The sequence below is a fragment of the Rhipicephalus sanguineus genome, chromosome 1, assembly GCF_013339695.2.
Source record: "Rhipicephalus sanguineus isolate Rsan-2018 chromosome 1, BIME_Rsan_1.4, whole genome shotgun sequence".
In the NCBI taxonomy this organism is placed as follows: domain Eukaryota; kingdom Metazoa; phylum Arthropoda; class Arachnida; order Ixodida; family Ixodidae; genus Rhipicephalus; species Rhipicephalus sanguineus.
Window position 1 is genome coordinate 137681850 of NC_051176.1, and position 142763 is coordinate 137824612.

Below are 142763 nucleotides of genomic sequence, written 5' to 3' on the forward strand. Positions count from 1 at the left end.
GACAAGCTCACGATCGAGAGAGGATCAGTTATTGGAAAACTGCGCATACAAACACGCGTGCGGCCGGCGCACCTTCGAGGGCCGCATTTGTGTACCCGTGCAGCGCCGTATTTTTTGAGTACGACAACGCCGCCAGCGAGATCTGTAACTCCTAACAAGCTTCGTTTGAAAAAACAAGCCTACCTATCGATTCCACTTCTCTCTCCTGGTTCCTGCGCCTTCGCTAGGCGCAAGCACGGTAGTGACGACATCACGCCTAGCAAGTAACCAAGCACCGTTTCAAGTCGCAATTATTTAGCGATGCATTTTCCGATTCTCTTCCTTTTCGCGCTTCATAAATGGTTAGACGGACACTCCGCCCACCTAGTTTTTGTACATGACTAGAATTTGGGGACATGTGCACATAGCGCCATCTCTCATCGGTGACAGCGGTGGCCTGCCGTAACTGAATGAGAAATAAGCGAAAAAAAATCACATCTGACGAAAAAAAGCCAGTTACCAAAACCAATCCCGGTTCTATACAGAAGAGACTTATTTGAACATTCTGGTAAAATTACAGTGTCGCACTACAAACTGCGTGGCTTCCCAGAGTGTTCAATATTTTACAATGGGGCCCCATGTGTTTCTAATCGGTGGTGTTCAATTGTCCTGGGAAGCCACACGCTTTGTAGTGCCATACGGCAATTTTGTCAAAATGTCCCAGTGGGTCTCTCCTGGATATAACCGGGAGTCGTTTTTTTTTTTTTTTGGTAACTAGCTTTTTTTTTTGTCAGATATCTTTTTTTAAATGCGAATCATTTCTTAGCGAACCCCAGGCACTTTGAGCGTTTGTATCTACGTATCTATCTATCTATCCATCTAGACGCCTACGTCTGGGTGCTCTCGTGATCGCCTCCTCAGCTTCGTATAGATCAAAATTCGCATGGGAGGGTAAGAGGGTTTGACGAATACGTCTGTCTGGTCATGACATGAATAACGCGAAAATCCTGTTGTGTACGACGTCAAACCCTTCTCTCCAGACACGTGTGGCACATACCCGTAGACCACGGGCCACCGTATAAGTGGGTATGAGCCACAGGTGATTGGCCGTTTACATCTTCCCCGGAACTGCGAGAGCACACATTCGTAATTTAAATGCGAGAGTCTAAAGAAAAACGGACATCGGCAGCGCTGACCCGACGAATGCAAAGAATAAAAGCCGGCAGATCCCAGGCATTGTGGGAATCGATGTAATGCGAAGCAGCCAGCAAAGAGCTGCATACATCGTCTTGTATGTCATTGAGGAAAATGCGTGTCATGGTTTTCATGTTTACTCCTATTATTTATGTTCGTCACACAGTAACGTCGCGCAATACCAACTTGGGGGTCGATCAACCTAGAGAAACGGCCGCCAGGGCACCATGAGCGTGGCACGTAAGTCATGCTGTACATGACATGTGTGTCATGACTTTCATGTTAACTCATGTTATTTATGTTCGTCACACGGTCACGTCGCAAGATACCAATTTCGGTGCATATCAATCTAGCGAAACGGCCGCCAGCGCCCCATGAGCGTGGCACGTAAGTCATGCTGTACATGACATGCGTGTCATGATTTTCATGATAACTCGTGTTATTTATGTTTGTCACACGGTCACGTAGCAAGATACCAATATTGGTGTATATCAACCTAGCGAAACGGCCGCCAGCGCCCCATGAGCGTGGCACGTAAGTCATGCTGTACATGACATGCGTGTCATGATTTTCATGATAACTCGTGTTATTTATGTTCGTCACACGGTCACGTCGGAAGAGACCAATATTGGTGTATACCAAGCTAGCGAAGCGGCCGCCAGCGCACCATGAGCGTGGCACGTAAGTCATGCTGTACATGACATGCGTGTCATGATTTTCATGATAACTCGGGTTATTTATGTTCGTCACACGGTCACGTCGCAAGATACCAATTTCGGTGCATATCAATCTAGCGAAACGGCCGCCAGCGCCCCATGAGCGTGGCACGTAAGTCATGCTGTACATGACATGCGTGTCATGATTTTCATGATAACTCGTGTTATTTATGGTCGTCACACAGTCACGTCGGAAGAGATCAATATTGGTGCATATCAATCTAGCGCAACGGCCGCCAGCGCCCCATGAGCGTGGCACGTAAGTCATGCTGTACATGACATGCGTGTCATGATTTTCATGATAACTCGTGTTATTTATGTTCGTCACACGGTCACGTCACAAGATACCAATTTCGGCGCATATCAATCTAGCGAAACGGCCGCCAGCGCCCCATGAGCGTCGCACGTAAGTCATGCTGTACATGACATGCGTGTCATGATTTTCATGATAACTCGTATCATTTATGTTCGTCACACGGTCACATCGCAAGATGCCAATTTTGTTGTATATCAAGCTAGCGAAACGGCCGCCAGCGCACCATGAGCGTAGCATGTAAATCATGCTGTACATGACATTCGTGTCATGATTTTCATGTTATGACTTGTCATTTATGTTCGTAATACAGTCATGTTACGCCATACCAATTTTGGTGCACATTCGATTAACCAAGCGACCAGGAGAGCACGAAGTCGTAGGCGGCTAGATAGATAGATAGATAGATAGATAGATAGATAGATAGATAGATAGATAGATAGATAGATAGATAGATAGATAGATAGATAGATAGATAGATAGATAGATAGATACGGTCAAAGTCGCAGAAGTTCGCTAAGAAATGCTTCGCATTTAAAAATCAGGAGCCCAGCAGGAATCGAACCCAATCATTCTGTGTGGCAGTCAGATATTCTAGCACAGAGCCACACCACGTCTTGAAACTGCTTTGGAAAAAGGCCCTGTGCAGGCGTAATGTCGGTGCAACGTCAACTGTGCTTGCAGGGCTGGCTATCTAATTTTAGAAAAAATCAATAAAGATTACATATGTTTTATGATACAGGCGTCATGTCGGATTAGCGGCAATTGTGGTTACAGTGAATTGGGTCCGCTTTATAAACATTACACTTGTATTACTATGAATCAGGAAGCCATATTCAAGCGTTGCTCGACTCCGTAGGAATACGGTAAGAAAAGTTGTGATCACCGCATCGTAAAGTGCACTTTGTTTCGACAATACTGACGTCTGTGCTAGAAAGTGAGCGCTGAAGTTGCGCCACTCCATAAGTTACCCTTTAAACGCCAGTGTAGTCGACGTGCCTGGTAAAGCCACGATGTGCACGCAACTACGCTTACAAAAACACGTCGATGCACCTCGTAACGCCTGGATGAAAGCCAAAAAATGCAGCATAGACAACTACTCGCTCATTGCTTCGCATGAGATCGATTCATACAAGGCGTGGGCTCTGGCAATATCTTTTTTTTTTTACCTATTTCCCATTCAGTTACGGCAGTTATGGAGAGATGGCGCCGCGTACAGATGTGCCCAAATCCTGGGAATGTGTGTACAAGGTAAGTGCACTTGGAAATGTTTTGGGCCAAGAACGCAGAAGCAAATGTGCATATAATGTCCCTCAGAACCTGGAAGCCAACGACACGCTTTCTTATTTGTAGGTGCACGCCCGTGTGACAGCGTCGTTATTGACTATAACAACGCATACCGAGTTACGCCCAACTTACTGGTTTAGTTGTTCCCTGAAAGCATTATAATATTAGAAAAAATAAAAAAGGGGCGAAGAAGTCGAGACCAAGGCAAGTATGCCAAAAACAGCAGCATTGGAGGAGGCGGTCGTAAGCATTGGAGGAGGCGGTCGTAAAGTCTGAAGCAGCACGCTGCAGCCACCACGCAAACAGAAAAAAGAAATGCTCCACAGCAGATGAAGCGAAGATATTGGAGCAATGATTTGTTAAAATTTGCAACATGTATAGTCATGAATCTCTAGGCAGAATCGAAAAGGAATATTTCTTCAAGATATCCCAAACTATAAAGTGTAGAGTACCTTTTTATCTTTATCAACTGCTCAGTGAATGCCTCGAAGACTATATATAGAACGTTTCAGTGAATGCTATACTCATGATTGATCACCCTTGAATAACGTATTAAAAGCGCGCAAACAATTCGAATTCTGCCGATGTACGTTATCACAATTATTTTCCCTTTTCAAGAGACTTGCTGGCCGAGTTGGTGCGATTTATAAACGTTATTGTTTCGGCGCATAGGACACAAACACTGCAAGTGCCTTGGCATTTCTTCGAGTGTTTGCTTATGCACAAAACAGTATCCCGCTGAAAAGACCGGGCTGTGGTACCTTTTGGAGTCTATAAAGCGGCGGGGGGGGGGGGGGGGGGGCCACGATGAAGTTTTGTATAAAGAACAATGCAATTGAACACAAACCAGAGAATCGTGAACAATATCCAACATCTTTCCGAGTGCCATATCGACACTACAGCGTTTACCTCAGCAACGCACTCGAGGCGAGCAACCAGCCTCAGGCTAGTGAGTGCTCTACCTAATCGTATACGTTCCTTTCTTTTCTTTTTATAAGGCTTACCAGAACGGCAGTCGGTATTATTCCCCAATGGGGAACTTCGCTTCTTTGCTCCAGGGAATACTCCAAAATCAGCACAGTTGTGTCGAAAGCCTGAATAACAGTATTTATATGAAAGGCCGCTTATTTTAAGGGACGCGATTTTTCTCCCTGCACCGTGTTATACGCTATTCGGCAGGAAAAAAAGAAACCATCTAGGTTTTCGCTCCTCCAAGCGCGAAAGGCCCAGGCGAGTAACTTCTTTTCTAAGATCCCAGAAGCAATCGCGCCGATTTCGGAGGTAGAAATTTGACAGTCACGCTATCCGCGATGCGCAGCGCCTATAGGGGTGCCACTGAAAGCCGCGTAGCGGCGGCCGTTGGAACCGCTGGTGGGTCGCGTAGCAGAAGCTTCATTTGCGCGCGTACGATTTGCCGCTTGTGCGCGTCCCAGATAATTACTTTTGCGGCGATAGTGTGCGCAAAGGAGCCGCAATTTATAATAGTGGACACGTGTCCGATGTCACAGCTGCGTGGGACGACAATATCACCATACGCGCCAAGTGTTTGCCACAGACAAGCGTCAACAAGCTTCCCTACGAAGTGGAGCTCATCTAAGTACACCGCTTTCTTTATAACGTCCCGATCACTAATGCGTGCATGCGTTGACGCATGAACCAACGTTTTTTCTTGACACAGTAGCTTCGTTTACGTGCCATGTGTTTATATAGTAGATTTTGAGGGAGCGCTGTCGTACCGGCGTATAGATTTCACAGGTGCGGCAACGCGAAGGGTCAGCGTTGGTAAAACTTTGAAGCCAGCACGATAAACTTGTGAAAAAATAAACGATACACTTGTCATCATCGGTGCAGAAGCGCACAGCGAACATTCTGCACCAATGATCGCATTACAGTGCGATCAATAGGAAGAATGCAGCCGATTTCGTCCAGCACACGTGTGATTCCACGGCACTTTTGTAAAGGAGCCGTCACCTGCCCCACATTCTCTGGCATTGCACTTCGCGCCATTCGTTTTTCATGAGAGCCTAGGCATCGCGTCTTATCACTAATAACAACCCCATGTGCATTGTAGCGTCTACAATGCAGGCGAGGCGACCAAACAATGCAGGCGAGGCGACCAAGTGTAAACGTAGTAGCGTTCGCTGAATATGTAGGGACACAAATCGAGAAATAAAAACATGGTAATCGTTCTAACACTGCCGTAAACAAAGCGCGATTGCTTACTTTCTACGTCGTACAGCCGCAATCCACCGCAGCCGTCGCTCTCGCTCATTAAATAGCACCGGAAACCTGTAGAAGTTCGTTCCTGCGATTTTTTGTGTACATGTGTTTGAGCAGCCGACAACGCAGCAGTTATTTTTCGGCATCGCTGAGGCCCGACAGAGTCGTTAAATCACGACGAAAACACATCCATCCGTGCACTCGCGTAGACGCTCGCGGGAACACTGCTCGCCGGGACCCGTCAGCGCTTCCGAGCCGTGGCGGCAGATGGCGTCGTCGGCGCTTTGCGCATCGCCTATACTCTGCACACCCTGCAAAAAGAAATGGGCTTAAGTTTTAATTTGAGGTGTGTCCGTGTGAATTGTCTACCCTTGAAGCGTGCGTGCGTGCGTGCGTGCGTGCGTGTGTGTGTGTGTGTGTGTGTGTGTGTGTGTGTGTGTGTGTGTGTGTGTGTGTGTGTGTGTGTGTGTGTGTGTGTGTGTGTGTGTGTGTGTGTGTGTGTGTGTGTGTGTGTGTGTTTAAATGCGCGTTCGCGCATTTACAGCACAAGTCAGGAAGACTACACGGGTAGACACTCGAATGAAAACTTAAGCCCCTTTCTCCTCGCAGGGTCTGCAGAGTATATTGACTGTCCAATGCCCACATCCGAAATCTGCGCGATTGCTTCTGGGTGATTAACGCTGCTAACATTTTAATCGTTGCATTCCTTTGAACATTCGAACAAACGCACTTTCGAAGCATCTGGCTTGTCCTTGTGCCATCGCCAATAATTTCGCTCAAAATTTTTCCGCTGCCGCAACAACCGCCTTCATGATCGGCCATCGTGTAGCACCAATGGGTAGCGCCTTCAGTATCTAACACGTTGGTTTAGCTGCTATGATGTTCTGCTACGAAGCCAGAGATTGCCAGCACGCAAGGGTGCCAAAAGTGATCAAGGTCATGGGTATAGCCGAATATATGAGGGTTGCTGGGGGGGGGGGGGGGTGCACCAGGCTCCCGTGCGCACCTTCTGTGCAACACAGGGTACGTTGAGTGGTGAATCAAGCAGCCCAAACGCGCTAGCTTCTGTAGTTGAGAGGATACATGACATAAAATAATTCGCCACAGACCGCCTTCCCAGCTTCCCAACTACCCAGTCAAGAGCGTGGCCTCCTCTCCCCCAACGAAAAAATGTAATTGCTAGTGAGGCCGCTGATTAAAGTGTTGGTGTTCAGTATCACCGCATGTTGGTGTAATCTGCAGTTCCGATACGTGGCTACGGGTTAAAAGGTTGAGGATCGGGGCCTTTGTCGAGCGTAGGGCAGCAGCTCCTCTGGCTGGCAGGCAGGCAGAGGCGCCGCCATCCTATGCTCTATATGGTACCTTGCTGAGACTATGAATTCTAATCTCCGTGGATACTGCTTCATAATCTTCAAACTTATGTAATAATAAGTACGAATAATTCCTTCAATGTGTAAAAATAAATGATCAGCTTCTGAAGAGGATTCGAACTGAAGCACATTAGAACGAGACAACGCAAAGTATTTTAAAATGTTGTTGTCATTTATTAAACTGATGAAGAAGCGTTTAAAGCGAGAAAATGTCTCTTCTATAGCAAGATGCATAAAAACGAATGGTCGATCCTGAGTACAGCGCCATAGATCTGGCATCCGGGGCCACGCTGGTCGAAGTGAAATCAAAGCGTAAGCGTGAGAGCCTCCAGAAACTCTGAAATGGGGAAGCAGGCAGCCTGAGTTACACCACACCACATTCTAAACAATGTCCAAGATTTCACATCATTAAAAAAATTTGTTAAATGAGAAATAAGCACATTCCGGGTACGCTGCGTGAACCTGTAGTCATTTTAGCAGTTCGGCGCTAACAATGAAAAAGGAAAACAAACAGATAAAAAGCCAACGCCCAAGGCATCACCTTTGACAGAACGTGTCAACGTGAGAGAGTCATTGTTAGTTCCACTCCGATGTCAAGTCAGATCACACATCTCGGAAATGTTTCAAATGCAATATATACGACCACGGCTCACAGTATTGCCGCGGGAAACTCACGTTTGCCAAAAGCTGTGAACGTGAGCACAACTCCGGCAACTGTGAGAACACCTTCACAAAGTGCCCTAACTTCTGTGGTCCACACATGGCCTCCATCCAAATAAGCATCAAAAAAAAAGAGATAATGCGTCAAAAAGCTCTACAAAACGTTTTTCCCGAAACACGTATAGAAGGCACACGACGTTTTCAGGCCTGAATTACGCCGCTGCAGCTCGCAGGGGAGTGGGCCGGCATCTGGTGTCGACGGGATATCAGTACAACACTGCTGTCCTCCCCCCGGAGCCATTCAGTGGATATTTGGAACGACCCTGCCGCAAACAATGAAAGTGGAAGAATGGAGTTTTTAGAGATTTGGCGAGGATTGCTCCCCCGAGTCAAGACAGCATCTGCCTCTATGTGTTCGAGAAGAGCTGTAGAGGAGTTCAAAGCCGGGATGGAGGTGGCTGCCCCTTCCAGCTCTCCCATAGCAACGAGTGTTATTAATCCAGCATGACTTTGAAACTTGTCGAGAGGGAATCATTTCTCTCGTTAGCCCGCTCACTCTTCCGGCTCTTCGCAACGGCATGCCTTTGTTTCCGAAAAATTCAGACCACCAGTGCCTGCTTCAGATGTGTCCGCCGCACCGTGGTCAGACGCTTATGGAAAGTTCCACCCGCGCAAAGCGCTTGCTCTTAATTCTATTCGTTAATCCTCTAAGCAAGTACCACAATGAAATGATCTACTCTTGCCAAATACAGGCTACACAGGAGGAATTTTATTCTAAGTCACTGGTACTATTCTGCCCGCAAAAGACTTATCTTAGCCCACAGCGAACTTTTTTTTTGGAAATAATTCCATAACTTTTCACTTGTATCCATCCCTCTGTTGCGGTGGGATCTGTTAAGGAAATGTTCATCGCATGTCAACGTGTCCGCATGTGAACCTCCATACATACCACGCAACTGTAGACAGAGTATCACTACTGTTATTTAATGAGATGGTGAGCGTGTGTCACCAGATTGGCAACGTCGAGGCTATATATATCTCGAAAATTTGGCCTTTCTTTCCTGTACTTACACGTCGAAGAGCTAAACAATCGCGACTCAGTTTGTGCCGTCTCAACGTGCAATACTAGCTACAGGTAAAACCATACATAAATGCTCAAGACACTCGAGTCAACTCAGTCTTTGAATGATTAACGAATGAAACTTATAGCACGAAATAAACGGAATAAGGACTGTAGCCTATTTTAAAGAGATACTGACAACTCTTTTCGAAGGCGAGTTTACTCTGCCATAAAAATCTATATACAGAGACGGCTCTGCGCAAGTGTGAAGCTCAGTAAACGCTGATGTTTTATTCTGACATTAAAGTCAATGTTAACATGGTGCACCAACTGACATCGACACTATCGTGAGTTAGGCTGCAGCGTCAATTCTGGTGACTTCACGCACCAGCATGGCCAGTTTGATGATGTCAGGTACCAAAACATTCAAAATGGCCGCTTGCGCGTCACCGAAAACATTCATAATGGCGACTTGTGCGTCACCATCAGAGCCAAGGAATAAAAGAAACACTTTAGCGCGCTAGCTGCGCGTCTGTGTCGTCCACTCTGACTTCGCGGCGTTCACGTGAGTGAAAACCAAAAAAAAAAAAAAAATCACGCCATATCCACGAAGTGAACGATGATTGAGGAGCTGGCTCGGAGATAATCGGGTAAACCGCGAATGCTCCGTACAATAGACCTTTTCAAGCACACGAGCGCCACCAACAGGCGCGCAAGCGCTCATGGGAAAAGTGTGTACGCCGCAGCGGCAGCAGTCGCCGCACCGAGCGCGCGGGCCTCAGGCTTTAGCTTTCCGCTGACGCCGTGCCAGCACTTGTCAGAGCAAGTGAATGCGACAAGGTGTAACATAAATCAGTCGTCAACTTCTTCTGTGTTTAACTACGACGGCCTCTCTACGATTTCCATCTGTCTAGTGTTCCCTCGTGCCACTGTCAGACCACCTGAGCGGTTCCGAAGCGTCATTATTATGATTATTATTATTATTTTGGCGCCAGCATGCCCAACAGCATAAATTAAACAAAAAGACACAACTCGGTTTCCTAGACGAATTCCGCGAGCGGTCATTACAATTCGTGAGTCGTGGATACATTCGAAATCAACGCCCACCGACACTGTTGACAAGCAGAAGGTCAGGCTCTAATATTTAAAGAATGCGTGAGACAGTATGCGCTTAGCAAAGTAGGATACATTCATTAGACAGCGTGCGCGTCGCTCCTACCGCAGGTAACAAGAGATGCGCTTTTATCACCATTCAGTGACACTTACGGCAAATGTTACGTTTACAAACGCCGGTTGCGTTGTCGCGTGTTCCCTCACACGTGACCACACTATGGATATGTACAGTCGTGCTCGGGACCAGTACGAAATTACATTTTTAAGGCCATAGCGACTGAGTGCAGTCGGCAAGCGCAAGAGTGCTCATAAATGCTCAAGCGATAAACTGTCTCTGGCAATACGATGCGTCTCGCTGATATCAGTACATTACAAGTAATCGTTGAATAAGCATGAGTTCGGTTAGATGGCCAACATCTACATCTTTCCTCGCGTTATCCTCGCGTTACAGTGGCCACTGTCGCTGAACGTTTAAAGAAGTCGGTTTTGTGAAGTCCGAGCATGGTTGTAGAAATTCGATAGGAAAAAACGTGTCGTATAAGTATTCCTTAGATTCATTGCCTATCTCACCGGCTAGGTAAGATTTGTGCCGCTGTGCAGAGAAAGAATGAGCGAGTAATAGGCAAGATGCGGAGTCACATTTGTTTCGTAAAACACACCAAAAAGTTCACTGATTGCCGTACAGGTGTGGTGCATAAGGTTCCCTTTAGCTGCGGCCGCTTCTACGTAGGACAGGTGAGCCGCTGTGTTAACCAGAGTTTATTGGAACGCAAGAGATCGCTAACCGGAGGCTCAGCTTCTAATCTATCTTTACATTGTGAAGTGTATAAGTGCACGTCGAAGTTCCATAAATGCGCAGTTTTGTACCGGCACAGGAATGAAGAAATGCGTTCAATGATTGAGGCATGGCATATCGATAGCAGTGATAGCGCATGCGTGAGTTAATCGTCGATTAACTTGCATAAGAAGAAATCAAATGCCTTAACAGTTATTGGTCATGTAGACCTCCATGCGTGCCGGATTGATAGGTTCGCCTATTGCACGGGCATGCGCAGATAAGATTAAGTTTTTTTCTTTTTTTTTTCTTTTTTTAACGCCGTTGTGCGCCTTTGCAGTTGTTAGTCGGCGTCTCTGGTGTCTTGACTTCTTCCTTGTGTCCGTGTTTGCACGCCATGTCTTTTAGAAGAAATTCGGTGTTCCAGCTCATATTTAATACATCTTGATGATATCGGCACGCAATAATGCGCATGCTGCTTAACTGTTACATCCGGTGCACATCCGCTCGGTAATACCGACACTGCACTGTGTTAATCCTTTCGCATTTCATGCATAGACATGCAGATGCGTCCGGATGTGTGCAGCATTTACGGCGTAAGAATAGTCAAGAAGCGGCGACGTGTTCTTTTCGTTTCGTGGTCCCACCGATATCACGGCGCCAACGAGCAGCAGGCGAGCGAACAGCCGGCTCGCTCGGCGTACACACTTTTCCCATAGTGCTCCGCGCGCCCGCGGGGCGCTCTGGGATTGCTCTATTCCTCTACTGTCGCATAAAGACATCACACGTTGTTAGTAGCGATTGTGGTCAGGTTGTTGTCGAACCACAAGCGGTCGCAGACCTTGCAGCTGTGGACGAACGTGGGGTCGAGGAAATCGCGCTTGAAGCGCGCGTCGGCGCCACCAACTTCAGGCAGCGAGCGCTTTCAGCGCTCGGTCGCTCCATCCCGCGCCCGTGCCTCTTTTAGGTTATCTTGCCGCCGCTTCCGCGCTGCTTCGGCTTCGCGGGCTTGTATCTCGGGGTCCGCACGACGCTGACGTCTCTCTGCGGCCTCGCGAGCTCTCACCGCAGGGTCTTGGCGGCGAGCCCGCGGGCTGCTGCCTTGCGACCCCTCCGCTCCGCCGCCTTGTCTTCTTCGTTCATGTTGTTAGTACCGAAGCGCACTGCCGGAGTGGAGAGAGCGCCGCATGCTACAGCTAGCTATGCTGTATGTGGTTTTGCCTGCGTTATTATCATCATCAACGCTCGCGAAGAACAATAGGAAGAAGACTTCTTTTTCGCGCGAGCGTGCGCATGCTACAGTTTGCTATGCTATATGTGGTTTTGCCTGCGTTAATATCATCATCAAGGCGCTCGAAGAACAACAGGAAGAAGACTTCTCTTTCGCCCGAGCTGCGCCTGTAACGGTCGCCTCTGAAACTAAGTTTACGCTTATGGCGCGGGACTTCGCCCCAGCTAAAGAATCTGGTGAGCCAGCTCCTAAAAAATCCGGCAGATCCCACGCACTGTTCCAAACGATGTAAGGCAAACCACTCAGCAAGGAGCTGCGTACACTGCGCTGTTTGGATTTCAGACAAATCAATGCATTCATGTGATGATATGTTGTTCACTATAGCATGTTGTCATGAATGCATGCATGTACTACATTTCAGTAGTATATGCAATGCTAATGAAACGTAAGTTCTCATATGCGTGCGCACAGGGCAGGCAGGGAGGGGTGTTGTGCCTCAGCACAAAGGCCACACTGTCGCCGACTTTCTAACAAAGAGGGCTCCTGGAAAGCGGCTTCTTCGCCCAGCGGGCCCCGACAACTGACGCCAGTCGTCATTCTTCCACGCTGCCCAGCGACTGAGAGCAGCTTTCCTGAGGGGGATGGAGGGAACAGACAATGGCGCTTCGCTGCGTCGTGCTCCCGACTGGGCTGCAGAAATAAGCGTCTCTTCCTCTACATAACCACAAACAACAACAACAACAACACCTGCAACCGTCGTTGGGGCCATCACCTGCAACTGGCGTGGGGGCCAACAACACAATGGACGGGCACCTGATTTAAGGCCGTGCCGGTCCGTGGTTAAGAGTCGAACCAGCCGACGTGGTCGGGCTGGCAGTCATATTGACTGAGAGCGAAAACAGTCTGTCCATAAAGTATTTCCTTCTTCACCTTGTCCTTATTGACTACTCCGAGCACGATGCACACCCATGTTCGCACCGGCCACGCAACCCGAATCCCAAAAGCGGTTCCAGAGGAGGGATACAACGACGCGTATTCCCAGCAGCGAGCCTGAGGGACGACATCGGACCATAACGGTGGCGGTAGCGATGAGTTACGCAACCTCATACCTAATAGTGGCGGCAGCGGTGGGATGCCACGATCCCGTATTCTACGCTGCGCACCAGAGGGGGCCTACCTCATTCCTAAAGGCCCGAACACACGTATGCGTTGCAGCGCGTCAACGCGTGACTTTTTGACGCGGCGCCGCGCCCTCTCTCTATGGAAAGGGAGGGCGCCCAGCTTCGCGTAACCGCGCGCCCTCTCTCCCCATAGGGAAAGGGCGCGGCGCCGCGTCAAAAAGTCACGCGTCGACGCGCTGCAACGCGTACGTGTGTTCGGGCCTTAACAGTGGATGGCAGCTCGGTGGGATCGGCCAGCGTCAGCTACCCTGGTGTGGTGAGTGCCTGAAGTTTACCTCTCTTATTGCCAGACCTAGCTATAGCCCACGTCATTGTTAGCAGGTTTTGACTTTTGTTGTAGGCTGGTAACTTTGTTTGGTCAGCCAAGAATTGGATGGTCTGACCGCTTAGTTTCAGTAGAGCGCAAACGAGGCGGAGTGCAGTGTCAGTATGGACAAGTTCAGTGTGCAGTACCTCCTTGAAATTTGCAAAGCGTTGGGCATTTCGGTTGGCTCTGCTAAACGTAAACGGCACATCCTCCCGATTATGGAAGCAGAGAAGGTGACTGTCGAGAAGGCCCAGGAAGCTCATGAGGATATTCGAGCTAGAAAAGAGGAAATAGATAAAGAGAACAGAGAGATAAAGGAAAGAGACGAGAAAGCTGCCAAGAGGCAACATGAGTTGAAACTAAAGGAGCTGGAACTTCGGATATCCGCCGCAAGCCAGGTTCACATTGTGAGGGAGTCCGTAAGGATGAAAGACCTTTTGCAGCCGTTCAGGGTTGGCGAGGACATCGCACTCTTTTTTGTTAATTTTGAGCGAACGTGCGAGAAGGCAGGATTCTCCCTCGAAAGTTGGCCGCAAGAGTTGCTAACTCTTCTTCCGTGCGAGGCCGCCGATGTAATAGCTAGTCTCAGTAGGAAAGACGCTGAAACGTATGACAAGGTCAAAGAGGCGCTGTTGCGCAAATGTCGCTTGTCACCAAAAGTATTCTGACAGCGTTTGAGTCATACGCGCAAAGCTAGGGAATCAGACGAGGGCACGCATAGGGGAAGAGGAAAGATGGCTAACCGGCACGCAGAGTGCCTCGGACGTGGGAAAGGCTCAGTTTCAGCCTTAGTGTCACACGGCTTGCAGGAACCAACTAAGGTTAAGGATACGTTGTTCAGGCACTGTGGTAGTGTAGGTTCGGCCGAATGCAAAGGCCAAATAGAGGGGTCTCTGCAGGATAGTGATAAAGCCCCAGTAAGGGAAGAGACTCTTCAGAGAAAGCTGACTATAGCTTAGAGAGCGTCGCGGCTGTCGTTCAGTCACAGGCCATAACTGACGATGACCGCGAGGGCAGCTCAGTTCAGCCGTTTGGAGCATTGACTCCACAGAGTTCCGTACATGCGAGTACGAGGGATGAGGCGCCTAGTATTGCGAGCCGCTTCGAGGCGCAAGAGGACGAGGCGCGCCGCAGAGACCAAGAGGTCGAGAAGCGTCGCGAGGCACTGGAGGCTGAGGCCCGTCGTGAGGCGCTTGAGGACGCCGAGGCGCGTGACAAGGCGCTAGAGGAGGAGGCGCATCAGAGAGAACGAGAGGCTGAGGCGCTTCGAAGGGCGAAAGCGGACGAGGCGCTTCGAAAAGCGAAAGAGGCGCTGTAAGGAGTCGGGTTCGGCTGGTCTCGTTACGGTAGCTGGCTCCCGCCGTCCGTCCCCATATCCGAAGGTTCCCAGTGAGGAGGCGCGTTCTTTCGGAAGGAACGTAGATTTATTTACATGGTTAAGAGATTGGAGTGAAAAGAGAGCGCAGAGAAATAACGTCAAAAGTCTTCGGCTTTTATAGCCCCGAGACCGTCACTGCAGAAGCACGGGCAAACCGGTGTCAGCGTCTCCCGCCAATCCGGTGACCTGTCGTCTTGGCGTCCGGCCTCCCGAAAGGAGGCAAAGAGTCACACAATACACTCGCCACGCCCCGAAGACTCGTAGGTGAGAAGGTCGGCGAGGAGTTTCAGTCCAAACGGGAAAGGGCCGATGACCTCCGCTTCCACTGCCAGTAATACTTGGAAGAAGCGTTGAATGATGGCTGCCACGGGTGAAGGCACCACCTGGGTTGATGGGAGCGTCTTCAACGGCGCGATACCACGCTGACCAAAACGCACGATAAAGCGGGTGTGTCGAATTCCGGAAAACACGCAGACCGCTCCCTCCGGCACGGGTTAATTTTCCCTGCTGCGGTAGGGTAGAAGGCAGAAGTGGCTGGCTGAGAATCCCTTCCGCGGTGCTATCTCACGCAGAGAACAACGAGCCAAAAAGGGGTCTCCGAATTCCGACGTCCTTTTTCTGGGAAATCCATCCACGGCGACATGTCCGCTCGCTCGGCAAAAGCTCCTCCAGGAAGAATCGGCGTTCCTGCCTCCGTCTGAGCGCCGATACGGGGGGGAAGACAGCATTCTGGTAGACAGCCGCACGCTCAATGGCGTCTGCCTCGATGAATTTTAAGGGGACACTAAAGGCAAATATTAAGCCGACGTTGATTGTTGAAATAGCGGTCCAGAAACCTCGTAGTGCTGCTTTTGTGCCAAGGAAGTGCTTATTTTGAAATAAAATCACGTTTTTAGTGGTCCGCATCGCGTTAGCGCGCTTCAAATCTCCCGCCTGTAAATACGACTCTCATACGTCACTGCTGCATTGCCCAACGTTGCCCGCTTTTACTGCGCGGCCGCCGACACTAGTAGCAGCCGAGCGGAAGTAGCGGGACCCACAGTAGCAACAACGGCGCTGCGGCAAAGACTTGCTCGGATGGGCACATTCAAAGCCGTCACCAAGTTGCGGTTGGTCTCGTAATCCTCAGTACGAAAGTGCAGCGAGCACACACGCAGAGGTTTTGACTGTTTAGCACACTGGCGCAATGGCATGACACTAAGCCACTTCGAGCGTAAGGGTTCATTCCGCGGCACCCAGTGAAAAGACACACCGGTTTCCTTGCTGAAGCACTGGCGTTGTGCACCATTCGGGCATCCGGCAATATCACACGCATGCGGCATTTTGTCGAACTTTCTGTCAGAGCGACTTTCACGAGCGCGCAAAACACGCACGGCAGTACGCGATCCCGAAAGTACCACTGAGACGGGCGAGGCACAGTTCGGCGAAAACGAAACCTTTGAACCACGCGCGCCGTTCCCCATGGCAACGCCACGGAGGTTTTGTTTTCCATGAATCAAGCGGAAACGAACAAACAGCATTTTATTACGTCTTTTGATGCTCGAAATGTTCTTTTTTTTTACTGCTGCTAGTTTGATTAATAGTGATTTATTGTAGGCCGACTTCCCTACGTCATCGGGATCACTTCGAAAATGTCCCACTCGTGGCGCTCATCATGTGATACATTTAGCTTAATTTCTGGGTAAGTAGGGCACTGCTGTTGATAATAATGCCGTTTTAGAAGTTGTCATACATTGGGCTTTCACTCTGACATAAATTGTTATTTGCCTTTAGTGTCCCTTTAAGGCCAAACGTAACAGCGCGAGAACAAGAGGCACTTCACAAAGTGCGAGAAGCTGAGGCGCGTGAGGACGAAGCGCGTCGAAAAGCGCAAGACGAGACGCGCCGCAGAGACCAACAGGTCGAGAAGCGTCACGAAGCGCTAGAGGATGAGGCACATCGTAAGGCGCAAGAGGACGAGGCGCGCCGCGGAGACCAATACGTCGAGATACCTCGCGAAGCGCAGGACGTACCGCCTTCGAAAGCCTGAGAAAAGGGGCTATCCACGATAGTGATAAATCACCCGAAACTAGAGAGACATCTCAAGGCGAGCTAACTGAGTTAGGGAGTGTCGGGACTGTCGCTATGTCAGAAGCACAGACACCTAGTGACGACACCGAGGATAGGCTAGTTGAGCCGCCTGAGGTTTTGGCGGTGAATATCGAAGGCAGCGTACTTGCGAGTGCGTGCGTTGAAGCTGCCAGCATTCCGCGCCGTTCGGTGAGAAAAAGGCGCCGGCGAAAACAAAAGGGGAACGAAAGAGAGACCAGTAGCGGTAAGCGTGCTAAAGCGCTAGCAAAACGAGACGACCGCATCTCTCGAGACGCCAAGTTGAAGGCTAGGCCTGAAATCCCAAAAGGCGTGCTAGGACAAGTCCCTAGTTGAGAGTCCCACGGGGATCTAGATTGGGCGCTAAGCGCATCGCGAGGAAACGAATGTCAATGATATTCAGACGCCGAGGTCTCCGCCTGTTCTCATCTTTTTCACTGCCGAGTAGAGGCAGGAACGCAGCGAGGTGTCGCGCACACAGGTATCGTGACAAAGGCTCCAAAGTATGCACCACGAAACGTGCAAAAAGGAGAATGCGTCCGCAAGACAGAAATGCGGCAAAGGTAGCGACGCGTTTGAGAAGGAGGTTCGGACGTCGGCGCGAAATTACGAGAGAGGTGCGATTGTCATCATTGACAGGTTTCTACCACATGCGTCTGAACCGACGAGAGACAACGAAAAGAGAAGCGCATGGTTCGCGGGAAGCGTCAGCGGTCAAAGGAACTACCCGTTGTTTTTTTCGCGGAGCGTTCGATTAGATGCGAAACCGCCTGGTCGGTGATTTTCGCGAAGTAGCAGGAGGCGACAAAGGCAAGTTTGCTTCGAGGGACATAGTGGGACTCCACGAGGGTGTGATTAACTTTCATGTGTGTCGTACACCCCGCTTGACAAGAAAAGCCTTGTGGGCGCGACCACCGCGAGTGCGCCTGAAAAGTTATTGAGGACAGCTGTTAGCTTTTCATGGAATATCGACTCAGGATTTGTTGAAAGGAATTTTGACTGTTGATTTTTGTAAGTAATTAGTATTCCTTGTTATTTCCGCGAGTGTTGATGGCTTAGTTAACTGTTATTGAACTTTGTTTTCTTTAGCGCTCTGTGGTTTTGTTTGTTAGCCGATATGCGTTGTGCAGTTAGCTATCGGAAGGTTAGTGACACGTATCAGAGCGAGTCGAGGGCTTTAAGAGATGAGCGCCTTGAATTGGGGTAGGACAGCTGACTATGAAAAGAGTTTGTGGTGCTTCCGTTGCGTGTCATGCGTGTACGCAAGGAAACGTTGGGCAGTTTTCGAGTGGCGTACGCTGAGTTAGCGTTTGCGCTTGCGGCCCGCTATTTCCGTCACTTAGCGGGAGCCCGCAAGCGGTTGGCGTATGACGCATGCACAGTTGCGCAAAAGGCCAACGCAGGGCTTTGCGTGCGCCGTTCAGGAGCTCCCTAATAAGTCAGGGTACGCGTCCCTTGAGTTGTATAGTGGAACCTTAGGCGTTAAGCTGGGAGCTTGCGGGAAGGGTAGGCAAGGCTACGCTTTGTGCGAGTTTTGGCAGAGCCACGCAAAAATTGGTTTTGTTTGTTTGTTGTTCTTTTCGCATGCGTTCTGTGTAGGAGCGAAAGAGGAAAGGTTATCGCGAGAGTCGCTCGGTTGTTTACGGTTGTTTGTAAGAATTGTGACCGCAAGAGTAGAGCTAGGTTAATCGTACATCCGCGGAGTAGAAGCTCGCAGTGGCACTAGTACGTGCAATTACGGATGTCGTTTACGAATTCAGTTCCTGATATGGGTGCAGCGTGACAGAGTTTTCACGGGAACATGTCTGGCTTTAGTGGTGCAATATTAGGAATAACTTGTGCGGGAGCAGTGACCCGCACGAGAGTGAGCTGACGGCGTAAATTGAGGCACGTTAGCTGTGAGTAAAGATTTGTACGACCGCTAATTGTGAAAGAGTGGTAGCGTTGGTCGAGCGTAACCGAATTTTACTTATTTCTGTTTACTGTAGAGGCAGTAATTTTGACCTATGTAGTGTCTATATTTTGGAGGGTAATCTTCTGGCATTGTAGTTGAAAACTGTTTCAACAGAGCTAGCTGTAGGTTGACTTTTGTTTTTGTACTAGTTAGCATGAGCATTTAGGTCGATAGGTAGTTCAACATTCTTTTATGTGAAGCGTGTAAGCTTTATTTTCAATTTCAGTTCATAGTTAGTAGAACCATGTTGTGTTCTTATTGTGTTACGCTTACGCCGAGAGCGTTTAGTGAGGATTTAGCGAAGCCCTTGAGCTTCCGTTGGCTTCCTTGGTTGTTTATCTTCCATGCCCAAGCAGCTATAGTACAATTACAATTCTTGTATTTTCTCGAAGTTGTTTTTATAACAACACCTAAAATTGAGGTCTGTTGTTAAACTCGTCGCCATGAGATACGCACTTCTCCTCGTTTTATTTAAAGCGGGAACGTTAGTTGTTAGTAGGATTTGTTTCGTTCACGTCTGGCAATTCGAGGGGGTGCGGAGGGCACTTGCAGCGTTGGGTCTAGTTTGACAATGGTTGCCCTGTCGAGTTCGTCTTATCCACAGGAACCTCGAGTCCGAGTGAGCTGCGTGTTCGTGTGGAATGTCATGAACGAGAGCAGAAATTCTGGGAGCTTCGCCTCGAGACCCATGGATGAGCCTGGTGACCGGCCGCATCAATTCAGCCGAGCCAAGTTGAGCAGCTCGTGTTCCTGATGCATTGTTTGGCGGCGGGGGTGCTGTTGTGCCTCAGCACAAAGGCCACAATGTCGCCGACTTTCTAACAAAGAGGGCTCCTGCAAAACGGCATCTTCGCCCAGCCGGCCCCGACAACTAACGCCAGTCGTCATTCCTCCACGCTGCCCAGCGACTGAGAGCAGCTTTCGCAACCTGCAACCGTCGTTGGGGCCACCACCTGCAACCGCCGTTGGGGCCATCACCTGCAATCGTCGTTGGGGCCATCACCTGTAACCGTCGTTGGGGCCATCACCTGCAACCAGCGTGGGGGCCAACAACACAATGGACGGGTACCTGATTTAAGGCCGTGCCGGTTCTTGGTTAAAAGAGTCGATCCAGCCGACGTGGTCGGGCTGGCAGTCATGTTGACTGAGAGCGAAAACATGTGAATAGTCTGTACATAAAGTATTTCCTTCTTCACCTTGTCCTTACTGACTACTCCGAGCAGGATGCACACCCGTGTTTGCACCGGCCACGCAACCCGAGTCCCAAGAGCGGTTCCAGAGGTGGGATACAACGACGCGTATTCCCAGCAGCAAGCCTGAGGGACGACATCGGACCATAACGGTGGCGGTAGCGATGAGCCACGCAACCTCATACCTAACAGTGGTGGCAGCGGTGGGATGCCACGACCCCGTATTCTACGCTGCGCACCCGAGGGGGCCTACCTCATTCCTAACAGGGGCGACCACCCCCTAATAGGCCAAGGAGGGTGCGAAGTCAGCCCCATATCTTTACTCTGTCGGATCTGCCCCGTCATTTAATGTACAGGGTTATAAAAATACAGGTTTTTCACGATAGTTGCGGCCGAGGACTCCAGATGTTGCATTCCAATAACGGTTTACTTCCCTTTCGTATGCATTAGATAGATAGATAGATAGATAGATAGATAGATAGATAGATAGATAGATAGATAGATAGATAGATAGATAGATAGATAGATAGATAGATAGATAGATAGATAGATAGATAGATAGATAGATAGATAGATAGATAGATAGATAGATAGATAGATAGATAGATAGATAGATAGATAGATAGCAATTTTAATGATATTTCCGGAGATGTTAACCTGGTTTGGTTTACTGCCTGGCTTGCTACTCCAGGTGTCGGGTGATGACTATGATATATACAATTATCACATGTACACACAAATAATACGTACAGCCGTCAGCACGCTTAATACGAACGCTCCGCAGCATGGCCTAGACTGTTCTGACTGACGCCAGCCGCGAAGTGTTGGGCGCTGTTGCCGAGATAATGTCTCGGTGTGCTTGCATAGTATCTCGGCATGTATAGGTAATATCTCGACAACGGAACCCAAAGCCACGTGGCGCTGGCGCCAATCAGCCCGTTTCAGGCCACGCTGCGGAGCGTTCGTGTCTTGCAAAAATGGTACACCTCAAACATCGCTTTATTCAATCAGGAATTCGTTCACGTCACAAACAAAATGTACTCGACGTTTATCACGCCGCCGCCAGCGGCGATGTCGGCAATTGCTCCGAGGCTAGACTCCACCGACTTGCCTTGGCCGTGGAGCGGTGACAGGAAGAGGGCGCTACCAGCGGCGTGACGACACACGTCTCCCGAGCTGTCATTGGCTGCGGCCGTCCGACGGTCCGACGCGGTGACGAAAATATCTGAATGGTTTGATGCACGCGGGGCATGCGATGCGGCGGTCCGATGCGATGAAACGTCACCGCTCCAGCTGCGTTCTGCCACGTCGGACGGCGCATCGTATGGAAAATTGTACCGTCTTTCTCGGCCTTTACATTTCAGCGTCCATCGCATAAAGAGCGTTTTCCGGAGCCAACGCACGCCGTTCGCTCTCTCTCGCCACACGGCGCGCGCTGATCGGGCGCCGGACAAGCGCCGGTGGGAGGAGCAATCAAGCCTTTGCTGAGGCGGTGACACCCTCTCTTGCGTTGAACCGGTATTGATCATTCAAATGAGAGGCAGACTTGCCGTAAGTTGTCTACGTGTTACACAACGCAACATGCTACGAAGTAATACGAAGTATGCTTTATAGGAAGAACTTGGCATTTGAAACCAATTTTCTCACGGAATTTAACCAATCTCTGTAATTAATGCATTTAAATCTTGATTATTCCTCATTTTAAGTTAGTTTAAATAATGTTAGTTTATTCTGAACCGGCTTTGACTAATTACACGACGATAGTTTGACAACCTGATTTACCGTGACGACAACATGACACACCGACCAGCCGAGACCCTAAGCAGCTTCGCCCCTAAAATAAAAATTCCCCCGAAAGACAGCCAATGACAATTCGAATAGCACTGTTGGCAAAACGGCAGCAACAGTGGGACACGTGCACGAGTAATAAGCTCCATCCGGTAAAGCCCATACTTGGCGAATGGAAGACCTGCCGTCACCAAGAACGGTTTGTCGAAGTTTTTATGTCGACTCCGCATTGGGCACACACACTTGGCACACAACATTTTACTTACAAAGGAAGAACAAAAAACATGTGAAAAGTGCCAAGCACCGTTAACACTTATACGCATCCTAATGGCATGCCTCGATGTTGAAACGCAGAGACAAAAACATTTCAGCGAATGATACAAACAACACATACCTTTACACCCTACTCTGCTTCTGGGAGATCATCTTCTAGTGACCCTTGCCTGACGTGCTAAACTTTATCAAAGAATGTGGATTTTTAAATAAGCTGTAAAATTGCATCATATTACTATTCATTGTTTAAAACCTTGTGACTGGCGCAGCACAGCCTCAGCTGCTTTTGCGCCATTAAACATCAACTAAGTAGCGAAAACATGGCGATCGGTCAGAACGGCACACTTGCCTGCTTGTTTGCTTGCTTGTTTGTGCCTTGATTCTTGGCTCCTAGCCACTGCGGGGGATTCGCGCGCAACCGACCTCGTCGTCCTCTTCTTCTTTCTTCGAGCCAACGCACAGAAAGAAGTAGGCGCTATACAACGGGCGCTGCCGTTATATTCTGCCATCCCGATGTTTTGTAGTATAGTGCGAGTTTCTCGCCACACCAACGACAAGTGTCTCTGTATTCAGTTAGGTAAATATGTAAGCATGGGTATGAATTTGTAGCTGCCACCAGGACACCCACTACACCCTGTGCCGATTTCTTGTGGGGCAGGGGATATCGCCTTGCTGTTTCCCTGAAGTGTTCCAGAACGTCCCTGTAAGTGCAGGTCACCGCTTCAGTACTTCCTGCCACTGATCTCTCTCGGCTAGCGTACCATCGAGCTACGAGATCGGCTTGAAGGTTCCCGACAATGCCCTCGGGTCCAAGTTATCTAGTGTTTCTCATTGCTCACGCCTCCGGTGTTTAAGGTGCCGGCGGCTTTCCTGCCTACCCCACCATTCGTGTATCCCCGGCAGCCATCCTGAGAGCATAGGCCGCCAAAAAATGTGGAGCTCACTCAGACTCCCTCATGAAATATATTTTGCTTTTAGGGCTCGCTCGGACTCAGACTCACCGAAATTTTCTCAACCGGACCCACTCGGACTCAAACTCACCAAAATATTCCTAGCTCGTACTCACTCAGATTCACGGCTCGATCTGAGTCTGAGTGAGTCTGAGTGAGACGACTCATGAGTCCATTAGCGTATAATTAACTTTTTTTCGACCATAGTGTCAATGATATTTAATATCAATATCCCATATAACTGGTGTTCTACTTCCCGCGTTTGGATCTCATGCTTACAAATAAGAGTTATCAATGGTTACAATCCAGTAAAGACATCTTTATCGAAAGAGATGGCTCACACGAGATATTTTTATCAAGAACATCCCATGAAAGATTTTGCCAGAGGGAGGCCAAACTGCCCTCGCCCCCATCCGGTACTCACGCCTCTTTGATCAGAATTTATTGAGAAGGCATATAAATGCTAGTGCTTTGAAGTATATGTGAGTACACGTGAGTATAAGCGTGAGTCGTCATGAGGTTGATAGTAATGCAGAAGATCAGTAGATAGGACCACAGAACGGCAAAAGAATTTGGAGCTCACTCAGACTCACTCATGAAATATATTTTGCCCTTAGGGCTCACTCGGGCTCAGACTCACGAAAATATTGCTCGCTCGGACGCATTCAGAATCAGACTCACGGAACGATCTCAGTCTGAACGAATCTGATTGAGTCGGCTCATGAGTGAGTTTGCCGACCTATGCCTACGACCTTCGCGTTATTAGCACGACGCTCTAACCGACTGAGCTAGCAGGCCAGAACGAGGACACCTTTCGTATAGAGAGTACTATATAATGTGTACAGGATCAGGCTTCTTATTTGGTAAAGACCTCCGTCGCGTTTATAAACTCTTCTACAAATATTGCCCACACAGCCGTTGCCCAATGGAAGAACAAGAGATATCCAAAAGGAGTGCGATGAAACAAAAAAAGAAAAACGTGGCCTGCGCAGGGATCGAACCTACGACCTTCGCGTTATTAGCACGACGCTCTAACCGACTGAGCTAGCAGGCCAGAACGAGGACACCTTTCGTATAGAGAGTACTATATAATGTGTACTGGATCAGGCTTCTTATTTGCTAAAGACCTCCGTCGCGTTTATAAACTCTTCTACATATATTGCCCTCACAGCCGTTGCCCAATGGAAGAACAAGTGATATCCAAAAGGAGTGCGATGAAACAAAAAAAGAAAAACATGGACTGCGCAGGGATCGAACCTACGACCTTCGCGTTATTAGCACGACGCTCTAACCGACTGAGCTAGCAGGCCAGAAGGAGGACACCTTTCGTATAGAGAGTACTATATAATGTGTACTGGATCAGGCTTCTTATTTGGTAAAGACCTCCGTCGCGTTTATAAACTCTTCTACAAATATTGCCCACACAGCCGTTGCCCAATGGAAGAACAAGTGATATCCAAAAGGAGTGCGATGAAACAAAAAAATGAAAAACATGGCCTGCGCAGGGATCGAACCTACGACCTTCGCGTTATTAGCACGACGCTCTAACCGACTGAGCTAGCAGGCCAGAACGAGGACACCTTTCGTATAGAGAGTACTATATAATGTGTACTGGATCAGGCTTCTTATTTGGTAAAGACCTCCGTCGCGTTTATAAACTCTTCTACAAATATTGCCCTCACAGCCGTTGCCCAATGGAAGAACAAGAGATATCCAAAAGGAGTGCGATGAAACAAAAAAAGAAAAACATGGCCTGCGCAGGGATCGAACCTACGACCTTCGCGTTATTAGCACGACGCTCTAACCGACTGAGCTAGCAGGCCAGAACGAGGACACCTTTCGTATAGAGAGTACTATATAATGTGTACTGGATCAGGCTTCTTATTTGCTAAAGACCTCCGTCGCGTTTATAAACTCTTCTACAAATATTGCCCACACAGCCGTTGCCCAATGGAAGAACAAGTGATATCCAAAAGGAGTGCGATGAAACAAAAAAATGAAAAACATGGCCTGCGCAGGGATCGAACCTACGACCTTCGCGTTATTAGCACGACGCTCTAACCGACTGAGCTAGCAGGCCAGAACGAGGACACCTTTCGTATAGAGAGTACTATATAATGTGTACTGGATCAGGCTTCTTATTTGGTAAAGACCTCCGTCGCGTTTATAAACTCTTCTACAAATATTGCCCACACAGCCGTTGCCCAATGGAAGAACAAGTGATATCCAAAAGGAGTGCGATGAAACAAAAAAATGAAAAACATGGCCTGCGCAGGGATCGAACCTACGACCTTCGCGTTATTAGCACGACGCTCTAACCGACTGAGCTAGCAGGCCAGAACGAGGACACCTTTCGTATAGAGAGTACTATATAATGTGTACTGGATCAGGCTTCTTATTTGGTAAAGACCTCCGTCGCGTTTATAAACTCTTCTACAAATATTGCCCTCACAGCCGTTGCCCAATGGAAGAACAAGAGATATCCAAAAGGAGTGCGATGAAACAAAAAAAGAAAAACATGGCCTGCGCAGGGATCGAACCTACGACCTTCGCGTTATTAGCACGACGCTCTAACCGACTGAGCTAGCAGGCCAGAACGAGGACACCTTTCGTATAGAGAGTACTATATAATGTGTACTGGATCAGGCTTCTTATTTGCTAAAGACCTCCGTCGCGTTTATAAACTCTTCTACAAATATTGCCCACACAGCCGTTGCCCAATGGAAGAACAAGTGATATCCAAAAGGAGTGCGATGAAACAAAAAAATGAAAAACATGGCCTGCGCAGGGATCGAACCTACGACCTTCGCGTTATTAGCACGACGCTCTAACCGACTGAGCTAGCAGGCCAGAACGAGGACACCTTTCGTATAGAGAGTACTATATAATGTGTACTGGATCAGGCTTCTTATTTGGTAAAGACCTCCGTCGCGTTTATAAACTCTTCTACAAATATTGCCCACACAGCCGTTGCCCAATGGAAGAACAAGTGATATCCAAAAGGAGTGCGATGAAACAAAAAAATGAAAAACATGGCCTGCGCAGGGATCGAACCTACGACCTTCGCGTTATTAGCACGACGCTCTAACCGACTGAGCTAGCATGCCAAAACGAGGACACCTTTCGTATAGAGAGTACTATATAATGTGTACTGGATCAGGCTTCTTATTTGGTAAAGACCTCCGTCGCGTTTATAAACTCTTCTACAAATATTGCCCACACAGCCGTTGCCCAATGGAAGAACAAGTGATATCCAAAAGGAGTGCGATGAAACAAAAAAATGAAAAACATGGCCTGCGCAGGGATCGAACCTACGACCTTCGCGTTATTAGCACGACGCTCTAACCGACTGAGCTAGCAGGCCCTTTTTTTTCCTTTATTGCCTGCTTAGCAAACAAAGTACAACTCAACATATAAAATACATTGCAGTGTCACATATAAAAGTGCTGCCCCACCTTTCAGCACATGGGAGTTAAAAAGGCAGACGCTTCATGCCAACCAATTCAACCAAACAGGGGAACCACTCTGGCTTATCATTTTGTGCCTCGTATGCAGTCATCAAATATTGTACACTTTCAATGAAATACTCTCGAGCAGGCCGGAGATTCACGTCTACGTTTCGCGCTGCCATCCGTGTTCTCCACACACTGTGAAGAACCAGTGCCATGAACATATCGTAGGGCACACCCCCTACGCTTATGACAGGCAGAAAACGGATGCCATACGGTGTAACGGGCAGTTCTTTCTTCAAGGTCCTTTGAAGGATGTCCCAGAGAAAGACTGCATCAGTACAGTCAAGAAAAATGTGGTCAACTGTCTCAGGTTTTCTGCAGATAATACAGTCTACTGACCAAGGGACAAATATTCCTTTTTCACGGAGCCAAGGTAACGTAGGGAGTGTGCCACTATGAAGTTTGAAAAAGAATGTCTTAACTGAGGGCCGAACTGGCATCTTTTTCACTCTTTTTAAGACGTCATCCCCTGGCCCATTGGGGTACAATGTTCTATACAGAGGCTCTGGCAACATAATTTCTACGAGGTCCTTATACAGTCTCTTTCGCGACACCTTAGAGAGATACTCCATCGAAAATCGCACTCTCAAAATTTCCAAAGCCGTAATCACTTCTTGCATGTAACCCCTAGGTCGCCTTGTCATCCCGTTGACTGTGGTTACAATAAAATCAAGCAAAAATTTGGACAACCGCACATATATCACCGTTCTCAAAAAACAATCACCTTGATCTCGTAAAAAAATGAACCTAGCCACTACCTGCCTCAGGAACAAGTGTACAAGACCTAGCCCCCCACTTTGCACGGAACGGAACAGATTTGTGCGACTTGTCCTCTCCCACGTCGAAGCCCAGATAAACACTGCCAACACTCTGTGGAGCTTTTGTACAGCAACGCGTGACATAAATAGCACTTGTAAAACATACCACACTCTTGAAATAAGAAATATGTTGCTGACTGTTGACCTCGTAAAAATGGAAAAGTCTCGCCCACCCCACTTTTTCGTCTTCATTTTTAGCTGTTCCGTTTCTTCTCTCCAATATTCTGTTGTGTCCCTGTAGTGTTGGAGAGGTACACCTAAGTACTTGTCAGGTGTGACCTTCCACGTAATGTTTTCATATAATGATGGTGTGCTGTGCCAGTTTCCATGCCATATTCCAAGACACTTACTCCAATTTACTTTACTATCCGTGCACTCACAGAAGGACTTCACGTCGTTTAGTGCTGCTCTGACACTCTCCCGGTCTTGGCAGAACACAGCAATATCGTCCGCGTATCTCAGAATTTTGACCTCCGCGGACATCAAGCGAAACCCTCGCACCTGGTCATTCTGTAGCACTTTCTGACATAGAGGTTCTAAATAGATAGCAAAAAGCAGTGCAGACGCAGGACATCCTTGTTTTACGCTCGATAAGACTTGTATATTCTCGCTAAGCTGTTTGTTTATCACAATCCTCGTAGTGCACCCCGTGTACGCCATTCGTACCCCTTCTAGCACCACAGTTCCTATGTTGACGTAGTCAAGAATGTTCAAGAGTACATCGTGGTTCACGCGATCAAACGCCTTCTCGAGATCAATTTGTAGCATAGCTACTCGAGACTCAAACTCATCACAGCATTCTAAAATATTTCTTGCAATGTGAATATTCGTCGTAATCGTTCTGCCTTTTATGCCACAAGTCTGATGTGGTCCGACTATTTCTTTAATCACAGTTTGGATCCGCCTGGCTAACACGCCCATGAATATTTTGTAGTCAACATTCGCTAAGGTTATTGGTCTATACGACTTTACAGACAGCTGTTTCGTAGGGTCGTCACTTTTCGGGATTAACACTATGTGCGTTCTTCTGAAGGATGTTGGTAGTCCTTTCTTTTCGTATGCCTCACCTAGCATATTCCGTAGGGCTTCTGCCACAAGACTTTTAAATTTCTTATAGAATGCAACACCTAGTCCATCTGGGCCCGGCGTCTTTCCGTTGTTCATTTTTTCAATGGTCATTTCAATTTCTCTGACAGAGATGGGTGCTTCTAATCTAGCTTTCGTGTCGCCATCAATCTTTGGCATAAGTGACAAGAAATGCCGAACGTACGTGCTTCCGTCCTGTTTTAAGCCCCCCAGCAACTGTTGGAAATATTCCACAAACGCATGCTCAATCTGCGTTTTATCCTTTGTAACTTCATTTTTGTATTCTATCGCCCGGATTTCATTTCTTGTCGCGTAGCTCCTTTCATCTGCTACTGCACGTTTTGTAGGAACCTCGCCACACCAAAGTCTTTCTGCGCGTGCGCGTACTACTGCTCCTCTGTATCTTTCCACATCTGCAGCCTCTAATTTTTGTTTCACTGCTTTGATTTCTTTGCTGCGCATGCCAGGTTGCGTGCACTCTTGACAGAGCAAAAAATCGAGTTCGCACTGTAGTTGCCTTTCTTCTTTCAATTTTTTGTGCTTTATTGAAGCTGACCTTCCAATCACATCTATTTTTACTTTTTCCTTGAAACACTCCCATGCGTGAATTAGACTGGTTGTGTTGCCCTCGACCACTTCTTTTAATTCCTTCTCTATGTTTTCCACAAACTTTTCATCCTCAAGTAACTTATTGTTCAACTTCCAGAGGTCCCAATTAAATTTGGGCTTTTCTTTTTTATTAATGGTGAACATGACTAGACTGTGGTTACTAAATGAGACATTCTTCACAGCGTAGTCTTGGCACAGGGGAAGCAATGACGTAGACACATAGGCTCTGTCGAGCCTGGCCTGACTGTTGAACTGGTAATGTGTGTAGTGGGTAGCCTGCGATAGCACATATCCCACGTCTTCCAAATCTCGCTCACGAACCATCGAATCCAAAAACAAGGCACTAGAGTCACGTATAGGCGTTTTACATGCCCTGTCTTCGGCATTACATACACAATTGAAATCGCCTAGAATTATTGCTGTCTTATCACTCGATAGATGCACTTCAAGACTTTCAAAGAACGTTTTCCTATCATGCTGTCTATTTGGCGCATATACGCAAACAACGCGCCAACTCACACCCGAAAAAAGAAAATCACATGCTATTAATCGTCCTGCATTATCAGTTTGTACGCTTTCTTCAACAAGACCAATTGTGTTCTTTATAAAGAGAAGACATCCACCTGATGTACCTAAAGAATGACTAACACATATATTGTAGCTAGAGCGGAAAGTCGAAAATATAGTATCCATCTGCTCTTCAGATTCAATTTTTGTTTCCTGCACGGCGGCAATATCAACGTCATTTTCAAGAAACAAACGACGTAACTGATACTGCCACCTCCTAGAACGTAAGCCTCTAACGTTAAATGTAGCGACACGTAAGGCTGCTTCTATTTTGTAAGCCATGCTTTTATCTTTTTGAGCGTGCGAAAAACAGAGTGCCTACTTCAGGTGAACGCTTGTAAAAAAAAAACGGCTGCAGAATTTTCACACCAGGCTCACAACATTTTACAGGCATATTGCTAGGCAAACAATGCTCACTTACGGGTTACTTTCTGTCCGGAAAAAAGCACAAGAGTATCAAGTCCCAGGTGGCGTATGCTGCGGAAGCTGCTTGGCCTCCGCCCGTGAGTTGGCCTGGAAGTTCGGCCGTGGCCTCAAAGTCGGACGCCGAATTCCTGAGGTTTTAGTTGGTGGTTCTCCACCACCACAATCCCCGGAGGAAGTCTCGCCTTCACCCCCATTGTCTCTCGGTCGCTTTCCAGCTAGTCCACTGCCTGTGTTTTCGCTGACTTCCACGTCGTCTTTCAGTGTCTCGGCGTCACTGGGATCATTTACAGTAGGCAGGTGCTGTTCCGCGTTGACTGATGCTTCCGGCTTCAGTGGCTCTGGCTCAGACGGCTTCTCCACGACCTTTCCGTCTGCTATACCGCTGGGCTCACTTGATTTCGCCAGTTGGGGCGTAACCTGTTCTTTTTTCCCGGTCGTACTTGCTGCTTCTTCAGCTTCATGCTCATCCATGAACAACTCAGTGTGGTCGTTGCCTGTCGCGAGACCTATAACGCTGGCATAAGACAGCGTGCAGTCATTATCCCCATGGCCAAACCTTCGGCAGATACCACATCGTGGTACACGGCAGTCACGCCGTATGTGCCCCTTTGCTCGGCAACGTAAGCAAACTGGCGCTCTGCCTGCAACAACCACCAAAGCCTGCTCACCGGTTACGTTCACTTGATGAGGCAGGTCATCAATTTTAACGCCCACCTTCAACCGAAGTGTCACAATGCGGGTCGTGGAGCCTTTTTCGGTGATGCCGTTTACACGCCATCGCTCCCTGCTAATGTCAGTCACTTGACCGTACGGCTCGAACGCACGTCGCACATCTTCATCAAGAACGTTGTGCAGCAGCCAGTGCACCTTCATACGCACATCTTGGTTTGCCGGATCTATGACGAGACAACGGCAGTTTTTAACCTTGATGTCTCCGTGCGCCAGGATCGTCTTGACTGCGTCCATGTTCTTGAAAGTCACCGCCCGCACATGGCTCATCCTATACGCCCCCAATGCAGCCACCTCGGGGAGCAATCGCAGGCTTGCCAGAGTGTCACGGAAATCTTCCACTCGATACGGCCGGGCTCGTACGTCAGCGTGCAAAAACACCGTATTTAAAACAATACGCCCTGTAGGAAGGTTTGGCAATACAACTTCATAGTCCTTATCATCTTCAAAAGACCTGTTTCCGCGGCTTAAATGGGCCGCTGTCACCACTCCGCTGGAGCCAGCCATCGCACGTCCGTTCGCTTCAGCGGCCGGAAGTCTGCCCTCTGAGCTAGCAGGCCAGAACGAGGACACCTTTCGTATAGAGAGTACTATATAATGTGTACTGGATCAGGCTTCTTATTTGGTAAAGACCTCCGTCGCGTTTATAAACTCTTCTACAAATATTGCCCACACAGCCGTTGCCCAATGGAAGAACAAGAGATATCCAAAAGGGGTGCGATGAAACAAAAAGAAGAAAAACATCGCCTGCGCAGGGATCGAACCTACGACCTTCGCGTTATTAGTACGAAGCTCTAACCGACTGAGCTAGCAGGCCAGAACGAGGACACCTTTCTTATAGAGAGTACTATATAATGTGTACTGGATCAGGCTTCTAATTTGGTAAAGACCTCCGTCGCGTTTATAAACTCTTCTACAAATATTGCCCACACAGCCGTTGCCCAATGGAAGAACAAGTGATATCCAAAAGGAGTGCGATGAAACAAAAAAATGAAAAACATGGCCTGCGCAGGGATCGAACCTACGACCTTCGCGTTATTAGCACGACGCTCTAACAGACTGAGCTAGCAGGCCAGTTTTTTTTCTTTATTACCTGGCTTTGGTACAGACAGAACACAGAAACACTGGTTGTAGAAACACTCAATGTGCACTATACATGTGTTAATGGTTATCAACCAGCATGTTGCTGGTATCAACAGGTTAAAATTCTCGCAAGGTCACCAGCGGCTCTACTCTCGAGAGCCAGTCGGGTGGTTGGGTACAGCTTTTTGTATCTCGAGAAACCAATGAATGTTTTCTCTGAAGTAGGCTCGTGCAGGCCGCGCATCTTTATCGAAATGGTAGCCTGCCATTCTCGATCGCCACAAAGAGTGGAGGCCCATAAGCATGATTGTGTCAAATGGTAGCCCATCTTCGGAAATTACATTCAAGTACCGAATGCCGTACGGATTCAGTGGCAATTCTTTCTTGATAGTTCTTTGCAAAACATCCCAAAAATAAACCCCTTCCCAACAATGTAAAAAAAACATGATCTATAGTTTCTGGCTGCTTACAAATTAAACAGTGTGTGCCCCATGGCATAAAGCATCCCTTTTTCTCTAAAAAGGCTTTAACTGGCAATGTACCAGTATGTAGTTTGAAGAAAAAGGTTTTAGTTCCCGGCTGCACATGCATTCTTTTAACCCTCTTTAAGACATTGCTACCAGGGCCTCCACTGTAGAGTGACCTGTACAACGGCACTGGGAAAACAACATCACATAGTGCAAAGTAAAGTTCCTTCCGTCTCACAGTGGCCAAGTACTCTCTCGAAAATCGTACAGTAAGGAATCTTACACTAGACACTATCTCTCTATAAAAGCCACCGATCCCTCCTACGCAATCTTCGGTTGACACAACATACTCAGGCAGAAGTCTACCCAATCTCAGTTGACATAGCGTGCGCAGGAAAGGATCGGTGACGTCTCTAAAAAACAAAAACCGGTTGACAAGCTGCCGTAAAAACAAGTGGCCGAGTCCCAGTCCGCCGTCTTTTACCCGACGAAACAAGTTGGTACGGCTGCACCGTTCCCACTCAGCAGCCCAGACAAATATGGCAAATATCCTATGGAACTTCTGTACATTAGTCCGGGAACAATGCAGCACCTGCATTACGTACCAGAGCTTGCTGATAAAAAAGAGGTTGCAAACGGTGGCTCGAGCAAAGATCGACAAGGCGGCTCCTTTCCATTTCTCCGCTTTCTCCCGTGTGTCTTTGGCCTGCTGCTTCCAATACTGATTGCTGTCGCGATAACCGTCGAGCGGGACGCCCAGGTACTTGCCCGGGATCATCGCCCAAGGCACATTAGCAAAAAAGTCTGGCTTCGTTGGCCACAGCCCATGCCAGAGCCCTAGGCACTTCGACCAGTTCACACCACTCCCTGTAATTTTGCTGATGTCACGCACCGTTTCAACAGCCTGTTTGATACTAAGTTGATCCTTTGCAAAAATAGCTACATCATCTGCATATGCAAGCAGCTTCACTTCCACTGCCTGTAACTGAAAACCACTGATTCTATTGTCATTGATTATTTTCAGGCATAAAGTTTCAATATACAAACAAAATAACAGGGGGCTGAGGGGGCAACCCTGACGGACCGAACGTTGCACGGTAATGGGGGCCCCCAGACTCTTATTGACAATCAACCTTGTCGTGCAGTTTCGATACGCCAGGGCCACTCCCTCGCTGATAACAGAACCCAAATTTGCGTGATCTAAAACAGCAAACAAAATCCTATGATCAACACAATCAAAAGCCTTTTCTAGATCAATCTGTAGGATGGCAACCCGCTCATTTGAATAATCACAGCATTCGAGTATGCTGCGCGCCTTGTGGATATTGACAACAATAGAGCGCCCTTTGATCCCACAAGTTTGATGGGGCCCGACGATGTCCTTCATCACGGTCTGTAATCTTTGAGCTAATACCTTCATGAAAATTTTGTACTCTACGTTGGTCAGTGCTATCGGTCGGTACGCTGCAACTGATCTAAGTTTATGTACATCCTCGGTTTTAGGAATGAGTACTGTGTGAGACGACCGGTATGAAGGAGGCAATGTTTTTAAACTGAAGGCTTCGTTTAATATAACAGATAAGATAGGACTAATTTCAGACTTAAACGTTTTGTAAAAAGCAGCGGTAAATCCGTCCGGGCCAGGTGATTTTCCAGCGTTTAGTTTATCTATTGCTTTTTCAACTTCGGTTACAGTTATTGCCCGTTCCAAAATATCTTTTCTTTCGTCGTCCAGACGGGGTAAACCAGGAAGAAATTCATTTTTAAAGTTCTCAATGTCTACATTACGCAATGCGAACAGCGCCCGATAATGCTCAGTAAAAGCAGTTGTGATGCCGTCTGTATCGGTTGATAAGGAGCCAGCCCATTCTATTTCGTGTATTTGGTTCCTTTCGGCTCGCGCTTTTTCCAAGGTCAATCTTGCTTTTTCCATGGCTAGCGCGCGTTTCGATGGCGCTTCGCCAGCAGCGGTGTCCTCTGCCCTTGCCCTCACAAGCGCTCCCCGATAACGTTGTTCATCTAGCTGCTCAATCTTTTGTTTTATTTTTCTAATGTCCTCGATCCATTTACCGGGGGCTCGGCATTCCTGCTTGAGTAGCTTATCGAGAAGCGCTTTTAACTCAGCCTCTTTTCTTTTCTCGTCATATCGAATACGCGTAGCCCAATCAATTGCTTTTATTTTTAAAGTTTCTTTACACAGTTCCCACTGTTGCCAAATGTGCAGGTTTTTGCAGGAATCTAGTTTGCCAATTTCCTCCCTAACTGTCAAATTAAAATGTTCGTCTTCGAGAAGCTTATTATTGAGTTTCCATAAATCCCACGAGAAGGAATTACTTCGCTTTGAACATGCTATAGAGCACTGAACTAAACAGTGATCAGAAAAAGACACCGGTACAACTTCGTAACTGGTACATTCCGGAAGGATGTCGACAGAAACGTAAATACGGTCGAGTCTTGCGTGGCTTGTACCTTCGAATCGAGTGTACTTTACGGCACTCTTACTTTGGAAAGTATCTGCGACATCCTCCAGGTCCCAGTTTTCAATAATCCGCGTCAGGGTTTCAGTGCTCCTATCCCTAATTGCACGCGTGCTCGTCTTATCGTGCGCACTGAGGACACAGTTGAAATCACCAAGCATGATCAGCTGCCTTCCTGAACACAGCCGTTCTTCTATGCCTTGAAAAAACAAGGCCCTCTCTTCCATCCTATTGGGCGCGTATACGCAAACAATACGCCACGCGGTGTTGTAAATCGAGCAGTCGAGAAAGACACACCGGCCCGACGCACACGAATAATGGGCGTTCACCTGAAGCCCCGGCAACTTCTTAACAAAAAGTAAGCATCCGGCCGATGTGCCCACTGCATGACTGACTACGACAAAAAATCTAGACGCGAAACGTTGCACCATGCTGCCGGTCTCTTCTTCTCCATCGACTTTCGTTTCCTGAACTGCCAGCACGTCTATCTCTCGTTCCGTTACAAGTCGGTAAAGCTGACTTTGTTTTCTTTTCCCTGCCAGTCCTCTAACATTTATCGTCGCGACTTTTAACGGGCAGACAGGCGCCATTTTAACGAAAGGAAAAGAGACCAACAGCATGGTGCCTACCTCTCGCGTCTAGCACGTGGCCAGACGATGCCATCGCCGGCGCTGCCATCCGGCGCCGGTACTTGGACTTGCCCTACGGGCTCCGCGTTGCTGCCACGCTTCTCGGAAGACACGTTCGCGGGCGCGGTCGCAGAGACGACCGCCGTACTTCGGATGACTTTGCCGGGGGTTCCTCTACGCCGGGCGTCGGCGGTTGGGTTCCGTCGCTGCTGGTCTCGCGGTGGGGACGCTTCGACGCGGCGGCGGCATTGGTAGGCGTGTGGACGCCACACTTCTCCGGCTGTGGCTCCTTCGAGGTCTTAAAGTCGCCGACCTTGGCAGCTGGTTGACTGTCCGTAGCTTTCCCAGTCGTCTCGGTTGACCCAGCCAAGTCTACCGTCGCCCGGTGCTGTGCTGGAACGACACCTTTGCCGGTGTGGCCTCCCGACGACGCTGCAGGCAGGACCTGTAATGACGGCTCGTTGCCCGTTGGCTGACACGAGCCACCAGCACTTGGTTGGACCCCAGGACAGTCCGCTTTCGGATCGTCACTGCCGGAAGTCGCCGTCGTGTCCTGTGACCCCGCCCGCTTTCCTGCCTCCTCGGTTCCCCTCGCTGCCTCCTCAGCCTCGGCGACGTCCATTAGTTTGTCGTTGTCGTCCGCTCTTGGAATCCCGGTCGCCGACGCGTAGGTACGGACGCAGTCGGCGTCCGCGTGTCCATAGCGCCTGCACTTCGAGCACCGCGGCACCTTACAGTCTCGGCGAACGTGACCCGTGCCGTGGCAACGCAGACATTGCATGGCCCTCCCGGGCACCACCACGAAGGCCAATTCACCGGCGACTCTAACCTGGTGTGGCAGGTCGTCCACCTTGAGACCGGGCTTCAACTTGAGGAGCACGCTCCTGGTAGTTGAGCCCTTTTCACGCATGCCCTGGACGCGCCAACGCTCACGCGTCACCTCGGTGACGTTTCCGAACGCAGCGAAAGCTGTCCGGATGTCTTCATCCTGCACGCCGTAGAGCAGCCAATGCAGGCGAAGTTTCACCTGCTGGTCTTCAGGGTCGAATATGACACACCGGCGCCCTTTCACCTTCAGCTCCTTCAACGCAGCCAGTTTCTTCGTGGCTTCTCCGGTGTTGAGGGTCACCGCCCAGACATGGTTAATCTGGTACGCGCCCAACGCCACCACGTCAGGGAGCACACCAGCAGTGACTAGGGCGTCTCGAAAGTCTTCGACCCTGTAGGGCCTCTCACGCACGTCACCGTGCAAGAACAACGTGTTCTGAACAATTCGACCGGTAGGCAATGTAGGCAGTACAATCTCGTAGTTCTTATCGTCTTCGACGGTGATCCTGTTTCCGCGGCCGGCATGGGCCGCTATCGCCGCTCCATCGGAGCCGTTCATTCTGCGTCCGTTCGCTGGCGCGCCCGGAAGTAAAATGATGCTCTACCGACTGAGCTAGCCGGGCTTTTTGAGCTAGCAGGCCAGTACGAGGACACCTTTCGTATAGAGAGTACTATATAATGTGTACTGGATCAGGCTTCTTATTTGGTAAAGATCTCCGTCGCTTTTATAAACTCTTCTACAAATATTGCCCACACAGCCGTTGCCCAATGGAAGAACAAGTGATATCCAAAAGGAGTGCGATGAAACAAAAAAAGAAAAGCATGGCCTGCGCAGGGATCGAACCTACGACCTTCGCGTTATTAGCACGACGCTCTAACCGACTGAGCTAGCAGGCCAGAACGAGGACAATTTTCGTATAGAGAGTACTTTATAATGTGTACTGGATCAGGCTTCTTATTTGGTAAAGACCTCCGTCGCGTTTATAAACTCTTCTACAAATATTGCCCACACAGCCGTTGCCCAATGGAAGAACAAGTGATATCCAAAAGGAGTGCGATGAAAACAAAAAAAAAAGAAAAACATGGCCTGCGCAGGGATCGAACCTACGACCTTCGCGTTATTAGCACGACGCTCTAACCGACTGAGCTAGCAGGCCAGAACGAGGACACCTTTCGTATAGAGAGTACTATATAATGTGTACTGGATCAGGCTTCTTATTTGGTAAAGACCTCCGTCGCGTTTATAAACTCTTCTACAAATATTGCCCACACAGCCGTTGCCCAATGGAAGAGCAAGTGATATCCAAAAGGAGTGCGATGAAAACAAAAAAAAGAAAACCATGGCCTGCGCAGGGATCCAACCTACGACCTTCGCGTTATTAGCACGACGCTCTAACCGACTGAGCTAGCAGGCCAGAACGAGGACACCTTTCGTATAGAGAGTACTTTGTAATGTGTACTGGGTCAGGCTCCTTATTTGGTAGAGACCTCCGTCGCGTTTATAAACTCTTCTACAAATATTGCCCACACAGCCGTTGCCCAATGGAAGAACAAGAGATATCCAAAAGGAGTGCGATGAAACAAAAAAAGAAAAAAGCATGGCCAGCGCAGGGATCGAACCTACGACCTTCGCGTTATTAGCACGACGCTCTAACCGACTGAGCTAGCAGGCCAGAACGAGGACAATTTTCGTATAGAGAGTACTTTATAATGTGTACTGGATCAGGCTTCTTATTTGGTGAAGACCTCCGTCGCGTTTATAAACTCTTCTACAAATATTGCCCACACAGCCGTTGCCCAATGGAAGAGCAAGTGATATCCAAAAGGAGTGCGATGAAACAAAAAAAAAGAAAAGCATGGCCTGCGCAGGGATCGAACCCACGACCTTTGCGTTACTAGCACCACGCTCTAACCGACTAAGCTAGCAGGCCAGTTTTTTTTTCTTTATTGCAACATCTTCAAGCATACATAACATTCACCGCACTATGAAGCCAACAGAACCATTAAAACCGTTTTAAGGTTACTAAAGTATCTAATACAGGTAGCCAATCTGGTGGTTGGGACTGCGACTTATACACATCTCTTATTTGGACAATATTTTCAATGAAGTATTCTCGGGGGGCCTTGGCGTCTACATCGACATTTCGTACAGCCATACACGTTTTCCATAAGCTGTGTAAGGTCAGAGCCATGATCATGTCATAAGGTACTCCGTTTTCATTTTCTACGGGAAGAAAACGGATGCCATAGGGCGTTACAGGGAGTTCTTTTTTGAGGGTTCTCTGCAAGACATCCTACAGGAATACTGCATCCCAGCAATCTAGGAAAATATGTTCAATTGTTTCGGGCTTCCGGCAGATGAGGCAGTTTATTGACCATGGTACGAACAGTCCTTTGTCTTTCAACCACGGTTTTACCGGTAGATTGTTCGTATGAAGTTGGAAGAAAAATGTTTTAACCGATGGGCGGACTATCATTCTTTTAACTCGCTTTAAAACGTTTCGCTCTGAGCCTACACAGTACATGGCTCGATACACAGGCACTGGTAACATAACGTCTATAATGTCTTTATATAGACGCTTTTTCGGAACATTACTTAGGTACTCCATAGAAAACCTCACTCTTAGCATTTGGAAGGACAAAACGACCTCGCGAAGGAAGCCGCGAACATTCCCTTGCTTCACAATACTAGATACAACAAATTCCGGGATGGCGTTAGCTAATCGCGTTTGTATTGCTGTTCGGAGGAAGCCGTTCTTCTGGTCACGCAAGAAAATAAATCTGGACACAATTTGTTTAAGAAATAAGTGGACTAAACCCAATCCACCACTGCGTAGTGACCTAAATAAATTTGTTCGGCTAGTTCTCTCCCATGTTGAGCGCCACACGAACACTGCAAAGACTCTGTGCAGTTTCTGCACGTTGACGCGAGACATACAAAGCAATTTGAAGAACATACCAAACTTTGGCAACTAGAACAACGTTGCAAACTGAAGCCCGAGTGAACAGAAAAAAGTCCCGCCCGCCCCATTTATCAGTTTGTTCCTTGACGCGCTCGGTTTCATCGTTCCAGTATTGCGTCGTATCGCGATAGTGCTCCAACGGCACGCCGAGGTATCTGACTGGTGTGGTAGTCCATGTCATGCTTGCATAGTAATCTGGCGTATTTTCCCACGGTCCATGCCAGAAACCCATACACTTGCTCCATTTTATAACACTTCCTGTAACTGTGCAAAATAATCGTGTTTCTTTCACGCTTTCTTTAATGCTGTTCTTATCGGTACTGAAAACAGCTATATCGTCGGCGTAACACAGTACTTTGACTTCGTTTGTTAACAACCTAAAGCCATGAATTCTCTCATTATGAAGGATTTTCAAACAAAAGGACTCGAGAAAAATTGCGAATAATAACGATGACAAGGGGCAGCCTTGTCTGATTCCACATTTAATCTTGAAACTTTGGGTAACATTTTTGTTAACAATAAGGCTCGCTGAACTGCATCTGTAGCACATTTTAACTCCATCGGTTATCACAGACCCCAGATTGATATGTTCCAGTATGCTGAAAAGGATTTCATGGGGAACGCGATCAAACACTTTCTCCAGATCCAGTTGTAACATTGCTAGCCGTTCTGAAAAATCGTCACAGTATTCTAGTGCACTCCTTGTCACATGAATGTTAGTAAAAATTGAGCGTCCCTTAATTCCACATGTTTGGTGGGGGGCCCACCAAATCTGTGATAACAGTTTGCAATCTTTTTGCCAGCACTTTCATATATATTTTGTAATCAACATTTCCTAAACCAATTGGTCTGTAGGACGTGACTGACAGGAGCTTGACCGGATCGTCAGACTTTGGGATCAGTGTGATATGCGAAGATTTAAAAGATGGTGGCACTACATTTTCTTTGTACGCTTCAGTTATCACGAGATGCAGGGCTTCTGCAAGCTGTGGTTTAAAAGTCTTATAAAATGCACTTGACAGGCCATCAGGGCCAGGAGATTTCCCTACTTTTAATTCATTGATTGCATCTTCAATTTCACTTATAGTTATAGGTGCTTCTAGACGGGTCTTCACATCGTTTCCTAACGAAGGCATTAGGTGAAGGTACTCTTTTTCGAAGCCTGTTGCAGTACTAATTTGGTTCCCCAACAGATTTTTGAAGTATTGCACGAAAGCTAGTTCAATTTCTTGTTTGTCGTTTGTTATAGCACCCTCATGTTCTATCTCTCTTATTTCATTTTTGACAGCCTAAGTTTTTTCCTCTGCAAGGGCACGTTTGGTCGGCGTTTCTCCCAACAAGAATCTTTCACTACGAGCGCGAACAATGGCACCTCTATACCTCTCAACATCTACTGCCTCCAGTTTACTTTTTACACTTTCAATTTCGTTACTTAATGCTTCCGATTGTGCATTTTCTGCATTCAGCAAATAATCTAATTGTCTTCGAAGTGCATTCTCTTATTTTCTCTCATTTCGGCGCATTGCGCATGCTCTTTCGATGGCACACATTTTAGTCTCTTGTTTGAAGACTTCCCATTCAGCGATAAAGCGGTCTGTTTTAGAAAGTAGCGCTTCAATGTTTCCTTCTGCTTTGCTCACAAAACCATCGTCCTGTAGCAGTTTATCATTAAATTTCCAAAGTGTCCAATTAAACGATGGGTTTTTGTGTTTTGCTCCTAAGGAAAACATTACCAAGCTGTGGTCACTAAAAGACACATGCTTTACGCAGTAATCTTGGCACAGGGGCACCACATTTGCAGACACGTACACTCTATCTAGGCGTGCTTGACTTGCACGTTGGAAATGTGTGAACTGTGGTCGGCTTCCTTTAGCCAGAATGTCTCCAATATCTTCTAAGTTATAATCTTGAACTATCGCACTTAGTTTAGTGCTACTACGGTCTCGTACAGGTTCGTTTTGTATTCTGTCGGCAGCGGCACACACACAGTTGAAGTCACCTAAAAGTAGAATGATTCGTTCACAATTTAAGTACGGTACAACGCTTTTGAAGAAAGCTCAGCGCTCTGCTTCTCTTTCGGCGCGTACAAGCAAATAGCTCTCCACTTCAAATCACAGTATGAAAAATCACACACAACTACCCGCCCCGTTTTACACACAATCACAGTTTCTACCGCTATGCGAAGGGAGTTGCGGAGTAACAAGGCACACCCCCCAGAAGAGCCTACCGCGTGACACACACATACGTAATACCGCGCGATAAAGGGTTCCACCATGCGGTCCGTCTGAACCTGGCTTTCCACTTTTGTTTCTTGAATCGCTAAGATATCAAGATTATTTTCCAATAACAATCTCTTTACTTGATATTGTCTGCGTTTTGAAGATAAGCCACGCACGTTTAGTGTGCCGATACAAAGGGGCGTGTTAAGTCTTAGCGTCATTTATAGGGGATAAAAACCAGACCGCATGGCGCTCACCTTGTTCTGTAACGGACAGCTAACTGTACTATATCGATAGCTGGCCCTTGAAGCTGTCACGGGCGAACACACAACAGGCTCCTTGGGGACAAGGCGTTGGGGTGTAAACCCTTCCGCTCGGCCTCGCTCAGTTCTTGCGTGTAGATCGCCGGCCATAGCAATGGCAACTCGTTGGACCAGGAGGCTATGAGCCTCCCGAGGTGTGGCGATCCGGTGGTATGTTGGGCTTCGGCTTCAAGGACATGCGGCGGACTTGGGCCGTCTTTGTAGGCGGTTCGCCGGTATTGGACTTAACCGGGGTCTTGTTCTCAGCTTCTGTTTCATCGCGTGCTCTCTTCCACGGGGTAGTCTTCGTATCCATCATGTCGTCAAGTTGACGCTCGGGTTTCTCTACTGGTGTTTGCTGACAGTTCACAGTATTTTCCATCGGTTTGGTGGGCGTTGCCGTTGACTTCTCAGAGTGCGGAGTGCGTTGTCTAGCGGGCACGCTTACAGGCTCTTCCGGTTTGTCGCTACTGGCTGGTAGGAACGAGGGAAACGTGTCGACAGGCTCAAGTTCCCTCGTTTTGCTAGCTGCAACTTCCTCGGCTTCTGATTCTCCATCTGATGTTCTGTTTTATCATCCCATGAAGAGGGTCCTGCAACCTTCGCATAAGTTCTTACGCACGCTTCCTCAGCATGGCCAAAACGCTTACACGATGTGCACCGCGGCACTCTACATTCACGTCTGATATGGCCTGTTCGTTTACATCGTAAGCAGAGGGGAGCTCTTCCAGCAACAACTACTAAGGTCAGCTCACCTGCTACACGCAGCTGATGCGGGATGTCTTCTTTCGTGTAGCCTGCTTTGAGCTGCAGACTTATGAGCCGCGTCGTTGACCCTTTCTCGGATAGACCTTCTGTGCGCCATCGCTCCCTTGACACTTCCGTGACTTTGCCGTACGGTGCAAACGCTGTCCGTACATCTTCGTCGTCGACATGATGAAGGACCCAGTGTAGTTTTAGTCTTATATCCTGGTTGTTCGGATCCACCACGAGGCAACGCCGCTCCTTCACTGACACTTGAGATGCCGAAAGCAGTTTCTTCTTCGCCTCGTTGTTCTTCAGCGTCACCGCCCACACGTGATTCATTTGGTATGCGCCTAACGCTTCAACGCCAGGGAACATGCCCAAGTATTCAAGTGCGTCACGTATGTCTTCCACTCGGTATGGCCGTCCTCGAACATCAGCATGAAGGAAAACAGTATTCAAGACGATGCGACCGGTTGGAAGCGGGGGCAAAATAACTTCATATTCCTGGTTTCCTAAGGCAGCATTTCGGTCACCGCGGCTAGGCATGGCCGCTGATACCGCCCCAGAGGAGCGTAGCCTTCCCCAACCGTTCACGACAGTGTCCGGAAGTAGAATCCCAGCTAGCAGGCCAGAACGAGGACACCTTTCGTATAGAGAGTACTTTATAATGTGTACTGGATCAGGCTTCTTATTTGGTAAAGACCTCCGTCGCGCTTACAAACCCTTCTACAAATATTGCCCATACAGCTGTTGCCCAATGGAAGAACAAGTGATATGCAAGATGAGTGCGATGAAACAAAAAAAAAGAAAAACGTGGCCTGCGCAGGGATCAAACAGACGACCTTCGCGTTATTAGCACGACGCTCTAACCGACTGAGCTAGCAGGCCAGAACGAGGACACCTTTCGTATAGAGAGCACTATATAATGGGTACTGGTTCAGGTTGCGTATTTGGTAAAGCCCTCCATCGCGTTTATCAACCCGTATACAAACATTGCCCTTACAGCCGTTGGTCATTGGGAGAACAAGTGATATGCAAAAGGAGTGCGATGAAACAAAAAAGGAAGAACATGGCCTGCGCAGGGATCGAACCTACGACCTTCGCGTTATTAGCACGACGCTCTAACCGACTGAGCTAGCAGGCCAGTATATGCGCATAATGCCTTACATGCGTATATGCGAGGAGCCCACTACGCTCTAAATCATTGTAATTTTACTGACACCCAGAGGAAATGGATCATAATGCCTTACATGCGTATATGCGAGGAGCCCACTACGCTCTAAATCATTGTAATTTTACTGACACCCAGAGGAAATGGATCATGCGCTCATGGGCTTCCTTGGCAACCAATACAAGTGCACTTGCGAAGAACCCACTACGCTAATCATTGTAATTTTACTGAGACCCCGACGAAATGGATCATGCGCTTGTGGGCTTCCTTGCAACCAATACAAGTGCACTTGCGAGGAACCCACTACGCTATAAATCACTGTAATTTTTGAGCAGTAATGCAGCAGGCACTGTGCCATTTTTCGTCTTTCTACGGAGAGCCGTGGTACCTGCTAAACGCATGTAAGGCATTATGCGCACTTTGTTGATGCTGTGCCTGATGACGATGAAGAATTATGGCAGAGCACTTTGTAATGGGTTGGAAGCATTCAACAACCTGCTCGTTGCACAATTAGCATTGTGTGACGCCTGGTTACAGAATTCGCGTTGTGCGACGCTTGGTGCTTATTTTACTCTTCTACCACGCTATATTGCATATGCTAATGTGGTTCCTTCCCGACATGAAGCCTGTATAGGACCTTTTTGCGAAGCGGTTTCAAGCGCCGGCATGGCTCAGAGATTGAATATTGGGCTCCCACGCAGAGGGCCCAGGTTCGAACCTCGTTCCATCCTGGAATTTTTTTTCTTATTTCGTTTTTTTTTATTTCGAGCGATACTGGTTACGGACACCGGCGGCGGCGGCGGCGGACAACTACGGCGCCAAAAACGGCCGGTGAAATGATCTCATAACAGCCTTCGCTGTAAAACGAACCCGTAAAACACGCACACTTTCTGCAACTTCTTTCAGATAGCCATGCAACGCCCCCGGCATGCTATCAGAAGTGACAACGAGTTCCGGTAAGGCGCTGCTTAACCTTAGTTGGCATACTGCGCGCAAAAAGGGATCGCTTACATCGCGAAAAAAAAATTTATTGACTAACTGTCGTACGTAAAGATGCGCTAAACTTAGCCCCCCTTCCTTCACCCGCCGGAACAAATTGGTTCGGCTGCACTTTTCCCACGTCGAGCCCCATATAAATACAGCAAACACTCGGTGTAGCCTTTGCACATTTGTCCTGGAACAATGCAACATCTGCATGGCATACCACAACTTGGTAATGAAAACATGTTACAAACAGTAGCTCTTTCCAAAAATGGACAGGTTCGTGCCTTTCCACCTGTCCGCTTTTTCTTTTGTCTCTTTCTTCTGATTTATCCAATACTGGTCGCTATGTTTGTAACTCTCGAGGGGTAAACCAGGATACCTAGTTGCCGTTTTAACCCACCGCATACTGGCAAAATTATCCGTCGTTGAAGGCCACCTTCCATGCCACAGCCCGAGGGACTTCCCCCAGTTCACTCTGCTACCCGTGACATCACAAAAATGTTTCACTACACTTATCGCTTCTTTTACACTTTCTGTATCCGTGCAGCACATCGCGATATCATCTGCGTATGCCAGCAGCTTCACTTCGGTCTCCGCCAATCTGAAACCATGTATTTTCTTATTTTCCGTGATGGTCATGCACATAACTTCAATATAAATAGCGAACAAAAGCGGGCTGAGTGGGCAGCCTTGACGAACAGAACGCTTCACGTGAATGGGGGCCCCCAAAGACTTATTAACTATTATTCGTATTGTGCAGTTCTGGTACGTCAAGGCCACTCCCTCCCTGATGATGTAACCAACATTAACATGATCTAAAATGAGAAACAAAATATCATGAGATACACAATCGAACGCCTTTTCCAGGTCGAGCTGGAGGACGGCTACGCCAGCTAAAGCAGCGTCGCAACACTCGAGCACACACCGCATCTTATGAACACTCGAGCAAAGAGTCCTTCCTTTAATCCCACACGTTTGGTGTTCTGCGACTATTTCTTGTATGACGCTTTGGAGCCTCGCTGCTAAGACCTTCATGAAAATCTTACAATCAACATTTGTCAGGGATATTGGTCTGTACGATGTCACTAGTCTGAGTTTTTCCACTTCCTCCGTCTTGGGGATCAATAAGGTGTGCGCTTTGTCAAATGAAGGCGGCATAGTTTTTCGTTTACACGACTCATTGAATACTTCTGTCAATAACGGGGACAATTCTGTCTTAAAAGCTTTATACCAAACCGCGGTTAGACCGTCGGGTCCGATTGACTTGCCAAGGTTCAAATGGTCTATTGCCCATTCAACTTCACTCGCTGTTATTTTGCCTTCTAATCGTTCCCTTGTGTCGTCACTCAGCCGAGGCATGCACTCAAGAAAATCTTTTTTGAATCCGTCCACGTTAGTTTTTTGAAATGCAAAAAGTGATCGATAGTGTGCAAAAAAGGCGCGTCCGATAGTTTCATTATCGTTCACAAGTCTCCCATTGCAATAAATCATATCGACATGATTACGTCGACCTTGGGCTTTTTCTAGCCCTAGTGCTCTTTTAGTGGGCGTCTCTCCCGCCACCAGTTCTCTGGCACGCGCGCGCACCAAGGCACCTTTGTAACGCTCCTTGTCGTACTGTTCTAATTTTTCCTTTATATTGCGCACCTTGTCTTTACAGGACCCCGGCTCATTGCTTTCGAGGGCTAGCAGCTGCTGAAGTGTTTTATTCAGACTTCTTTCTTTTATTTGCCCCTCGAATTTTAGAGTGCTCGATCTGTCCAGCGCTTTCATTTTAACCGTCTGCTTTAAACATTCCCATTTCTCTGCTACAGTTCCAGTTTCTTCAGTACACATTTCCTTAATGGTTCCAAGTACTGCTTCTATAAATTGTTTATCATTTAGTAATATGTCGTTCAGTTTCCATAACTCCCAGTTAAAAGACTTTCGCTGTTTCTTCATACCTAAGCGACATACAACCAAGCAATGATCCGTGAAAGACACTGGCACAACCGAGTAACCGTTACACAATGGTATAATGTCTAGCGATAAGTACATGCGGTCTAACCGTGCATGGCTAGTGCCTTGAAATCGCGTGTACATCACTTCGCGGTCCGCTTCAACACATTCGTACACATCATCCAGGTCATTCTCGCTGATTAACTTATACAACACGTCACTGTTTTTGTCGCGAACGCCCATACTGTTCACTCTATCCCGTGCACTTAAAACACAACTGAAGTCCCCTAACAACACAACCCGCTTATCACAATTCATCCACTGAAAAAGATTCGAAAAAAGAAACGTGCGCTCTTCCACGCCATTCGGCGCGTATATGCCGATTACTCGGAATTCAATTTCGCAAAACACGAAATCACAATACACAACTCTTCCTGACTGACATGAATATACACCTTGAACAAGAAGGCCTTGCAGTTTTTTTTACAAAAAGAACACATCCCGCGGACGTCCCTCTCGCATGACTCACGACTGCATAGTATCTGTCAGTGAAACGACGCACCATGCTCCCGGTCTCCTCCTCCCCGTCAACCTTAGTTTCCTGGATGGCTAGGACGTCGATATCTTGGTCGGTGACCAACCGTAGGAGCTGACCTTGCCTACGCCTAGCCGCCAACCCTCTCACGTTCAGCATAGCTATGCTGAGTGATGGAAACGGTGCCATTGTGACCTCTACGCTAAAAGGAGTAGGCCCGGAGCATGGCGCTTACCTTTCACGTCTAGCCTACGGCTGGCCGCCTCCAGGACCATCCTGCTTGCCGGCGTTCTTTTGCTTTGTCTTGTCCGCCGGTCTCTTGTCAGTTGGGATTTTCGGTTCCGGTCTCAGCGTGAACCACCTCCCTTGAGGAGTCTGCAGGTGGCTCCTCGCTGGTTGTAGACGACGTCTTGTCCGTTTCCCCGGTCTCGTCGCGCGCACGCTTTAGTGTGGCCGTGGTGACACTCATGTCGTCCCCGCTTCCGGACGTCTCTCCTTGGAACTCTGCTGCCTCGTCCGCCTCCACTTGCACCGCTTCCTGCTCGACCCTTTCAGGTTCAGCTGCTGACGGGGTGATGACAGGTACGGTTAAATGCTGAGGAACCTCCGACAACTTATGTGTGTCTGTCGCTGCCGACCCCCCGGCTGTCACCAGGACCACTGTGCTGCCGGCTCCTTCAGCGGCCTCCTCCGTCTCGGCCGCGTCCATGACGAGCTCGGCAACCACCTCGCTCTTCGCTGGTCCTGTTGCAGAGGCATAAGTTCTAACACAGTCGTCTTCGACGTGCCCGAAGCGTCTACAGCGGGAGCAACGTGGCACCTTGCACTCACGACCGACATGCCCTGTGCCTTGGCAACGCAAGCACTGCATCGGCCATCTAGGCACAACAACCAGGGCCAGCTCCCCGTCCACGCGGATCTGGTGTGGAAGGTCCTCAACCATGAGACCACTCTTCAACTTCAGTAGGACTATCCTTGTGGTTGAGCACTTGTCTGCCATGCCCGGGAACGCTCACGCCTCACTTCCACCACCTTTCCAAATGCTGCCAGTGAAGCCCGCACATCTTCGTCGCTCACCCCGTGCAGCAGCCAGTGCAGCCTAAGCTTCACCTGCTGGTCCTGAGAGTCGACGACGACGCAACGCCTCCCCTTCACCTGGAGCTCCTTCAGTGCAATAGGCGTTTCATGGGAGCACCGTCGTTGAAGGTCACCGCCCACAAGTGGTTTATCTGATACACGCCGAGGCTCACCACATCGGGCAGCAGGCCCGTCGGCGTCAGCGCATCCCGAAAATCCTCAACCTTGTAAGGCCTGGCCCTGACATCTCCGTGTAAAAACACGGTGTTATTAATAAGTTTTCCTTTTGGCAGCTGAGGCAAAATAAACTGGTATTCCTTGTCATCCGTATTCCTGTTTCCGCGGCCCATAGTGGCCGCTATCGCTGCTCCGCCGGAGCCCATGACACTGCGATCCGATCAGAAGCAGAATGCTAGCAGGCCAGAACGAGCACACCTTTCGTATAGAGAGTACTCTATAATGTGTGCTGGATCAGGCTCCTTATTTGGTAAAGACCTCCGTCGCGTTTATAAACTCTTCTACAAATATGGCCCATACAGCTGTTGGCTAATGGAAGAACAAGTGATATGCAAAAGGAGTGCGGTGAAACAAAAAAAGAGAAACATGGCCTGAGCAGGGATCGAACCTACGACCTTCGCGTTATTAGCACGACGCTCTAACCGACTGAGCTAGCAGGCCAGAACGAGGACACCTTTCGTATAGAGAGTATTTTATAATGTGTACTGGATCAGGCTTTTTATTTGGTGAAGACCTCCGTCGCGTTTATAAACTCGTCTACAAATATTGCCCACACAGCCGTTGGCCAATGGAAGAACAATTGATATGCAAAAGGAGTGCGATGAAACAAAAACATGGCCTGCGCAGGGATCGAACCTACGACCTTCGCGTTATTAGCACGACGCTCTAACCGACTGAGCTTTTTTTTCTTTATTGCTTTTTACAACCACAACCGAAATGATCACATACAAAACATATATATTTTATAAAAACACTAGCTTAGCTTGGCCAGAGCGTATGCTTTAAAAAGGCTTCACAGAAGCCAATTGATCAAGTACAGGTAGCCACTCTGGAGGTTCAGGCTGTGCATTGAACAAGTCTCGTGTGTACAACATACTCTCAACAAAATAGTCCCTAGTTGAGTGAGCCTCTATATGAGCATGTGGGATATCCATTCTTGTCTTCCATACGCTATGCATGCGAAGCAACATTAGCATGTCACTCGGCACTTCCGCTAGCTGTACCTGCACATGGAAGAAAGCGAATTCCGAAAGCGCTAATAGGTAATTCTTTTTTTAGTGTCCGTTGTAGCACATCCCACAAGAATACAGCATCGTGGCAATCGAGGAAAATATGCTCTATCGTTTCTGGTTTCCCGCATATTAAACAGTTCACTGACAAGGGTACAAAGAGCCCTTTGCTTTGTAACCATGGCAATACAGGGAGAGTGCCGGCATGCACCTGAAAAAAGAAGGTTTTGACTGAGGGTCTAACCGGCATTCTTTTAACACGCTTTAACACATCGCGCTCAGGACCCAGAACGTACGGAGCTCGATATAATGGTACCGGTAAAAACACATCCCGAAGATCACGATACAGTTTCTTTTTGGTGACATCAGACAAGTCTTCATAGGAAAATCTTTCCCTGAGCAGGCGTGTAGACGAAACAACTTCACGCAAATAAGGACTCAGCGGTCCAGCTTCAAAAGAAAAGGACGACACAACAAAATCGGGTAGGGGATTCTGCAATCGCCCTTGGATCACAGTTCTCAAAAAAATATCAGTTTGATCCCGAACAAAAACGAATCTGCTCACCAGCTGTTTAAGGAACAGATGCAATAGCCCTAGGCCACCATTTTTCACCTTATGAAATAAATTGCACCGGCTCGTACGCTCCCACTGCGATCCGTCGCGAATACTCGGTGTATTTTCTGAACCGAAGTTCGGGTCATGGTTAACACTTGCAAAACATAAAAAACTTTGGCAGTCAAAAATACATTGCAAACAGACGCTCTTGCAAACATCGAGAAATTGCGGCCACCCCACTTGTCGGTACAATTTTCGATGCGTTTGTTTTCCTCGGACCAGTACTCCGTAGCATTCCCGTAATGATCTAAAGGAACGCCGAGGTACTTTCCCGGCGTGATTTTCCACTTCATGTTACAATAAACCTCAGGTGTGCTCTGCCAATTGCCATGCCAAAAGCCAAGGCACTTTGGCCAACTGATTGCACTACCGGTCGTTGCGCAGAGGAGGAGGAGGAATAAACTTTATTAAGAGAAACCAGCAGGTTTAAGTGGCCGGGCCTAGGCCTCCCATGAGGGGACGTCAAGGGCTTGCCTCAACGCCGCCTCACGGGCGTGCTGGGTCGCCCAGGTTTGTTCGTCAAGAGCGGAGCTCCGCAGAGCCTCGCGCAGCCTCGACGAAAGAGTCGTGGTGTTAGTGTGTGTGTACTGTGCCGGGCACTCCCACAGCATATGCGAAAGCGTCGCCGGGTGAGTGCCACAGCACCGGCAGTTGGGGGTAGTGTACACGTCCGGGAATATGAGGTGGAGGCGGGCAGGGGAGGGATACGTGTTTGTTTGTAGTAGACGCAAAGTGGTGGCCTGTGCCTGGCTGAGCTTGGGGTGAGGTGGGGGAAAGACTCGGCGTCTGAGGTAAAAGGTCTTAACGAGGTCATTGAAGGTAGTCAGGTTGTCCCTGGTGTCCATCTCGTCTCCAGTAGCTCCGGCGCGGTTGACAAGGCCTCGCGCAATGGAGTGGGTGACCTCGTTGAGGTTGGGGAGGCGTGGATGGACAGGGCCCGCATGGGCGGGGATCCATGTCAGGGAGATCATGCTGTCTTTGGAGTGTGGTGCCTGGCAGAGGATGCGAAGCGCTTTAGGAGAGATGCGGCCTTTGCTGTAGTTAATGACGGCTGAGCGAGAGAGAGAGAGAGAGAGAGAGAGAAGGAATGTAGGAAAGGCAGGGAGGTTAACTAGACAATGCGTCCAGTTTGCTACCCTACACATGGGGAGGGGGAATAGGGGAGCAAAAGAGAGAGAGAGAAGGATAGACACATGTCACATCACACACACAGTGCCGAGTTTCACAGGCGGTCGCTCAATAGGGTTCTTTTCAGCGAGAGTCGCACACAATGGTGTCACAGGTGGGATCTAGAGTGGCCAGGGCGATGGCCACTTCTTCAGCCGTCTCGGAGGAGGAAGTAGTGACGCTGGTTGCATGGTGTAGGACTCCATCGCGTGTGGTGACAGCTACAAAACGTGTGCCTTGAAGATATTGAGCTGCGTCAACAAATGTGGCGCCAGGTACGTGGGCAAGGGCTTTTATGATGGCTCTAGCCCGAGCTTTGCGCCGGGCTCTGTTGTACTCGGGGTGCATATTTCTGGGGATGGGATCCGCGTGGATCCAGCTGCGGATGTCATTCGGAATCGATTGTTTGGGGCCCTGTTGCTGATGATACGTGAAGCCAAGCGTCGAGAGAATCGAACGTCCCGTTTCCGTGAGTGTGAGCCGTTCAAGCTGAGCGCGTTGTTGGGCTTCAATGAGTTCGGCAAGGGTGTTGTGAACACCCATTTGATTGAAACGTTCCGTGCTGGTGTAGTGCGGGAGGCCAAGTGCTTGCTTGTAGACCCCTCGTATAAGGGTGTCGAGCTTGTTTTGTTCTGCACGGTACCAGTTGAGGTACGCAGCAACGTAGGTGATGTGACATAGGACAAACGACTGCACGAGGCGGATAAAGCTTTCTTTTTTGAGACCGCCTCTTCGGTTGGATATACGTTTGAGGAGACGTAAGGTGTTTTGAGATTGAGCAGAAATCTTGTTGAGAGCCAAGCCGTTAGAGCCATTGGCTGATATAGTGAGACCGAGGACGCGGATACTAGGGACATGCGGGATAAGGCTGCCATCTTGAAGATGAAGGGTGATGTCATCACAGGGTCGCTGCTCAAGTTGGTGTTTGGGGGGGGCGTCCCCGCTGAATGGGCTTGTAGAGAAGAAGTTCCGATTTAGCCGGTGAGCAGCGCAGTCCGGTTCCTTGGAGATAGGCCTCAACAGTGTCAATCGCTGTCTGCAGAGCTGACTCCACTTGACCATCACTACCTTGGCACGCCCAAATGGTGATGTCGTCGGCGTAGATAGTATGGTGGATGTTGTCGACCTGTTGTAGTTGCTGTGCAAGGCCAAGCATGATTAAGTTAAAGAGCATGGGAGAGATGACTGACCCTTGAGGGGTGCCTGCACTGCCAAGGGGAATCTGGGCTGATCGTAAATCTCCGACCGAAAGGGTGGCCGTGCGGTTGGAGAGGAAGTCTCGAATATATTTGTAGGCGCGCTCTCCCAGGTGGAGGAGACAAACTTGATCAAGAATAGCAGCATGGGAAATGTCAAATGCTTGAGTAAGGTCGAGTCCTAGAATTGCTTTCGTGTTACGGGAACGATCGTTTAGGACTTGATGTTTAAGTTGCAGCATAGCGTCTTGAGCTGACAGGTGAGGTCGAAATCCAATAACGGTGTGGGTATAGATAGAGTTGTCTTCGAGGTGAGTGTTGACACGTGCCAGGAAGGCATGTTCCATCACCTTGCCCACGCATGAAGTGAGGGAAATGGGTCTTAGGTTATTGAGGCTAGACGGTTTGCCAGGCTTTGGAATTAGGATGACTTTGGCAGTCTTCCAGGCAGGCGGGAGGGAGCCATTGCGCCAGCAATCGTTGATGTAGTCAGTGAGGTGGGACACGGATTCGTCATCGAGATTGCGAAGGGTTTTGTTCGTGACCCCGTCCGGGCCTGGAGCAGAGCGACCGTTTAGCTTAAAGAGGGCAGCATGTATTTCGGATATGCTGAATTCGGCGTTTAGCGTGGGGTTGGGGTTACCGACGTATTTGCTGTGTGGACTGACTTGTCCCCTGGAGATATACCTGGTACAGAGATAGTCAAGCACCTGTTGCGGGCCCTGCTTAAGGGTCTCCGTGTAAAGGAGTTTCTGCAGCCGATCCTGCTGGGAAGTGCGGGTGTTGGTATTGTCGAGCAGGTGTCTCAGGATTTTCCACGAGAATGGGCGGTGAAGTTGCCCGTCCATCGTGCTGCACAGCTCCGTCCATTGTTGCCGGCTGAGCGTTTGACACTGCTCCTCTATGGCTGCGTTCAGTTTAGAAATCTTGCATCTGAGGCGACGGTTTAGGCGCTGCCCCTTCCACCGAGCTACAATAGAGGCCTTAGCCTCCAGAAGGTGGGCCAGGCGGCTATCCATGCGTTCAACCGGGGCATCTGTGGTTACCACCCGAGTGGCCGTCTGAACGTCAGTGCGTAGCGCTTGCGTCCAGGTGTCAATGTCGGTGATTCCATCCGCTGAGGTAGCGCCGATGCGTATCTTCCGAAATGCATCCCAGTCGGTAATGGTAAACTCTTTGGTGGGGGCAGGGGCAGCAACGAGATGAGGTAAAGAGATAGTGATGATGTAATGGTCACTGCCCAGGTCCTGTTGGGTATTTGTCCAGTGTGCGTTGCTGATATGGTTGATAAAAGTGAGGTCCGGGGTAGAGTCCCGGGTAGTGGAGGTACCAAGGCGTGTGGGAAAAGATGGATCTGTGATAAGCGTAAGGCCTAAGTCGTGGTAATCTAGCCAGAGGTTGCGAGCTGCAACTTCGTGCTAACGTAACCCCAACCGGTATGGGCAAGGTTGAAGTCGCCTCCGATAAGGAGAGGGTGCGTTCCAGCAACACGGAGGGCCTTCTTGAAGAGGGTGAGGAATCGACACTTTGCTTTGTTCTTGGGGCTATTGTAAATGTTCAGAAGGAAGATGCACTCTTTCCGTTTACGGTTGGGAATCAATTCGAGGAATAGATGTTCGATATGAGGGCTATGGAGATCATGCTCAATAACAGGGATGCGACGCTGTACTAGGGTAGAAACCCGCGAAGAGGGTGAGTTGTATGAAATGTTTGATAACCGGGGAGTGTGGTAGGGGCGTTGTTGGTTTCTTGGAGTAGAATAGCATCAGGGCGGCGGGTATGTTGACGTAGGTATTGATTGAGGACCGGTTGTTTCTGGTGAAAGCCTCGGCAGTTCCACTGCCAAACGAGGGTGCCTTGATTAGTGTGGGCCATGATGGGAAATAAGGGATGTCGCCATCGGCGTCCCAGAAGGGTCGCAGACGGGGGCAGCATGGCTAGAAGGCGTGACAATATGAGTTTCCAGGTTGGTCACCCGTTGAACAATACCCGTGAGGGTGTGCTGGATGGAGTCGAGCGCCTGTTGGAAAGTACTCATCGTCGTTTGGAGCGATATGAGCATGTCTTTAACCTCAGAACGGACTTGGCCCATGGCTCCATCTTGCAGGGCTCTCCTTTTGGGAGCAGGTGGCAAAGGGTCGTTGCGCAGAAATCTGTAGCTATTCTTACAACTTCTTGCACACTTTCTTTGTCAGTGCAGAACACGGCAATATCGTCAGCATAGGCTAGTATTCTGGTTTCACTACTCAAAAACGAATACCCTCTTACACTAGGGGTTGCAAGCATACGTAAACAAAATGGCTCCAAGTATAGCGCGAGAAGGAGAGGCGACAGAGCACATCCTTGTTTCACGCTCGAGCGCACTGGAATAGAAGCAGTTAATTCTTTATTGATTACTAACTTAGCCGTACACTCATGGTACACCATTTTAACACCTTCGTCAATAACAGATCCAACATTCACATGCTCCAACAATAAAAACAATACTTCGTGTACAACTTTGTCAAACGCTTTATGCAGATCTAGCTGAATCATGGCTACGCGGTCATGCATTGCGTCACAGCATTCCAGGATACTTCTGGCTATGTGTATGTTCGTGAAGATGGTTCTTTCTTTAATACCACATGTCTGATGTGGGCCGACTAGGGACGTGATAACACTTTGGAGCCGTGTAGCTAACACCTTCATGTATATTTTATAGTCGGTGTTGGTCAGACTAATGGGCCGATAGTACTCTACTGAAATTAACTTTGCAGGATCATCAGTTTTGGGTATCAATACTACGTGAGCAGTCCTAAATGAGTGAGGTGCCTGTTTCTTCTCATAGCATTCTGTGATAACTCGATGTAATGCTACTGCCATTGCTGCCGTAAAATGTTTGTATATGGCAGCACCCCGGCCGTCCGGCCCCGGTAACTTGCCGTTACTTAGACCGTCTATAGCTGCTTCAATTTCCGCCACCGTAATTTCTGCTTCTATTAACTCCCTCTCAGAGTCTTCCGATCTTGGCATAAGGGCCAGAAAGTCCTCTTTGAAGCGCTTGGGGTCGTTAATTTTATTGCTAAGAAGTTCCGTGTAAAACTCAACAAACGCAAGATTTATCTCTTCACGGTCACGTGTAGTGCGATTGCGATACCGTATTTCAGTTATCTCTTTGTTTGCTGCATGTTTCTTTTCTTCACTGAGCACCCGCTTAGTGGGCGTTTCGCCCATCCACAATCGTTCAGTGCGTGCTCTTATCATTGCTCCGCGGTACTTATCTTCGTCGATGAATTCGAGCTTTGCTTTCACCTCCTTTATTTCTTTTTTGAACTTTCCCGGCGCTTCGTTTTCTACGCTTAACATGTAGTCCAGCTCACTTTGTAACTGCTTCTCTTGTTGCCTTTCCTTGTGACGTAATACACAGGCTCTTTCGATGGCAACCATCTTTGCGTCACACTTAAACTGCTCCCACACCGACATGAAGTTGTTGGTTTCTAAACGAAGGGCATTTGTAAGACATTCTTTGGTTTTCGTGACAAATACTTCATCTTGCAGTAGCTTTTCATTAAATTTTCATAGAAACCAATTAAACGTCGCAGCCTTTCGTTTTTCGCCAATATGAACCGTGACCATACAATGATCACTAAAACTAAGGTGCTGCGTTTCATAGGATTAGCATAGAGGTACCAACTTTGCCGACAAATATATTCTGTCTAACCTTGCATGCGACTGACCTTGAAAATGCGTGTACCGTACTTGGCCCTCTCGCGTCATTACGTAACCGACATCTTCCAGTTCTCTCTCGGTCACTATTGCGCTCAACAACTCTGCGCTTCTATCACGCACACTGATATTCGTCGTTTTATCTTCAGCTCTACAGACACAATTCAAGTCTCCTACGAACACAACACTTCTTTCTGTTTTTAAAAACCCCTCAACCGCCCTAAAAAATTCTTCCCGTTCGTGCGCTCTGTTCGGTGCATAAATGCACACGGCACGCCAAGGCATTCCAGAAAAAATAAAATCACACATAACCAGCCTACCGCTGTCGCAGGTGGACACATTTGCAACAACCGCGATGCTACTAGGATGAAAACGACGTAACCTCCTGACCGCCCAACAGCATGACAAACGCATACATTGTACCTAGGGCGAAAAACTTGAACCATTTACTCCGTTTGTTCTTCACTTTCCATTTTAGTTTCTTGTACAGCCAAAAGGTCTACGTCGTTTTCCAAAAGGATGCGACTAATCTGGCATTGCTTCCTACGTGAACACAGCGCCCTTGCATTCAACGTCGCAACGCGCATGCTAGTTTTAAAGTTAGTCGCCATTTCATGATGGTTGCTTGGCGGGGTGTCCTACTCATGTCGCAGCAGTGGTACTTGTGCTCCTCTGGAACGTCTCCTCCGCTAAGGCGGAGGCGGCGTTGAGGTCTCCCCACGGTCAGGCGGCAGGTTTGGCCTTGGTTTCAAGGTAGGCCGCCGGCCAGTCGCTGTCTTTTTTGGAGGTTCTCCGATGCCTGACGTGCCCATGTTTCCAGTGCTGTCAGATGACTCACGAGCCCGCTTTGAAGCGATTCCTCCTGCCGCGGTCATTCGACGTCCGTTGCTCCCGGGCTGACCTCTCGCGCAGCTGCCGATGACTTTCTCGCGGCTTTCGCGTCGTCTCTCCTGCTTTATTCTCTGCCTTCGTTCCTGGCGCAACACGGGGCTTGTCGCCTTCACTGGTCCCTCCCTGTGCGGCTCCTGAACAAAGTTCAAGGGTCGTTACAGGCGTTTCCACATTGTCGTCTTCCCTGCTCGCCTCTTCGGCGTCCGCGGCGTCCATCAGGTGCTCAGACACTTCGTCCGTTCGGCTTGGCCCTGTAATGCTGGCGTATGACGGCACGCAGTGAGAGTCATCGTAGCCATAGCGACGACAAACCCCACAACGCCGCACCCGGCAGTCCCGTCGAATGTGCCCGATGCCACGGCATCGGAGGCAGAGCGGTGCCTTGCCAGGAATGACGACGAGCGCCATGTCTTCCGCAACACGCAGTTGGTGTGGCAGGTCGTCCACAGTAACGCCCACATGCAGTTTCATTGTAACCGAGCAGGTGGTTGAACCTTTGTCACTGCAACCTTGGACCTTCCACTTGTCTCTGCTTATTTCGGTTACTTTTCCGAAAGGCGACAAGGCAACTCGCACATCTTCGTCTGGCACGCCATGAAGCAGCCAGTATAGCTTTAGCCGCACACTACGGTCACGGGGGTCAATCACCATACAGCGATGGTCCTTGACGTCGAATGACTCCGCCGCCAACATCATCTTTTTGCCTTCATCATCCTTGAACGTCACTGCCCAGAGGTGATTCATTTGGTATGCCCCAAGGGCGACCACTTCCGGCAGCAGCGAAAGACGAGCAAGGCTGTCTCGGACATGCTCCACTCGATACGGTCTGGCTTTTAAATTGCCATGCAAAAAAAAAAACGTGTGCAAAACAAAATCACCTGAAGGCAAATGAGGCAGAACAACCTGGAAATCTTCGCCTGGCTTTTCGGTACACCTGATACCGCGGCCCGCACGAGCCGCTGAAACGGCCCCTACACGGGAGCACATCATAGCACGCCCGTTCACTTTCGTGGCCGGAAGAAGGAATCCAAACCGACTGAGCTAGCAGGTCAGAACAAGGTCACCTTTCGTATAGAGAGTACTTTATAATGTGTACTGGATCAGGCTCCTTATTTGGTAAAGACCTCCGTCGCGTTTATAAACTCTTCTACAAATATTGCCCATACAGCCGTTGGCCAAAGGAAGAACAAGTGCTATGCAAAAGGAGTGCGATGAAACAAGAAAAGAAAACATGGCCTGAGCAGGGATCGAACCTACGACCTTCGCGTTATTAGCACGACGCTCTAACCTACTGAGCTAGCAGGCCAGAACGAGGTCACCTTTCGTATAGAGAGTACTTTATAATGTGTACTGGATCAGGCTCCTTATTTGGTAAAGACCTCCGTCGCGTTTATAAACTCTTCTACAAATATTGCCCATACAGCCGTTGGCCAATGGAAGAACAAGTGATATGCAAAAGGAGTGCGATGAAACAAAAAAAAATATGGCCTGCGCAGGGATCGAACCTACGACATTCGCGTTATTAACACGACGCTCTAACCGACTGAGCTAGCAGGCCAGTTTTTTTTTTCTTTATTACCTTTTTGCAACAAACAGGGTTACACAAATCAAGTACAAAAGGGTAAAAACATCAGCTAGTCTCAAGCATGATGTGTGTATAAAAGGCCTTGAGTGAGGCCAATTCATTCAATGTCGTAAACCAATCAGGGGTGTCTTCTGCATGTTCCAGCACATCTCTCATGTAGATCACACTTTCGATAATGTAGTGTCGCGCGAAGCGTGCATCCACGTCCTCGTGTCGTACTGCCATGTGAGCCTTCCACAGGCCATGCATGCATAACAGCATAACCATATCAGTAGGAACGCCCCCTGTGTCGTCACAGGGCAGAAATCGTATGCCAAATGGTGATAACGGGAAATCTTTTTTGATTGTACGGGCTGTTTCATACTTAGGGGAAATCTCGGAGCGCCTGGCATCGCGATGAGACTAGCGCGGCAATCGCGCGCCGGCAGCAGCTCGCGCGTGCGCAGACGCTTCAAGGGTGTAGAGTTGTACATCTGCGCAAGCGCGAGCTGCTGACGGCGTGTGGTTGCAGCGCTGGCCGCATCACGATGCCACGCGCTCCGAGATTTCCCCTAAGTGTGACACAGCCTGTACGTTGACGGATGTCCCATAAAAATGTTGCATCACGGCAGTCGAGAAAACAATGGTTTATTGTTTCAGCCTTCCTGCATAATCTGCAGTTAATCGACCAGAAAACAAAAATGTCCTTACTAATAATAATAATATCTCGGGTTTAACGTCCCAAAACCACGATATGATTATGAGAGACGCCGTAGTGGAGGGCTCCGGAAATTTCGACCACCTGGGGTTCTTTAACGTGCACCTAAATCTAAGTACACGGGCCTCAAACATTTTCGCCTCCATCGAAAATGCAGCCGCCTTGGCCGGGATTTGATCCCGCGACCTTCGGGTCAGCAGTCGAGTGCCATAACCGCTAGACCACCGTGGCGGGGCGCCCTTACTCTGAAGCCATGAATTTACAGGGAGCGTTTCTGTGTGTACTTGAAAAAAAAAAACGTTTTTGTCGAACTTCAAACAGGCATGGCTCTGACTCTTTTAAGCATATTTTGCGTTCTGAACCCAATAAGTATTTTGATCTATATACTGGTAGAGGTATAAATACATCTATTAGATCCTTGTACAGCTTTTTCTTTGAAACTAACGCCAGATACTCAAGGGAAAAATGTGTTTTAAGTATTCTATAAGAAGCCACTATTTCACGTAGAAATCCTGGTAGTGGGCCAGCTGTCACAATGCTTGTTGACACAACATAGTCCGCGAGGTGGTCTCTTAGGCGAACTTGTAACACTGTTCTCAAAAAAGCGTTGCTCTGATCGCGGAGATAAATAAACCTTGAAACAACTTGTTTCAAAAAAAGATGAGTTAGGCCTAGTCCCCCATGCTGCACCTTCTGAAACAGATTGCAACGACTCGTGCGCTCCCAAGTCGAGCCCCAAATATAAAGGGCAAACACTCTGTGAAGTTTCTGTACTGACGCTCTTGTCATGCATAATACTTGTAGAACGTAAAAAATTTTAGCGATTAGAAATATATTGCACACACTTGCTCTCGAAAAGATTCGGAATTTGTGACCACCCCGTTTCTGAGTTTTTTTCTTTTACCCTCTCGGTTTCTTCGATCCAATGCTCTATAGGCGCCTTGTGGTGTTTCAATGGGACGCCGAGGTATACGTTTGGAGATTCAGACCATTCTATGTTGCAGTACAGTTGTGGCTTAGTTAGCCAGTCTCCATACCAAATGCCGAGGCTTTTTGCCCCTGTTTACAGCACTCCCCGTAGCTTGACAAAATGATGTAGTTTCTTTTACCACTTTTTGTACACTTTCTTTGTCTGTACATAGCACGGCAATGTCGTCCGCGTATGCCAACACTTTGATCTCGTTGTCACAATAGCGAAAGCCTTGGATGGTGGGACATGAAACAATTTTTTTGGCAGAAAGGCTCCATATATAGCGCAAATAGTAACGAGGAGGTTGGACAGCATTGGCGCAAACTGGCAGTAACTGGAATGCTCTCACTAAGTTGTCTGTTTATTATCAGTTTGGCTGTGCAGTCTGCATAAGTCATTTTAACGCCCTCTAGGATAATGGAACCTACATTAACGTGTTGAAGTATTAGTAGTAAAATTTCGTGGGTTACCCTATAAAAGGCCTTTTCAAGGTCTAGCTGGAGAATTGCAATTCGGCCTCCTTCAGCATCGCATGACTCCAATATATTTCTTACTACATGTATATTGGTAAAAATCGTTCTTCCCTTAGTCCCGCATGTCTGGTGTGGGCCTACTAGTGTTTTAATAACTCTTCGAAGTCGCTTAGCTATTACTTTCATAAATACTTTGTAGTCAGTATTCGTGAGGCTTATTGGTCTATAGGACTCGACGGAGCGTAACTTAAGCGGATCATTGGTTTTAGGAATTAACACCACGTGCGTTGTCCTAAACGATGGAGGCACGCTTTTCCTTTGAAAACACTCGTTGATGACGCGATGCAAGGCTACTGACATTTCTGGTTTAAAACACTTGTACAGGGTTGCGCCTAACCCATCTGGCCCAGGTGATTTACTTGGTTTTAAGTATTCAATCACTTTTTCTATTTCGTTTACGGTAATTGGCATTTCGAGTTCTTCACTCTCTAGTTGTGGCAATAGCGGCAAAAATTCACGTTCAAATACTTTGGTATCTTTATGTTTTTGATTTAACAGCCAACGAAAACATTCAGTGAAGGCTTTTTGGATGTTTTTTTTTTTTTAATCTCGGGTAACTTAGTTATGATAACAAATTTCGGTGATGTCTTTTTTTCACTGCGTATCGATTTTCGTCTCCTAACGCCCGTTTGGTGGGCGTTTCCCTAAGCCGAAAATGATTTGCGCGTGCTTTGACCACTGCACCTCGATATCTTTCAATGTCTACTGCTTCTAATGTGCTTTTAGTTTCTTTTATTTGCTTTGCGAACAGGCCCGGTTTAGAACTTTCAGTGGCAGATAGGAATTGTAGTGTATCGTGAAGCTGTCTTTCTTTTTCTTTTCTGCGCAGTGTGCACGCTAGGTTTATTGGCATGAGTTTGACGTCAGATTTAAACATTTCCCATAAGGACGAAAAGTTATCTGAATCATGGTTCAGTACGTTATCGATCTGTTCTTTTAGTTTTTGAAGGAAAGGTTCATCTTCTAACAGCTTATCGTTAAGCTTCCATGTGTGCCAGTTAAAGCGACGCGCCTTTTCCTTTTCACCGATAGTAACTGCTACTAGACAGTGATCGCTAAAACTGACGCGCTGTACGAGATAGTTGGTACAAAGCGGCAGAAATTCAACTGATACATAGATACGGTCTAATCTTGCGTGGCAGACTCCTTGGAAATGAGTGTACTTCATGTTGCTTCTAGACGTAAGCACACTTCCTACGTCTTCTAAGTCACATTCGTATGCTCGTATGCTGTCTCATTTAAGTACATCGCACTTTTATCTCTGGACAGCAACCTTTTGCTTCTCTCTTGTGGTCTGCACACACAATTAAAATCTCCCAACAGAACAACATTGCGGTCACACTTTACATATGATTGTACATATTAAAAAAATTTCTGCCTTTCTTGTTCTCTGTTTGGCGCGTAAACACATATTGCGTGCCACAGCCTATCGCAAAACATAAAATCAAGCACAATTAGTCTTCCACTTTCACACGTGGTAACAACTTCTTCAACAATTTCGATTGAATGCCGGTATAATATCAAACAGCCTCCAGATGCAGCAACAGCATGAGATACACATATAGTAAATGTAGACCTGAACGTTTCGACCATTTTATCGGTTTGTTCTTGACTTTCAATTTTTGTTTCTTGCACTGCCACTAGGTCTAAATTGTTTTCGGTTAGAAGGCGGTTCAGTTGATACTGTTTCCTGCGCGTTGACAGACCGCGGACATTTATTGTTGCTATACGCAAAGGAGTATTAGGTTTGTTAGCCATAGTAAATTGGTAATGGTATACATACTACTCACATTGTGGGTCAGTATTGCAGTGCACCTAAACGAGGCGTGGGTTTTGCTGAACTGTAATACATGGTTTCTCTTGTGTTTGGAGCTATCTTGTTACGAAAAGGTGCCCGATCAGTGATCGGGGTGTTTGAGTTTGTATCGCAAGAACAGTTCCCCTGCTAAGGCAAGCGATTTGATGGCGGTGGTTTCCGGTCAGGCGGTATTGTCGGCTTGAATCTGCGGCTTCCTCGCCGAAGAGGAAACGCTTTCGCTGGAGGCTCGTCGATACCCATTTCTTTGATGTTTCCAACGTCGTCTTGGCCTGTGTCGCGTGACCGTTTCACCGATGTGCTCGCAGCTGTTGCCATTTCAACGTCGACGGCTTCCTTGGCGTCGCAGGTCGTTGTTGAAGGCGGGGCTACATTGAGGTCACCTACACTATCGGCCTTTTTGTCTGTCTTGAGTTTCATCGGGTCGGGTTCCTTATTATTCACGATGTCCTTGCTCTTGCGTTTCCGGTGGCTTGGTGTTGTCGCCGTCTTCTGGTACGGGATCTCGTGCAGTTTCCTTGGCGTCATTTAGGTTCATAATGTGTTCCGAAGTGTCTTGGTTTTGGGGCGGTCCAGTCACCGAGGCATAGGATCGCACGCACGTGGATTCATCGTGACCGGCGACAATGGCCACAGCGCGGTACACGACAGTCTCGTCTTATGTAGCAGGTGCCGTGACACCGGAGACAGAGCGGTGCTCTGCCAGGTACATGGACGAGAGCTAAGTCCTCAGCCACTAGAAGTTGGTGCGGTAAGTCTTCAATACTCATGCCTGCTTTGAGCTGGAGGGTTACCGACCGCGTTGTGGAACTCTTCTTGTTGCAGCCTTGTACGCGCCACTTATCTCTGGCGACCTCAACGACTTTCCCAAACGGAGACAATGCTGTTCGCACGTCTTCATCGGGGACGCCGTGCAACAACCAGTACAGCTTGAGTCGTATTGCCTGGTTGCAGGGGTCAACAACAACGCAGCGTCGGTCTTTCATAGTGAAATTTCCTGCTGCCAACATTTTCTTCTTCGCTTCGTCGTCACAAAAAGTCACCGCCCACATATGATTCATTTGATAAGCACATAGCGCGACCACTTCTGATAGTAGCGAAATATGCGCCAGCGCATCTCTGAAGTGCTCCACCCTATAAGGCCTGGCTTTTAGGTCTCTGTGTAGAAACAAATTGTTCGTGGTGGTCGTACCTGTGGGCAGGGTCGGCAAAACGATTTGGCAGTCCTGGCAAGGCATATCCGTTTACCTGTTTCCGCGGCTTTGGGGGGCCCCTGTACCTGCTCGTTGGGAGCCCATGAATCACACAACCGCACGCTACGGTGGCCGGAAGTTGAATCCAGCTAGCAGGCCAGAACGGAGACACCTTTCGTATAGAGAGTACTATATAATGTGTACTGGATCAGGCTCCGTATTTCGTAAAGACCTCCGTCGCATTTATAAACTCTTCTACAAATATTGCCCATACAGCCCTTGGCCAATGGAAGAACAAGTGATATGCAAAAGGAGTGCGATGAAACAATAAAAGAAAACATGGCATGCGCAGGGATCGAACCTACGACCTTCGCGTTATTAGCACGACACTCTAACCGACTGATCTAGCAGGCCTTTTTTCTTCTTCATTGCCTTCACTCAAGCAGTACATGAAAATGAAACGTGCAACAATACAAAAGGTCAGATCACTATAGCATTCGGCTAGATCGTTTATATTAAAAAGTACTTAGCTTTAACAAGTTCATCTAGAACTGTTATCAACTCTGGGGGATCACTTAGTGCCTTAAACACATCTCGCATATAGATTACCTCTTCCAAAAAGTAATGATTTGCCAGAAACACTTTCAAATGCGCACGCCTCACGTCCATTCTCGTACGGCAGACGCTATGCATACACATAAGCATAAACATATCGCATGGCGCTTCATCACCCACCGCGCATGGCAAGTAGCGAATTCCGAAGGGGCTTAAAGGCAAGACATTTTTTCAAAGTCCGCTGAAGCACATCCCAAAGGAAAATCGAGTCATGACAGTCCAGAAAAATGTGATCGGTGTTTTCCGGTTTTCTGCAAATAAGACAGTCAACCGACCATGGAACAAAGAGGCCTCTGCTCTACAACCATGGCTTTGTAGGGAGGGTACCCGTGTGCAGTTGAAAAAAGAAAGACGTCATTGACGGTTTCACTGGCATTCGTTTTACCCGCTTGAGCACATCACGTTCAGGACCCAAGTGGTATAATCCCCGATACAATGGAACCGGCAAAAAAACATCTAGTAAATCTTTATACAAACGTTCACGTGTAACAACCGCTAAGAACTGTAAGGAAAATCTTGCCTTAAGAATCTCCGTTGAAGCTACAACTTCACGTAAGAAGGCAGACAATTTCGGTGTTCCCAAGGAATACGTTGAAATTACGAAGTCTTGCAATGAATCTCGTAATCGCACTTGGATTACCGAGCGAAGAAAAGGGTCACTCTGGTTCTGTAAGAAAAAAAATCTTGTTACAATCTGCTTGAAAAACAAATGAGATAACGCGAGACCACCGTTTTTAACCCGAAGAAAAAGATTGGAACGGCTCGTGCGCTCCCAAGATGTAAACACTGCAAAAACCCTGTGCAGCTTTTGAACTGATACTCTAGCCATGCTTAAAACGTGTAGCACATAATACACTTTAGCGATCAGAAAGACGTTACAAACAGCTGCTCTTGCAAACATGGAAAAATTGTGTCCCCCCTCCAACTGAGCTAGCAGGCCAGAACGGAGACACCTTTCGTATAGAGAGTACTACATAATGCGTACTGCATCTGGCTCCTTATTTCGTAAAGACCTCCGTCGCGTTTATCAACTCTTCTATAAATATTGCCCATACAGCTGTTGGCCAATGCAAGAACAAGTGGTACGCAAAAGGCGTGCGATTAAACAAAAGAAATATGGCCTGCGCAGGGATCGAACCTACCACCTTCGCGTTATTAGCACGACGCTCTAACCGACTGAGCCAGCAGGCCAGAACGGAGACACCTTTCGTATAGAGAGTACTGTATAATGCGTACTGGATCTGGCTCCTTATTTGGTAAAGACCTCCGTCGCGTTATCAGCTTTTCTGTAAATATTGCTCATACAGCCGTTGGCCAATGGAAGAACAAGTGATATGCAAAAGGAGTGCGATGAAACAAAAAAAAAAATATGTCCTGCGCAGGAATCGAACCTACGACCTTCGCGTTATTAGCACGACGCTCTAACCGACTGAGCTAACAGGCTTTTTTGTTCTTTATTGCCACCTTTGCACACAACAGAAATTTACAAACACTTCGTAACCAGTCTTAAAAACACCGCCTGGCTGCGACTGGTTTTATTTAAAAACGTTTCATCGCAGCCAACTCATTTAATAACGACACCTATTCGGGTTGTTCGTCCCTAGAATTGTACACATCTCTCATGTATACAATGCTTTCTGTGAAATCTTCATGCGTAGATCGGGCATCTTTGTCTACACGGCGCACAGCCATTCTTGTTCGCCACACGCTGTGAAGCACAAGCAACATAAACATGTCATAGGGCACACCATCTTGTCTTTCCCTAGCCAAAAACCTGATACCGTATGGTGTGATTGGCAAGTCCTTTTTCAAAGTGCGCTGCAAAATGTCCCACAGAAACACAGCGTCCCAACAGTCAAGAAAAATGTGGTTGATAGTCTCGGGTTTTTTGCAAGTAAGGCAATCTATCGACCACGGGACGAAGAAACCCTTCCCTTGTAGCCACGGTTTTACCGGCAATGTTTCGCTGTGCAGCAGGAAGAAGAATGTCTTTGCGCTTGCACGTACGGTCATCATTTTTACCCTCTTAATACGTCACGCTCATGGCCAACACGACATATCGTTCTGTAGATAGGCTGAGGTAACATAACGTCACGTAAATCTCCGTAGAGACGCTTTCTCGTTACATCTGATAAGTAGTCCGTTGAAAACAGCACCTTCAATATTCCGTATGCCATCACTACTTCTCTTAAATATCCACGCAGGTTACATTTTACAGACACATCTGATACCACATAATCAGGAATCCTATTACACAGTACAATTTGCATAAACGTTCACATAAAAGGGTTACATTGGTAACGTAAAAAAATAAATCTTGACACTATTTGCTTTAGAAACAGATTAGCCAATCCTAGACCACCATTTTTTAAGAATGAAATAAGTTTGTCCGGCTAGTACGATCCCATACCGACCCCCAAACAAAAGCTGCTAAAACTATATGCAATTTTTGCACATTTGCTCTTGTCATGAAGAGGATCTGCAGGACATACCATGCTTTACAAATAATGAACCAATTACATGCAGTCGCTCTAGAAAACATAGAAAGTTCCCTACCATGCCAGCTTTGAGTCTTTTCACGTGTACTTTCACATATCTCCTTCCAACAATCATTTGTGTCTCTGTAATGCTGCAGGGAGACACCACGGTACTTAGTTGGTACAACTGACCATCTCATATTCGCATAGTTTTGCGGGGTGGTCTTCCAAGAACCGTGCCACAAGCCTAGGCATTTATCCCAGTTTACTGCACTACCTGTCAACTTGCAAAACGAGGCCACATCACGTATCACTTCGCTGACACTTTGTTTATCCCGACAAAACACAGCAATGTCATCTGCATACGTTAACATTTTGACTTCACTTTCCATTAGCTGATACCCCCTTATTCTATCGTTCCCAGTAATCTTCATACATAAAGGTTCCGGGTATATTGCAAATAATAAAGCTGAGATAGGATCACCCTGCCGCACACCATTTCTGACTTGAAAGCTTTCAGTAACATGCCCATGAACAACAATACGCGTAAAGCACTTTCTATAAGCCATTGTTACCCTTTCCAATATTACAGACCCTTCATTAACATATTCTAGTACCAAAAATAAAATGTCATGGTTTACACGATCGAAGGCTTTTTCCATATCTAATTGCATCATTGCCACTCTGCTCTCGAACACATCAAAACTCTCCAACACACTCCTTGCGACATGAACATTGGTGTTTATTGTGCGTCCTTTTATTCAACAAGTTTGATGTGGTCAAACTAATGATTTTATCACCATCTGCAACCTACTGGCGAGAACCTTCATGAACACTCTATAATCTACATTGGCTAAGCTGATCGGTCGATACGACTTCACGGACAATGATTTTATAGGGTCTTCGGTCTTCGGTATTAGTATTACGTGCGTCTTTCGAAATGAAGACGGACGATCCTTTAATCTTAAAGCCTCTGTGCAAACACGATGTAAGGCTACTGATATTACGCTTCTAAATGTATTATACATTGCTGCTCTCAATCCATCGGGTACAGGTGCTTTGTCCACAGACAACTCGTCGATAGCTTTTTCTATCTCGTAAATATTGATCGGTATTTCCAATTGCTCTCTTTCGCTATCGGAAAGTTTTGGTATCAAATGCAGAAACTCAGTCTCAAACCCTTTATCAGCTTTCACTTCTTGACCAAGCAAGCCATGAAAGTATTCAACAAATGCCCGCTCAATAGCTTCACCTTCTCGTGCAATTCCGCTACTAGTTGTTATCGCTTTAATTTCGTTGCACTTGGCGTATGCCTCTTTTCGTCCCCTAGAGCACGTTTTGTAGGCGTTTCGCCAAGAAATAGTTTTTCTGCACGCGCTCTTATCATCGCCCCTCTGTATTTTTCATTGTGGTACTTGCGCGAAAACAAACGGGGACGAAGAAAGGTGTGCACACGGACAAGCGCAATTTTGCGCTTGTCCGTGTGTACACTTTCTTCGTCCCGGTTTGTTTTCGCGCAAGTACCACAATCAATTCGCTCCACCTAGGCCGGCTAGCAGTTTTGCTGTACTTTTACAGCGAAAGCTGTTATGAGATCATTTCAGCGGCCGTTTTTGGCGCCGTAGTTGTCCGCCGCCGGTGTCCGTAACCACTATCGCTCGAAATAAGAAAAAAAACGAAATAAGAAAAAAATTCCACGCTGGAACGATGTTCGAGAATGGGCCCTCTGCGTGGGAGCCCAGTATTCAACCTCTAAGCCATGCCGGTGCTTGAAACTGCTTCGCAAAAAGGTCCTATACAGGCTTCATGTCGGGAAGGAACCACATTAACATATGCAATGTAGCGTGGTAGACGAGTAAAATAAGCACGAAGCGTCGCACAACGCGAATTCTGTAACCAGGCGTCACACAATGCGAATTGCGCAACGAGTAGGTTGTTGAATGCTTCCAACCCATTACAAAGAGCTCGGCCATAATGCCTCATCGTCATAAGGCACAGTATCAACAAAGCGCATAATGCCTTACATGCGTTTAGCAGGTACCACGGCTCTCCGTAGAATGACGAAAAATGGCATAGTGTCTGCTTCCCTACTTCTCATAAATTACAGTAATTTATAGCGTTGTGGGTTCCTCGCAAGTGCACTTGTATTGGTTGCCAAGGAAGCCCATAAGCGCATGATCCATTTCCTCGGGGTCTCAATAAAGTTCTTCGCCCCCCCCCTCTCTCTCTATCCCACGTCAACGTATGTTATACAGCACGGCGGGAGAGGGAAATAGCGACCGGGCGTCACCCAATGCAAATTGCTAACTGGTGGGCCGTTTAAAGATTCCAACCCATTACAAAGGGCTGAGCCATAATTCTTCATCGTCATCAGTCGTTGCGTAAACAAAGTGCACATAATGCCTTACAGACGTGTAGCTGGCGCCTCGCTTCTCCGCAGAATGACGAATAATGGCTTAGTAGGTGCTTCCCAAGTTCACAAAAATTGTGATTTATGGCGTAGTGGGTGCCTTGCTTGTATTTATGGCGTAGTAGGTACTTGTATTAGTAGCCCCAAGAGAGCTTACAACAGGCTCTAGAAACGCCGCTCTTCCAGCTGTCGCTGTGACTGTGCTGCGGTTTCAGCGCAGGCCTGGAGTTTTCTTATTATATGTAAAATCACATACTATAAATCTCCCAGTACTAGACACACTTACAGTCTCTTCTACTATAACAAGAGAATTTCTAAGTAGTAGTGCACAACCCGCAGACATTCCAACAGCATGAGACACACATACGTTGTACCGCGCTCTAAATGGAGTGACCATGCGGTCGGTCTGATCTTGGCTTTCTGCTTTCGTTTCCTGAATGGCAACAACATCGAGATCATGCTCAAGCATCAATCGACTTAACTGATGCTGCCGTAGTCAGCAGCAAGGCCCCTAATATTGAGAGTAGCAACTCTTAATTCTGTCTCGACGTTCATAGCCATTAGGTCATAACTGGCCATCCCGGCCGCATGCTCCCCACCTCTGGTACTCTCATCAGCGTCGGGTCCACGGTTCCATGTAGCCTCACAGACCCCTATTCTTTTGGTCGTCAAAGTAAACCGCCGCGTATCGTTCCCGCAGCACTTGAGGCACGCGTCATTAATGTGCTCCATTTGTTGACGTCGGTGTCGGGTCCATATCTTGTATCTATTGGTCCAAACCCTCCGCCTTACGGGGGCTCTTGATATGAGGGCGCCCCGTTGAAGGCATCTGCTGCTGTTGTAGCTGCTGCTGCTGATGATGACTTGTCTGTCGCTGCTGAAGAGTCTGCTGCTTCGGCAGTGGTTGCTGTTGCTGTGTCTGTACTTGCTGAACTGTCTGCTGTTGCTGAGCCTGTTCTTACTGCTGTTGGAGCTGGGTCGGCGGCTGGGTCTCGGCTATACGACGTTCACTTAGGACGTTAGGTGCCGGTCTTCAGCGCACATTAATCGCCTTAGCCGGTGGTTCCTCCGACGCTTTCATTACATACTCCTTCTTCCCTTCCGCCTCCTCCCTTGTCCTCTTGTTAGTGCTAGACGTGTCCATGTTTTCTGGCATATCTTCCTTCGCTTCAGGCGTCGTTGCGCCTTGAGTGTTCCTCGTAGGTTGGGCTTCATTCGCAGGTCCTTTGTCTTTATTACCAGTTGAAGCAGCACTCAAGGGCGTGAAGAAAGGGGCGTTAACCTGGGTGTTGGTTCCTCCCGACGTCCTCCAATGAGCTCTTCTGCCAACAGGGCTTGTTGCAGAGCTATTTGGTTCATAACTTGAGGAAAAACTGTAATGACGCAAAGAAGACGGGGACGTCTTCTTGCGTCCCCGTCTTCCAGGAATGGCTGAAGATACTTGTTGAGCGCTACGGTAACGGAGGAAGCCTCACGGATTTCTAAAAGTTGGCGGTGCAAAGCACAGAATTCCTTTGGCAGCGAACCCGACTCGGACTTCCACGGCGAGAGTGGGCAGTTGCAGGCACGTCTTCTGTAACCGTACTTGGAGGTGCTTCAGTTCCTCACGGCGTTCAACATGTGTTAGAAAATGGACCGAAATACAGCTACCAGCCTTCCGCGACGCGGTCGCAACTTGTGGCCATGGTACGGGATGTTGCGAGTCGCGCGTCCGAGCCAGATCGGGAACGGGCCATTGCTGACGGAGTCGACTGCCTACTACGCACGGTGAGTGACAAGCCAGGAAAGAAACCCCCGATTAAGAAAATTGTGAAGTGTTTAAAAGAGGAAGGACTTGCCGTTGTCGAAGCTGATAAGGAGGGTGGGTTTGTCCTGATGCCAAAGGGATTGTTCGATGCGAAAGCACAAGAGGCGATTCAGAAGAATTTCAAGCCGTCAAACGTCTTGCCTAAAAAGCAAAAATCTTTGGCTCTACGCTTGCTAAAGGAAAGAAATTTGAAGCACCTTCAAAAAGAAGTAAGCAAGTCTGTAAAAGATAGCCTTGATGTCTTTTTCACCGGCAAGACTCACAAGACAGAGTGTCCGCTCAGAGTGATCGTCTCCGAGAAGGGCACGTGGCAAGACGAGGTCAGCAGCTATCTGCAACGATGCCTCGGCAAGCTGGACGTACAGGACCCGTTCTTGGTGCGCAGTTCGACAGACCTAGTACAAGATCTAGCGCAAGGCAAGTTGGCAACCGCCAGGACTGCTTTTTCTTTTGATGTGCAGGACCTATTTTATTCCGTACCGCAGAGTGGTCTGTTTGATGCAGTTCGCGAGTCCATCGAGGCTTCGAGTGAAGTAGACTTCCAGAACTATGCTGGGATGAGTACGGATCAATTTTTAGAGTTTTTACGATTTTATTTGCATTCCACCATCGTGTGTTTTAACGGTTCATATTATGTTCAGAAAAACGGCATCTGCATCGGCTCATCTGTGGCCCCGGTTTTGTGCGACATCTTTCTTTCATCCATTGACAAACGCATTCATGCCAAAACCGACAACATCAGTGTTGTTAAGATTTACAGATATGTTGACGACTATCTTGTGTTTTTAAGTTTACCCGACACTAGCCTTGACGTAGCTGTTGCTGAATTAACTAACATCTTTTTAAAGGAATCTGGCGGACTAGAAATCACTTCGGAATTGCCTCAAGACAATTCCATTCAATTTCTGGATGTTAAACTTAGTTTCACGAAGGACCACCTGTGCTGGATGTATAACCCTAGGACTAAGAAGAGCCTTTTGCCGTATGACAGCGCACATTCTAAGCTAATCAAGAGAGGCATAGCTATCACATGCCTCAATTCAGCTTTGATTAAGTCATGTGAGCACCGTCTTGTTACGGGATTTAGTAATCAGATTAACAGGCTGAAAGGCGCTCGATTTCCTCCCTCCGTTATCACGGGTGTGTGCGAAGGCCTCTTGCAGAAGTTGAAACTTGGAAGAAAAGTGCAGGAGCCAAAAGAAAAAATGAGTACGCACGTAATTCCTTACGTTCACCGGCTCTCGCACAATATAAAGAAGATCGCAGCCAGATATAGTGTGCGCATTGTATTTTCCGCTCCATGCAAACTGGCCAGGATTTGCCCTTTGATGGCGGATAAGCAGCCAGCTGCTTGCTCCAAGAAGCACGCCACGCGGTACACCGAGTGTGTCAGCAATGTGGTATATAATATCCCCCTAAGCTGCGGTATAGGGTGTACATCGGCCAAACAGGCCGGTGTTTCAACGATCGTGCAAGGGAGCACCGCTTGGCGGTTAGCAGCAACATGGGCGGGCACTTGGCAGACCACTGCAAGCGCTGTGGTTGTGCGCCACACTTCAGCCAAACCACGTTTCTTAGGAGAGCAAACAGCCGCACTGAAAGGGAGACAATTGAAGCGTTTCTAATAAAGAGAGCAGGTAGCCAGTGCGTTAGTGCCCCATCTCTCGATCTAAGCGAGAAAGAAGCTATCTTTTTGAAAGATAGCATTTAGACATGTAGAGTTTAGAATGTGCGATATTCATTTTGCCTCTCACTAGGGTTGGCACGTGTTCATAGGTGCTGGCATGTTTTCATAGTTCGATCGCGTTAGTGCAGTTCCGGCGCATGCCTTGTCTTTGTATTTATGACACATGATGAATTGTTAGTTCTGCGATGTCTCAATTTCTGTTATGGGATTACCTTGTTCGGCAGCGTATATAAATCGGCGCGGTTTCTGATAATAAACAGTTGGAAGTTGGCGCCCGTGTCTGTCTGTTCGTGTCTTCGCTTCGTCCCCGTCTTCTTTGCGTCATTACAGTTTTTCCTCGAGCTCTTCTGCCTCGACTTCATCCATGTGGTGCTCAGATAGTTCTTCGCTCCCCACGGGCCCGGCTACACTTGCGTATGTCCTCGAACAGCCGCTCTCGTCATGCCCAAAACGCCGACACACTGCGCAACGCAGGGCCCGGCACTCCCTCCTAATGTGGCCTGTGCCGTGGTAACGCAGGCATAGCGGTGCTCTTGCCGCTACGACAACGAGCGTGAGGTCTCCTGCAATCCGTAACTGATGTGGGAGGTCGTCCACCGTGAGGCCCGCTTTGAGTTTGAGGCTCACCGCACGCGTCGAACAACCTTTGTCCGTGCAGCCATACACGCGCCAGCGTTCTCGTACTATTTCATTCACCTTTCCATAAGATGCCAACGCTTCTCGCACGTCGTCGTCAGGAACGTTATACATAGGGCTCCGTGTTTTCGGTGTTTATATTTCTTGAAAATCGGCGGGTGTTTATCAGAGTTTATAATTCTGGCGGAAATTCGGCGTTTATCAGAGTTTATTTCTCGTAAATCCCCAACTCTCCGAAATTCGGAGTTTTGCATTATTCTCAGAACCCCAAAATTTAAATCAATTCATGTCTGAATACTAAAACATTAAAACACACGAAGCAGATTTTATTTTTTCTAGAAAGTTTCAATGCACAAAAAAAATATATGCACAAGCGAAATATTTGAACACAAAACACCTTTATTTGTGCGCATAACAACCTTAGCTGAAAGCTTATTGTAAAACACGCAAGCATACTTTGCGACGTTTCTGTCAATGATCGAAGCGCGCTCCTTTCGATTGACGACTCTCAGCTTTGAGAATGCCCTTTCAACGTTAGCGCTAGAAACAGGAATCGCCAGAAGACGCAGCGCGCAGCGAGGAAACACTGGCCACTGGACATTGTGAAGTCTGCAAAACGACAGGGGTTCAACAATGTTACATATTTCATAGCATTGATAGTTCGCAAAAACACTCAGGAGCTGGCTCATGTCGTCACTTTCAAGAAGCATTAATTGAAAAGTAGGCGCATTGGTTTTGAACTCGCAGGGCAGCTCATGCTTCACGTTTGGATTCACAATTTGTACACAGTACCAAAACAATTTTTTGCTGTACTGGAGCCGATCACACAGGTTCCTCTCAGATGTCTGTCTCCACTTTTCGGCGACAGCAGCAGCGTAGTATCCATGAAAGTCTGCGACAGTCGTTAAGCGGTCATTTTCGTCAAGGAGGTCGAACAGACTTGTGACATCTGATGCGAAGACCTCGGTTGGATCACGCCATTGACTGATGAGTGCGTGCAAACGAACTCCCAGTATGGGATAAACTTGGTGTGCCAGGGTACTCTCTGTCTCAAGTTCCTTAATGATTGAGATCACGACACACAAATTGGTCTTCAGAAACCTCATCTTAACGAGCAAGTCGTGTACATCTTCAGGCGATGAAATAAGACTCTTGAGCTTCTCACCCTTCGTTCCCTTGGCTTTGTCGCTTCTCAAGTAAGACAAAATGACGCGCCAGTAGTCCAAAATATCTTCTAGAGCTTCATAAAAAGAGAACCACCTCGATGGACATACGATCTTCAGCGACTTCAAGGACATGCCCATTGCCAAGCACACAAGACCAAACTTACGGTGTAACTCCCGCGACGACTTCAATAGGGCAAGAAAGTGCACAACAAAATCGTGAACTACGTTAAACGAGCTCGTCCTGATTCCATCCTCCAGAGCTTTGTTGAGTAGGTGGCACGGATCTTGGAAGTGAAGCGCCTTGAATTCGGGGTTGGAGAGTTGCAAGTCCTTGTGAAGCTTCTGCATACAGGAAGCTGAGTCGTCGCCTAATACAGCTACGCGCGGTAAACTTTAAATCGGTCAAACCAGAAGATGTATCAATGAGCACTTAGAGCTTGCCCTTTCGATAAAGAACGGAACCAGTATAATAAAAAGTTATGCGAGCTAGTGTTGATCCAGGTCATACTGGCCCTTGAAATCGGAGATAATCGGATAAATCCGAATTGTCAAGAATTTTACCGGCGAATGTTTATCGGATTTTTTGGATAAAACCGAAAACACAAGGCCCTAGTTATACAGTAGCCAATGAATCTTCAGTCTCGTATCCTGGTGGCTTGGGTCTATAGCGATACAGCACTGGTTCTTCACCGCTATGTCACCAGCAGCAAGCATTTTCTTCTTGCCCTCAGCGTTCTTGAATGCGATGGCCCAAACATGATTCAATTGCTACGCCCCCAAGGCAGCCACCTCGGGAAGCAAAGCAAAACGAATAAGTGCGTCCCTGAAATCCTCGACGCGGTATGGCCGCGCCCTGATATCGGCGTGCAAAAAAAAAGTCGGCAGATCCCACGCACTGTGGGAATCGATGTAATGCGAAGCAGCCAGCAAAGAGCTGCATACATCGCCTTTTTGTCTTTGAGCCAAATGAAATCATTCATGCCATGGCATCTAGTCCACCATATATCGCATGTTTACCATGCACGCATGCATGCACAATCTAGTATACACCATGCCAATGAAACGCATATTCTGGTATATAAATGCATGACCTGTCGGTTATGTTCATCACGCACTCGAGTCGTGCCATACCAATTTCGGTATATATCCAGTTAACAAAACGGCCGGAAGCACACCATGACAGTGGCATGTAAATCATACCGTACATGACATGCATAACATGATTCGCATGTTAAGACCTCTCATTTATGTTCGTCATACAGTCACATCGCGCAACATCAATTTTGGTGTATATCAAGCGAGCGAAATGGCCGCGAGTGCACCACGAGTATAGCATGTAAATCATGCCATACATGACATGCATGTCATGATTTTCATGTTAACCCCTTTCATTTACGTTCGTCATACAGTCGCTTCGCGCAATACCAATTTTGGTGTATATCAAGCTAGCGAAATGGCCGCGAATGCACCATGAGCGCGGCATGTAAATCATGACATACATGGCATCATGACACGGTTTTCATGTTACCACCTGTTATTCATGTTCGTCATACAGTCGCGTCGCGTAATACCAATTTTGGTGTACATCAAGCTAGCGAAGCGGCCGCGAATGCATCATGCGCGTGGCATGTAAATCATGACATACATGACATGCATGTCATGGTTTTCATCTTACCAACTGTTATTCATGTTCTTCATACAGTCACTTAGCGCAATACCAATTTTGGTGTATATCAATCTACTGAAACGGCCGCTAGCGCACCATGAGCATGGCATGTAAATCAGGTTGTACATGACTTGCATGTCATGATTTTCATGTTACCACCTCTCACTTACGTTCGTCATACGGTCGTGTCGCGCATTACCAATTTTGGTGCATATTATGCCAGCGAAACGGCCGCAAGTGCACCATGAGCGAGGCATGTAAATCATGACATACATGTCATATATGTCATGGTTTTCATGCCAGCACCTGTTATTCATGTTCTTCATACAGTCACATAGCACAACACCAATTTTGGTGGATATCAAGCAAGCGAAACGGCCACGAGTGCGCCATGAGCATGACATGTAAATCATGTCGTACATGTCATGCATGTCATGATTTTCATGTTACCACGTCTCATTTACGTTCGTCATACAGTCGCTGCGCGCAATACCAATTTTGGTGTACATCAAGCTAGCGAAGCGGCCACGAATGCATCATGAGCGTGGCATGTAAATCATGACATACATGACATGCATGTCATGGTTTTCATCTTAACAACTGTTATTCATGTTCTTCATACAGTCACTTCGCGCAATACCAATATTGGTGTATATCAATCTACTGAAACGGCTGCTAGCGCACCATGAGCGTGGCATGTAAATCAAGTTGTACATGACTTGCACGTCATGGTTTTCATGTTACCACCTCTCACTTACGTTCGTCATACGGTCGTGTCGCGCAATACCAATTTTGGTGTATATCATGCAAGCGAAACGGCCGCAAATGCACCATGAGCGTGGCATGTAAATCATGACATACATGTCATGGTTTTCATGCTACGACCTGTTATTCATGTTCTTCATACAGTCACATAGCACAATGCCAATTTTGGTGAATATCAATCTAGCGAAACGACCGCGAGTGCGCCATGAGCGTGGCGTGTAAATCATGTCATACATGACATGCATGTCATGATTTTCATGTTACCACGAGTCAGTTATGTTCTTCATACAGAAATGTCTCGTCATACCAGTTTTCGTATATATCCCTTCATTTAAACGGCCGCGAGCGCCCAGAGACCATGTCATGTAAATCATGCTGCACATGACATGCGCGGCATGATTTGCGTGTTAGGACCAGTCATTATGTTCGTCATGAATTCTTGTCACGTCGTACCAATTTTGGTGTATATGAAATTAACGGAACGGCCACAAGAGCCTAAGGTCGTGGAATGTAAATCATGCTGTTCATGACATGCGTGTCATGATTTTCATGATATGACCTGTCATTTATGTTCGTAATGAGGCCATGTTATGACACACCAATTTTGGTATACATCCGATTAACGAAACGGCCAGGAGAGCACAAAGTCGTAGGCGGCTAGATAGATAGATAGATAGATAGATAGATAGATAGATAGATAGATAGATAGATAGATAGATAGATAGATAGATAGATAGATAGATAGATAGATAGATAGATAGATAGATAGATAGATAGATAGATAGATAGATAGATAGATAGATACGCTCAAAGTCGCAGAAGTTCGCTAAGAAATGCTTCGCATTTAAAAAACAGTATGCAGCGTTGCATCACCTGATGGTAGTCGGGGCAAAATAATCTGATACCCCTGTGACGATTCGTCCATGTTCCTGGTTCCGCGGCCCTGCTGGGCCGCTGATGCCGCTCCGATATCGTCGGAGCTCATGCCACCCATGCCCGTACACTGCGGTGACCGGAAGAGGAATCTGAGCTAACAGGCCACAACGAGGACACCTTTAGTATTTAGAGTACCATATAATCATAGGCGTGCGCAGGGATTACCATTAGGGGGGGCGAAGGCTCATCTCAGCGCCCCCCCCCCCTTGTAAGTCAATGTACGAGGCAGATTTTGCGCCACTCCCCCCCCCCCTCTTAGGTGACTAGGGGGGTCATGTACGGGGCAGATTTTGCGCCCCCCCCTCTTAGGTTATTAGGGGGGGGCGCCCCCCCCTATGCGCACGCCTATGTATATAATGTGTACTGGGTCTGGCTCCTTATTTGGTAAAGACCTCCGTCGCGTTTATCAACTCTTCTACAAATATTGCCCATACATCCGTTGGCCAATGGAAGAACGAGTGATATGCAAAAGGAGTGCGATGAAGCAAAAGAAAAGTATGGCCTGCGCAGGGATCGAACCTACGACCTTCGCGTTATTAGCACGACGCTCTAGCCAACTGAGCTAGCAGGCCAAAACGTGGATACCTTTAGTATAGAGAGTACTATATAATGTGTACTGGATCAGGCTCCTTATTTTGTGGAGACCTCCGCCTCGTTTATCAACTCTTCTACAAATATTGCCCATACAACCGTTGGCCAATGGAAGAACGAGTGATATACAAAAGGAGCGGGATGGAGAAAAAATGGCCTGCGCAGGGATCCAACTACGGCCATAGGCCAGCAAAAATGTGGAGCTCACTTAGATTCACTCATGAAATATATTTTGCTTTTAAGGCTCAATCGGACTCATACCACGGCCGCTACATAAAAAAAAGCAGGTGCGGCCTGCTGCGTCGCGTCGCCGTCAATGGGCAAGCGCGTCCCGGTCGAGTTGACAGTTGCGGCCGCAGTTTTTGGTGAGGACGCCACTAGCGCGGTCCGCAAAGCAGAGGCCAGTTCGTGCTACCATTATGCAGCGGCCGTGGTGCTACAATGTGGTCGGCTCGGAATTTATGCGTTGTTCGTGTGCTTTTTTGTGTGATCGTCTGTGTGAGTAGCTTTCCTCATGTTTCTTGCTCCTGAGTGCGTTTATTTGGTGTGCGCGTCTGTGGCGGACGGTTTTTTCCAGCGGTGAGATGCCGCGAAGCTGTTGTGGGCCGCTGTGCAATTCAAACGCGAGAAGAGACGCTACTATGAAGTACCACGAATTCCCTAGCGATCTGCAGCGTCGCGAAGCGTGGCCGAAGAATATTTCTCGCCAAGGGCCCTCAGAAAAAGCAAGTGGGAGCTAAGCGACAGGTCGCTGGTATGTTCGTTAAATTTCACTGAGGATAACTATAAAAAGAACACGAAGATTAGGATTTTGCTTCCGACTGTGGTCCCGACTGTGTTTCCCGGTTATCCGCACTACATGCAAAAAAGAACGCGCAGCCCAGAAAACGGTGGCGAATGAATGCAGCTGATGACGCAATAGTTGGGGCAAGTGATTGTGAAAGCTCAGGAGAAAGCCCTAAGATCAAAAGTTCCTCGCACCCTGTGAAAGACGATATCGAAGCGTGCGTTCCACAGTCGTCCTCAGAACCGAGCACAGAACGTAGCTTTCCTGTAGATCAGGCCTGCCAAACCACATTAGATATTGCACAAGAAAAACAAACGGGAGACAAAAGGAAGAAACGTACACAGAACAAGCGCTTGTCAATTCTGTGTATCTTATTTTGCCGCCGTTTCTTTATGTGCTGCTGATTTCATGTCATGCACATTTACTAACCTGCCGCGCTTGTTATAGAGAGACAGCGGAAAAGTCAAATTTCGGGAGAAAAGGCGGCCACCCTCCTGAGTGCCTGCATCACTCACTACTTCGTCTTGAAGAAACACGTAAATATAGTCAGCATAATTCGTAATAACGAGAACTTTTAATTTCAGGTGAGTAAAGCGGGCAACCTTCATGAAGAGTACTGAGGCCCACTCTACAAATATTGGTAGTCCTAGGGCAAACTGTTCACACATGTGGGGTAATCGGCATTTCTAATAACGACTTCAATAGTCAACCTGTAATGTGCAGCTATAAAACGCGTAATCTACGGCCTGATTGGAGTAAGCGTCGCGCGTACAAACGCGGCTGTCGAAGCGCTTCTCCGTGAACAGCTGGACCGGTGTGGTGGCGCCAGAGCGGGCGCAAGGAGAACTAGGCCCCGGACGCCGTTTCGGCGCCACGCAGCAGGCCGCACCTGTTTTTTTTTTATGTAGCGGCCGTGCTCATACTCACCGAAATTTTCTCAACCAGACGCACTCGGACTCAAACTCACTAAAATATTACTCGCTCGTACTCACTCAGACTCAGACTCACGGCTCGATCTGAGTCTCAGTGAGTCTGAGTGAGACGACTCATGAGTACATTATCGTATAATTAACTTTTTTCGACCATAGTGTCAATGCTCTTTAATATCAATATCCCATATAACTGGTGTTCTACTTCCCGCGTTTGGATCTCATACTTTCAAATAAGAGTTATCAATGGTTACAATCCAGTAAAGACATCTTTATCGAGAGAGATGGCTCACACGAGATATTTTTATCGAGAACATCCCGTGAAAGATTTCGCCAGAGGGAGGTCAAACTGCCCTCGCCCCCATTCGTAACTCACGCCTCTTTCATCAGTAATTATTGAGAAGGCATATGAACGGTAGTGCTTTGAAGTATATGTGAGTACACGTGAGTATAAGCGTGAGTCATCATGAGGTTGATAGTAATGCAGGAGATCAGTAGATAAGACCATAGGACGGCAAAATAATTTGGAGCTCACTCAGACTCACTCATGAAATATATTTTGCCCTTAGGGCACTCACGGCACGATCTTAGTCTGAGCGAATCTGAGTGAGTCGGCTCATGAGTGAGTTTGCCGACCTATGCCTGAGAGTAAATGATTATTACTAGCGAACACCCGGACCTGTTGCATTCGGCGACCGCTAGAGCGACGGCGGCCTTGGCATCGGACACGGTGCAATTCTTCAGCGATGCGCTGACCTTCTTCTTTATTTAGTTCGGCGTTGGTCATCGTCACCACAGCGTCTTTCCCATTCATTCACATATGTAGCAGCATCAACATAGACGGCGTTTTTTTCTGTTCCGGTAAGTCTTGGCTATGGTCTCCACCCTGGCTCTGCGCGTGCCCTGGTGATCGGCAGAATGCATGCGCCTAGGGATGAGAGCGACCTTGAACGTAAGCCTGAACTCGTCCAGTATGTCTACCGTGGCATCCAACTATCGCATGCAATCTTCGTGTCCTAGTCTCCGGAGGTGGGTTCGTCCTGTCGTCTAGTCTTCTCGGAGACAAGCTGCACCTCCCTGTGTTTGTCATAGGCATTTGTTATGCGGAGGTCTAGTGCTTTTGTGGTTACCGTTCTTGTTGGCAGACTAAGGCAGCTTTCCTGGGGATTGCCTCAACTTGCTCCCTTTCCCCTTGGTTTAGGTGCTGACAGGGGAGGCTGTAGGTGGTTCTGTTCACCACAAGTGATCTTACAAGCTTGAGGGTGTTTTTTTCCTTGAGGCAGTGGCATAGCCAGAAAGGGGGGGGGGGGCACACCGGGTCCGCCCCCCCCCCTTTCTGCCTATGCCACTGCCTCAAGGAAAAAGACACCCTCAAGCCCCGATTTTGTTTTTTGCCATGGCATACAGAGCACAAAATGACACTCGACCACATCTGCCTGCCCTGCCCCCACATAAAATGATGGAGGTGCCCCTCCCGAAAAAAAAATTCTGCCTACGCCCCTGCCTTGAGGCCATTTTTTTGTTGGTTATGCGCGCAATCATTCCCATTATTTGGGCAGCCGACCCAGACAGCAGTCTGATTGTGTGGTCCGCCCTCTGGTTAGATTGAATCCACGTTCCCAAATGTCGTAATGTCTGTACTTCCGGTATGCGGACCCCGGGCAGTGTGACTGTTAGGTCAATTTTGTCGCCCTGTCTGGGCCTGTGCACCCTAAGTATTTCCGACTTCTCAGGCTATCATGTAGTCCTCTTCCTTTTGCGTACTCCACCTGGAGTCTCTCTTCTTTCACCTTCTTCCACCTGGAGTCTCTCTTCTTTCGAGTCCCAGCGAGCCCTCCGTCGTCCATATCGTGATATCATCGGCATACATTACATGCCGGATGCCGTCTATAGTTGTAGTGTTCAGTTTCTCCGCCAGGTCAACCATTGCAATGTTGAAGAGAAGGGGTAAAATCGCAGACCCTTGCGGCCTGCCCTTGTTGGGCAGCCTAAACGTGTCTGACCGCAGGTCTCCCATCCCTGTGGTCGTAGTCCTGTCTGTGAGGAAAGCCTTGACGTTGATTTGTTGATCAGACCCGATAGTATGGGTGTATGGCTAATGTTGTCAAAGGCGCGTTTGAGGTCAAAAGCCATTACCGCATGTTCTCCATAGTACTTTAGGACGTTGCTGAGAACTTCTTTGATGAGAAGTAAAATGCCTTGCATTGATAGCTTGGGCCGTAACCCAAGTATCGTGTGAGGCATGAGGTCGTTATCTTCCAGGTAATTTTGCAGCTGATCGTCACTATTCGTTCACATAGTTTCCCTAAGCACGAAGTCTGTTAGACAGGTCGCCATTGTACAGGTTAAAGGGCAAAATTTAATTTGCAAATATTTTTTCCGGAAATATGCAATTTAAAGGGGCATGACACCCAATTTTCGATCATAATGTGTGTTATGTCGGTTAATTCTGGTGGGTTCACAAACAAGCTGGCAAAATTTTAGCGCATTTGGTCGAGCACTTAATTTAAAATTGAATATTTTTTAAAACACGCCAGCGGCCTGAGAGTCGCCGGGCAACACTGACGCACTCACGAGCCGTGACGTGACGAGCTACTTGCTTTGCGAGCGTCTGCATTCTGGCGAACGATTTTGTTCTGCGGTCACCTGCGCGTTCAATCGAGCTATTTCATCTTTCTTCAGCTTGGCATTGAAACTGAACGAGTTTCAGCGGATGAAACTGGCAGAAAATGACGGCGCCGCTCCGAGCAACAGATGACGTCACACACGCCATGGCAAAATGGCGGTCGCCGGCTGTGGGCGGGGTTTAAAAACGGCGACTTCTAGGGCTCATTTTGCACTGAAACATTCTTTTACAGACCAATTTTTAAATATGTATAGGTATAATGAACCCTCTACTTCTATTTTTCGCTGAAAAACGCAAATTGTTGGGTGACCATGTCATGGCCCCTTTAATTCTGCGCTTATGTTTTGTTAGTAGAAGCAAGCCGTCAGAATTACTGTAAATTTGTTGAGAGATCGGTGATGCTTTCTTTCCAGTGAGCGTGCTGATGAACTCTCATTTTCTGCTTAATGTCACTTCGAGAAATGGCTTTACCATGTGCCACACAGTTACAAGACACCACATGCACCAAATGCAACTATAATATAATATAATATGATATAATATAATATAATATAATATAATATAATATAATATAATGTAATATAATATAATGCAATACAATACAATACAATATAAAATAATATAATATAATATATTATAACATAATATAATAGCCACTTTAATATTGCTAAAGTTCGGCAAATTTGTGGAAAGTATTCCCGTTATATCAGTATTTCAGCTGAAATCGTTGTTCGGGCTGGCTGTTTTATGCGAAATATAAATATGACATTTATTAAATTGTTACTCTTGGTTCCTGGAGCGAAGGCGCACTGATTAAAATATCTGAACATGGAGTAACGGCAGAACGGTAATGGTAACGATAACGCGTTATCTTTTTTTTTTTTGTAGGTAACGTGACGCGGTAGTGAGTTCCTTTCTTCTCAACGTAACGACTAACATATTTAGTTACTTTTTTTTTCGATAACACTTACATCACTGCTATTTTGATAAAGACACGACAGCTTGAAACGTATCTCGCAGTGCGTATACATATGAAGTTCATCGACAGAGACTCATGTGTCCAACTATGCTCTTCTGCCCGGTCAAACCCGTGACCCATGTTACACAAAATACAGTCCGATCGATAAACTGGATCCTACAAGATGCATGTGAACACGTACCTTGTCAGTCTGCTGCACCGCAACGAAAATCCCATATTTGTTCTTTTTTTCCAGTGTACGCAAAGTTTATTTTTACGCTTTTACACAAAGAAAAGGCGCATAATGGCTGAAGGCTAATACTTATAATTCTGCGTATAGCTTAAACCTGCGGCCCGCGGGGCAGTATTATGCCGCCGCCGGCACGACGTCGTAACCTCTCCCCCCCCCCCCCTCCTCACTTCCTATCTGGCAGTTTTGACCTCAAATCGGTTGAGATAGGAACAATAAAAAGATCGCTTCCAGTTGGCATTGCCATCCTCACACATAGCCAGATAACGTCTGCACTTTCTTTAACTAAGAAAGTTGACTAAGAATGTTCAGCACGAAAAGTCGCATTGAGAGAGTTCTTGTTTTTGTTTTTTTGTTTTGTTTTTCTTGTAACCTATGTTTGTAAATTGCAACATTGTGACATGCGTGCTGAGAATAAACATGACTTCTATTTCATTTTCGTGCATTATTGTCAATTCGCCGAATTTTTTTTTCTTTACCTGAAAAGCACCCCCCTCCCCCCTTTCCTGATTTGCCGTCCGTCCCCCGCCGTGTCGGCTTCATGGACTTTGGCCCTTCGCCTCGAAAAGTTGCCGACCCCTGGCTTATGGCAATGTTGGCATGCAACTTTGCGGTTTTGAGCAGCGGAGGGCATTGAACACCTGCGGGCTTGTTTTAACGCACTCCTGCTATTCGTCACTCCCTTTTTTCACCCGCAAGTTTAGCGGGTTATATCGCTGGGCGAAATTGGAAGCAGTCGTTCAGGACGTGTGTTTGTAATCAGCGATAGGATCCATAGCAGAACACGCTGTAGCGTGTTCCTGCCTTCCATTTAATTTTGCCTCGCCCTGTACTGATGCAATCTTGTGCACTCTAGCAGCCACACTCACGTGCTACCGTTGTACTTCGAAGCTTCACGCCTAGCAGTTGCGCCATCGTCACATGAACGTTCCACCATGACGTGTGGCCCCCCTATCCCGACCAACTACGCGAATTGCTTAGGGCGACTTATTGCGCCATCGCATCTAAGCCGCCTCATCGGGTCGATGGCCACTCACAAATGGCACTAACATAGGGAAACGTTTGCAAATACATGTGACCCAGAAGGCGAAGCAGAAAGAGCGGCTGGGCTTCATAGCTCGTGCCATCACTCAAAGATCGACAGAGCGCAAGGTCTCGCTATCGGCTCGTCAGTAATAAAGTAAATTGAAGGAGCCTCGAGTCGGGCTTCCAGGCAGCCGCGGACAGAAAGTGCTTGCTGTGACAGCGAGGACCGGAGTTAATGGCGATACGACAGCCACAGGCAGGGTTCAATGCAATCAAACGACGAAAAATGTTAGCATGAGAAATCCCGAAAACGCAATCGCGCAGATTTCCTAGAACAGGCAATAGACAATCGCCCTACATTCCGCATTCGCATTCTGCGAAAAGACCCGTTCGTGTGTGTTTTTTTTTACTCGTGGTATTTTACGCTTTTGAGTATCAGTGTTTATCCTTTTACTGTAGCGTAAGAATTTTGCGCAGACGCGCTGTCCTGCTCAATGAAGTTTTACTGTGAATTAAAAGGAACTGTCTATGTTGGCCTGTGTTTATTTTTATTTTTGTTGCGATAGCAGTTATATGGACACTCGAGGCGCATTTTTGCCGTCGCCGTCATGTCGATAATATCGCATATGTTCGTATATGTCATATATGTTCTATGTGCGAGCGAAAGCTCGCTAAGGATACAGACGGGCACGGCTCAAGCAGAGATGAAACGCGCCGGCCGGGCCCGCCGGGCGAAGGAGCGTGAAGGATGCCGGTGGAGGGGCAGCGTCGCTCGGGCAGCAACTGTGAAAATTGATCAAAAGGGTGCGGTTGCGCGTGCTACCTCGACTGAGATCAGTATACTAGCGGGAAACTTTTCTTTGCAATGAAGAGAAGGCTACAGAGCCAAACTACGCATGTGCTGCCGCTGAAGAATATAGTCCCACAATTGCGTCCATGTTTGCTGCCTAAAATTAAACAAAACAACAAAACAACGTTGCTTTATTTTCTACAGAACGCTGTTTAAAAAGAAGCACAGCGCGCACCAAGGAAATATTTGTGTTTTACTTTATGCAGTGCCATTTCGCGTTTTTGCACGTGTGAAAAAGTCGCACCTTTTATGTGCACCTCACAGTCAAAGTGGCGTCTTCGTCCTCATATGAGCGCTCGTCACCCTCCAGCTTTTCTGAAGACTCGCCGAAGGAGCTTGTGACGAATTCCACGAACAAAAAATGGCTGTCTAAGCAGACGAAGCAAATCGTATGCAATGTTATTATTCGAGCGCGGTAGCTGGAATGATCGAACAGACGTCACAGGAGATACGGAAGGTTCACAAACCGAAACTAAATTCGAAACGCGCGCCGAACAGGACCCGCAGCCTTTCCTTCATTACTAAGAAAAGTCGTCTGCGAGTATAGACGGCTCATGCCCTTGTACAGTCGGCGTCAAATGTTTATAACCCACTAGCTCTGAGGAAACTTTGAATTTCCCAGTGACTGAGTTTGGTCGAACCGTACAGTACATGTTGCCAGCGCGTGTCAGAGCAGTCCCGAAATCTAAATTCAAGGCTGCCTGCCGAAGCAGCGAGAATATTTAGCTTTTTCTTGTGTCTCGTGTTCTCTAAACATTTGAAGGTGACTGCGTGCTGTGCTCTCACCGCTCACTTTGTGCTGAACGACAGACAGCACGAAAACCGCTTCGCTCCCTGGAGCGGCCGTATTCCCTTATGCCAGCGTTTTGTAGAGTACGTCAGATCGGATCCTAATGGAGTTAGCTGCCTTCGTGTAACATTCCAATTCGTTGCTATCGCATTCATTGCTTCGCCCTCACGGAGAAACTTTCACTTTTTCTCCACTACACCAGCCGCTCAAGGATAAGAGCGTCGCACGCGAAATGCGAAGACGTGGGTGCGTCTCCCATCTGCGGCCAGTTGTTTTTTTTTTCAACATTCATCTCTTTTTATCATTTGTTTATTTCAATCAAGTAAAATTAATTTTCCCTTGTTTCTCATTGTCTGTTGCTTTCATTGTGATTTCGACTATATGTATACAATATTGCAAAGCCATTTACAAGACATTTTACAATGGTTCTAAATGCGCGCAAGATAGCAAAATATCAGCTAACATTGCCATATGAAAGAGAACCTTTCCTCCTATATCTAATATGTGGGTCATTTCTGAAAAGGCTGTGGCGTTAGGATTCGAGAAACATGTTTGAAAAACATTCGAGTACCATTTAGCAAAGTCGCAAAACTTTATTCCTTGTGAAGCACAAAATAGCTGCTATCTAAACACACTGCCTTGATGCCTGGCAACATTCAGATGTGACAAGAGGAGAAACGCCAGCATTAATTCCTTGTGTTGAGACGATCCTCATGGTCGATCGCAGGTATTCATCACTCATCCTCGACCGGACTTCATTACGAAAAAATATATATATATTGGACGAAGACAGTCATGTGCGGGCCGAGCCACGTGTTTGAGACCCCTGATCAGAGTTGTACGTAACGCGTTACAAGTAATCCATTACTTGTAATCAATTACATTTTATTGTAATTTTGTAATATAATCGATTACTTTTTCGAAACTAACACTCTGGGTAATTCAATTACATTTTCTAGTAACTGATTACCGGTAATCAATTACTTTTTTTCTCCCCGAAATCAAGTTGTAACCTGTCTTCTACGGCAGTTCTCGTCCCTAAAAATATGTGAGTGCTCTGTTGGGAACCCCCATCCTGTCAGACTCCTTACAGAACCTATTTTTTCAACTTTTCCTTGGCCTTACATGCAACGCATTGCCACAGCGCTAGCAACCGCGAAGCGCGACGCTTCAAAGAGGACATGGACACTATAGCATCGAAGCACAGCGCGACTACGAGCAGGTGCGCAAGGTGTTGCTACGTTATAATACCGTCCTTCCCTCCAGTGCAGGCATTGAGAGAGTATTCAGTGTACCATCTGACCTCTTAACGAGGAAACGTGGAACAATCGGCGACGACAACTTTGAAAAACAACTCCTGTTGAAAGTTAACAACGTCTAACACTACATCGCAGAAGCTATACAGTGAGCATCCCAGGCTTCACGCAAGCCTCTAGCCTACTCTCTACCGCGCGAGCCACAGTCCTTGTAGTTTGAGTAAACTTTAGTTATTGTGTTACGGCAATAAAATTTTGAAGGGAAGTAACGCAAAAGTAATCGATTACATTTCTGTAATTACTCCGTTACTTTTCTGGTGCTGTAATTGACCACTGTAATCAATTACATTTTGAAGGACGTAATTGTAACTGTAATCGGTTACTTAAGTTCTGTAAGATGTACAAGTCTGCCCCTGATCTAAATTATATGAATGAGTTGTACCCACGGTGCAAAACAAATATAAAAAGAGAACACGTTATATGCAGGCTTTACTGAATTTTGTGGTGGTGCATTAAACGCCTTCTGCAGGATACGATGTAGAGCTGACATAGAGGTTTGTGCACATCAGTAAAATTTTTCCTCTGCAAAAATTCAATGCCAAACTCGCGTTTCGATGGTCCTCCTGAAGCAGCTAATAGATGTGCTGGCTAACGAGTGGAAGAGCGCATGGCTACGCCACCTGGAATGTGTTCAGACGCCTGATTTCTAAGCCGCGAAACGGCTCGAGTGGCCACTCTTTACTGGTCTTCACTACCGTATATTTCTGAATCGCTGGACTGCGTGTGCCAGTCAGCGCTCAGCTGCAGCCAACTTCCGACTGCCAACGTTTGAAGGGCTTAGTCAAAATGGATACGACCACGAAAGCTTCGCGTATAATAGTATAACAACGGATTCAGCAGTCCAGAGGTGACCGATACTATGGGATTGTGCACGTGCCGACAAGGACACTCATGTCAATGTCAGCGTTTCGCACTTTTCGCACTGGATTGAAGCGACCCTGACGGTGAGGCAACGATCATCCCGGCGCCTTTATTGACATATGTCATTTGTTAACTTCGGCGCCTTCTGTTCCAGTGGCTGGTGAACTGTGCTATATGCTGTGCTCCATAAAGTTGAAAGCGAATTGAACAAGCGCTGTTTTGTTGTCGCTGTCACTTGAAGTAGGCAGTCGTATAGCGAGTATCCTGATCTGTTTGTTGTTTAACGGTCGATGGTGCCTTGTTGCTCAAAGTCGGGGACAGGGCGCCGGCGCAGTCCACACTCGACCCGGGAGCAGTCTATGCGATTGCGGGGCATTTGCTGTCCAAAAATGATTGAAATAAAACTTGGAGGACGCTTGACCTTCGCCTTCAAGAGTAGAACGCGATAGCGTGATCGGGCCCCGTGCGATGCATCGCCTTCAACCGTGCCGCAAGGAAAGGAGCGTTTCAGTAAAACTTGCGCTTATGGGCTAGTTGGTGCATGCTTCAAGAAAATTAGGAGACGCAAACCACCACGAAGGACAGGCGAACGGAAAGAGCACCACTCGCAACTAACTCTACTTTTAAAGACCATCGTAATATATACAGCGTGCCATACACATGCGCAATAACACACTACGCGTCACATCAAAACAACGGGCCACTCTCGATGCAAGTGCTAGTCCAAAAAACTTTCAAAAGATCAAACTCAGCTGATCGCAGCACCACCGACGTATCGCTAATACAGATATCTTTTTTTTTTCTTATGTAGTATGCTTCTAGCATTTCTCGCTCGAGCACCTCGTTGCTTCTACCAAGAATGGTGATACTAGGCAAATCTTGCCTCACATCTACACGCGCTGCAGTGCATAGGCAAACGTGCCGAAAGATTGATCGAGAGATCATGCTCCCTCGCTCGATCGCTAACACATCGGCGGGTATGGCCGATGTAAACCCTTCCACAGGAGAGCGGAATTTCGTAAACCACTCCCAACGCACAGGTGACGTAGGGCCTCGCATCCTTCTTACCACACAGGACAGGCATGGGTCCTCTTGAAATCTGTGGGCACTGCATGGCACGACAGCTTCTTTAGTGCAGAAAAAAACCACAGGCACATTGTACCTATTAGCCACCTTTTTAAGGTTGTGTGCAACCTTATGGGCGTACGGGGCAACTACTGGTCATTTTTCGAACCGCTGACGTTCCTTCTTTTTCCCTTTAAACTTTTGAAGCAGGGATCCAGCCGCTGCCGCAACGACCGAGCGAGGATATCGAGCTGACTATAGGCGGCTGACCTGGTTATCAAAGCTCTCCTGCAATATGTGAGGGCAAGATCTAGCCAACGCACCTTGCAAACACATAAAAGCAATAGCTCTCTTAGATTGGCCAGCAACATAGGGCATCAGCTCTTTGCACGAACGAGGCCAGTAAGCCCAACAGATATGCTCTTCTGGCAGAGTGAGGCTCAAATCTTAAAAAAAGTCACAGTTTCGCCGCAACGGCGAAGCAATGAATGCGATAGCAACAAATAGGAATGTAACGCGAAGAACGGAAAGCAGCTCGAAATTTCCAGCGCGTCACTCAAGCGCAAATGACGCACGTAAAGAACACACACAGGACGAGGGCGAACTATTAAGTGTCACAGCTCGACTCTTAAAGCGCGCCGCTCAATCATAAAGAAGGGCGCATGAAACGAACGCACAGGTATACACAGGACGAGCGCGAACTAACAACTGTCACAGTTGTTACTTATTTCTCTTTGAACAGCGCGCTCGTTTCGCAAGCGCGGCCGCTGCAGCGAGCGAAGTGACCTTCGTACGCTGTGTAACTTCAGCGCCGACGTCGCGGTGAAAGCACAAGGCATACACCTCCCCTCCCTCCCCTCCACGAGATGAGCGCGCGTGCAGGAGACCACGCCCTGTAGGGGGAAGTGCACGGAGGTACACGCGCATCGCTACGAGCGGGGCGACGACCTTTAAAGCGCGCCCCTCGCGCACTTCGCGCCATCTCGCTGGTGAGAATGCATGCTGAAGTAAATGGTGTATATAAATAGCTCGCCGTTAGCATGCTGAAAGGCATACGTCTCGTGACCTATCCGTCTAACGCCGTGCGCTGCGGAGCGAGAGGTTGCCCGTTCGGTTCCGCGCACCGGAAAGTATTTTTCTTAATTATTTTTCTTCGTGGCTTTTATATATATATATATATATATATATATATATATATATATATATATATATATATATATATATATATATATATATATGGGGCCTGACGACGACACCGACGGCAAAAACCAGCCCAGATTGTCCATATAATTGCTATCGCAATAAAACTGTATTTTGTCGTTAGTAGGTAGCTCATGCGTGAAGGACAGCCCCTTCTCATGTTGTCGAAATTTGTTTAAGATTTCGTCCACCAAGTTGGTGGGTGTCAAAACTGGTTTAACATTTAAAACTACAAAAAAATCGTCTACATACCTGTACATCCTGTGCACCTTTACTATGTCACGAGCCTGAGCTAACGCTCTGTCAAAACCTGCTAAAAACAAGCTGCACAGTACGGGTGCCACACACGAGCCGATGCATATCTCACGTCGTTGAAGATAAACCTGCCCATCGTGCGTCACAAACGTCGGACTCAGATAAGACTCTAATAGGGTCATGAAATTATCAACGGAATTACGCACAGTTATCTCAAATGACAGAACACCATTTTCTTCAATGCTCGTTTTCGCTACTTCGAACAATTCGGCATGCGGTACCGAATAAAATAGATGCACTGCGTCTACCGAGAGCGCATACCCACCCTCTTGTAATTCAAGCAAAGACTGGTTAACGTCAGCTGAGTTCCTTATAACACAAGGATCTTCCGCAGAAAGCGGATTAAGTTGCTTTAAGACATACCTACTCACTAGACTCTGCCACAAATCTCTCCCGCTTACAATACATCGGAAAGGCTTTTCAGGCTTGTGCGTTTGCACGCTAAAAAGTACCGACAACACACCTAGCTTAGCCGCATTAACAGGTTTAGATAGTCTCATAAGCTCAAGTTCTTTACATAGCAACGTGGCCTTGGGTTTTACTTTATTCACTGGGATGTTGATTGGTTTGAAGTTCCTTTCTATGGCAACCTCTGCTTGTTCGCTGAAGGCACTCGATGTCAACGTGACAAATCCTCCCTACTTATCAGCTTGGAGGAGATGAAGATCGTGACGAGGAGATGAAGACGCTCCTTCTGTTCGCCTATCCTTGGTGGTTTGCGTCTTCTAATTTTCTTGAAAGGAGCGTTTGCGCGCGTAACAGTGGTCGTTTCGAACCAGTGGCATAAGTCCAGAAAAATCGCAAGGGAGGACACACATTGTGTCGTGGCGGCAATCTTGTTTTTAAAGATATAGATTTTGCTTTTAATTAGATAAAAACTAAATCATGCTCTGAAATACAATTTTAGAAAACGAGCATTTTCGGCTAGTTGGCTTGACACATTCGAAGTGGTCATTGTGCTAGACGACACGTCTGTGATGCGAACGGTGAGGTTCTTAAAATCTTCAAGTTAAGAACGTGGACGTTCCTAACAAACCGACGAGGCTGCTTGCAGGTTTTCACCAACACTTTATAAACACATGAACGAAAGGCACACACACAAACGAAAACACATCAAACAGAGAAAGAATTAACTACAAACAGTTTCTAAGCAGCGAGCGTCCTTATGATCTTAAGCCAGCTGACACGGGCTCACCCATCGGAGAGTCCAATGCTTCGGGCGACGACAGGAGACGACCGGCGCGGGAACTCTTGAAGAGCTCGACGATGGGGTGAGAAGAATGCCGAGAAACGTGGTGTCTTGCCGCAGCGAAGCGTCGGAGGACGTCAGCGGCCACGTCAAGACCTTGGCTCCCACTCGTGGACCGCGTCCCAGAGCCTCAACACTCGGGTCCGGTCAACCGACTGTATCGAACGCAGAGTACCGTCTCCCACCTCTGTTTCTTCTTCTTCAACCCCCCAGCTAAGAGAGTTGGCGCATTCTTGCGTGAGCACAAGCGTCGTAGTCGTCGTCGTCTGCTTTCTCTTTTATCACATCCCACAGGAGCATTGCGGATCTTCTGCGCGCACATCAGGCCCCCGTTCAAGTCTTTTGTTCAATGGGCAACATAAACAAAAGGCGATACATGTGCGCGCACATCACACAGGCCCCCATTTAAGTATTTTGTTCATGAGGGAACGCGAACAAAAGGCGATACATGCGCGCGCCACTATAACACACACTTCATTCCAGGCTCTACAATCCTATTCACAATTTTAAGTATTCTACGAATATAACGCTCAACCCATCGCCTCATGCATATGACACACATCCACAACTAAGTCGATGTATCGACACGCAAGGAAAAACGACACAGCGTTCTGTTCCCAGTCAGAATACAAAGACGGCGGTCGTTCAGTTGAACGCGGCGCTGAAAGTCGTCGCGCCGTACGCGAAACGAAGGACTTCTTTCACTTACTTTGGTGCAAACCAGATCACGGACGCGCGTTTATGCCTCTGCACGAATGGATTTGGGAGCGCAGTCCAATCGAACACCTTGCATTTGCTGGAAGCAAATGTTTTTCACCTTTACGTCATTCACTAGACACTATGGCTTCCCGACCACTCGTGCGTTGGCAGACTCCGCACAAGAAAACATTTGCCATGGTCGCACCAAAGCTAACATTTCCCTCTACACTGTACGAAACTGTCCTGGTTACAGGAGAAGTAGCTTGCTGGGATATGCTGTGTAGTCCATAGTTAACGCGATTTTCTAGCGGGAATGCTGCGCCCTTGTTCATATCGGACCGCAGTACGAATATCTAAATTTCTGGTGCTTAATACTGGCTTCGTAGGTGAATTGCCGATCCCTTAAAACACGAATTTTATCTCGTGTGTCCATCTTGTCTTAGTGGTTTCTTTGTTTGTCAATGCTCGGACAGTCACCTTGGCTATGCCTACATACGTCAGAATACAGTTTCTGTCGGCGCCAGCCTGCCACGCAAACGGCATGTCCTTCTTTTTCTCCGAGCACTTGGACAAAAGCAGTCTGTTCGCTCCTGTCTTCATTTGTTAGAAGTAGCCCTCGCCGAAACGCTGGCAATAAAAGATCACACTGTGTAGATTGATCTTGCCTTTCGGCGTCTTTGCAGCATTTACAGCAACACCAGCGGGAGTGACCACAAAAAGTGATGGTCTTTTGCTTAGCTGGTGAAAAGATTTCTCTTTCTTCTGGGATTTTGTATGGCCCGGCTCTGAAGCATGGAACTCCATGTTCGCAAGCTTCATCTCGGAGTGCGCAACTCATGCCGCTCTTCTTTGAGGAGCTTCTGCATCTCGTACGCCGGTGCCTATTAGGGGAAACAAGCTTATTGTACAAAGGCCCAGACTTTTGAAGTTGGCCCTGTAGACCTTCTTTGGTGGTAGTCAACTCCATAGACGAAACCACTGCACGGGAATTATGATTCCTGTTCGAGTTGACGGAGTAAGGATCATTGTCTGACTCTTCGGCCCCGTACTGCCATTTTTGGTTCGGGTCATTGGCTTCTCGGGCACCCACGATATTCCCGACAATCACTTGGCACATTGGTCGCTCCATACACCTCACTAGTATTTTGCCTGTATAATACGGGGATGACAAATAGACCCATGCCTCTGGGAGATCGAGCGATGTCCCGTCCGCTAAGACAACAGTTCCGGTCTTTCCCGTTAGCGCGGTATCAGGTACTAAACTTCGCTGGACAATGACTGTGTTGCTACCAGTGTCCCGCAGCACTGTCACCTAACGTCCGAATACATAACCTTTCGTTGTCGGCATATTACCTTTCTTTGCGCCGTCTCGACGTTGAGGACTTTTGTCTTTCGCTAACACACCGAGAAGTAATGACTCGCCAGTGTTCCGAGACTCCTGTGTATTGACCCGCTCCTGTCCCACGCATTCCCTTTGTGTTTGTGCACATCCTGGTTCATCGGCCAACACACGTGTCACGTTACTTACGGGCCTGCTCCGCTTACAGTTAGCAGCAACATGTCCCGTCTTCTGACAAGCGTGGCAAAAAGGAGGTCCGACCTTCCAGCGACACGTGGAAGCGTCATGTCCTACCCGGTTGCAAAGGGAACATTTTGTCGGCAGTGCCTTTTGCGGAAACCTGCCATGTCTGCTTTCGTCAGCAGTAATCGAGTCTCCGGGCGTCTCTCCAAAATGACCCAAATTGCGTTGTCGCTGAGCTTCCATGAAATGGTCGCATGCTTTCGACATCTCTGCTAAGGTTCTGCAGTTTCTCTCTCTTATGAAGACCGCCAGCTTGTCGTCACAGTTCTTCAGGAAACGCTCTGCTACCAGAAGGTCTCGTATGCTTTCAAACGTCAGATCTATTTCTGACATTTCGATCCATCGATCGAAGTAGCCTTGAAGACGAACAGCGAATTGGCCGCCTGTTTCGAGGTCCTCAGGCTTACACGAACGAAACTTCTCGCGGTACCCCTCTGCCGTAAACCGGAATCGTTGTAATAAAGCTTTCTTGGCCTTCTCGTAGTCCAGTGAGTCCGCAGGAGATAGTCGCCCGTACACTTTGAGAGCCTCGCCCGCCAGAAGCATGCTCAATGCGGTTGCCCACTTATCTTTAGGCCAATCCTGCCCTGCTGCCACCACTTCGAAGCGCCTGAAATACGCATCGAGGTCGTCCCGATTCTCATCAAAAAGAGGCATAAAGCTACGGGGGCATATTTTCAGGGGCACCACACGATCAGGGACGGCGGCCAGGGTTGCCAGTGGTGGCTACTTTTCGCCAAATTGGCGAATTTGAGAGGCCCATGGCGACCTAAAATTATGAATGGCGACATGGCGAATTTTTGGCGATTTTCAGCTTAGGTCTCCACTGAGTTATGCATCCTAAGCTCAGTGCCTTCCCAACGAATGAGCGGCACTATTCTCTGTATTTTTCTGGGTTTCGAGGTGCACATTGCGCGCCTTTCTGTATGTCCATCCTGTAACTCGTGTGTATCTCCTCAATTCATCTAGATTCATCTAGATGCTTCAGAGCTTCGCTAAAGTTTCGCTTCTGAAGGGGCTAGATGACGGGTTGGTCGTGTGTTCCGGCCATTTGTTCCGCCAAAGCTCCAACTATTCTGAATAGCTTGGCGACCTATTCACTGCTGCAGTATCCCCTAATCGAGCTCGTATAGCGAAGATGGGCGGATACGCAGGTGTTCGTGCAATAAAAAAATATTTATTCAGGCATTTTCTACTGTTCTCGGTGGACGTGTGCAATGAAAACAATTGCTATATAATATTTTACAATGTCTACCTGTTCAATTATAACGCACTGGATTGACACGGGTAGATATAAGTGATTATATATGAAAGGGACAGTGGCGTCCGGTATCATGTTAGTTCACACTGAAAGGCATAAGACTCACTAATGAACGATACCTGTAAGAATTCTCTCTTACTACTTTCAATAAACCTGTTAATCCTTTTTTTTTTTTCATATGAGGGGATGTAAAGCTGTCGACAAACAACGCCTTCGCGGCTATCGCCTAAGGTTTACCACACTTTTACCTTTGTAACGAGCGGACAGGGATGGAAGGATATCATGAGCGTTTTATCCTTTCATACTTGCGCCTCCGCGCACATCTTGCGGCTAGTCGGAGAACCAGGTGCACCAAGCACTCCCATGGTGAAGGGGCGATGCGCCTGGCATTGAAAAATGTCAAGATACTTTAAGGGCTTTGAATGGCATTGTATTCTACGGGGCTATACATCAGTGGAAGTTCTTATTACTAGGATATGCCGCACATATCTAGAATGGCGACTTTTTTGGCGAAATTTGTAAAAAAATGGCGACTTTTGGCGACATTCTGTTCGTCGTTTGGCGACATTTACTCGAAAGTCAGTGGCAACCCTGACGGCGGCCGGTTCTACGCGTCCACCCGCACCTGCTTCAGCTTCTGTGAGACGCAAGCGAAGCAACAAAATTTTCTCGTCCAACGCTGCCTTCTCGCGAGCCAAAACTAATGCGCGCTCCTCGCGCTCGGCCTGCTCGCGCCTCGCATCACGTTCAGCGGCACGCTCCTCTCGAGCACGCGCTTGCTCCTCCTCCACCCACTTTCGAAGCGCGTCCCCGGTTAAGCCTAACTTCTCGCTGGCGCTTACTAAGTCCTTCAGATCCATGTTTCTCTAAGTAGCTCAACACTACAATCAGCCTCGTCCTGTCGCGGACGCCATTGTAATGCGAACGGTGAGGTTCTTAAAATCTTCAAGTTAAGAACGTGGACGTTCCTAACAAACCGACGAGGCTGCTTGCAGGTTTTCACCAACACTTTATAAACACATGAACGAAAGGCACACACACAAACGAAAACACATCAAACGGAGAAAGAATTAACTACAAACAGTTTCTAAGCAGCGAGCGTCCTTATGATCTTAAGCCAGCTGACACGGGCTCACCCATCGGAGAGTCCAATGCTTCGGGCGACGAGAGGAGACGACCGGCGCGGGAACTCTTGAAGAGCTCGACGATGGGGTGAGAAGAATGCCGAGAAACGTGGTGTCTTGCCGCAGCGAAGCGTCGGAGGACGTCAGCGGCCACGTCAAGACCTTGGCTCCAACTCGTGGACCGCGTCCCAGAGCCTCGACACTCGGGTCCGGTCACCCGACTGTATAGAACGCAGAGTTGGTTGGTTGGTTGGACCTTCGCAACCTGGCGCAACCCACTGTGGGGGATCGGCCATGAAACGGGCGGCACCTACCGTCTCCCACCTCTGTTTCTTCTTCTTCAACCCCCCAGCTAAGAGAGTTGGCGCATTCTTGCGCGAGCACAAGCGTCGTAGTCGTCGTCGTCTGCTTTCTCTTTTATCACATCCCACAGGAGCATTGCGGATCTTCTGCGCGCACATCACAACGTCTTAATTCTCCTTGTCGTCTAGCGCTACGGCCTCTTCAAATTAACAGCAATGAGCAGCCAATAGTAGAAATGTACATTGGTGAAGTTAGTTCTAAGTATAATTCGAAAGGTCCTAGCACATTTCTTGTTAATATGTCATTCGGGTTAAACCATCACATGAAAATGCTAGCATGAATTTTTTTATAACGCGTAAAGGAAACATTTTTTTTAACTTCAGCTTCATTCCCCATCGTGTTAGAAATAGCCTCCCACGATTTACCCCTGGAAACTTCCTTGTAAAGCATGTTCATGTTAACCGGTGACTTTTTTTATATATACCACAGTCACAGTCTAGCAATCGGATTAAGCTAAAATGGATGCTTGGATGAGCTGGTTCATACTTAGCAAAGATAAAACGGCGCAAAAAAAGACATTGGATTGGATAAACTTTTATTTGATCCTCCAAAACACAGATCACTGTGTCGCGGGCCGCTCCCACGTGGGGACCGAGAGGCCGAGCACAAGCAACAGAGAAAGACGCAGTGCTGTATCTGTTCGTCTTTCTCTGTGTCCTGTCCTTTTTGCGCTCTTTTATCTTTCCCAAATCAGGTTCATACTTGACTAAATATTCTTAAATATTCTTAAGGTTTTAAAGCAAACGCGTAACAAACTATCATCTGATATTAAAAGGCGAAAGAGGATTACTATATCAAAGTATTCTCTAACAGAGTGACCCCGAACCAAATATGGAAAGCATATAATAACCTCATGTGCAAAACAAATAAGCATGCTCTGCATCAAATAGAGGACGAAAGTAGGATATACTCTGGCATTTCGTTATCGAATAAATTTAAGACGAACACTTTTTCTCTATTGGTGACGGTGGTACAAGCGTTGGTAAGGACGATGTATCATTACATTTGAAAGATAAATCAGCCAAGGCAATCTCTTTTTCGCCTACATCATCTACTGAAATAGCACAGTTAATTTTGAAGTTACGCAACAACTGCTATGCTGGAATTGACGCTATTAAATCGCAGGCACTCAAATACGTCTCTGATATAGTAGCGCCGACACTTTCACATATTTTTAACCAAATGTTAACCATGGGAATTTTTCCCGACAGGCTGAACATAGCACAAGCCTCTGTTGTACACAAATGAGGCGATCGCAACTCGTTTGGGAATTATCGTCCTATCTCTGTCTTATATGTCTTCAGCAAAGTTGCTGAAAATGATATAAACACGCGCTTTGTTAGTTTCCTTGAGAAAATAAATGCAATACCAACCCAGCAGTATAGATTTCGAAAGGGAAAATCAACAGAAAGGGCCTTGCTTCGCGTGAAGGATAAAAATAAACAATAACAAAGAACATAAACGGTTTACAGTGGGATTGTTCCTGGACCTAAAAAAGGCATTTGAGTCGGTTAATCACAAAGGTCTCTTACTTAAATTACCGTACTACGGAATAAGGGGCACCCCCCCCCCCCTAGACCTGATTAAGAGCTACTTATCACCATAGGTCGGCAAACTCACTCATGAGTCGACTCACTCAGATTCACTCAGACTCATATCGAGACGTGAGTCTGAGTCTGAGTGAGTCCGGGTGAGCAAAATTTTTGTGAGTCTGAGTCCGAGTGAGTTCAGTTGGGAAAAATTTTAGTGAGTCTGAGTCAGAGTGAGTCCGGTTGAGGAAAATTTTGGTGAGTCTGAGAGTCCGAGTGAGCCCTAAGGGCATTGCATGAGTAAGTCTGAGTGAGCTCCACATTTTTTTCCGACCTATGGTCCTATCTACTCAACTTTAGCATTACTATTAGCCCTATGTCAGCTCACGTTTATACCTCCCGTATACTCCCGCATACTTCAACGCGCTACCGTTCGTACGTCAGCTCAATATTTATTGATCAGAGGCATGAGTTTAGGTGGGAGAGGGGGAGGAGTTGCCTTGACCTCCCCCCGCAAACTTTTTCACGGGAACATACTGATAAAAATATCTCGTGTGAGTCATGACTTTCAATAAAAAGGTCCTTATTGAACTGTAAATTCAGATAACTCGTATTTGAAGGTACAAGATCAAAAGGTGCTAAGTAGCGCACCGATTATGCGAGATATTGGCGTTAAAGGGCATTGGCATTATAGTAGAAAAAGGATAATTAAATGCTAACGGACTCATCAGTCGACTCACTCAGACTCAGATCGAGCCGTGAGTCGGAGTATGAGTGAGCTCGGCTGTGTAATATGTTGGTAAGTTTGAGTCCGAGTGAGTCTGGTTGAGAAAAATTATAGTGAGTCTGAGTCCGAGTGAGCCCTGAGGGTAGGATATGTTTCGTGAGTGAGTCTGAGTGAGCTCCACATTTTTTGCCGACCTATGCTTATCACCAAGAGTAGAATGCACTAGTGTTAATGGTGTTCTATCTAGCTACGTGGATATACGTACTGGCGTTCCGCAAGGCTCAATTTCAAGGCCGCTACTCTTTCTCCTGCATATTAACGATATAGGTGAACCCCCCAAGCCTGAACACAAAGGGGGGTCAGCCCCCCCCCCCCACCCCCCGCATGATTTGCATGATTTACGCCACTGTTTCAAACTATCTTAGAATGCCTACTGCAAATACAATTGCGAAGCGCCCACTAAGCCATAATTCTTCCTTTTACAAAGTACCCACTACGCGTCCGTAAGGTGTCACGTGCACCTGTACACTTTGTAATGAGTGGGCAGTTTTAAACCATACACTCGTTGCGCAATTCACATGTTTTGACGCCTGGTGCGATTCTACGATTATTCCACGCAATATTACGTGCGTTGAGGAGACTCCTCTCACCAGATCACATTCTTATAGCGTTTTTTTTTTTTTTATTTGACGAAGCAGTTTCGAGCGCTGGTGTGGCTCCGTGGTAGAACACCTGCTTGCCTCGCAGAAGGCCTGGGTTCGATTCTCACTGCGACCGAGTATTTTTTATTGTTTATTTATCTGTATCTATCTCGAATTTTCGCTCACGGACAACGCCGATTTCTCGCTCACAACCAACGACGCCGCCGCCGACAACGGAATTTCTGCAAAAGGAGCTCTTTAGCGCTCTAGCGTTAAAACCCGTCCTGTGTGTTCGTGATTCCGAAACGCGCGTCAGATGAGACCAGTGTTCATCGAATGAGCGACGAGAGACGGCTGCAGTGTGTGATCGTGTGCGAGCTTATAGCGAGAAGGTCCACAAAGAAATTTTCATTGTAACGTCGTCAAAAATCGCTTCGCGTCTCTCACCTTACCGCGTCCTACAAGGTAGAACATACTGTAATTATTATTGATGTTGTTGTTCTCATCTGATCTGTATACACAAACACGCAAGGGCACAGCTGAAATAGGGAGGGAGCAGGCTGACAACTGTCACATACAACTTTCTGCGCAAGCACAGCAATGGCTATGAGACCGAAGCACGCACATTTTTTTTTTTTTTTTTACTACGCTGCCGCGTGCAGTCCGCGAACGCTAACTGAGTTTATGCTCTGTAGCATAAAAAGCGTAAAAGGAAACATAAAACCGATTTCTTTTCTTCTTATGGTCAGCATTTTTTGCACTGTAAGCAAGAAAGCTTATTCCGTAAAGGATTTTCGCTTTTTGCTGTTTCTAGCTTTTTGTTTTCTGGTGTCGATTTCGCGTCTTCCTGCTCCTGTAAACAACGATGACGTCACTGGGTTGTAGCAGGCGCGCATCGAAGCTTGTGAGCGAGCACGAGCGAATGTTCGTAAGCTGATCTGTATTGATCGAACAGGAAGAAACGAAGACAGCGGGTGCATTGGGAAATATTTCGTTGCCTACAATAACGGGGAAAGGAGTTGTGTTGTGTGCAAGTGATACCACCACAGCAAATGGGGCGCAAGGTAGCTACCGCTCATCGCGATAGCAGGAGCGTAGCCAGAAATTTTTTTCGGGGGGGGGGGGGGGTTCAATCATACTTTATGCATATTCGTGCATGCGTTTGTATGTGCGCGTGTATATATGCGCAAGCAAAATTGAAAAATTTGGGGGGGGGGGGGTTGAACCCCCCCCCAACCCCCACCCCCCCTGGCTACGCCCCTGCGCGATAGGTATACCTTGACGCAGTGATTTGGCAGTCTTCAACAAGACCACCAGTTCGGAAGCAAAACTGCGATTAGAAACAGCGCGCAAAAGAAATGAGTCATTTCATAAATTGTGCTGCTACATGGTCGATATTTTCGGTTGTGTTTCGTTGATGGTACAATCACGTTAAAGATGGCATACTGAATAGGGGATATTCATAATGTTTGGTGCTCTGGCAACACTGGGCGCGTCCACCATTTTTTGTTACGCGCCGTCGCGGAATCGTCTGCTGGCGTCTGCATAAGGAGAGGCCGCGGAGAGGCTGAGCCGCATTCATTAGCAGAGCTTTCGGATCAAGAAAATACGGCCGTTTCTTTCGTCATTCAGCGCCGAACAGTCAGTGAACCTCACTGTGCTTCCACAAATCGACGAGAACGCAATATCGGAGCTGGGCAAGCTTCAAAACTCATCCGGACAGCAGCTGCACGAGGCGCATCGCTTTCCAAAGCCGAACTGATGTTCCCTATAGTGGCGTGTTCTTCCGATCTGAGGTAATCGTCCAAGAAAAGTGTTCATTGCAGAGGATAATAATATCTGGGGTTTAACGTCCCAAAACCACGATATGATTTTGAGAAACGCCGTAGTGGGGGGCCCCGGAAATTTCGACCCTTTTACGTGCACCTAAATCTAAATACACGGGCCTCAAACATTTTCGTCTCCATTGAAAATTCAGCCGCCGCGGCCGGGATTCGATCCCGCAACCTTCGGCTCAACAGCCGAGCGCCCTAACCACTAGACCACCGTGGCGGGGCTCAATGCAGAGATGTTACCCTTAAACTTCTAAGATAACTTTGCACAGCAATACATCTCCATCGTATTTCCCAATGCGATTATAAACGCTCGTCAGATATCGAAACCACGTTGTTTCTGCGCGACCTGTGCGACGCTGTGCTGCATTCCTCGACTCATTTCTTTAGCCACACTGATCTCTACACCCTTCGCAATAGCATGTGTCGTGGTTTTTCGAAATGAACAAGGCATGGACATGCGCATGAGTGGTGCGCCGAAAACCAAACAAAAATACTGATCGCGCGTTTACTGAATGCACACTGGTTGTTTATAATGCCTTGTGGTCGTAATCTATCGCGTGGATTTAGTATTGTTGCCAGTGGCGTACCAACTCATTCGTGAATGGGGGGGCTGGCGTCGCTCCGTATATATATATATATATATATATATATATATATATATATATATATATATATATATATATATATATATATATATATATATATATATATATATATATTTGATTTATATGAGCTGATCACATGACTTGTTTACAAAACTGTTTGTTTCAAATCAAGGAGGAATCTGCACAAACAGAGTGTGCAGGCTGGGCCGCCCTATACCGCGTCAATACAGCAGTGTTTAATAACGTTTTGGAAATATTACCGTGAAGTTTAAAAAGTACACGCAAATTTAACCTAATCTTCTGAGCATTCCATCAGCAAACTTCCCAGTCATAGTTTGGCGTTGTAGATACGATGAGTAAGAGAGAGAGAGAAAGATACGAAGAGGAAAGGCAGGGAGGTTAACCAAGCTTTGGCTCGGTTGGCTACCCTGCACTTGGGGTGGGGGAAGGGGGAATAATAGAAAGGAAAGGGTCGAGAAGAAGAGTAAGAAAGAGACGGATGAACAGTTAGCTTGAAACTACATAACACGAACTCGCGCTGTTAGTTCACAGGCGCTCGCGAAGTCCGGTGGTCCTCAAGAAGCACAAGAGGGCTTTCGTGGCCTTGCGCATATGAAGAACCTGCTATGACTCTAGTACCTTAACTTCTCACTTATTAAACAAAACATGGGGCTGACAAAGCAAGGTACTTCGCAGAAGTCTTGAGGATAAGCCGAGTGCCAATTTCTTCACTGTTAGAGCCCTCTAATATAAAGTTTTTCTTAAGAAGAAGACCAAGTTCAGTCGATTAATACTTAAGCAAACCACATTGAGCTGGTTGTGTATAATTATAAGATTATAAATGTCTACGAATTTATATACTAGGTGTCGTTCCTTGCCCCCCCTACTTTTCCCAGCTTGGGTGGGGGTGGACGGAAAAGCGATGAAGTGGCCCTTTACCCCTCCCCTCCGGTTCCTCCAAGTAAATATCCTATACTTAAACTGTGTAAGCTCAAGTTTTCCTTGAAAAAATGTGGGCGATTATAACGTTAAACTACGCCGCATTGTTTCTTTCCGTATAGGTCATTAGCTGTTAATGATTGGTCGAAATTTTCTGCGTCATACTCACAGCACCTGCTCATAAAACGACGCAACAAATGACGCGTAAGTGATCCGCCGCGTAATTACCACGCACGCATGACCGCGTAAAAAATCATAATAATGAACTATTTTCAATACGGCGTATTGTTTGTCATTGGTTCTTCGCTATTTCTCAAAAATGTTCAATGTGCCATAAAATCGCCTCCAATTGTTACGCGACATCACAAGTCTGCGAAAACACGCGGCGTTAAAATGAAGTGTGCTGAACAATAACTCTTTTTTTTTTCGGAAAAGCCAGACAGTGTCTTTTTCTGAACGTAATTTAAGAAGGCTGCCCACCAATCGCATTGGCAGCGGCTGCTTACAGCAGCGGTCGAGATGGATTCATATGTGTATAATAGATACTTTCAGTTGTAGTATAACGATGCAGAGCTGTTTTTGAGCGTCTACAATTCTCTGTGAACTCATCGTTGCTGAAAAAGAGGTAGAGAGAGAAATAAACATTATTAGGACGAGACACAATCCTTTGCAGGTAGGCATCCTTCTTAGTCCAGAAAAACGTGGACGCTGATAATCTCCTTGGTGAGATAGATGAAGTAACGGGGCAAACATGAAAGCTGGGCTTCTCAATGTACTCGAGTCCACTGCCTTGTTACAAGCCGCCAGGATCACTGCAGGTTACCATATGATAAGCCAATTCAAGCAGGCTGATCGGAGACCAAAGTAGGAATATATTTTAGCTGTCCTGGCTTACTGGACACTTCTGCACACTCATCAACTCACAGCAGCTTGAATATGGAGCAGTCGCGATGCTATTCGTTTTCAAAGAAACTGAATTTCCTAAAAAAGGAGAGCGTTTGATTGGGCTATAAAACATTTACTGGTTCCTGCCCATATATGCGTCGCGGATTACTTAAATTTCACGCCAGGCAAGACAAACTAAAATCATGACAGATTGCTGTAATGTTATAGAGACCCTGCTTAGCGATAGCCTCCTCTGCAGTGCTGGAGCGCAAGACGCACAAGCGTGGAATAGGCAGCCTGCACCGCAGGTAGCCTACAGTGCATGGTCATGACACACGGAGGACAGTCGTCACAGCAGAATCGTAAGACAAATTTTATTACAAGATTACGTTATTGCTGCATTCAAGTAAAACTGTGCCTGACTTGTTAGTTTCCCAGTCTGCAGCCGACAATATCCACTTTCGAAACTGGGGGTGCTCCGCCCCCCCAACATTTCTCGGAGGGGGGGCTAGCCCCCCTTGCCCCCCCCCGGTAGATACGCCTATGATTGTTGCTCTGGTTTTCTTGAACGCTATAGACGATTTTCCGCAGCGGCGCACGGGCGCTGCCATGTTTGATCACGTGATCGTAACTGGCCTTCCCCCAGCCATTTGCCCCAGCCAACGCATTGGGCCAGCGAAGCGGCCGTGGCCGTACCCTGGCCGTACTACACAAGCTGGCTGCAGCAGAGTGTAAGCAAGTCACATGCTTGCGCATCAAAACATAGTTCTACATGTAATCGCCTCAAAGTTGAAAACGTTGAGACATTTGCGTTTGTTTGGTACGTACCACGCCACAACGATAAGCGACACGTTTAATCTACTTCGTATTTATGGTGTATGACTTTAATTGTTGTATTAGCAAGCCCCGGTACCTGGGGTTACATGCCAACATGGCAGCACCGATGCAGACGCGACAGCCCACTTCGATCCGAACTCGCGCTTGCTACTCTCCCACTGTCCTCACAGCAATAAATAAATGGCAAAATCGGCCATCGTTTTGTTTCAGCTCACGCTGGAGAAAAAGCGTCAGGTATGCTTTGTCTTTATTATTGCGATCAGCTGTGTTTATTTAGCCGTGCCTGCTAAGCCTTGTCTCCGACAATATGAGAATGATTTTGGGAAACACTGCAAAATACCGACGAGTGCATTGCTCTCGCAGCTTCAGGACGCGAATATAAAGCAAATAAATGCTTAGGTTTTGAACTTACGGGCCACACAGCGCAGGACGACGACGTGATAAATTCGAGGCGGAAGGAAACTGCATCCACAGGTGCCGCCATGTTTACTTTTCCGGCGCTGCCGTCTGCTCGTTTTTACTCGCGTGCGCGCAGACGCTATGGGAACGCCGAGCAGACGACGCGACGTGGATGGAGACATATTGAGCAGTGCTGCCAGGCCACGGAATGGGGATGGCCATGGAGTGGCCATGGAGACGGCCAGGGTAGGGGGACGGCCACGGTGCGGTGGCGCCATCTAGTTTTGACTGAACAAACCAGCTGCGGAAAATCGTCTATACGTGTGCGTTCATTGACATATATATATATATATATATATATATATATATATATATATATATATATATATATATATATATATATATATATATATATATATATATATATATATATATATATATATATATATTGTTTTAATATTGCGCTGTTTGCTTTCGCATGACACGGAGGCGTGTATTATCGTGCGCAGCGCGCTATTGCGAACAGCATACAAGCATACAAGTGCCCGCGATCAGTGGAAAGATGAGAACGATGATCTACCGTAGATGTACCTAGTGTTATATTAAGAGATGAAGTAATTTCTTTTGCGGGGTAGCTCAGCAATAATTACAGGTATTTGTTCCTTCTGGGCTGCATCCATAAATATATCAGGGCTGGTGGTGGCGACTTTTCATTAAATTTATATGTGAACATTTTTATAACACTATTTTACAGATACTATCGCAAGCTGAGGAGATTCATTCGAAAACTTACATTTAGAAATGCGTATTAGTTGCGCTTGGAATACGAAAACTGAAGCCGTCTGTAGACGGACTATTTGGCGTAGTAACACATGTGCAGAAGCTCCGACCACGTAGCACTTGCTGTGCTGCCACAGAAAGTTCTTTCGGTAGGAGGGAAAAGATAGAGGAAATGAAGATAAGAGGAAAGAAAATAGCGAAGTTACCGTGCCTTGTGGTTCTACACGTTTTAGTAACGTGAAAGTTGGGCGAGTTGGTGATGCATGGTGAACCAGAGCGTGGCTGTGGTTCACGATAAGGAGAACAGACGGACGATAAGGACACACAAGGCGCTGACTTACAACCAGTTTATTTTCTTGAGAAACGCGCATATATACGCGGCACAGAATAAGAAAATAACATGGAAACAACAACAAAAAAACACATGATAAATCAACAAGAGAAAAAGCCTAGCCATTAACCGTTATCGATACGTGCTTTGTTGAGATAGTTCAACTATTTCTTGGTGAGTGCTATCGATGCCACGCTTATGCATTACTCACCGCAGCGGTCAGTCGCTGCTGCCTCGATAATTTCCCGGGTAAGTGTGTCTGAACTTTTCCCAATTATGCGGCATTTCTCAAACTGGGGCTCACAGGTACATGCGTCACAGTGGACGGCAAGGTCTCCGTCTGCTTTCTCTGAGCCGGTCATTGATACACTTCCCAGTTTGCCCAATATACCTTTAGTAAGAAGTTAATGGTAAATCTGCTCTCTTCCTGTCTCATAAGGTTACACCTATCATTTTCCTTTCCATCATTCGCTGCGTCGTCCTCAATTTAAGTCGAACCCTCCTTGTAAGTCTCCAGCAGGGGCGTAGCCAGAAATTTTTTTCAGGGGGGGGGGGGGTTCAACCATACTTTATGTATGTTCGTGCGTGCGTTTGTATGTGTGCGTGTATATATACGCAAGCAAAATTGAAAAATTTCTGGGGGGGGGGGGGGGTTGAACCCCCCCAACCCCCCCTTCCCCTTGGCTACGCCCCTGGTCTCCAGATTTCTGCTCCGTAGGTAAGTACCGGTAAGATGCAGCTGTTATATACCTTCCTCTTGAGGGATAGTGGTAGACTACCATTCATGATTTCATAATGCTTGCCGAATGAGCCCCATCCCATCCTTATTCTTCTAGTTATTTCACTCTCATGGTTCGGCTCCGCGGTTACTACCTGTCCTAAGTAGACGTACTCCTTTACAACTTCCAGTGTCTCACCACCTGGGTCAGGGAACAAACGGGGGTTAAGGATATCATGGTTGAAATCAAGAAGAAGAAATGGATATGGGCCGGGCACGTAGCACGTCGGCAGGATAACAGGTGGTCATTAAGGGTAACTGACTGGATTGCAAGAGATGGAAAACGCGTGAGGGGGAGACAGAAAATTAGGTGGGTAGATGAGATTAAGAAGTTTGTAGGTATAACGTGGCAGCAGAAAGCACAGGACCGGGTTGATTGGCGGAACATGGGAGAGGCCTTTGCCCTGCAGTGGGCGTAGACAGGCTGATGATGATAATGGTAAATCGTATACCACACCTTGCATACAATTAACGAAGGGCTTTCGGTGGCTAGTCTTGCAAGCATTGTTCCTCTTTCCCCAACCACGGATCATACTGCACAGTGCAGACAGCTTCTTCGGGGCAGAAAAGTACCACCTTAATGCCCGCTCGCCAAGCTATCCTTTTAATGTTGTGCGAAACCGCATGAATGTACGGGATGACAGCCAAATTCCTCTTATGCACTTTTTCTTGGACTTGCGGTTGTGAGCCCCATAAACCTTGCTTTTTACCCCTAAAAATTCCTTGTGCGACAGAAGAAAGCAAGTGCATGGTATAGCCGTGGTATAGCAATGGACTGCAGCAATGGACTGCTGAATGTTAAAAGGCGAATGGACTGCTCACTGAAACTAGCTTGAATTACGTGACTACACGACTTAGTGAGTGCATTGATGAAACATAGTCGCGCAATGCCCCTTTTGACTAGTGTCGAATGTGCTGAAGATAAGGATAATTCACGTTTCATATTTATTAAATACCAGCGTTTCCACTCTCCAACTCAGCTTTGAGAGCTAGCCCACCTTCAACCACTAGAACAAAGGACAAGTATGAAAGGCTTGAATTATTTTTCTAATAATTAAAAAACAAGGAAGAATTGACAAATCAAAGTACATAAAAATAAAAACTGGGGAAACATCAAGGCACCGGCATAACATATACATTCCTCCTCCCAGATCCCACAACGATTGTTTTAAGTTCAGTTTCTTTCCGCGGGCGATCAGGGAGTGGAATAGGCTGCCTAACTCCACTGTCTTATTTGATAGTTTACCTTCTTTCGGTAAAAAACCTAAATGACGCAGTCTTTAAGGATGTATAGTTTATTTTATGCTTGTTGCTGTGCTTCAGAGTAAAATGCTTTGGCTATGCTTTGTCAATCATTGTTGTATGTAAATTATATATGTTTGTATAGGAAGTGCTTATTTTTGAGCATGTACCCTAGTAGCACGAATTGTTGCTGCAATGTTGTCACAATGTTGCGAATGTTGTTGAATGTTGTGCAACATTTCACAACATTGCGTCAATGTTGTCAGATGTTGCTCAACATTCAACAACGTTCAGCAATGTTTAGGTAACGTTGCATTTACTATGTTAATACAATGTTGTCAAATGTTGACAGACGTTGGCCCATATTTGACCACACGGCTGGAACATCGCCGCCGCAACTGCAAAACAACTGTAACTGCAAAACCGGTGTTATTTCCGTGGCATGCACAGTTAAATTTAAAAGATTTCTCAGCTGCTTGCCCAAAATAAAGATGCCATTGCTGCACTGCTGCCTGAAATGAAAACGTGCGCGTACACGTGCACATCGCATATTCAAAATAGATTTATACGATACGTATCTCGTGTTAAATATGCACTTTCATAAATTATCCCACTGACGCGTTGATTCTGGCACAGTGGTGCCGCAGGGGCAAGCGGCATATAAGAGTGAAACCGAAACAAAAAGCGGAGCCTTTGCTTATCAGCGGCAGTCCTACGGTTAGTGACATCGTTAATGGCCGAGAGCAGCAGTTTCCCGTGGAAAGTTGTGCGCGATGTTTGAGCTCTTCGTGGCGCTCAGCTGAAGATTACGAGAATACTGCGTTGGAAAGAGAACGGTAAGTGTTTTGTGGAATTATATATTCTAACATCAATTATTGTCCAGTCAGTGGTCACTCGCAGAATATTCCGTGGTTTGCGAGGACTTTTCCTGCCTTGGCTCTTTGCTTTATACGGAGTTCGCGGGCGAAAAATGCAGCGGGTGAAGTGCGCATTGAGTGAAGTAGGCGACAGGCAAAAGCGTTGAAGAATAGCTGAAGATGTTCGTCATGAGCTCGTTAGCTGTTTCGATACAAGTGACGACTGTCGCAGCGACGATCACTCGGTGAACGAGTCAGCAGAGCGCGGGAATGAAGTTCCGTTTTCTGACCCAACTGCTCGGCGCCCCGCAGTTGCACGGCGCGCTCAGTTTACCGCGCGCATCAATCACAGGCGAACGTGATGTTAGTGGCGTTTATTATTCGTCTGGCACTGAATCAGCCGCTTCCACCTTGCCTAACGCCGGACACCCTTAGTTTTGTACGTTGAATATAAAGATAAGTTTTGCCGGTACTCATGCATGGCAATGCATTCATTTTTGACCACTGAAACTGTTAACGGTGCTGTGGTGATTTATTCAGAACCACCAATAGGAAAGAAATAAGCGTTTCAGGATGTATTAATTTTATTTTTGTTTTCGTAAGGCCTTGAACACAATTGCAGGTTGAGCCAAATTGGTGTTGTAGATTTGTAGGCAAATTAGCAGGACCTGAGTGCTTCAAGTTACATAAGTCTGTTGCTTTATTCTGCCAGTTTAGTTTGTGCCCTTTTCTTTTTTCTCCAGAGAGGCAGTGCCAGCCTGTATTCGACCTGCGGTTCTCTGACTGTTCGTCTTGTCGCCTTGTTTGCATTACAGCACCATGTACAGTGCGCACACTACTACAAATGTGCACCAGAAAGGACTTACTGCGCCAACGTGATCTCAAACCCCGTGTTGTTTAAATTCTTTCAACTTTCAGTTCTTTCTATTTTTTTTTTGTAGAGTTAAGATAGCTTCCAAAGGGCAACTTGCACTGATGTTTGTTCGTTCCATGTAAATATAATACCTCAGTGTTGTATCAATTGAGCGTGCCGTTACAGAATTGATGTTAAGACACTTGATGCTTTATAGTTCTCCTGTGCTACTTTTTGTTTGAGATATTTCAAAAGGAAAAGTTGTTCTTTGGTTTATTCACACTATTTTGTAATATTACAGCATCTAGTCAAGCCTGCCTTTGCAGCTTTGTTAATTTTAAGAACACTTGATGAATGGCCACATAGTTATAGTACCAGCCCTGCAAGGTTATGTCTTAAATTCTCATCTGTCACATTTTGTCTTTCTAGGTTACTTTAAAAGGGGCAAAGCTGCACTCACATTTTGTCATACTATTTTGTAATATTACCTTATCTAGTGATGCGTGCCTTCACAGCTTTGTTGATATCAAAGTGATGTTGATATGGGGCCACATTGTTACGGCTGCCAGCCTTGCAAGATTATTTCTTACTTTCTCCTGCATCACATTTTGCCTTTCTTGGTTACCTCAAAAGGAGTAAGCTGCACTTATGTTTGTTCATGCTATTTTGCAATATTGCAGGGTCTAGTCAAGCATGCCTTCACAGGTCTGTTCATGTTAAAAATTTGATAAGTGACCACACAGTTATCGGTACTATTCTTCCAGAATTATTTCTTACTTTCTCCTGTGTCACATTTTGTCTGTCTGGGCTATCTTTATAAGGGCAACTTGCACCTATGTTTGTCTTGCCATGTTGTAGTACTACAGTATCTAGTCAAGCCTGCCTTCACAGCTTTGTCGATGTTAAAACTATAAGGGGCCACATAATTATGGGTACCAGTGCTGCAGGACTGATGCTTAGTTTCTCCTGTGCCACATTTTCTTTAGGAGATTTCAAAAAGGAAAGTGCAAGTGCTCTTAGGTTTGCTCACTTTCTTTTTTGTAATATTACAGTATATAGTCAAGCCTGACTTTGCAGCTTTGTTAATGTTAAGAACAGTTCATGAAGGGCCACGCAGGTACCAGACTTCCAAGATTATTGCTCACTTATTCCTGTGTCACATTTTGTCTTGTCAGAACTGCTAGAATGTCTTGAAGAGGCCAAGTTTGTTGACACTATTTTGTAATGTTACTGTACGCAGTATTTTCTTTTTCTTAATATTGCTAGTTTCACTGTAAGACCAGCATTGGTGCCAATATTCTGGTTTTTTTATTCTGTTTGTTTACCTTTTCAGTTGTACAAGGTGTCAATGTGATTTCGTTTATTGCAAGAATTTAGGGTCATTTATTCATCAATATTGGTGGCCATTTTCACTGCAAATGTCGCACAGCTAGCCGCAATAGGCCCCTTATCAAAGATTGTGATCAGCATTGATGAATGGAAATGTTTCTGCTGTATTGCTATTCTGGACAGGTGCATTTGTTTTGAAGAATATGTAAGCATATATTTTCTTAGAAAAAATTGTAGTGTTATTTGATTCTGGAAATTTCAAACCAAGCTTATGCGTCTTTTCTCTTCTGTGTAATAAATCTTTGCATTACTTTTCATGTTGTTAATACTGAGTGATGAACTCATGTCTAGGAACTTCCATGCCACTAGGAAGTTCACTGTAATCACTGCTATAGTGGATTAATTCACTGCTGCCCTTAAACTATATTGCCGACAACATACTGCAAGCACCGAGATGCATGTATTGCATAAGAAACATGGAGGAATAATTCTTCCTTTTGCACAGTGATATATGTTAGGCTAATATAAAGTGCTCTGTTTACACCTTTTGGCAAACATTATTGCTATAGTAACCATTGACTGGCAACAAGTAGATGTGCATGTAACACAGCTGTTCAATTGAGACTGGCTTCATGACCACTAATGTTGAGCATCATTACATATCATGTAAATGCAAGAATTTATTGTCCTCTCTGCCGTTGGCGGTTGCACTCTGTCACTTGCTGTTTCTATAGGCATGACGAAATCAAGATACCTATGGTTGAGGGACGTGCATGAAAAAGGAGCCGTGAACACCACACCAGTGCCTTGAAGCGAAGGTTGGCATATGTTGCAGTTACACAAAAGTTGCCCAAATGTTGCAGTAACATCCAAACAGCACGGTGAGAATGTTGCTGTATGTAGCAATTACGTTACTCAAAGGTTGCCGTTATGTTGTTGAAACTTTGAAGTAGCATTGCAAGAATGTTGCATCAACGTTTATGTATGTCGCACTTCAGTTGCTTGAAGGCTGCCGAAATGTTGTGGCAACTTTCAAGCAGCATTGCGAAAATGTTTCATCAACATTGCTGCTAGTTGCTAAGTTACTAAAAGTTGTCTAAATGTTGTAGCAACTTTCAAGCAGCATTGCGAAAACGTTTCATCAACATTGCTGCACGTTGGTAAGTTACGAAAGGTTGTCTAAACGTTGTAGCAACTTTTAAGCAGCATTGCGAAAATGTTTCGTCAACATTGTGGCAATGTTGCTTTGAATGTTGCGCGAATGCTACCAAAAGCGGACATTAGCCACGTTGTGGCAATGTTGGAAGGTAACATTGCAGCAACGTTGTGGCAACAATGCGTGCTACTAGGGTATGTTGTTGTTTTTTTTTTCTATAGCCCAAATGGGGCTGACAGTATAATAAAATGAAACTAAAATGAAAAAAAAAATGAACCCCTGCCGGACATGTCTTGTGGTGGCGAGCAAGACGTGAGGCCAACGCAGAGCAGGTAAACCACATTCATTTTTACCGGTTTTCGCTCGTACGTAGTGTTGATTTGTATTAGGCTTTTTGGAAGGCAGCCGTCACTGGCGGCAGCGAGCGCGCGTAAGTGCTCAAACTTTAGAAGGTGGCGCCATCTGATTATTAAAAGCAATACTATCAGCGGCCACGGTGTGGTCGCGCCAGTTCGAACTTTTATTGTTCACATCCAGAAAATGGTATCCGTTTGACAATCATACTTGCCTCACCGAAAGCTGCATATGATTTGATTTTCGATGGCAGCTTCACGAAAGCTTCTGACCAATATAAGAGAAAAAGAAACTGATTAACCTTATTTTTCGTCACTCTTCGAGTTTCGCCAATAACGCACGGTCAAATGAGACTAGCATCCTTGTGTGTGTGTGTGTGTGTGTGTGTGTGTGTGTGTGTGTGTGTGTGTGTGTGTGTGTGTGTGTGTGTGTGTGTGTTTGTGTGTGTGTGTGTGTGTGTGTCGTGTGTGTGTGTGTGTGTGTGTGTGTGTGTGTGTGTGTGTGTGTGTGTGTGTGTGTGTGTGTGTGTGTTCTCTATTGTCTATGTGCATATTTTCCCGACTTCTCGCTTTTGAAAGCTTTCTGCAAATTTTTCGGCTGTGTCATTGTGTAAGCATCCGCCGCAGCCATGATACTTCTCTGTCTGTGCGTTGTAACTCTATGTGTCCCTTTTCGCATTTCGTCACGACGCCATATCGCAATACTCGTGTTCGCTGGAGCTTTGATCCGAAGGATTCGTCACCCCCTTCCAGACATATTGCGGCAGTTATAGCAGCAAACGGCGCCGGAGAATATCGCAAGGACCTCCATTACTGGATACTACAGAATGCACTTATGAAAATTGTAGTGCACTGCACTGACACCTCTGGCGCTATATAGCTTTCTATAATGCCTCCTGTATAACAATAGCTTCGTTCTTCGAATCTCTGACCGTCTACCTTGGTTCCACTCACGTTGAGTGGAATAAGGAGGTCACACTACGGAACGGGAGCGTCTGCATCGAGCCATATGCATTGCCCCTGTTTTGAGTGACGTTTTATTATCAAAATTAGACGGACTGCTAGAACAGCGCCTGATACCCATGCAAGCGTTGTGTGTTTTTAGACTTTGTTGACATTTTTTTAGTATTCTTAGAATGGTGGCGTGAAAGAGTTGCCTATAAGCAGTCTCCACGACATAATTTCGGATTTCCAACAGTGCCTAGCCCATTTAGTTGTGTCTACTGTTTGTTTTTAACGTTTTCTCGACTCAAGGGGTTGAATTTTTTTTTTTTCGTTCGTACAGGTGTGCTGGGCATTCCAGCCAAGAGCTAACCATCCAACTGTATACCATTTCATTCATTCCTCGCATTCTGAGCTCATCTTTTATGAGTTCAGGCATCTTTTGACCATTTCTCAATGTTTTGAAGAAGTCGTGAGTTCACCTGCTATAGAGTGTATAATTTTGACGACCATGTTCGTCGCCTCTCTGAGGCGGCGTATCCGTGAGCGATTCCGTCTGGTATCGCAGCGCTTAAGGACAAGAGTGTAGAAGGAATGTGATCGTAATTCCTTGCATCTACGCTCTTTCGCTTAACCTAAAGCAAGCGGGTGAAAGGGTCGGTGTTAAGTGGTCTTTTACGCAACTGACAAGCTTGCGACATTTTGCAGTGGGGTTAATAAAGGAGTCGAAATTAACAACTCTCACGTACTAAGAAGCTTCGCGACAAGCTTGTACACAATTTGCTGAGAACGTTGCATGCGCGCATTCGCATTTTCATGCGGGTCGACGTATACGAGCGTAGTACGTAGTCCGAGCGGGCAGACGCCTACGTAAGGGACATATTAAAAGAACACAAGCAATTCATGTTGTCTCTGGAGATTCACGTATCCGTTGTAAAATTTAGCAATGGCTTTGCTCGGCTATGCCAGGATATACGTAGCGTGAGCTAAGGTTCAGCTGATTATTCTTAGCTTTCCTGGTTGTCTAGGATTAGCTTGATTATCATGCTTACTGCTGCTTCAATGGTACACGCACGGTATACGCATTATGTGACACGTTTATATTTATTTCTTGCTCAATGTCAGGTTGCTTCTCTATTGCCACAAAGACGGCTCGGTGGTCAGAGTAGTAACACGCTGCCGTCTCTATGGCCCCAACGCCCGGCGCAGCGTCTGACTTGGCTACTGCGCAACGGAGGCGCACAGCTGGGCACGCGCCGGCGCCAGTGCGTCTGCCGCGGCTGTGAAGTCGCTCCTCTGGAATGCGCAGACCCGCGAGGCACGCACGGCGGTGGCGGCACCGGCGCGCCAGCTGTGTGTCGTGTGACATCTCTGCTCCTCGCGCATGCGCAGCACGGCTCTCCAGAAGCCACGCGAAACTGCTCAACCTCGGCCAGTGTAGCTAACGCTACAAGAAACTGCAGCTGTTGCGCGTCCTTATTGCGACGTAAGAGCATCCTATCCAACTGAACTGACCCCCTGACTTAAATTACAGAATCTCTTGAGATAAAATGGCTGCGCGAATTATATGGGAGCATGCCCTTTGTTATGCTATATGACATAATGATTCTGTCATAATAGGCTTGGCCTTTTTGTTCTTCTTTTTGTACTTGTATGCATATTTATCCTTGTGCAACTATATACTTAGTCTGCGCGTTGAAGAAACAAACCTTCAGTTGTCAGAGCTTCTTTAATAGTCTCAGTCTCCATTTTCTTGTACCACGTGCCTTCCGTCGCCGTTTGCACACCGATCAACCATAGAACAGCTTTTGAACAGGAGATGTGTAGAATCCTGTCTCGGGCATCTTTTCTGACATCCCAGTTTATATTGCGGACAGGAAGGTACCGTTTACCGCGTTGTAGGTGCAATGTGCGGTTCTATTGAGTTCATACTTCGAGAGGACCGCAAGTGCGGGGGGCACGGCATCAGGTGGGTGTTGTAGTGCGTCCTTTTCTGCGGGTCGAATACAAAAATTTTGGGAAAGACTGGCACGTACCCGATTTGAATCGTAGCGTCGAAGTATAGTCGAAGTCGTACGATCGTCCTCTCTGCCGTCACCGTCTCGCTGTTGTCGCACGCTCACGTAACAAGAACTATACGTCTTATGCGAACAACTTGGCCCGCCTATAGACTTTTTGAGGAACCTCGACCGTTACTGGAGAGCCAGCAACAGGCAAAACACTTCACATAAAGTTGGTTTTCCCTGTATCGTAAACTATGCATAATTTTAGGCCTTGTTTAGCATACTGCTCCGAAAAAGCTGATCAAGCTGCTGAATTTTCTAGTCGAGTCGGGTATAATCATTTTGTAAAGGTTGGTTACGAATTTTGAATGTGATACTAACAAAAATATTACATGCGAAGCGTTTCTTGACAAACGAACTAGCCAAAGTCATTTTGCCCGTGTGCATCTGTCTATCAATCTGTCGAGCCTTTTAAAACATCTTATAGTGCCATCGCGGTCATTTCGTAAGCTTAGTAACAAAAGAATTTTCAAGGCATGACACGAGTGCATGACGAACGTAGGTTAATAGTATGACACGCATGTCCTGTAGGTCATGGATTATCGTGACACCATGATGGTCATTCCATTTCCCTCCTTCATACCATAATGTACATGACATGATGGCATGTGTGCGTGCATGACAAACATAAATGAATGATGCATACGTAGGGAAGCAGTCAGGGCCGTTTAATTAACATGGCGTATGCCAGAACATGCATGCATACATGACAAGCATACTGTGATAAACGGCATGACATGGCATATCATGACAGGTATGTCAGTTATGTCATGGCAGGCAAGAATGGCACGAAAGACAAGATGCCATAGCAGTTGCTTCTTTGGATGGGATATCAGAATATGCTCAACATAACATAAATGGCGTGACGCGACATGCGTATACCCCGACGCGCACCGTATCCACGAGCATAACACGTACCAACGGTGTTTGGCCAACAGTCGGCGAGTGTTGCCTAATGGTCAGTGATGCCAACCAAAGTCAACGTTTTATCCCCATATTGACCCCCCAAAATTCCCTAGGTTACAAAAAAAATCCCTAGATTGAATTTTTGATGTCGTCATTCAGGCTAATTCACCTTTAACAAAGTCTAAATATAGTTCACTCTCTGTCTCATTTCTTCTGAATCTTATTAGAAGTAAAAAGCAGCATGTGCAACGTAAAGGTCTTTTTTCTACATTTTCTGGGGAATAATTACACATAAAGGGCTTGCAGATGGCGCCAGTTGCTAGAGGGACAGACAAATTTGTCAAGTTCGCTTTGCCCACTCATTGAAGGCATGAATGTGATCGTCCGGGTCGATTGAAGGTCTGCAGCGCCTTTCTTGTGCTTGCAGCTTGCGAGGTGGCGGTCAATGTCTAATTTTCCACATTTGTAATCAGCGTTGCATGATCTGCAGTCGAAATACAGGGGGCCTTTTTTACTGACTGATAGCCATCCTGTGTACTTTCCATCAGCTTCCCATTTGGCCAATATTTTTGTTACTATACTTTCGATCTGAAAGACTGAAAACACACAGTCTTTTCGCCTCTTTCCGACGCGCCATTTTGATATTAATGAATCCGTACCAACTCGTCCAATTGCCATTCCTACGTTCGCTCTCTTTTTATCAATGTCTCCTGGTCCAGAAGTCATTTGACATGGAGCAACCTTGCACGGCGAAAGCACGCGGCGAGCTTGAACTTGACAGGTTTCCCTTTGCACTAGAAGACAAAATTGTTCTTTCTTTCACAGAGCAGCAATCCCTCAGTGCGCTCATGATGGTACGCATCCATGCTAACACTCTCGACGACTAAGTTTCATCAGCATCCCCACCCCACCCCTCCCAGCATTCATCGCATGATAACCTCGCGTTACTGAACTGCTATCGCCTTCGTTCGGCTTAGCAGAACACCAAAGCTCTCTAAGATGGAAAACATCAAATCACAAAGATTATCGTTTTGAAAACACCTGATTACCCAGTAACACCAGTCATAATGTAACATTTCCAGAGCCTTCAAAAATCCCTGGGTGATTCCACGTAAGATCGAACAAACGATGGCTGGTCGACCTCTCAAATTTATTTCAAAATTTTATATATTATTGCCTGATGAGTGGAAAGAAGAGATCCGCAATTTGTTTTGCCGCCAAAAATTTTTTCGAACCACAGGAAATCAATAATGACGAAGAGGTGGAGTGGAGCGCTCATCCGCTCTGCTGTTTGGGCCAACTTTCGTTATGAATTGCACAAAATATATTAAAGTTAGGTAGCTGAAATTTATTTACCTAAATATATGCATGTTTTTGCTTCTGCTCAGGTATTTTTAGTTTTTATGTGTAGTGTAGATGTTTTTATAAAAAACCTCAAAAATGGCCCAATCTGCAAAATTTTCTTTACTTTGAAGGCCTTTATCTCAAAAAAACCTTGTAGCAGAGCGTCAAAAATTCTGCATTACGTTCTTCGCATGCTTATCTACCAAAGTGCCAAATCTTGTATTTATACAAGTTTTCAGTAAAGAGATATGATCGGGCTAAGTTCAAGAAAACACCGAACAATAGAAATTTCTGACGACAATAAAAAAAAAACATTTTTTAAATTTCTTAAACTTTGTCCACTTATTCTCCTCCACATCAGCTTTCACAATCATTAAAAACATCTTGCATAATGTCGTTGCACTAATAGTTACGGCCCCTCCAATGAGACCCTTAGGCAAGGATAAGCAATTCCGACTTCTTGCCCAGCAAGTGTATAAAATGCAGGCAGGATTGAACTTCTTTTTATTAAAAGGCCAGCTGGTACCTAAAAAGGTGTCGCCGGCACTGAAGACTTTAATTTTAAAATATTTTGGTCACTGCAGCGGCCACGAGCGCGGAGCTACCGAGCAGGCGCGCGCGCACCCGAGATGCTCGTTGTAAGAGACGGCGCAGTGAGAGCTCGTTCTCGCGTCCTCAGAGTGATTGAGTTCGAAACAGCAAAACCTCTCGGGTGACTTGAACGCGCGTGCACTGGAGCTTCACTATTCTATCCGCCCTCTGTCCGCATCTCAGCTAGGCGCTGATAACACGGCGGAGATGGAAGCAAGATGAAAACTCTATAAGGGAGCTATGAGCGCTCGCTTCACGCACGCTGCTGCCACAGAAACTGCGCTGCGCCAGTTGCGATCAGTGGAAAGCATGAACGTGGCGCTCCAGTGGCAAAGCAAAATATGGATTGTCAAAGGAAAGAAAAGCAAAACTATCGGTAACCGGATGCGCTTGTCTATATTAGATGTCGGCAGCAGACGGCGTGAACTCGCTTCGCGTTCGGTGCGCTGTTCACACTTCATTCGGCGCGGATAGTTCTTGTGCTTTGCTCTTACACTACTCCTCCTGTGCGTCTCATGACGAGAAAGTATCTGAATGAGTCTATTGTGGAGACTACCTTTCGAAGCACAAGAAGCTTAAAGGAGTACTGACACGAATTTTAAAAAATTTCGGATTGTTGCTCTAAATAAAAATACTGGTGTCGAGAAACCTAAAACGACTATTGTGGTGCCTGGGAATGCATCCTATATATTTTAATTAGCGCCACCTTAAAAAGACACTTTCGGTTTCGATATCGAGGGGGTGGCTTCTCAGTGTCGTTTCATAGCAGTGTGTCGTCACGGAGATACAGAAATTCGCGACGTACTAGCGGGAAATCCGTCATCTGCTCGTGGTGCAATAGACAACGATGAGTGAATTGTCGTCCAGTGACCCTGACAGTAATTTCTGCGATTTAGACTGCATGCAGGACGCAGAAGTCGCGAACTCGGAGGAACTGTCTTGACTTGTCGGGATAATGTCCTTGCAGTGTGGCTGGCTTGCAAATGCTCAGCGACGAAAACTTCAAAGTCAAATTAAATATTTTATACGTGTTCTCCGACTCCAGTGTGTGGACAGCGTGGACACATGCATACCAACGAAGCGAAAAATGTCCATTTTGCGATGTCTCAAAATCGTGTCAGTACTCCTTTAATTATTGCAAAGAAACCAAAATTTCGCAGAGTTACCGACCTATACGTAAATGCTTTGAAGGAACGTTTAACGCCTGAAAGATCAGTGACTGTCAGTGAGACGGACTACTTGTGCTACGCGTGCTTTTGCTACCACTGCAATGAAAGATCTTCACGGAACGCACAGTTTAACGATGACATTCTTATGCCCCCTGAAAACGAAATCGACGCAATTAACCAGATCACTGCGACTACCGGTGCACGTGCGTTCAAGTCACCCGAGAGGTGTTGCTGTTTCGAACTCAATCGGTCTGAGGACGCGAGAACGAGCTCTCACTGCGCCGTCTCTTACAACGAGCATCTCGGGTGCGCGCGCGCCTACTCGGTAGCTCCGCGCTCGTGGCCGCTGCACTGTGCAGTGACCAAATATTTTCAAAATTAACGTCTTCAGTGCAGGCGACACCTTTTTAGGTACCTGCTGGCCTTTTAATAAAAAGAAATTCAATCCTGCCTGCATTTTATACACTTGCTGGGCAAGAAGTCGGAATTGCTCATCCTTGCCTAAGGGTTTCATTGGAGGGGCCGTAACTATTAGTGCAACGACATTATGCAACATGTTTTCAATGATTGTGAAACCTGATGTGGAGGAGAATAAGTGGACAAAGTTTAAGAAATTTAAAACATGGGGTTTTTTTTTAATTGTCATCAGAAGTTTCCATTATTCGGTGTTTTCTTGAAATTAGCCCGATCATATCTCTTTACTGAAAAGTTATATAAATACAATATTTGGCAGTTTGGTAGATAAGCATGCGAAGAACGTAATGCAGAATTTTTGTCGCTCTGCTACAAGGCTTTTTTGAGATAAAGACCTTCAAAGTAAAGAAAATTTTGCCGATTGGGCCATTTTTGAGGTTTTTTATAAAAACATCTACACTACACATAAAAACTAAAAATATCTGAGCAGAAGCAAAAACATGCATATATTTAGGTAAATAAATTTCATCTACCTAACTTTAATATATTTTGTGCAATTCATAACGGAAGTTGGCCAAAACAGCAGAGCGGATGAGCGCTCCACTCCACCTCTTCGTCATTATTGATTTCCTGTGGTTCGAAAAAATTTTTGGCGGCAAAACAAATTGCGGATCTCTTCTTTCCACTCATCAGGCAATAATATATAAAATTTTGAAATAAATTTGAGAGGTCGACCAGCCATCGTTTGTTCGATCTTACGTGGAATCACCCCCCTAGATTCAACAAAGAGACGCGAAATCCTAGAAAGAGCTAGAAAACCCCTTCATCAAAGAATAAATGGCATCACTGCTAGTGGTGCCTAAAGTGTTGGCTAACTATTGGCTAGCATTGGCTGATGTTGGCTGTGAGCTGCTAATGTTGGTTAATTGTCAGCTTGTCTTGGCTAGCGCTTGAAAATGTTGGCTGCAGTCGCGTAGTGTTCGTTATTTGCTCTTATAACAATATAATAATTATTATATATGCATTACAACGACTCTGTCGCCTCTTGTTTATAGCGTTGCACGAAACCCGCAAGAATGCATACGCGCCACGACGGAGCTTCCCGTTCTTCTGATCGATGAAACGGTCGTCTGCGCTGAGAGGCGAGTGCATGAAATGTGCCCATACTATGCCCTTTTTATAACATTTATGGATACCACGTCGTGGTCGCACGCGGACCGACGTCAGAGTTGCCGCGGCCTCCGTTCGTATACTTGCGCATGCTGTTAACGACGATAGAAATTCCCAAACACTACGGTTCCTACTCTCGGACAGGAGTGTCGCACAATCGATGTCAGTGTATATATAGACGCTATTGGATTTCTTATTCTTAGCAGTCTGCCCAGATGACGTAAGAGAAATGGCATATATACCGCAGTGGCATAGTAGGGCGGTTGAAGGATCTCTATACAGAGATGTGCTTTTCACTGTAATATCTCCAAATGTCAATTATGTGCCCCGCTGCTTCGGTCTCATTCGAATTAATTTTTCCATCGCCGTGGCTCCATTGGTGGACTATCGTACGCTCCATGCATCTTTTGCGTTCGGCTCCCGCAGGTGGCCAGTTGAGGTTGTCATTTCCGTTTTTATTTTCCTCTTTTAAAAATAATGCATAATTTCTTATGTGCTTTATTTGCCTTCATTGTCTTTGGGCTTCGGCCGCGGCGACCGTACTTTCGATAGGGTCTAAAATGCTCGAGGCCCGTGTACTTAGATTTAGGTGTATGTTATAAAGAAACCCAGGTGGTCGAAATTTTCGCAGCCCTCCACATACGGCGTCTCTCATAATCATATCGTGGTTTTGGGGCGTTAAACCCCATCAATTAATTTTAAAATTTTGTCTTTGGGCTTCGTGTAGCTCTTAGTATTATAAAAATCTAAACCAGATCCACCCCAGGTAAAAGCTGTACGAACTGCGCAGCATTGGTTTGCCTGTGTTTCCCTGCTCTTTTCCATTGTTTCGTGTTCTTTTCTGTTCTTTTGGTGTGGTCGTGTGATATTTTCTATCCTTTTCTGTTCTTTTCTTGAGATTACCTGATTTGTTTTCCGATTATCTATTTTCTGTTCTATCGTCTTCTTTCTACTGTTTTTCTACTGTTTGCTGCTCCGAGCGCAGTGCGTCTGTTTGCATTTCGCCTCCGCTTTTCTCTTCTGTCGCTTCGCCGGCTCGAACGGCGAATCTGGCATTCCACGCGTGCAGTCTGCTCGGCTTATGTGTATCAAAACGTGGGACCTGCGTGACGCCAACGAAAGGCATGAGACAACGACAGGGCGGTCCCTTAAACTGCGCCGCAGTTTAAAGCAGTGTGTGTGATGCATTCTTTAAAAAACCGATCTCACTTTTGGACATTGACCTTTCTGGCCGAATCGATCACTTTCTTGACGGATCATTTCACCGAGTTGTGGAGAAAGGGAGAATATCCGGATGAATGGAAGATGGCCCACACCATCCTCATACCCAAACCGGGCAAACCGCTCAATCTGGATAACCTCCGTCCAATCTCACTTACATCGTGCCTAGGTAAAGCTATGGAACATGTTATTCTCAATAGGCTCACTAGATACGTCGAGAAAAACGACATACTCCCGTATAATATGATCGGTTTCCGCCCCGGGCTATCGACTCAGGATGCCATGCTTCTGATCAAACATCAGCTCGTACAGGTTAGCCCGGTGCACGCGAGAGCGATTCTGGGTCTAGACGTCGAAAAAGCTTTTGATCGCATAGAGAACAAGGCCATCCTCGAGGTCGTCTCCGAGCTGGGTTTGGGCGAGAGGCTTTTCCGCGTAGTCAAGGCGTTTCTCGGCGGTAGGCGAGCGAGCCTCAGGCTAGGAGAACTAAAATCTAAGGTGATGAACCTGGGAAACAGGGGCACCCCTCAAGGGGCCGTCCTGTCACCCATGTTATTTAATCTAGCAATGACCAGAGTCGCGCGCAAACTGGAGCAGATAGAAGGTATACGCTTTGTGATATACGCCGATGAATAACCATATGGAGCGCCAACGCTAACGTAGGCCAAACGGAGACTAGACTGCAGGAGAGCATACAGACCGTGGAAAGCACACTAAGCGAAATGGGGCTCAACTGTTCAGCGGCAAAGTCGGAGCTTTTGGTCCTAAAACATCGATGCAGGGGTCGAAAGCCAAAGGACTACGTACCCGGGGAGGAACCGAAGATTATCTTGCGCTGTCACGACGGATCCGCGATCAAGCAGGTTGGAAAGGTTAGAGTTTTAGGCTTCCACATAGAAGCGGGAGGCACGAACCTCAGTACCATTCGACACATTTCCAACAAAACGGACCAAGTCCTGAGGTTACTAAGGAGAATTACCAACAGACATAGGGGCCTTGGTGAGGACAGCGTCTTAAGGCTAGTACACGCCTTCGCTCTCTGTCACTTCACCTGCGTAGCAGGTCTACTCAAATGGTCTCAGGCGGAGATGAACAAGCTTAATATTATTATCAGAAAGCTAGTTAAGGCTACCCTAGGTATACCTAACAGCACCTCGAACGAGAAACTCATGAGCCTATAGGCGTACATAATATGATGGAAGAGATGGCGGAAGCGCAACACATGGCGCAGCAGGAAAGACTGACGAAAACGCGCGCGGGTAGGCTTATATACTCAAAGCGATCGGGACAGACCCTAATAGATCGAGGAACCCGAAGGAGGCCGAGGTGGAGCTGAGCGCGGAACTTAGAGCCGCGATCAGAACCACCCCTCTCCCGAGAAACATGCACCCGGAGCACAATGTTAGCAGGAGAAAGGCGAGAGCGAAAGCTTTATTGAAAGAAATTGAACAGGTATAGGTCAAGAGGCAGCCCTCGTAGACGCCGCCTGGGTCAAAGGCAAAGAGGCCTACACGGCCGTGGTGGTCGACAGCCAGGGCGAGGTACGGGACGCCGTCACCCTGTTCACTAAGGAATCAACGGTGGCGGAGCAAGCCGCGATTGCTTTAGCTATCAGGAACCGAAAATGGTCTTACATTTATAGAGATTCCAAAACAGCAATTAAGAGCTTCGACAAGGGCTTTGTCGCTGGGACTGCGGTTAAACTTATCGGCAATGTAGAAACTATAGAAACTGAAATCCGATGGTTTCCTGCACATATGGGACAAGTGGACGAGGCTCGGGTCAACCTCAACGAGGTGACGAATGACCTGGCACGAGGACTCGCTTGCCGTGCCGGTCAGAACCGAACCGACGCCCACTGCCATTCCGGGAATCATAAAGATAATTTACTAACCTACAACGAGCCCCGCCACGGTGGTCTAGTGGTTATGGCGCTCGACTGCTGACCCGAAGGTCACGGGATCGAATCCCGACCGCGGCGGCTGCATTTTCGATGGAGGCGAAAATGTCTGAGGCCCGTGTACTTAGATTTAGGTGCACGTAAAAGAACCCCAGGTGGTCGAAATTTCCGGAGCCCTCCACTACGGCGTCTCTCATAATCATATCATGGTTTTGGGACGTTAAACACCAGATATTATTATTATAACCTACAACGAGATCACTAAATACTACTACTTGGGGCGTAGGCAATTCCCACTGCCACACGCAAAGTTGAACAGGGCTCAGACAGTCACGCTACGTTTACTGCAAACTGGGACGTACCCCACTCCGTATTTTGTAAAAAAAAATTCACCTCGAAAGCGAAATTAGAAAAGAATGTGACGCATGCGATGGCATCATTGAAATCAGACACATGCTGGCGGGCTGTCCCGCGACTCTCGCCAACCCCGAAGAAAAATGGCTTCACTGGCAGAAGATGATCTCCAGCTGTTCATATCAGGGTCAACTACGGGCTGTCCAGAGCAGGGGCGTAGCCAGAAATTTTTTTCGGGGGGGGTTCAACCAACTTTATGTATGATCGTGCGTGTGTTTGTATGTGTGCGTGTATATAGACGCAAGCAAAACTGAAAATTTTCGGGGGGGGGGGGGGTTTGAACCCCCCGAACCCCCCCCCTTGGCTACGCCCCTGGTCCAGAGGGTTCACGATGGCGCCCTAAGGCTCGGCCTGACGGCGCCGACGTGGACGCGGCCCGCCTCGGTCTGAAGAGACCGGGCTGCAGGACTCTCAATAAAGCTTTGTCAATGAATGAATGAATTCTGGCCGTATAGATCTTGTTGGAGGCTCACTGTTGATTATTTCTAGGAAGCGACTGCTGGGACCGCCGTCTAAAGCTATTAATGCAAAGAGATTATCTCCTGCTACGCTCGAAGTTACGGCCCACAGTAAAATGGTCATGCAATAATTGACTGTTGGGCAGTTGGCCATTATTAGACGAAAAACAAAGCGCTAAAAATTGGAAGGAATGGATAGGACAAGCGCACGCACGCGCACCGTGATCGCGGCAATCGCGAAATCACTAACCTGCTCCGTACTCTATTATAAGATATATGGCCTGTCTCTATACTATTTTAGTATTGGTTGGTCTCGGTCCATGGGAGATGTGGTTGTCTTTCATAGTGATGCCAATTATTCTATTCTGTTCATGATAACAAGTTAGAACGTATGTGAATGCTTAATGCATCTGTATGCGCTTACAAAGGAAAAAAAAAAGTGCGGAACACAGAGTATAAAGAAACGGCATAACGAAGCATTGTAATTCCTCAATTCCCTCGATGTCATCTCTGTTTTTGTCTGTATCAACAAAACAAGTCTGTATCAGCCCTGCAATGCATTCTGTTAACAGCTAACGACGGCAGCATTGTTATTTCAATCGGGCTGTCTTAATGACAGCCCAACGAACGCATCGCTGGAAATTAGAACCCATGTGGTCGTAGTCGTGGTGAGCTCCATCCCACCGCTGCCACCAGTTGATGTGATCGGGGGTTGCCCATAGGACCGGAACCAGCCAGGCCTCAGGGAGAAGGAGAGCTCAGGAGCCGGAGCTGATGACAAGAACGTTTATTTACATGACTACTTGCCGGGACAGTCCAATCAACAAGTTGTCTTCATCTCCGCCGCCAAAGGGGAAAGGTCAAGCACCGCCTCCTTCCCACCCCAGGATAGAGAGAAGCGGCGCGCCCGGCTCGACAGACGGCGCCCGAGAGGTGAACAGAACACACAATAGGGCACCATAGACACAGTGAAGGGATCTCGGCGGTACAAATTTCTGAAAACTCCGTACCGTCAGGTGCAGTCTTTCCTCTTCTCGATAGCGGCGCGGGCTCTGCTGACAGCCAGCTCCTGGCCGGATCACCAAGCCATAAAGACACCGCGGAGTGTGAGAAAGGTTCCCGATGAGTGATCTCGGGCGCTCGGCAAATTGTCCGGTGCATCTCGCAGAACGTTGGACAAAGCAATGCACAGGTGATCGCTTCTTCCGAGCAGCCTTGACTGCAAACAGCTCACTTCCAGGCCATAAAACCGTCAAACTCGGCCGGGTGGGTCCAAGGCGATTGACGAGGGGAACTGACAGCTTTGAAGGGTTCAGAACACGACTGCCGTGTTGTCGCCGCATCAGGTGCACTTCGGGGAACGTTGACGATGAAGAAAGCAGGGCAGACGCCGCCAAATCATTCCCGGCGGCCAAGCGGCGCCAAGCCGTGAAAGCCGATCATAACAACGCACGTGCAACTACTCGCCTGGAAGATCCTGTTCCATATGCCTTTACGTATTACACGAGTCTAATAGAGAGTTTTAGCAAGTTACTGAAGTACGGTACGCAAATCCGGTAAGGCACTCCTCCTTTGCCGCTGGTTGTGCTTTTGCCGCTCCCCGTTCCAGTGAAAATGCGTACCCCAAACGACAGGTGGCTCGTTAACAGTGCGTAGGCTGACGGGCAACAATGAGGCGTGACAAACCCACAGTAATTTTTGAAAAAAAAGCTTTTGTGGTGTCGACACAAGCACAGCTCCTTCACCGGCAAATGGTCGACGACCTGGACAGGAGGAGCGGTACCGTCATACGGAAGCGTATTTGCGTACCGTATTTTCTTATCTAGATCTAATAAGCTCAGTCTCTAATATCAAGTGTAGGAAATTCGAGACCACACAAAGTACGTACTGCTCCGCTGTATGAGGAATACTGTGCCACTTCGTTATTGTCTGATGAGAAACACCGCAAACCGGGGCGATGTATATGGCGCAGCTGGCTATGGCACTCTTCAGCTGAGCGCCCTGTCGGGGGTTCGATTCCATTCCGCGGCGGCTGCAACATTACGATGGGAGGGAGCTCAATCCAAAAAATGCTCACGTGCTGTGCTTGTGGCGCACCTCAATGAGCCCCTGGAGGTCAAATTTCTTCACCGTACGATATCTTTCGCATGCCATGTGTTGCTTTGGGATGTTCAATCTCTCATTTATTCGAATCAATTTCATCACTTCTAATAAAAGACTGTCGCGTACTATATGTAATTAGACTACGTTTTCCAGATATCAGCCGTCGTGGCTAGTCACTGCGTTGCTTTGAAGAATCTGCACGGTCACTGATTAAGTCGTGACTAGGAAGTTTAACTTCGCAGCTCGCGCGCTACGTTTGCAGCGACCAGTGACCGTAATTTTCTTTCTCTCAAGTATGAGTAGGTTATGCGTCAAGAGACTAAAGGGAAATGATCCGGAAACATTGAAATAAATGCGGGAGGTCCGTAAGGCACATTCGCAATCGACAGTACGAAGTATAAAGGCGGAGAACCTCAAGTAGATAATAAACCAAAGTAAATGAACTTCTTTTTCATGCATATGTTACATGTTTTTATGAATACAACAAAGTAGAATCACGCGTTTCTTTCGCATTAGTTTACAGGAAAGTGAGATGTGAATACAAATATATGAAGTGAGATATGTCCCATACGCAAATGTAACTAGATTTGTTTTACTTCTATTTATAAGCGCTGTCCTGCATGAATTTCGAACAAATTGGCGGGGGGGGGGGGGGGAGTAAATAGTTCAAGTCTCTTCCTCCTCATATTAAAGAACAGGGACACTAAAGGCAAATAACAATTTATGTCAGAGTGAAAGGTCAATGTATGACAACTTCTAAAACGGCAATATTATCGACAGCAGTGCCCTACTTAGCGAGAAATTAAGCTAAATGTATCACACGATGAGCGCCACGAGTGGGACATTTTCGAAGTGATCCCGATGACGTATGAGAGTCTGCCTACAATAAATCACTAGTAATCAAACTAGCAGCAATAAAAAAAGAACCTTACGTGCATCAAAAGAAGCAATAAAATGCTGTTTGTTCGTTTCCGTTTGAGTCATGGAAAAAAGAACCTCTGTGGCGTTGCCATGGGGAACGGCGCGCGTGATTCAAAGGTTCCGTTTTCGCCGAACTGCGCTTCGCCCGGCGCCCTGTTTCGCTCACGCGGTCGCGTCTCAGTCATAGTTTCGGGATCGCGTACTGCCGCGTGTGTTTTGCGCGCTCGTGAAAGTCGCTCTGACAGAAAGTCAGAGCTTCGATGGCCGTTGTTGCTGCTGTGGGTCCCGCTCACAGGCGTGCGCAGGGTTCCCCATCAGGGGGGGGGGGGGGGCGAAGGTTCATCACAGCGCCTCCCCCCCCGTACTAAGTCAATGTACGCGGCAGATTTTGCGCCCCCCCCCCCTCCCCTCTTAGGTGACTATGGGGCCTCAATGTATGGGGCAGATTTTGCGCCCCCCTCTTAGGTGATTAGGGGGGGGGGCGCCCCCCCTGTACGCACGCCTATGGTCCCGCTACTTTCGCTCTGTGTCGGCGGCCGCACGGTAAAGGCGGGCAACGTCGAGCACGGCAGCAGTGACGTATGAATGCGTATGAAAGTCTGATTTTAAAGCGGAAAGAAGTGGAAATTTTAAGGGCTCGTTTTTCTTTGTTATACACAATATTAATGAGAACTAACAGACAACAATGCCAAGGAATAAAGTATAGGGGACGTTATTAGTATGCGAAGAAAGAAAAGTGGACGAAAAGGTAGCTTGCCGCGGGCAGGGACCGAACCTGCGACCTTCGAATAACGCGTCCGATGCTCTACCAACTGAGCTACCGCGGCGGCCATCCCTCCGTCCACTTTATGGGGTATATATGTGTATTTAAGCGTGGGAGCGTCAGTCAGCGCCGCCAGTGGCCATGACGTCGAGTGTGGAACACTCTTTTTCTGGCCTTTGGCGTCACGTAGCACGTGAACTTATTACGAGCTGGCAGCTGACCAATAATCCCTCATATACTGCCTGAAAGCATGAAGTCTGCCAGGTGATTTGAAGTGCGCTAACGCGATGCGGACCACTAAAACGCAATTTTATTTCAAAATAAGCACTTCCTTGGCATAAAAGTAGCACTACGAGGTTTCTGGAGCGCTATTTCAACAATCAACGTCGACTTAATATTTGCCTTTAGTGCCCCTTTAAGTAGGAAAAGTTCTATCCATCTAATGATGTTATTAGCAAGGTTCGGTTGTTTGAGCTTTATGAGCAGTAATTTATTACTTACTTCATCGAAAGCCTTCGAAAAGTCGAGAAAAATACAATCAATTAGTGACCGACGATCTAACGTGGCGTGAAGCTGATGAATGAAGGATGCCAGCTGTGTTGCACAAGATAGATTTTTGAGGAATCCATATTGCGCGTCTGAAAAGAAGCGTTGCGGTATATCGCACTGATAAGGTTGTGTAACACTGATACGTTGTGTAACCCAGTGGGTAGCACATTCGGCTTCTGAGCGTGGGGCTCAAGGTTCGAAACTCAGCAACACCAAGGAAAGTCTTGTTTCATTAAGGCGAAAGCCGTAAGGCTTTCGCCTTCATGAAAGACTCATCAAACGCGAAATGTGACCGTCGGCGGCGTCAACGTGCATGTTACAAAAAGTCACGTGATCACAGATGACATATCATCATGACGCCACAGATCGACGAAATTTCTGACGTCATTGTCACGTCTCATAACATGACAAGCAACGCCACGTGAAGTGCAGAAAGCTGCGGAGGGGGGAAGGGGGGGGGGGGGATCATTACTATTGACTGCGCAGAAAAAGAAAATATAAATAAGAAGAACATGGCTTTCGCCTTCGAATCGTCCTAGGCGAATGGATAAGAGACCCTGTGACTTTTTTCATTTGTTTACAGCGATTCGTCTTGCTCAGTGTTGGCGGTAACGCGTTACAAGTAACGGCGTTACCGGTAACGCGTTACTTTTTTCAGTAACTTAGTAACGTACTCGTTACTATTTTGGAACTGTAACGGGTAACGAACTTTCGTTACCATTTTTCAGTAACGTGAGGTGTCACGTTACTCGTTACTTTTCATTTCAATTATCCTCGCAGTCTGAGACAAAATTCATTCGGCTGGTAGGAGCGCCTTTCTCTCAGAGCTCGCCCCGACGTTATTTTGTCGCTGCGGCAGACTGCTTTTGGCCTGCCAAGCGTTGACAAAGCGACCCCGCACGGGGTCCTTTTTGGCGCGGGGGAAATAGCAATGGGGAGCAAATTGCTGAAGTTTATTAAATGGATCTGCTATAGTTTCGGCTACCTTGCTATCGAGGTTCAAGTTGTCGTTGATTGTCGATGAAACGAAGTGTGATGCGGTCCTCGTAACCGTTAAAAGCGAGCTGTCGAGACCTGCTCGTCTTGTGGACATCAAGACTCGGTGTGAGCTCCAGCGCTAAGGAGGATTACTTCTTCGGAAATGCCTTCTGAACGTAATCGCCAACTGAAGATGAACGACTTTCTCGGCACCTTTGATGCCGTATGTCATCGCCACGAGCGGGCTCAAGGAAAACTTTCCGCGCATTCACCTGCCTTAAAGTGAATACAGGAGTACCATGTAGTGCGCCTGTCGCGCTCCTGTTTAGCGTAGGTGCGGATGTATTCGCTAATCAAGGAGTGAAGCTGTCCGATTAAAGCTTCGAAACGCAGCTGTTGCTTATATTCAGCAGTTTGTTCTTGCATTAGGAAACTGTTCCTGCACTACTCTAGCACTGTTCATAAACTTCGTATTCAAAATTAGTTTTGCTACTTGATATTTGCAACTGCGCCTACGTTTCTGATTATTGAACTCGTAAGCAAGCGAAGCTCACCTTGAACACTTTCACATGTATACGCAGTCGCAATATTTGCGGCAATTACACAGGTCAAATTGAAAAAAAGACTTGTTTTTATGCGCAAATAACTTTCCTCAGGTCTGTGCCATTTAAGCATCCCTTTATTGCTACAAAATTTCGCATTTATTTTGGTAGTAGAAGAAGCACGCCGTAATAATTACTGCAAATTTCTTGTGATATTTTCATTGCGGGGAGCGTTCATGATGAAATCGATCCTTTTGTGTTTATTGGCCCATTCCGAAAAATAGCTTCCCCATGTGCCCCAGAGTTAGAAGCCATCACGTGTAACTATATAAGCAACTTTAGGCCACTATAGTACTGCGAAGGTACGCCATATTTGTGCAAATTGTTCTCGTTTATTCAGTATTTCGGGTACAATTTTTGTTTGGGCGACCACTTTAATGTGACATATAAATATAGGTTTTATAAAGTTGCTATTGTAGGTTCTTGAGCCGAGGACATACTGATTAAGATTTCTGATAAGAAGTAACGTCAGGAGTAACGTGCGTTACATTTTTTCGGTAACGCATACAACACTGGTCTTTCTTGACACAGGGACGTTTTCTTGTTGAGTCGGCATAGATATGCTTACGCACTAAAAATAACCAATATAATATTCCAATACGAAATGAACACATGAGATAAGCACAAGCGCCTGGTACAGCATTGCCAATGTTACTTGCGATACGTAATTATCACTAAATATCTCGTTTCCTGACACCATCAGGTGGGACACATTCCCAAATCATCTATACGATATATATGTCCCTCAACGGACACACTATACTATGGGTAATTATATAGCACGGCTTCAAATTTCAATTTCAAGGAGATTTCATACAACGAATATCACAACGGCGTCAGACCGAACGTCAAAATGTTTGAATATGTGGTGAGTAGATAAAGCTGCGGAAAATCTGCGCATACATGAGTCGACACATATGGTTGATTTATTCTTACTACCTTGGACGAAATCACGACTGACGAAGAGCAAATGCGCGGCCTTTCGCAGTGTGACACTTTAGCATGTCATCCATGCACTTCACAACCGTTTCTTTTTAGTATAATAATTTTACTAAGTGCTACGACAACGATAATTTGCAGCCTGCAATGCGCCAAATCGAAACTGAGTTCGAGAGAACTATGTGCGTGCCACATAAGGACCAAACGCGTAGTACAAACAATTTAAATAACGTCCTGCAAGACTACGCATATTACGCATTGATTTACACTGTTATGCTGTACACTGTGTGATTGCGTGGCATCAAGAAGCCGGAAGCCTGTCAGTGCGGTTTTGCCATCTATATTTATTCTTACAACCTCAAAAAAAAAAAAAAACGCTAAACTGCCTGAGATGAATCGAAACCGAAACACTGCCGTTGAGCAAACCGCTGACGATTACCGCGTCGTCTTTCGGATAGCACGGAAAGCTTCAGCGGAAAAGTACCCGCCCGTCCGGCTCGTTCCGGCACATGAACACGAAAATAAAAAACCCGCAAGGCCGCACCGCGTACGCGCCAGAGACACGCGCGCTCGAAGATATAGTCCGTTATATTTTAGGATCTCTTGCTGAAAGTCCGCTCTTGACAATAGTAAGAACTATCGCAAAAGGTAATATCCAGTTAAATTTTCAGTGATACCTCTCATTTGAAAAGTAAGGTTTGCTGAAAGCCTGGTAAGACCGGTTCGCTGCGACGCGTATATAATGGCCCACGTGCGTGTAGCCATAAGCCGTTTTTTCTGCCCGAAAGCCGGCATTTTGAAGTTGCCCCTTATTCCGTTGAGTTGCAGTTTTGCGACAGCCGCCGGAAAAATGGGCCTTCCTAAGGTGTTTTTCGAAGTCACTGCCAATGGCGAGCCACTGGGACGGATAGTAATTGAGGTAAGTTACTTTTATACGATTTCAGTATGATCGCAAGGTGGTTTTTCAACACGGAAGCTTGTTCTCCCATTTCGTGCGAATTATGACTGTCGCCACCCACTGTAGTTCCTGTGAAGTTATTTACACATTTAGCCCTGAGCACTTTAGATTTTCGATCTGCTTTTAAACTTCTGTTTTATTGCGATGGTTGTAGTGACCAATTTCGTCGATCATAAAAATCGAGAGCCTGTGCGGAAGGCATGTTTAGGCTTACGTTGATTGTCATTGTTGCAAGTTCGTGAGGTGTTATCTGTCGGGAAAAAGTGCCACATCTCGAGTTCTCAGAAATCCTGGGGCGCCTACTTAGCGTTTCACGAAATTCGACCGTCTCCTGAGGTAGCTAAAAATGTGTACTAACTCTTGCCGCCAAAATGATCCACCGCAGTCGGTGGTTGCGACATTGCGGCAATTTTGGATTTCGTTTCTTTTCCTCGGGGAGGATTGTGTAGCTTCGTGTCCTTGCTTTCGGTGCGTTATGTAATGTTTTTACATTTCAATGTGGTTTTCTTTCTTCAGCTGCGATCGGATGTGGCCCCGAAGACCGCCGGTAAGTTAACCCTAACTCATTGGTGTGCGTCTTCCAATTAAGGACACGTTGTGCCGTGGCTGCAAGCCGAGATGAGCGTCGTTAGCAGCAGTGACTCATGGCGTGCGACCACCGCGATCTTTTTTTTTTTCCTCTCTTCAGAAAACTTCCGTGCTCTTTGCACTGGAGAGAAGGGCTTTGGCTACAGCGGCAGCACCTTCCACCGCGTCATCCCCAACTTCATGTGCCAAGGAGGAGACTTCACGAATCACAACGGCACCGGTGGCAAGTCAATCTATGGCGAGAAGTTCGAGGATGAAAACTTTGTCCTGAAGCACTCTGGACCGGGTAGGAATCCAGTCTTATCTCTCTTGCGCGATTTACTTAGACCGGCGACCTCAATTGTTCGCCATCGGCTAGGCTGATAACGACCGTCTCAAACGTATCCGTTCAAGCAGCAAGTGTCTGAACTGCTTTTTTCTTTCCATAACGCAGGTATTCTCTCCATGGCCAATGCTGGCCCCAACACTAATGGCTCGCAGTTTTTCCTTACGACTGTGAGGACCCCTTGGTAAGCTTTTTTCATAGTACTCTTGTGGCAAGGGAAAATCATGTAGTAGTACTGCTTTACCTTTAATCAGCATTAACTACTCGTTGATAGCTTTTGCTCACTGTGGAAGTAATGTTTTGGAATATAAAAGTTCATCAGAATTGCAAAAGCTTTTGTTCATTCAATTACCAGTACTGTACTGCGCAGAGATGCGATGATGTGATCCACTTTAGTTCTACTTAATATTCAAGACTACCTGTTGAATAAGTCTCTGTGATAATTATCTCTCCCTGTGAATACATGCTACTGCCGAAGCTACAATGATTCCTTGTAGCTTCGACAGCTTCATTTGGCCAGAAAATGGGTTGAAAAAGCTTCCTGCATCAGCTTCCAGTTTCTTTAATTTTTGCATTGTCTGTTTAAGCCTAGTTAATTATTGGACATCGTAATAAAGGAGTGAGACTGTTTTGACCTTGCTGCACAGTGGTCCAATACAAGAGAAATACTCTAAAGTTAACACTAGACTGGCTTACCACTGCTTGGACTTCGGAATGAAAGGAATGAAAATGGAACCTTTCTCTTGGTACTCATGCATTCTCAAAAAGATTTCAAATCCACATGATTTATCAATTAGAACCAGTTTGCTTTTTTCCTGTTCATATAGCTTATTTTGCTTGTTCGTCACTACCTATGTGGGTGAAAGTTGTCCACTGTCAGTGTTGCAGCTTGTTGCAATGCATGCTTCATAGCTACGCATTTAAGCAGCACGTTGGAAGGTGAAAGACTCGTGCAGAGCTACAGGCCGTGACTGCATTTTCCTGTCTTGTTTCAACTTTCTAGAGCTACCCCACTTGTTCATAAGAAATGTAGCGAACTTGCTGCTGTCATGGCAATGAGCGGAAAGGTGGAGCAGTAACATATGACTTGCAATGACATGCAATTCCACTCATTGCCTGGCACACATGCTCTCATATGACCAGCCTGAGGTACCAGTGGTCTTGATGGTGAATGGTGGTTTCCCTCCGAGATACTGAGCATGTTGCATATGCTGCACTCTTTAAAGGAGTACTGACACGATTTTGAAGTGCAGCAAAACGGATGTTTTTGGGTTCCTTGGCATGTAGTGTTAACGCTCTCCCCACACCGCATCCGGGAAACACGTATAAATATTTAAGTTTGATTTTAAAGTTTTCATCTCCCAGCATCTGCAAGGCAGCTTCACCGCATGGAGAGCCCTATGACGTTTCAAGTCAGCTCACTTGGTTTGCAAAATCTGGCTTCTGCATGCGGCCTAAATCACAGAAATTGCTGTCGGAGGCACTGGACGACAGTTCACTCATCATGAACCACGTTCGACTGACAGCAAAGGACAGCAGGTGCATATTTCGTGGGTTGCAGTCTGCCCGTGACGTCACGGGCCGACTTGACACGTCACTATGAAGCCGCCCTCTCGAAACCGAAACCGAAACTGCTGGTTGAAAGAAGCGATATTAAAAATATATGCAATGCATCCCCAGGCACCACGACACTCTTTTTCGGGTTCTCGATACCCGTGCTTTCATTTAGAGCAACAACCCGAAAAATTTTAAAATGCATGTCAGTACTCCTTTAAGTAACGTAAAGGGTCTAGTAGCTAGAAGTGAAGTGGGAAAGGGGGAAAAAAATAAAGCACACTAAATTGCACGTATTTCCTTATGTTGACATCTTCCGGTACATGTTCTCGTCTAACGTGCTGCTTCCAGCTGTGTGGCAGCCATCGTTGATAGCAAACCAGCTGTGGAGGCAGCAGTTCTGTTAGTGACTGCACTTGCTTCTGCAAAGCATGGTTTTAGCATGCCTTGTGCTGGATAAATGTGAAATATTTCTCTTATCAAGAGCAACTTTCGAAAGGTCAAAAAGGTTTGTAGACTCCTATGCCTCCTCCGCAAAGGCATGTATAATGCACTGCCACACATCCCATAGAGGCAATCTGTAGGGACATCTGAAACATCGACAGTAGACCTCCTTGGTGTCAGATTTTTCTTAAATGGCTCTGTTTGAGGCCAAAACCACTGCCATGTTAACTGTCGTTCAGCTTTGTGGCAGCGCTCTCGTGGCGATCCATTTGCAGTCGTAGTGGTTCCTGAAAGTCTGTTTCACCGCAGTGTAGAGAGGCTGCACAGTGAATCGTACCAAAGCTCTGAACGGGCCATTGTCACGGGGGCGCAGTGTACCTTAATTATGAACACAAGTGTCGACTGTGTCCCGTCAGTAAAACAGTTAATATGCGCCACTTTTAAACATAGTAATGGTTATAACATTGGAACAAGTGCCAAGCGCTGTCTACATAGAGCTTAATGGATTTGCTGACAGTGGCTTATTGTACACTGTGCCTGCCGGTCGGTGTATTCACTTAGGATTGCGGTGTCCTTTAATAAATTGTGTTAAAGTGGCCGTGCAACACTTTCAGTATGGTTGGAAAAAGCTGCCAATCGGTAGTCGAGGCTCCTGAGAACATGCGAGCCAAACATAGCGCAGCACGCAGCCTGGAATTTTAAAATTCTCAGTCGGCTAGAAATTGCTCCCTCTTCTCTCTAAAAATGATGCCATATACCCAAAATCCACGGAGATTGGCTGAGTTCAGCATCCTGAGCTGCATAGTTACCGTGGCGACCACTGCCACATGCCTGCGCACGTGATCACCGTGAAAGTAAGTCACTCATTCCGGGGGGGGGGGGGGGGGGTGCTCAAGGTCATGATGCATGGTGACGAAGGGATGCATCTTCTTGCCCCCTTGTCATCCCCTTCCCTGTGTAGCTTTCAGCACGCTTGCTGGTACAACAGGAGAGAACACGTTTAAAGTGTGCGCCAAATTCTAAAGTTTTGCAGCAGTCTATTTGTGAGGCAATAAGCTCTTTTAATGAAGCCATTAGACGATTACTTGAAAAAGTGTTGCTGGGCCCCTTTAAGGTCTAATCTAGTGACATTCACTATTCTGTGGATATCTGAAACATTTTTCTCGGATTGCATGTTGACATCACAGCGGCTCGCATGATCGAATGTGAAAGCCGTATCGTTTAAATTTTGTTGTATTTGATTGTACAGTCTTCTGTGTGTTTCTACGAAAACTCCAGAATGGAAGCTGTCGTGTAATCTTTTTTATTTATTTATTTCAATACCCTCAGGGCCCAAGGGCATTACAGAGGGGAGTGGGTTACATTTTTAGTACAACATAGTAAAAAAGTAAAAAAATTGGGGGTTACATAGGTACATTGGAGAAAACCAACAATAAACAGTCAAGTGCACTTGCTGTCACTGACTGGTAAGGTAGTTGGAAGATAAGATATAGTGAGTAGGATGTTGGCCCTTTGTCGCAACTTTTTTTTTGTTTGAGTGGGCTTCATGCCACCATTAGAAGTCTCGCCCAGGGCCCAGCACTACACCATTGCTTTTCACACTGAGGCACACTCCGTCAAGTTGCAGCTGGCCACTGGGGGAAGTAGTTCTTAAAATAATATAACAGGAAATGAAGAGAGAAGTGCACCATGCAACTGTCTCTCAAGGACACCTCAGCAGTAGTGCACAAGGGAAGAGATGAGGAGGGATTAAAAGAAATGGAGAGAAGACTAGACCGGTTGGAGGGTATTGCGGACGGCGAACCGATCGGGGAGAGCGCCTCCTAGCAAATCTCCTGCAGCTGGCTACTAGAATGTGTTCACCTAGGCACGTTTTGGAGTTCTGAATTACTCCTTTCTCAGGTTCAACTTCGCTTTTGCACCTGTATTTAGCCGAAGCAACAGTGCTGGAACATTGGTATAAGCTTAAACAATAGCAAACGTTACTGGGATCTGATAATTAGTCCTGCAAAAAAAAGTATTGCTCGAGAAAATGCAAAAGGACTTCAGTAGCATGTATGAAAGTGTGAACATTGAACTACCACATCCAACGGCTTTTGATTCTTCCCCAAGGACATTTTATTAGCAGTGTGGCAATGTTTTGGTTGTGCGAAGTTTGTACCACAAATGTGGCATTTCACTGCCTGCTGTTTTGCCGTACCAGTGAAGAACATCTAGAAAAAAATGCATAGGTACATAAGGCTGGCACTCTTAGTGTTATTTGGACTTTCAGTGCATGAAGGTAGCTTTTTAGGATGGTGTGTGTGCTTATGACAAAAGTGTATACAGTAAAAGCTTGTTAATTTGGATTTCACGAGACCGCAAAAAATGTCCGAATTAACCGAATGCTGAATTAACGAATGAACAAGATAAACAACTTTAAAATCAAGTTGGAGAAGCATACCTTTATTTGCTGAAATATTTTGTAATGGTCGTCTGCGTTTTCGCGCAGATTCCGGCTGACATTAGACTTCCCGTGAGGTGCGGTGAGGTCGCGACATCATTATTAATTTCTTGAAAGAAGAGACTGTGCCGACACAACGTAAGGGAAAATGCCGTCGGAGGAGGCGCAGTGGAGCGAAGAAAGCAGACGCCGACGTTCGGTGATGCTGCGATCGCCCCCCACTAGTTGATGGCGATGTCACTCAGGTTTCGGTTTTGCTCCAGTTGTGCCAGCGCTGCTTTACCACACTTTTGTGTAGCGGCAGCCGTCAGCATTTGTCCGAATTAAGCGGTGCGGAGCCCAATTCTGACGAATTAACGAAGGTTTGGTCCCATAGATTAACATGCATTTTGGCCGGGACCAATAAAGCCGTCCGAATTATCCGAATTAACGGGTGTCGAATTAACGAACTTTTACTGTATACATACGGTTGTTAGACATACACCCTGGGGTTTTTTTTTTTCCCCCCCCTTTCTCCCAACTTTGGTCTCAAAAAAAGCAGCCTCTCCTACCTTAAAAGAGGCATATTCAAGGTCCTGAACATACATATGAACCTAATAAATTGAAAGTAGCTCATAAGTTGTACGTTTTAGGGCATTCACTGGGTGTGCAAATGTCCTGTATTCAATTTCCAGCGAAAGTAAAATGTTAGCAGTGTACTTAATGTTCTTTGCATGTCTTTCTATACCAGGCTCGACGGCAAGCATGTGGTCTTCGGCTCTGTTGTTGAAGGCATGGAAGTCGTCAAGAAGATGGAGAACTTAGGTACCCAGAGCGGCAAGACTACCAAGAAGCTGGTTATTCAGAGCTGTGGTCAGCTTTGCTAAGTTACCATGTATTAGATCAGCAGCACTCGCTTCCATGCTCCTTTGCAACACTCCAGCCACTTTTCCTTTATCCCTTACATCAAATAGGCATTGGTTATTTGCCTTGCCCCAAATTTCACGACTATTGGTATTAATTTGATGTGGTTGCTTGTGTGTTGTACACACTGTGTTGTCAATAAAATTCATTTCCACCACACATTTCTGCTTTTTATTTTTTGCTACCACTGTCCTTGATGCAGTGGCTATAAAATGAACCGTACCTTTACATAGCACTTTATTTGCTAGTACGGACTGAGCATGAATGTTGGACAATGTACATTCCAAGAACTATGCAAGTCTTATATGCAGTGAAAAATTTCATAAGGAGCCAGTCTGGCTGCACTCGTGTAAGACAAATGAGCCGCAACAAGCAAGTACAGTCTGAGTCGAAAGCTTAACCAAAGAGTCGCAGGAAAAAGCTGAATATTCCCGCTGCTTTGGCAGGTAGCTTTAAGTTCACATGTACTGTGCAGTTCGACCAAATTCAGTCTAATTTCTGGGCCATTAGAAGTTTTCTCGGACCTAGTGGTCTCTGAACAAGTCTTTGTTTCGTGAATGTTTGGCAATAAATAGACCCTTTGATTACCTCATGCGAGCACTTTAGTCTTAGCCGAAGATGGGCAGACTTGCAAATACCCACTACATGTCCATAAGGTAGTACGCACACCTACATTGCTGCACACTTGATGCTGTGGCTGAGCCCTTTGTAATGGGTCGCAAGCTTTACAACATGCACATGGTGCGATGCCTGGTGTGATTTTAAGCTTCTGCAGCACAATGTTGGTTAATGTGTCTCCTTGCCCAACATGACTTTGCCAAAGCAGCATCAAGCACTGGTTGACTGTGGCACAGAATGCCTGCGTTATATTGTGACCCAAACCTCGTTTTTTTATCTTCCCCTCGGAGCAGCACTGAGGGTTTTTTGGGACTGCAGTTTTTGCCTCTCTGCAAGGTCGTCTCCAAGTTCACCACCAACATGGACATTTAAATCTTAAAATACATCTGTGGGAATATCCCTGTGGGCTTTCACACGAGAGGTGCACGCCTAGTGCTGCCTGATCTCCAGTAACATAACCTCTTGGCAAGTGCAGCTCCGCCATTGTCATTTGACTCTTGCCAATACATATGGCACCACATTATTTCAGTGCACCCTGGCTGGACCTTGACTTGTATGACAGACTGGCACCAGTGATTTATACGTTGGGCAAAACTGCAAGGTAAGTATGACATTCAAGAGCTTAGCAAAATAATTCCATCTGATATAATACTTGCCATTTTTATCTTAAGATACTTTTTACATTCGATATAGCTCCACTGACGGGGCTGTTCCAAGTTTGCTTGCAAACTTCTTTTCCACCAGTAAGCCTCCTTTATATCTTATTTCCTCCTCTGTGTTTGTGAGGATGCCAGTATAGAAATGCATGGAGCACCGATGGCTGAAGTCAAGTTTTGTTATGTAAAGTGCTGAGTGGTACTGCTTGCACCCATCTAAGGGTATTAAGTTATCTGAATGCTAGGTGTTGAAGGAGAAAATGGGGCAATCATGACTTCATCTGTAGCCTCTGCAAATTGGCTGAAAGTATTTAGCATGTCTTCTCGGGCCATAGGGTTCACATATGTGTACGTAATGTAATTACTCTTTACTGGGGTTTAAAGGGGCCTGGTGACTTGGCAAAAGTTTTTGTCTCCATGCCAGATCAATAATGTGTTCACTCACTCACTCCATTTTCACTTATGATCTGTTCTCAAGATGTCGGTGAAAGAGAAAAAAGTGTGATAACTGCTACACGAAAACCCATGTTATTGCTTGGGGATATTGGAGTTACCCTCGACTCAAATTTTGGCACCTTTAGATGCCACATCTCACTTCCGAATGATATCATAGGGTGCCTCATGGCTTTTGCAGGAGTCGACGTGCTGTGATTACCAAGCCTGCTCATCCTGCTGATGGCGTTCCCACGTCTCAAGCAATCAGGCAATGTGCAATGGGATTTCGGAGGCAATGGTGTTCCATTGTTGCAACAGCTTCCATAGAGAAGCCATTGGTGCACTAAGTGCTCGGCATATTGGTACGTCATTCCCATATTTCAACACATTGTGCCTGTACAGCACCTGAAATGGTTGTAAAAGTAATGCCGTGGGTTTTTCTCAAAGTAATAAAAAAAAACATACGAATGTAGATCATAATTTCAACCAATGATCACAG

General features: G+C 46.9%; 2 protein-coding genes and 26 non-coding genes across 28 annotated transcripts; 1 reads left to right on the forward strand and 27 right to left on the reverse strand.

Annotated features, from left to right (window-relative positions):
- Positions 1-24007: 24007 nt before the first annotated feature.
- Positions 24008-24081, reverse strand: Trnai-aau (transfer RNA isoleucine (anticodon AAU)). The gene has a single exon. It is a non-coding gene; the product is annotated as a tRNA-Ile (tRNA).
- Positions 24082-24263: 182 nt separating this feature from the next.
- Positions 24264-24337, reverse strand: Trnai-aau (transfer RNA isoleucine (anticodon AAU)). Its single transcript has one exon. It is a non-coding gene; the product is annotated as a tRNA-Ile (tRNA).
- A 183-nt stretch (positions 24338-24520) lies between these two features.
- Trnai-aau (transfer RNA isoleucine (anticodon AAU)) lies at positions 24521-24594 on the reverse strand. The gene has a single exon. It is a non-coding gene; the product is annotated as a tRNA-Ile (tRNA).
- Positions 24595-24776: 182 nt separating this feature from the next.
- Positions 24777-24850, reverse strand: Trnai-aau (transfer RNA isoleucine (anticodon AAU)). The gene has a single exon. It is a non-coding gene; the product is annotated as a tRNA-Ile (tRNA).
- Positions 24851-25033: 183 nt separating this feature from the next.
- Positions 25034-25107, reverse strand: Trnai-aau (transfer RNA isoleucine (anticodon AAU)). The gene has a single exon. It is a non-coding gene; the product is annotated as a tRNA-Ile (tRNA).
- Positions 25108-25290: 183 nt separating this feature from the next.
- On the reverse strand, positions 25291-25364 carry Trnai-aau (transfer RNA isoleucine (anticodon AAU)). The gene has a single exon. It is a non-coding gene; the product is annotated as a tRNA-Ile (tRNA).
- Positions 25365-25546: 182 nt separating this feature from the next.
- Trnai-aau (transfer RNA isoleucine (anticodon AAU)) lies at positions 25547-25620 on the reverse strand. The gene has a single exon. It is a non-coding gene; the product is annotated as a tRNA-Ile (tRNA).
- Positions 25621-25803: 183 nt separating this feature from the next.
- Positions 25804-25877, reverse strand: Trnai-aau (transfer RNA isoleucine (anticodon AAU)). The gene has a single exon. It is a non-coding gene; the product is annotated as a tRNA-Ile (tRNA).
- A 183-nt stretch (positions 25878-26060) lies between these two features.
- On the reverse strand, positions 26061-26134 carry Trnai-aau (transfer RNA isoleucine (anticodon AAU)). Its single transcript has one exon. It is a non-coding gene; the product is annotated as a tRNA-Ile (tRNA).
- Positions 26135-26317: 183 nt separating this feature from the next.
- On the reverse strand, positions 26318-26391 carry Trnai-aau (transfer RNA isoleucine (anticodon AAU)). The gene has a single exon. It is a non-coding gene; the product is annotated as a tRNA-Ile (tRNA).
- Positions 26392-31517: 5126 nt separating this feature from the next.
- Trnai-aau (transfer RNA isoleucine (anticodon AAU)) lies at positions 31518-31591 on the reverse strand. The gene has a single exon. It is a non-coding gene; the product is annotated as a tRNA-Ile (tRNA).
- Positions 31592-31774: 183 nt separating this feature from the next.
- Trnai-aau (transfer RNA isoleucine (anticodon AAU)) lies at positions 31775-31848 on the reverse strand. The gene has a single exon. It is a non-coding gene; the product is annotated as a tRNA-Ile (tRNA).
- A 5233-nt stretch (positions 31849-37081) lies between these two features.
- Trnai-aau (transfer RNA isoleucine (anticodon AAU)) lies at positions 37082-37155 on the reverse strand. The gene has a single exon. It is a non-coding gene; the product is annotated as a tRNA-Ile (tRNA).
- Positions 37156-37341: 186 nt separating this feature from the next.
- Trnai-aau (transfer RNA isoleucine (anticodon AAU)) lies at positions 37342-37415 on the reverse strand. The gene has a single exon. It is a non-coding gene; the product is annotated as a tRNA-Ile (tRNA).
- A 184-nt stretch (positions 37416-37599) lies between these two features.
- Positions 37600-37673, reverse strand: Trnai-aau (transfer RNA isoleucine (anticodon AAU)). Its single transcript has one exon. It is a non-coding gene; the product is annotated as a tRNA-Ile (tRNA).
- A 184-nt stretch (positions 37674-37857) lies between these two features.
- Positions 37858-37931, reverse strand: Trnai-aau (transfer RNA isoleucine (anticodon AAU)). The gene has a single exon. It is a non-coding gene; the product is annotated as a tRNA-Ile (tRNA).
- Positions 37932-38115: 184 nt separating this feature from the next.
- Trnat-agu (transfer RNA threonine (anticodon AGU)) lies at positions 38116-38189 on the reverse strand. Its single transcript has one exon. It is a non-coding gene; the product is annotated as a tRNA-Thr (tRNA).
- Positions 38190-43303: 5114 nt separating this feature from the next.
- Positions 43304-43377, reverse strand: Trnai-aau (transfer RNA isoleucine (anticodon AAU)). Its single transcript has one exon. It is a non-coding gene; the product is annotated as a tRNA-Ile (tRNA).
- A 182-nt stretch (positions 43378-43559) lies between these two features.
- Positions 43560-43633, reverse strand: Trnai-aau (transfer RNA isoleucine (anticodon AAU)). Its single transcript has one exon. It is a non-coding gene; the product is annotated as a tRNA-Ile (tRNA).
- Positions 43634-48798: 5165 nt separating this feature from the next.
- Positions 48799-48872, reverse strand: Trnai-aau (transfer RNA isoleucine (anticodon AAU)). Its single transcript has one exon. It is a non-coding gene; the product is annotated as a tRNA-Ile (tRNA).
- Positions 48873-56959: 8087 nt separating this feature from the next.
- On the reverse strand, positions 56960-58003 carry LOC119379445 (uncharacterized). The gene has a single exon (XM_037648752.1). It carries the CDS (start codon positions 58001-58003, stop codon positions 56960-56962), a length of 1044 nt encoding a protein of 347 aa, XP_037504680.1.
- Positions 58004-58248: 245 nt separating this feature from the next.
- Trnai-aau (transfer RNA isoleucine (anticodon AAU)) lies at positions 58249-58322 on the reverse strand. The gene has a single exon. It is a non-coding gene; the product is annotated as a tRNA-Ile (tRNA).
- Positions 58323-58500: 178 nt separating this feature from the next.
- Positions 58501-58574, reverse strand: Trnai-aau (transfer RNA isoleucine (anticodon AAU)). The gene has a single exon. It is a non-coding gene; the product is annotated as a tRNA-Ile (tRNA).
- A 5576-nt stretch (positions 58575-64150) lies between these two features.
- Positions 64151-64224, reverse strand: Trnai-aau (transfer RNA isoleucine (anticodon AAU)). Its single transcript has one exon. It is a non-coding gene; the product is annotated as a tRNA-Ile (tRNA).
- A 1318-nt stretch (positions 64225-65542) lies between these two features.
- Trnai-aau (transfer RNA isoleucine (anticodon AAU)) lies at positions 65543-65616 on the reverse strand. The gene has a single exon. It is a non-coding gene; the product is annotated as a tRNA-Ile (tRNA).
- Positions 65617-65795: 179 nt separating this feature from the next.
- On the reverse strand, positions 65796-65869 carry Trnai-aau (transfer RNA isoleucine (anticodon AAU)). Its single transcript has one exon. It is a non-coding gene; the product is annotated as a tRNA-Ile (tRNA).
- A 12604-nt stretch (positions 65870-78473) lies between these two features.
- Trnai-aau (transfer RNA isoleucine (anticodon AAU)) lies at positions 78474-78547 on the reverse strand. Its single transcript has one exon. It is a non-coding gene; the product is annotated as a tRNA-Ile (tRNA).
- A 55412-nt stretch (positions 78548-133959) lies between these two features.
- LOC119398904 (peptidyl-prolyl cis-trans isomerase) lies at positions 133960-140716 on the forward strand. The gene is made up of 5 exons (XM_037665721.2): positions 133960-134259; positions 134815-134845; positions 134987-135172; positions 135320-135395; positions 140383-140716. Exons 1-5 carry the CDS (start codon positions 134083-134085, stop codon positions 140516-140518), a joined length of 606 nt encoding a protein of 201 aa, XP_037521649.1. The 5' UTR covers positions 133960-134082; the 3' UTR covers positions 140519-140716.
- Positions 140717-142763: the final 2047 nt, after the last annotated feature.

Coding starts and splice junctions, on each gene's coding strand:
- LOC119379445 (XM_037648752.1), bottom strand. CDS start 58,003: ATGTGCTCCCGTGTAGGGGCCGTTTCAGCGGCTCGTGCGGGCCGCGGT.
- LOC119398904 (XM_037665721.2), top strand. CDS start 134,083: ATGGCCCACGTGCGTGTAGCCATAAGCCGTTTTTTCTGCCCGAAAGCC. Junction 134,260..134,814: donor TGGGACGGATAGTAATTGAG/GTAAGTTACTTT, acceptor TTCTTTCTTCAG/CTGCGATCGGATGTGGCCCC. Junction 135,173..135,319: donor CCTGAAGCACTCTGGACCGG/GTAGGAATCCAG, acceptor TCCATAACGCAG/GTATTCTCTCCATGGCCAAT.